Source organism: Dendrobates tinctorius, unplaced genomic scaffold (assembly GCF_039654945.1).
Source record: "Dendrobates tinctorius isolate UK_male_01 unplaced genomic scaffold, ASM3965494v1 ptg000006l, whole genome shotgun sequence".
Classification (NCBI taxonomy): Eukaryota; Metazoa; Chordata; class Amphibia; order Anura; family Dendrobatidae; genus Dendrobates; species Dendrobates tinctorius.
In genome coordinates this window covers 16,306,138-16,428,033 of record NW_027361674.1, presented here as the reverse complement: position 1 = coordinate 16,428,033, position 121,896 = coordinate 16,306,138, and the positions used below count along the sequence as shown (strand labels likewise).

Here is a 121,896-nt window from a genome sequence, read left to right as displayed (position 1 = left end):
TCACAAAATCGGTGACTTTACAGCGATATTGCTAGCGATATCGCAGTGTGTAACGGGGGCTTAAGTATTACGTACAGTGCAACAAATGAATTATACCAAAGCTTTAGCAAGCACATTAAAATATGCAGCAAAATGGTAAGGCAGCAGAAGTATGGAGTTGTACCATTTGGATATATTGCAGCAGAGGTGGGAAGTTGTACCATTCAGGCTGCTTGCTAACAGTCAATGGAGTAAATACATGCAGGGTGGCTCAATTGATTACCATTTGGATATACCATTTCGATATGACATTTACTAATGATGTAAATAGTATTTGGTTATTCATTATTTTATTAAAAAGCAACATCAACATTGAATAAAGTAACTTTGGCCCCTGGGCTTGGACTTATCTGAAAATAAAAAAACACAAAATCTTCCATGAGTAAAGAATTTATACTTCAGCCTCATTGTCCACAGCGCCGTCTTCCTCTGTCCGGGCGCGTTTTGGAACCGGTTCTCCTGAAAACAAAATAAAACAGCATTATGTTTAAAACATCTTTAAGCATTGCAGAATTATTACAAGAGTGCACGTCGCAGTGATGAGGGCTGACATCTGAGTATAACACAAAGACGGGCGCAGGCCTGAACACTGCAGCCTGTGGCAGTTTAGGGTTCATTACCATGGACTGGATACACAGCAGATTTTTTGAGATGAAAAACTAGCTGCTTATTACGGTAACAGCATTGTCACTAAGACTTAAAATCTAACATAAGAATCTGCAGTGGAAATTGATGTGCACGGCAGATCTGGGGCGGCTTGTGGGGGGGGTCTTCATGTTTACATAATGCATAATAATATGGTTTTGAAAAAAAAAAAAACCTACCGTATATACTCGCGTATAAGCCGAGATTTTCAGCCCATTTTTTTTGGCTGAAAGTCCCCCTCTTGGCCTATGCGTGAGTCATATACGGCAAGGTAGTCGGCGGGGGAGTGTCGGATCATACTTACCCCCCCCCCGGTCTCCCTTCCTTCAGCGGTCACATGGTACTGCTCATTAAAGTCATGAATATGCGCATATTCATGACTTTAGTGAGCGGTACCACTGAAGGAAGGGAGACCGTGGGAGAAGCGCGGGGGGTAAGTATATGCAGTATTCACCTGTCCCCGGTCCATCGTTGTCTGCCGCGTCCTCTGTCAGTGACGTTCAGGAAGCAGAGGGCGCGGTGACATGGTTAGTGCGTACCGCACCCTCTGCTGCCTGAACATGTGATAGAGCTATTCTCTCAGAACAAAGCATGATCTCACCAAAAATAAGCGTGCACATTCAACATGCGATCTGGAAGAACAGCGTTGCCCAAAATACTACTGGTACTACACAAGATTTTGCACAGAGCCAGGATACGGTCATGTGCACAGAGACGAAAACCAGTTCACACTTCTATATCTTATCAAATCTGCCGTAAAGTCTTACATCTTGGCATTTCACACAAGAATCACTGCCGCCTTGGGCTACACACTTACAACTCACCTTCATTATTCATTTGGCTTCCAAAAACAACCTCAGCGGGCAACTGAAAACTGATGCACATCATCTCCTTGTTGGGTGCAACCTTCCTTACAAGATGGATGGAACTACCCTCCAGGGTGGCTCCTAAGATCTCCTCCGCTCGGTCTTTTACTTCTTTCTCTGGGTTGTCATCTTTGGAGAAGCCGTAGCAGTGCACAGTCGGCAGAAGGATCTCGTTGTGAGGCTGCTCAGGGAGGAGATGTCTGAAGGTATCGAGGAATTCTAAAGCCAAAGCCGGCAAGTTCATCACAATGTGAAGCCTCTTTTTCCCATCGGGAGAGGACTTCATGTGCTTTGACAGCTCATTCTTAACTACCGTCCTGATGAACTCCCGGCCATCAGTGTTGAAGGCCTGAACCTTTCTATCCACTTTATTGAGTTTGCAGTTATGGACGAGCCATCTGTACGATTCTGGGTTTAAATCGTTGGCGTAAACGATACAACTTTTCTTAGCGGCTGGAATTGCGAATGGCCCCACTCCAGCAAACACATCAAATACCAAATCCCCGCTCTTCAGGATCCCAGTAATCCTATCATGTTCTGTAGAGAGTCGCGGGTTCCAGTAGACTTTGGAAAAATCAAACTCATAAGTGACGCTGTTCTCTTTCACCTGGAATAAGAAAGACAACAAACTAAGCAACTGGACACAAGACGGCCACTAAGTACATAATGTAGTTGGCAGTATTTGTCAGAGACCTGATACCATACCACCTCCTGCTATATAGCTGTGAGCAGTCAGCAGCACATAGGAGCATTGCCCGTCATTCACCAAGTACACAGAACCTACATATGTCCTATAAATAGTGATCAGCGAGAGTGCGCAGATAAGATGTTATCTGCGCATGCACAGGTGCTAACCGAGTGACTTTAGCGTGCTCAAATACTATGTTTGAGTCCCCGTGGCTGCATGTCTTGTGGCTCTTCGACAGCCGCAACACATACAGGGATTGCCTGTTTGTTAGGGAATCCCTGCATGTGTTGTGGCTGTTGAACAGTTGCGAGACATGCAGGTGCAGAGACTCAAACACGTTCCAGCATGTTCAGATAACACAGTATTCGAGCACACTCGCTCATCACTACCTCTAAACCATTGCAGGGTGATCAGCAATCAAGCCTTAGGCCGGGATAACACATGCGAGAAACACAGCCGAGTCTCGCATGTTTATACCCGGCACTGCCGCCGGCACTCAGGAGCAGAGCATGCGGCTGCACGCTCCGCTCCCGGGTGACGGCGGCAGTGCCAGGTATTAACATGCAAAACTCCGCCATGTTTCTCGCAAGTGTGATCCCGGCCTTATTCAGATATCCACTTTCTATTAGTATGAATTAAAAAAAAAAATAGATATAAATGCTTGATACCCTATTGTGAAGGTAGTCTTCTGTGAATCCATTGTCTCTATGGGAGGATATCACCATGATATAGTGCTATCATACGGAGTACAGGGGGCAGGAAAGAGATAACAGGCCTCCATTTACCCTGTGCATTACTGTATGTAACAAAAATTCACAGTAAGGGGACTTGGATGCCTTTTTTTCCTTCATTGTGCTTAAAATCATACAATGCACTAATTCACACCTTGAAGATGTGCAGTTTGGGGTGTGATGTGCAGTTTGGGGGAGTGGTATAACACTTGGCACCCATTACATCAACTTTGTAAAATAATAAGACGAATGTCACCTTTCTCCCATTAAAGCCAAGTGTGAACACTTGGGCTGCGACACACAGATGTAGGAATCAGACCTAAGTATGGATCACAATCCGGCAGCGGGTCTCCAATCCCAAACATGACAGCCTCATATATGCCTATCAGGAGACCCTCGGCCAGTCTGTGCATCACCGCCTGCAAAATGTGTGAAACTGGTCAAAATTAAGACTTCATTCATTGCAACAATAAATGGCAAAAATTAAATGAAATACTGTTAAAAGAAAAATTAGGAAATCCCCCCCCAAGCCTTTCTTGCTCTGCGGTGACCGCGCCGAGACTAGAAGTGACTTCACAATCGCTGGTCGCACACGTGACAAATACTGAGGTTCAGGTAACTGGAGGAGTGTGAGGATCACAGGAGGTCACGTACCTTTGTCATCATGTTTTCCTCTCCAGCCAACACTTCCATCTGGAAGTTCCTATATGTGGAGTCAATGGTGTTGGTTTTATTAACAACGGAGGTAATTCCCGGATTCTTATCCAATATCACCTGACCTGACAGAACAAGGAAAGAGACATTTTGGTCACAGAACGTTTGTGATTCTTGCTGCATGTAAAGCAAGTTACAGAAGTACAGACGGTCTCACACAAGCAGAGCCGAGGAAGGATTCAGATCAAGAAAGGTCACTAGTTTTACTGCCTTTTGAAGAAAAAATGATCACTATGTTCGCACGTACCAAAAAAGTAGATTAATCACCGTGCATTCCCTTGCAGAAAATCTGCTGCATTTTACAGTGCTAGTGAAGAGTATAAGATTTTAAGAAAAAAGCTGCAGCATTAATTGACCAGACTTTTATCAGGTATGTTCAGAATAGATGATAAATGTCTGATCACTCGGGCCTAACCCATCACTGGAACAGGGTTTCCACATCCTCCATAAGGACAGTCTGCAGTGACGAGCATGCACAGTACTACTCTGCTCAATGTCTAAGGAAATGGCAGAAACTGCCATGGACATGCTCGATACTCCATTCACAGATCTCCATACTGTGTTCGCAACATAAAAAGGAGCAGGGGTCTTGGACCTTGTTCTAGTGACTGATAACGATCCCAGTGATCACACATTTATCACTTATCCTATGGTTAGGTGACAGGGTCTTTCTGGGACAACCCCTTTAAAAGGACCCTGATGTCTGTTTTAGAAAATAATTTTCCCAATAAAAATAATTCTGAAGCATTTTTTTCATAGAACTCTGTGTTGTTCTGCTCCTCGAATATTCCTCCTGGAAACCTATGAATAACGTGACCAGAAGAATGATGAGACCAAGTTGTCAATACTAGAGATGATGCAAATGGATTTGCAGAATGCGGTCCATTGGATGTGTCAGTAATCTAAGGCAATCACACAGAAGCCCTGAGAACCGCCTATTACTTAGGGCATCCCTGGCTCCTCTTGATTAGCCGGTCTGATTTGATGCACATGTCCTGGGCCGGCTTATCAAAAGAAGAGCCGTGGATGCCAGGATAAAGGCGGTCCAGAGGCCAGATTCTAGTCAAGCGCCCACTGAATAGCACAGAGTTTTCAGAAAAGATGACGCTTAATTCTTATAATGTGGAGAAGTATTAGGTAAGGCAGACGTGGAGCAAACAAATCCTATTTAAATAAGTTACTGAGAAATGCATAAAAAGTAGTAAGCAAATCCAGGTCTCCAGGGCAGATTTGCATTTTTGGAGCATGGCAAATAGTTTTAGTTTATCCCTGATCTATATATAATGGTTCGCACGGCTCATTTTACTATTGTGGAGTGATAACAACGAACCATCATAAAGCCCTGTACATACCGATCAGGTTCTTGTAAGGTAGCTGGTGGTCTCGGAGATTCATATGAGCGATGTGTCCTACACGGCTGAAGCTAGTGGGGACATCTTGTCCTTTGGGTAAAACTGCTTCTAAGATCTCATCAGTCTTAAAATGCTCATACGTGAGCTGCAGATCTACCTGTAAGACCCGCGGGCTGATGTCCAGCTGCTTGAAAACCTCACGATCGCGGTCATCAAACGATTCCTCAGCTGTGACCATGAACGGGTCCAGTATCACCTGCTTATTGTCGCCATCGGTCGGGTCATCAATTACCCTCTTCAAATGCGGCCGGTGGAGGAGTTTGTGTTTTAGAGTTTTCATCGCTTTATTAATGATTTCTTTTCTTATGTGGAGAACAGGAAGTTGTATAGTTTTAGTGAAGGCGTTGCGGTCCAGATTCACCATCCCACGGACACTAGGACTCGGGGCGAATAATCCAACATCCTCATTATTCTCCTTTATCTCCATTACGGCTGAACGTCTTAGTCTCTGATACGTACTGAACGCGAGTCGTTCACAAAACCTCAGCTTCGATTGTTTAAGTTCTAACTTACTGAAGGTGACGATGCCGTAAGAGTTTACACAAGACGCCGAATGGTAAAGATGCCTATAAAGCCTGGAAAACAAACACACAAAAACAACATGACTCATAAGGAATAAAAAATACAACTAAAATACAAAAGACAAAGTTTGTATTTTTTTTTTAACCTCCATTACAGTGATGGTCAAACTTAGCACATTAATGGAACCACAAATGACATTTTCTGCACCTTCTATTTACAAGGATGACTTCCCCTCCATGATAAATCAGCAAGCTGAGCTCTTGATAGTTCCTCTAAATTACTAGAATTCAGATTAGTAATAAAGGAGGACCCCGACTCCGCTCATTTCTGCATCTGGAGGTGAGCAGGGTTGGTGACCTGCTGGGTCTAGTGGGTACAAGGTGGACAGTACCTGTCAATCACGAACGGTGTCCAGCAAGTATCAGTAGACGTGACATCTCTGGACCCCCTCACCTCCTGGTGCAAATGTGAGTGGAACTGGAGTACCCTTCTTGTGCGCTCCTTACTGCCCGGTCATATTGGTGTATGACCCTGCGGGATACATTGTATGTACATGGAGCTTGCTGCATGCAGCCCACCGTTGACAACCACTGTCTCGAGCTGTGTTCAAATGGCCAGTTTTTATTTCCATTTTTAGGATAAGTTTGGGAAGCATGAAAACGGAAATAAACAGATTAGATACAGGAACCATTCATATAACATTTTAAGGGATAATAATACCGTAATTGCATCAATGTGTAATAATTTGCCATAGATTATAATGTAACATCCGGCCACATTGCATTTGTGATCTAAACAAATAAAAATGCTCTTAAAAAAACACCAAGAAAAGTGCAGCAGAATTATGTGCGAGTCCAGCCCTTAGGACATAGCGGTCGGATGTGATGCTTCCCTTCTAGTCACCTGACCATTGCAGCCAATTACAGGCCTTAGTGACAGAAGAGCGGTGACACCATCTGCTCCAGGGCAGACCACCGGAGCAGACTCCTGGATCCACAGAGGTAACAGCAGGTGAATAAGTCAGATTTGTTATGTATCCATGTCGTGTTGTTATTTGGGCTGACTAACATCTTTTAAGGGAACCTGTCTGCGGATCCAAGCAGCCTGAACCGAAGGCAGCAGAAATCACAGCCAGGACACACGATTGCTGTTAATCATACTCTGACATATCAGTGAAACAGCTTAAAGATCCAGCTGTGGACTCGTCCTGCTCTGGTGGGCTGCTGCCGGGGATTGACAGATCTTGTCCTATGTACACACAGGAGAGACCACTCTATTACTCACTTGCCTCCTGTTTGTTTGCTGAGCTACTCTACCAGCTCCTGGTCGGCATCTATCTTGTGACTCTGCATATCTGCTGCCTTTGTTGCTTTGGACCTTCCTGCGTCCTCTCTGCACGTGGTCTCCAGTGTTCCAAGTTCTTGCTCCACACATGCCCTCCTGTCTGCTACACTAAAGCCCGGGATCGGTGTGCCCACCCGGACCTGAGGCTTAGTGGATCCACCTCACTATGTGAGCCTAACACTGTCAATTAGCTACAGCAGTGTGGGGTGAAGCCAGCCAAGGGCATCACCAGACTAGTCTCGTCTCTGGCGGATAAGCAGGGGGCATCACCGGACTAGTCTCGTCTCTGGCTGGATTAGCCGGGGGCATCACCGGACTGGTCTCGTCTCTGGCCGGAGCAGCTGGGGGCATCACCGGACTGGTCTCGTCTCTGGCCGGAGCAGCCGGGGGCATCACAGGACTGGTCTCGTCTTTGGCTGGAGCAGCCAGGGGCATCACAGGACTAGTCTCGTCTCTGGCCGGAGCAGTCGAGGGCATCACCGGACTAGTCTCGTCTCTGGCCGGATAAGCATGGGGCATCACCGGAATAGTCTCGTCTCTGGCTGGATCAGCCGGGGGCATCACCGGACTAGTCTCGTCTCTGGCCGGAGCAGCCGGGGGCATCACCGGACTGGTCTCGTCTCTGGCCGGAGCAGCCGGGGGCATTACCGGACTGGTCTCGTCTCTGGCCGGAGCAGCCGGGGGCATTACCGGACTGGTCTCGTCTCTGGCCGGAGCAGCCGGGGGCATTACCGGACTGGTCTCGTCTCTGGCCGGAGCAGCCGGGGGCATTACCGGACTGGTCTCGTCTCTGGCCGGAGCAGCCGGGGGCATTACCGGACTGGTCTCGTCTCTGGCCGGAGCAGCCGGGGGCATCACAGGACTAGTCTCGTCTCTGGCCGGAGCAGCCGGGGGCATCACAGGACTAGTCTCGTCTCTGGCCGGAGCAGCCGGGGGCATCACAGGACTAGTCTCGTCTCTGGCTGGAGCAGCCGGGGGCATCACAGGACTAGTCTCGTCTCTGGCCGGAGCAGCCGGGGGCATCGCTGGACTAGGAACTAGTCTAGTCTCTGGCTGGAGGCAACCTAAGAAACGGGCAACAGGCGCACTGCCCCCGACAGGTTACACATGGCAGTGAAGAAAAAGCCAAGTGCTCGGCCTTAGGGTATGTGCACCCATTGCGGATTTGGCTGAATCCGCAGGTAAAATGACCTGTGTTTTACCTGCGGATTTAGTGCAGATTAACTGCAGATTTTGTGCGGATTTCGCCTGCGTTTTTACACCTGCAGATTCCTATAATGGAAGAGGTGTAAAAACGTTGCGGATTCCACACAATTGACATGCTGCGGGAAATAAACCGCAGCAAATCTGCGCAGAATTTTCCGCAGCATGTGCACAGCGGATTTGGTTTTCCATAGGTTTACATGATACTGTACACCGCATGGAAAACTGCTGTGGATCCGCAGGGCCAAATCCGCAACGTGTGCACATACCCTAAGACGATGGGTCCGGACTGGAGCACAGCAGGGACCGGGGTCATATACAGCATGTAGCATCCTATGCACCTTATGGGGTGTGTCTGACAACGAGCTTGCTGACTGTTTCCATTAGTAGCCAGCAGAATTGTGTGCACTGTAACACAAGGACTATTACCAGGTAAACCCTGCAGTGCAATAAGCAATGGACATGTAATCATATAACACGTGTCATCTGTGGAGACTGTGTCACCGAAGTGGAACCACAACTCCCAGCATGCCCTCACGTCTGTGCCTGTGTGTCACCATGGTCTCCTGGGACCTGTAGTGTCACACCATGCTGCTGTGTGCAGCCCCTCACAGACTCACCTCATGCTGCAGCTGCTCCATACTGACGCTTACGTCATCACACGGCGACTGAGGGCACAGCCGGCATCCACGTGACTCATCACTGCGCGCCGCCGCAGTCACATGACAGGAATAAACAGGAAGCAGCGGGCGGTGATCAGCTGTAGTGGCCCCTGCCAGGGCGGGATGTGGGCGCGGAGGGAGCTGATGCCGATCTCCTCTGTATTAGGCTCCTGACTCTCCTATAAGGAGGGTGACAATGCTGCCTGCGGGACACAGCATCAATGCCAACTATGGGCACCACGTGTCTGCTCAGGAGGAGACCGTCCCACTGCTGGGAACCGTGAGTTCTGCACAATCTATGTGTACATGGCATTAAAGGGGTGGCCACTTTTTTCACGTAAACTCATATTTTTAAAGTCTAAATATAACTTTTGCAATTCGGTTTCCTGTACAGTGTTGCACCCTCTTTGCTGTTACAGGCTCTTTGTTTCCTGCACATTCTACATTTATGTGGTCGGTGGTTGTAAATCCGCTAAGACATATACGAGTTACAGTCTCCAATCAGACCCTCAGCATGAACTCACTGACTGATTCCCTGTGAGCTCATTCTGCAGCCTGCAATAGACAGTGCAACAAAATGGCTATAGGAAGCAAACGGGGCATCGTTTTTTATGAATCCTGACTACAGAAAATGATTTATAACCAAATATGCATGCACTGGAGAAAATAATGTCCCCAAAGGTGGACAGCCCATACTGGGAGTGGTAGTTCTGCATTCTGAGTCCTGGGGACCGGTATATGAGGTGGTGTGTCCGAGTCCTGGGGACCGGTATATGAGGTGGTGTGTCCGAGTCCTGGGGACCGGTATATGAGGTGGTGTGTCCGAGTCCTGGGGACCGGTATATGAGGTGGTGTGTCCGAGTCCTGGGGACCGGTATATGAGGTGGTGTGTCCGAGTCCTGGGGACCGGTATATGAGGTGGTGTGTCCGAGTCCTGGGGACCGGTATATGAGGTGGTGTGTCCGAGTCCTGGGGACCGGTATATGAGGTGGTGTGTCCGAGTCCTGGGGACCGGTATATGAGGTGGTGTGTCCGAGTCCTGGGGACCGGTATATGAGGTGGTGTGTCCGAGTCCTGGGGACCGGTATATGAGGTGGTGTGTCCGAGTCCTGGGGACCGGTATATGAGGTGGTGTGTCCGAGTCCTGGGGACCGGTATATGAGGTGGTGTGTCCGAGTCCTGGGGACCGGTATATGAGGTGGTGTGTCCGAGTCCTGGGGACCGGTATATGAGGTGGTGTGTCCGAGTCCTGGGGACTAGTGATGAGTGAGTATAGTCCGTTGCTCAGGTTTTCCTGAGCATGCTCTGGTGGTCTCCGAGTATTTTGGCGTACTCAGATTGTTTGTGTCATCTCAGCTGCATGATTTGCGGCTGCTGGACGGGCTGAATACATGTGGGGATTGCCTGTTTTTTAGAAAATCCCCACATGTATTCAGGATGTCCAGCAGCCGCAAATCATGCAGCTGAAGCTACAGAAACGAAGTCTCTGAGCACACCAAAATACTCGGAGATCACCCAAGCATGCTCGGGGAAACCTGAGCAACGAGTATACTCGCTCATCACTACTGGTGACCAATATGAGGTTGTGTACGAGTCCTGGTGACCAGTATATGAGTGTGTGTATGTACTGCTGATACTATGTTAGTGTAGTTGTTCCTCTATTGGTGATCCATTATTTCTCGTTGTGCAGTCCAGTCTCCTGGATTTCTGCACGTTCCAAGTTCAGCAGTTCTTGATCACAACAGAAATCATTTTCGGTATAAGCTGACTTTGATTATGAACATATACAGAATTACAAATAAAGGAGAGCAGCCGGATTCTTTTGATTTTTGACCACTTCCATACACTTGTAGGTGAGGACAACTGAACTAAGATTGAGGCAGAGAGCGTCTCACCTGTTGTGCCTGTGGGGTAGATGGTTCTGCGGGGCCCCTGCATTATCTGTCTATAATCTGGGTATAGACCAGTACTGGGTAGATCTGACCTGCGTCCTTCTACCTCCAGATTTTGATCACCTGCGGCTCCCCATGTGCAGTCATTCAGAGCCGCAGGCTGTTGGCACCTGCTGGAGAGCCACTTTACAGCTCTAGGTCACAGCTCTCTGCCGTACATTGGGTGTTTGTCTCCTGTACCGAGCTTCTGCCCCATTGTGACTTGGGTTTGAGAATTTACTGAGAATATAGATTGTACATACCGTACTTTACATGTCTAAGCACTGACAGCCTCGTAATGGGACGCTGAATACCTGCCCATATAACACCCTTATTAACATTCCTCCGTCCCTGTGCCACACACACCCACACACCAGCTCTACTTACTGGAGGCACATTGAGTGAAGAAGGACCCAAACTGGGAACCCCCTCCCTCCACTTAACCAGTACATTACATGGTAATTTTGGACCTTCTATGGGATCCTGCCTATTATAGGGGTGAGCAATTAGTTCCTTGACCCTCTTTTTCATCCTAATGTCGCTCCGCTGCTTATGGAAGTTTATAAGCTCCATGAGATGTGTGCGCTCTGCCTTATGTCAGCCATCAGGGTCTCTCGTTGGAACATCCCATTAATGGTTTATTGGTGGCCTTTCTGCATGTGACTGCATTACACACACTATGGTCCACGCATTTTACCTCCTGTGTCTGCAGACTACAGGCTGCTGCTGTCGCATGTCGGTGGCTCTAGAGACTGTATCATGCATTTGTGTCTTGCAGAGACCGCAGCGGAGGTCGTCTCCTGGAGCGTCTTTTGGATTTTCTGTGTTCAATTTAATGAACGCCATCATGGGAAGTGGCATTCTTGGCCTGTCATATGCCATGGCCAGCACCGGAATAATTGGGTTTAGGTGCGTTTCTTACCTGTTACTTTGATTGCTACAGAGCCAGCATGGTTGTGACGTACGTAGCTAATTGTCTTGTGTCTGATGTTGTTGGTGCCTCCTATAAGCACAATCCGCTTTTTCTTGTTGGATGGATCCATTACAAATGGGCGACAACAGATGCCACATTAACGGATCCGTTGACTCCAATGTTAAAATAACAAGTCCAGCAGAGGTCAGTTAGTGAATAATGGCCTAAAGTTGTGTCCGGTACACCTTCTTTCCTAACAGATTCCTGCTGGATCCGATGTAACTGCTCATTGCTGCACATGTGAATGTGGTCTAATATGCCATACGCCCCTTTAATAAGCATAGGACTGTATATAATTTGCTGCTCTGCAAGGTAATGAAAGAGGAAGCCGGTCAGCAGGCTGTTTGCTGTTGTGAGTCTTACTTTCCACCTGCTACTTGCAGAAATGTTGTGAAAATGTCCTTTGACCTGGAAATGGCGTATTAGTCACGAAATGTCCCAGTGTTCTGCAGATAGTAACTTGTACAAATCTGTCCTAGCAGACCCCCCACATGCTCCTATGCCCTGACTAACCCCTCTCCGTCTTGCAGTATCCTGCTGCTGTTGGTCGCACTCTTGGCCGCCTACTCCATTCATCTGCTGCTTTGCTTGTGCCTTCACACGGGTAAGTTAATGAGCTCTGTATTGTATGCCTCCATATAATCCCTAGGCGGACAGTCATACGCCAGAGGCCTGTAGGTAACTGTGTACATGATGGGGGCGGCTTAAAGGGTTTGCTCCTCTTATTGTTAGCGCACCACCGCCCTGCCTCCAAGCTTCATAGGGAGGGTGTCATTGTGCTTCTGATGATTGGGACCAGTGGCACCATAGCACAGCTGTGCCTGAAGAAAGCGCTCTCTGATGCTGCAAGAAGCAGTTTTTACCCTGCAGAATCCAGGAAGATAGTTGGATTCAAAGATCTGCCTAGCTTGAAAGCAGAGTTTACAAGAGAGCCCATAAGCGCGTCGCTCCGTGCTAGGAGGCCGGCCACCTCTGATAGACGGCAGTGGTGGCCTGTCACATTGATGTAAAAATCCCTCTGTTCTTTAGAATGAAGAGGATTTTTAAGAGAGGGTTACAAAGTCACTTGTTTTTACGCTTTTTAAGATAAGACAATCCCTTCAGTAAAAGGATCGTAAAATCAGTTGCTTGCTGTCAGCACTTGAAGATCATGTTCTGCAAATATACTTAGTAGTTTGTGCAAGCAAAGATCACTACTAATCAGAACTTTTTATCTTAAAGGGAGTCTCTCAGCATAGAATGACTGTTCAAACCAAGCACGTGATGCACCCTTGGGTGACCAAACAGTTCAGTGCACCATCCCCTCTCTATTTTGATTGACAGCTGTGAATTTATAGAGCCAGAGAAGAACTGAGGTAAATGGAGGTGGGAAGGTGCACTCTTGGTGTGACCAAATCACTGTGCTTGGTTTGAACAGTCACTCTTGGCTGACAGACTTCCTTTATAGGGAACCTGTCACCAAATTAACCTGCAGATGGGGTTAAGTGGAAATCTGCTTAGAATTTGTCTAGGCTTTCTGGTATCAGAAAGTCACAAATTATGTTGCCTGTTGCATGTGACTCTTTGCTGTTTTTCATTGCTTTCAACACATTTGAAAAGTAGGTTAGGATAGATTTATGATATGTGACCTTTTACACCAGGCCAGTTCTTCCTACTCTTGTATTCCCACTTTTTTTTCTTTTTTTTTTTTTTTTTTTTTAAATCTGCCATTCGCTTCCAAAGATATTGTTGTTTTTATTCAGTCCTAATATTTCTGGTCTTTACCCAAGGGGGCATGGCACACAGGGTAATAATGCAAAGCAGCCTAAGGACACGCCCCAGAGGATCTGGTGAGCCACAACACCTTGGGAAATACCATAGAAATCTGCATGTAATAAAAGGCTCCATATTTCTGGAACCATATGGTACATTTTAAGAAAAAAATAATTTGGGAGAGCAGCAGGAATAAAAACCAAGAGCAAAACCTGGCCACTCGTCACCTGGTGACACATCTTCTTTAAAAAAAAAAAAAAAAAAAAGCTGAAAATCTCTCGCTAGTAGTGGGGTGGCCTAAAATATGAAAAAAAAAAAAATAAATTAAACATTTTAGACAAAAGTGTAAGAATTATCAGCAGGTCGTAGTCCTATATTACAACCCTGCTACTATTAGCGCTTGGCAAATACAAGTCAGGTGGTTTTTTTTTTTTTTTTTTTTTGTTTTTTTTTATTTATTGCCCTCAAAAACTTGATCTTTGTACTCAGCTATTCTGTGCAGATTGCCCACAGTATAAACCGTCAGGCATTTCCTAAAGGTACTGTCACACTTAGCGATGTACCAGCGATATGACCCGGTCAGGATCGCTAGTACATCGCTAAGTGGTCGCTAGTGAGCTGCCACACAGGCAGATCTCACCAGCGACATCGCTGGGGACGGGGGTCGCTACTTACCTGTCACACCAGGCGATCCTGCGTCCTTCCGCCCGGCTCCACGCTTGTCTCTCCACAGGAAGCGCCGCAGGAAGCTGACGACGAGAAACAGTCCTGGAGGTTCTCGCGCAATCAGCGATAACCAGCGGGGGAGCGGTCGTAGGTAAGTATCAGACACAGCGATATCGCTAGCAATATCGCTATAACGTCACTAGTTATAGCGATATTGCTAGCGATATCTCTTAGTGTGACATGCCCTTTAGACATGCGGTTTTGCATCATTCTGTCCAAATGGGAACTACAGTACTATCTGCCTTAAAATAGTCTCTGGAGAACTTGGAAAATCTTTTGGCTGATGTAAATATTAGGCTGGGTTTTCACATGGTACTCACTAATACAGCTATTAAAGAAAAAATAAAAAAATGAATGTACATAAAAACTGCATGTGAATAAGCTCCATGGATTTTATCCCTGAATCTCAGCATTTTGCACTACGGTTTCTACAGGCAAAACATTGCAAAAATGTGCATCTACCACTCCTGCAACACTTGGACCCCCTATTGTACAAATGTAGAGCTCAGTAGATCAATGCAGGGTCTGAGTGTTGTAATTGAAGGCTTGGTGCAAGTTGCATATGTTTAGCAAATACACGCCAAAGCCTTTCATGGTGCATATCTTGTAAAAACGGCTCCATTCACCAGATTGGAAGTATTGAAAAGCATAGCCTCCCGACGCACACCGCTTTTACAGAGGAAACCTTAGTTTCCAGGACGTGCCTCCTGACCGCACCATGGAGGTTGTCCTTCCATCCTAACACACAAGAGGTTAAAAGGACCCCTCCCACACCCCAGTGTTTTTCCTGTCTCCGTAAAGACGGGCACGAGAGAGATGTGGAAGGTCAGAGGGGAACTCCGGCACTTCCAGGATTACCTTGCTGGCTCAGGGGATCGGGTGGCCAAGCTCTGCCTTCTCCCTGTCAAGTGGTCAGAGGCTGACCCTCCCACCCCCAAGGGGGGTTCCTCAGCTGTGTATCCTGTTGAGCTTCCCTCCCAGTGGGGGTTCTCGGCTTCCACCGCCGGCTGAAGACCGCCGTGTCACTTCTGGGCGCCGCAGACATCGATTTCCGGTTGCGTTCCAGGCTGGAAGGCAATAGGACCGGAGGTCAGAGGCAGCACTTCGGGTGACGTCGGATGGCAGGAGCCAGCATGCCGCCAAAGATTGAGGATTGGGCGGCTCAGGCAAGACAAGGTAGGATATATAATCTACCTTTCTCCTACGCCTCATTGGGGGACACCGAGACAGTGGGTATTATGCTGCTGCCACTAGGAGGACACTAAGCAATCAGAAAGAAAAAAGTTAACTCCTCCCCTGCAGTATACACCCCGCAGCTGGATGAAATATCTCCAGTTATTGCTTAGTGTCTGTAGGAGGCACTTGGGTCTGGTTTCAGACTCCACCGTTTATTTTAATTTTGAATTTTCCTGTAAATTTTTATTTTTTAATTAACGGAGTGAAGGGGGCGACGGATCCTTTCTACGGCCCGCTCTCCCCCAAACCAACAACAGGCAAGCACGTGGAGTAACCCTTCACGTACCTTTCCTGCAACGTTTTTGGGGCTGATTCCTCTACCTTTGGCGATGATGCTTGATGGAAGTTCCCGTCCGGGGCAGACGCACGTAACGTAGAAGAATGGGACAGCGCTTACATAGGCCCTGAATCAGCCCCATAGCTCTCCATCCCCCCTGTCATAGGGAGGGTCGATTGAGCGTGGCCCTTTTAAGAACTCCAGCTCTGCTTCATCCTGGAGGATGAGAGCCTGCATAGAGGACCGGACAGCGCTGAACGCTGGAGTGGAGGTATGTGATCGGGTCCTGTCCCCCGGGAGTAGTGCTGATTGTAGTCAGCAGCGGTGCACCCAGGAGTTCTCAGCGCCCATCGCGGCCCTCACTGTCGCACCCCCCCAGTCGGCGCTACCGTGGGTAGCGCGAAAAATTTAGTCCCTGGCCTGCTAGACCTCGGGTAGGCTCAAAATCCAGGCCCCGGCTTTTCCGGCCTACTAGGCCGCAATTTGAATAGCGCCGCCCGCGCTATTGGCGCCTCTCAGCCTGTACGAGATGCGCGCTCCTAATCTCGGGGGGCCATATCCTTTTTTTCCTCAGCTGGACACAAGCTGTGAGGCGAACAGCCGGATACCGGGTGTCACCGCAGGGCCACCGCCATTCCTCCCGGGGGGACACAAGATAGGACCGGGTAAGCTGCATCTACCCCAGATCAAAGCTTAACCCCTTCCCTGCACGTTCCCTGCAGCAGACTCTGCTGTTAACCCTTTCAGGAGCGCTATGTCTCAATCTAAGGAAGCGAAGCGGGTTGCTAAAAAGCACACTGCGTTTTTTACCGTGTGTACCTCTTGCAAGGCTGGCTTACCTAGTGCACAGACTAATCCATTCTGCACTGACTGCGACCTGGCCTGTGCCCGGACCTGCGCTCAATCGCCCCCTGCCGCCGCTGCCGACGGGTCTCCTGCGTCTAGTACCCCTGAGTGGGCTGCGTCCCTGTCACGATCGGTAGAGTCTCTGACCCAGGCTATATTCTCCCTTTGGGAGGGCTCTTTAAACCAGAGGGGGTCCTTACCCCCCGAGGAAAGCTCTGGCGTTGAAAGGGAACCATCCGCCAGCAGGGGCCGTTTTTGTTCAAGGAATGGTCGGGGCTCTAGAATGCGGACCCATGACGCTTCCTCTAGCCCTGTTCATGCTTCTGTATCTGCGGCTCCTATCTCTCCCTCTCCTGGAGTTCTCAGCGAGCACGACTCTGATTTTGATTCTGACACATCTCCCCCTCAGAATCCTCCATCTGATCAAGAGTCACTTGATTCTCTTATTGAATCAGTTAACAAGATCCTGAAGTTGGATGAGGATAATGTTCCCACTCCAACACATCCTATTTCTCTTAAGAAAACCAAGCGCGTGCGTAGGTTATTTACCTGCCATCCGGACTTTAAGAAAGTGGTTCAGCAACATAGAGATCGTCCGCATAAGCGATTCACAGGGCACAAGTCTAGTCGGGCTAAATACCCCTTTGACCCAGACCTAATGAAGGATTGGTTACAGTCTCCTCCGGTGGACCCGCCTGTATCGCACCTGGCTACAAAGACACTTCTGTCTGTGTCCGAGGGGTCCTCGATCAAAAACCCCTCCGATCGTCAGATTGACTACCTTGCCCGTTCAGTTTTTGAAGCTTCAGGAGCAGTGCTTTTTACATCTTTCACGGCAATTTGGGTCACAAAAGCAATGGCTGCTTGGGCAGAGATCTTGATTACCTCCTTCCAGGACACCAATCTTCCTCCAGAAGCAACCGCGGTCGCCAGGCAGATAATTCACGCAGCGGACTTCGTAGTGGACGCCTCTTTTGACGCCGCCAACTGCGCTGCTCAAACTGCCACTAATGCGGTCTCCTTTAGAAGAGCCCTATGGCTTCGCGACTGGCGGGCGGATGCCGCATCCAAAAGATCCTTGACTTCTCTCCTGTTTCAAACAGGTCGCCTTTTTGGAGAGAAACTAGATCAACTCATTTCTGATGCTACCGGGGGGGGGGGGAGAGTAAATTTCTGCCTCAACAAAAAGCTGCTCGGCCGTTTCGCAACCAACAGCCGGCGCGCTTTTGTTCCTTTCGCAACAACTCCGGTTGGTCCTCCTCTACCTTCTCTTCCGGATCATGTCCATGTTCGCGCAGGGACAGAGGCTCCCAGGTCTCGTACAGACCTAACCGTCCTTGGAAACCCAGACCTAGGGCTTCTGGTTCCAAAGGAGCCAGGTCTCAGGTCTACCCAATGACTTATTACGGTATCCGGCGGACGCCAACAAAGTAGGTGGCCGTCTACTTTCCTTCAGCCACACCTGGCTCGCGGTCGTCCACCACAAGTGGGTCAGGGAGATAGTTTTCCTCTCCCCCTCCAACTCATTTTTTCCTTTCCTCTCCGCCCAAGGGAAAGGCAAGAGCCTTCCTTCAGGCTGTTCAAGCTCTCTTAAGGGACGGCGTCATCATTCCGGTCCCTCATCACGAGAGGATTTTATTCAAACCTTTTTGTGGTTCCAAAGAAAGACGGCCCGATGCGTCCCATTCTGGATCTCAAACTGTTAAATCAGTTCATCACGGTTCGGCGATTCCGAATGGAATCTCTCCGGTCAGTGGTCGCTTCCATGGAAAAAGGAGAGTTCCTAGCATCCATCGACATCAAGGACGCTTACCTTCACATCCCGATCTGCCCGTCTCACCAGCAGTTCCTGCGCTTTGCCATTCACAAGGAACACTTCCAGTTCATGGCCTTGCCCTTCGGACTCGCCACTGCCCCCAGAGTCTTTACCAAGGTCATGGCGGCTGTCATGGCCATTCTCCACTCTCGGGGAGTAGTACTGTTACCGTATCTCGACGACCTGCTCATCAAGGGTCCGTCCCTTTCAGCCTGCGAAGAATCTGTGGAGATAGTAAATACACTTTCACGCCTGGGGTGGAAGATAAACTTCGAAAAGTCTTCCCCCGAAACTGGCTCAGCAAATCTCCTTTTTAGGAATGATCTTGTACACTTCCCACGGGTTGGTCATGCTCCCTCCAGAAAAGACGCAAGCTTTACAACAGGCAGTGCAAACTCTTTCTCGTCCAGCTTCTCACTCCATTCGTTTCAGCATGAGAGTTCTTGGAAAAATTGTAGCTGCCATGGAAGCAGTTCCGTTTGCACAGTTCCACTGCGTCCCTTACAACACCAGTTGCTGTCAGCTTGGGACAAGAACCCGTTCTCCCTGGACCGTCGGATCCTTCTGTCCCTGCGGGTCAGGCAAGCCCTCAAGTGGTGGACTCTGAAGTCCTCCCTGAATCAAGGAAGGTCTTTTCTCCCAGTAAGATGGTTGATAGTAACCACCGACGCAAGTCTTCTCGGCTGGGGTGCGGTCTTTCGTCACCACACGGCACAGGGTCGTTGGTCAATCCAAGAATCTCGTCTCCCCATCAACATCTTAGAGATTCGAGCAATCAGATTGGCTCTACGGAGTTTCCACCATCTCCTCGCAGGTCACCCCATCAGGATCCAATCAGACAACGCCACAGCTGTAGCGTATATCAACTGAAAGGGGGGTACCCGGAGCAAGATGGCTATGCACGAAGTGAGTCACATCCTCCATTGGGCCGAGACCAACCATTCCTCCATCTCAGCAATTCACATCCCCGGGCGTGGAAAATTGGGCGGCAAATTTTCTCAGTGCCAAGGCATTGCCTCAGGAGAGTGGTCTCTTCATCCAGAAGTCTTTCACCAGATCTGTCTTCGTTGGGGGACTTCGGATGTGCACCTCATGGCCTCCAGGCTTAACAACAAGGTGTTTCGGTTCATTGCCCGATCGCGCGATCCATGCGCCATCAGAGCGGACGCCCTGGTGCTGCCATGGTTCCGGCTTCCGTACATCTTTCCCCCTCTTCCCTTGCTTCCGAGGGTCGTCAAGAAGATCAGAGCAGAGGGAGTGCCTGTGATCCTAGTCGCGCCAGATTGGCAGCGCCGAGCATGGTATGCGCAACTAATACAGCTAGTCGCTGACGTTCCCTGGCGACTTCCAGATCGCTCGGATCTGCTTTCTCAGGGCCCGATTTACCACCAGAACTCCAGGGCCCTGTCTTTGATGGCATGGCTGTTGAATCCTGGATTTTAGCACAGACTGGATTCTCTCCTGACGTCATCTCCACCATGATTAGTGCTAGGAAGTCCGTATCCAGACGTATCTATCACCGCACCTGGAAAATACTCTTTTCATGGTGCAAGGATCATGGTCGTTCCCCTTTGGTATTCTCCATTCCGAGAATATTTGAGTTTCTTCAATCCGGACTAAGATCAGGTCTTGCGCTTAGCTCGCTCAAGGGCCAAATTTCGGCATTGTCAGTGCTTTTCCAACAAAGAATTGCCACCAAACCTCAGGTCAGGACGTTTATTCAAGGAGTCTCCCATGTAGCGCCTCCTTATAGGAATCCATTAGAACCATGGGACCTTAACCTGGTTCTTGGGGCCTTACAAGAAGATCCTTTTGAACCGCTGCAGGACGTGTCATTGACCATCCTCTCTTGGAAAGTGGTCTTTCTAGTAGCCATCACGTCAATCAGACGAGTTTCGGAATTGGCAGCTCTGTCCTGCCGTTCTCCGTTCCTGAATTTTCATCAGGACAAGGTGGTTCTCAGAACGTCCCCGTCCTTCATGCCCAAGGTCGTTTCCTCTTTCCATCTCAACGAGGAAATTGTTTTGCCTTCCTTTTGTCCGGCACCAGTCCATCGCATTGAGAAGGCCCTCCACACCCTGGATGTGATTAGGGCGCTGAGACGGTACATCTCGCGGACGGCTCCCTTCCGCAGGTCAGATGCCCTGTTCATACTTCCTCAGGGGCATAGGAAAGGCCTAGCTGCATCCAAAGCAACGCTAGCCAGGTGGATTCGCTCTGTGATTCAGGAATCCTACCGTGTCAGGAACGCGCCCATCCCTTTAGGGATTAAGGCGCACTCTACCCGGTCAGTGGGCGTCTCTTGGGCCATTCGGCACCAGGCCACGGTAGAACAGGTCTGCAAGGCTGCGACTTGGTCCAGTCTGCATACCTTTTCAAAACATTACCAAATTCATTCTCAGGCCTCTGCAGATGCAGCTCTCGGCAGACGCATCCTGCAAGCGTCAGTACCTCAGTCTTAGCTCAGAAGTACATGGGGTATTAGCAGATGTATGCTCCCCACCCAGGGACTGCTTTAGGACGTCCCACTGTCTGTGTCCCCCAATGAGGGTAGGAGAAATAGGGATTTTTGTGTACTCACCGTAAAATCCTTTTCTCCGAGCCATTCATCTGTTGACTGTTTAAGCTCCTACTGCTTTTTTGTATACTGGGTGTATACTGCAGGGGAGGAGTTAACTTTTTTCTTTCTGATTGCTTAGTGTCCTCCTAGTGGCAGCAGCATAACATCCACTGTCTCTGTGTCCCCCAATGAATGGCTCGGAGAAAAGGATTTTACGGTGAGTACACAAAAATCCCTATTTAACGATCGGGCTGAGATAGAGTATACCTCTTGAACAGCATGGAAGAGTCTGCAAGGACTGATATTCACCCTGAACCACCAATGATCGTAAGTGTGCTTAAGGGGCATGGTCTGTATGTAATAGTAAAGACAGGAGTTATTTTAACTTTCCTGTGCTTTACATTAGGAGGATACGGCACCAGTAGCTATGGCTCCGACCCCTATGCAAACCGGCATGTCCTCAGGGAAATCCAAGAAGTTCAGCACCTGCTCGGTTAGGCTGCCAGAGGCATGGGCTAAACAGCTATGCGAAGGATGCATCCTTAAAGTTATTAAAGGCAAACAGGCTTTCTTCTTGGCTGAGATGGGCGCCACGGTTAGAGAGGAGGTTCAGGCTTCCGTCTCAGTTCTCCTACCTGCCCAGTCACCCCAACAGGGACCCCTGTCCCAAGAGACCAAGGTGGGAGATGTAACAATCCTCGGATGAAGAGGTCCAGTCAATAAGTTTGGACCTTGAGGAAGAGGGAGAAATTACCTCGGAACCTCCAGAGGTGGGGAAGAGGTACCTTTTTTCCGTCAGAGAACACAGACGAGCTCCTGTGGGCTGTAAGGAATACAATGCAGATTGAGGAAACCCCAAAACTTCATTCAATCCAAGACGAGATGTTTGGGGGCTTGAGAGCACGGATACGTCAAGTTTTCCCGGTGAATGACCACATCCGTGCGATGATTCTGGAGGAGTGGGAAGACTCAGAAAAGCAGCTGGTCAACCCTCGAGATTTCAGGCTCCGTCTGGCATTTGAACCGGAGGATATTAAGTCTTAGGATTTTCGTCCAAAGATTGATGTTCCGGTGGCCAGGGTATTGAGGAAGACTTCAATTCCCTTTTGAAGATTCTTCTAGCCTCAGAGAGCCCATGGACAGGAAAGCTGATGGACTCCTTAACAGAGCTTGTGAGGCTTCAGTGGTAGTTATGAAAACGAATATAGCTGCCACATCTGTTGCTAGATCCATGCACTTGTGGATCGATCAACTGGAGGACCAGTTAAGTGGGGAAAACTCCTAGGAGTAATATCCTGGAAGGTCTTCCTCTTCCTCTTTTGAGGCTCGCATCGGGTTTTTAGCAGATGCTTCAGCAGAATCTGTGCGGTTTGCAGCCAGAAATAACTTTTTGTCCATTGCTGCTCGTAGAGCTATATGGATGAAGACCTGGTCTGGTGATTACCATTCAAAAAATAAACTCTGCCATACCTTTTTCAGGGTTAAAAGTGTTTGGACCAGTCCTATATAATCTAGAAAATGTCACTGATTAATAAGGGGTTTCCTGAGGAAAAGTCAGAAAGCTACTATCCCTTTCAGAGATCCCGCCCTTCCCATAGACAGGAATATCAGAGGAAAAGAGAAAGCGGGTCACTGGGAAAACTCTAAATGGGGGAAAAGTAGAGTCCTACTATCACGCTTCGGAGACTTCAAGGAGCAGGAGGCATTGACTCCATACCGGTAGGCGGTCGCCTCGGAGAATTCTCGGATTCTTGGAGACTCATCTCTCAGAATCAGTGGGTCTTGAACACCATATCTCAGGGTTATACCCTGGAGTTTGCCAGTTCTCCCCCTGCAAGGTTTATGGTCACAAATCTCCATTCCAAGACCTTCAACTCCCCTATATGGACAGATGTAAGGGATCTGTTAAGATTAAACGTGGTGGTCCCAGTTCCTCATCCAGAAGTGGGTCAGGGTCATTATTCAACTTTTTTCACAATAAAAATAAAACCATCGGGGGAGAGTCGCACCATTATAAACATGACACCTCTAAATCAGTGGATAAGTTACAAGAGGTTCAGAATAGAGTCTCTAAAGACCACCATTCCCATGATAGACCGAAATGCGGTAATGTGCACGATAGACCTAGAGAGCGCGTACTATCACGTTCCAATCCACCCTCGCTCTCAAAAATTTCTACGGTTTGCGCTAAAAATAAAAAATAAGTTCTACCATTTTCAGTTTTGTGCTCTTCCTTTCGGTCTTACATCAGCACCTCGGGTCTTTACGAAACTGGTCGCCAAGATCGTGGCCTACCAAAGACAAAGATGTAGTCATTGTCCCATACTTGGACGATTGTCTTCTAATAGCACGTTCAACTTCCGAATTAAAAGAACTCACCCTGGTGATTTCTACATTGGAAGATCTAGGTTGGATTCTAAACGGGGAAAAGTCGGACTTGCTACCAGGGACCAGAAAGAAGTTTCTAGGTGTTATTGTAGATTCCAGGCAAAGAATCTCTCTATTGCCAGAAGGAAAGAAAAAGGCAGTGAGAGATCAGATCTGCTCTCAGGTGCCAGTTCTGCATCCAAAGCCAGAAAATCTGCAATTATCAGCGTGGATACTGAAAGGGAGATCTTAAGAACTAAAGGTCTCTCCAACCAGGTAATCTCCCACGATCCAGGCCAGCCGTAAACCCGTTACGTGCGCAATCTACAATAAGGTTTGGAAGAGGTTCTGCTTGGAATGTGGTAGCTCTTCTATAGACTCGTCCCAGCCTAGCATCCCTAGAATTCTTGATTTCCTCCAGGCTGGATTTAAGAAAGGATTGAGTCCAAGCACGCTAAAAGTTCACATAGCGACCCTAAGTATCTTCAATTTCCCCTTGGCATCTCATCCGTGGATAGCACGATTCTCTAAAGCCATCCAGAGGTTAAGGCCCACAATAAGATTGGTTCCCCCATGGGATTTAAATCTGGTTCTCGGTGCTCTGTGCAAAGCCCCGTATGAACCAATAGCAGATATAGACATCGCAAAACTCACGCTGAAGACAGTCTTTTTAGTGGTCATCACCTCGGCTAAAAGGCTGGGTGAAATTCAGGCTCGGCTGATACAGAACCCCTATATTCAGATCTACGATGACCATATAAGTCTTAAGCCTAACCCTGGTTTTCTACCTAAAGTGGTTTCTCAAAATTTAGATCCGGAAATAATACTTTGCTCATTTTGCCAGCACCCAAAAAACGCGAAAGAGAAATTCTTCCAATCATTGGCTGTTGGACAGACGGTTATTCACTACTTGGCCACTTGTGAGTGGAGGCAGGTCACAAATTTATTTTTCCAATATGGGGGTAAAAATAAGGGAATAAAGGCATCCAAATATTCTTTAGCTAGATGGATAACCTCTACCATCTCCTTAGCATACAAGGCCAAAAAATTAACTGTACCCGAAGGTCTTAGCGCCCATTCCACCAGAGCGGTTGCAACCTCATGGGCCGAAAGGGCGGGTGCTTCGGTAGAGCAAGTCTGCTACTTGGTCTACGCTAAACACTTTCTGTAAGCACTACAAGATGGACACGTTGACAGGCAGCCAGATGGCCTTCGGCCTTAAGGTGCAGCAGCCCACCCTAATGAGATCTTACTTTGGTATTCTCCATGATGCTGTCAGGAGGGGCGTCCTGGAAAGCGAGAATTAGACCTACTGGTCATATTGTTTCCAGGAATCCATCCTGACAGCACAGGTAATTCCCTCCCTTAAATTTTGTATTTGTGATGATAATCTTGTACTGAATTTCAATAAATAAGATTGCATTCATCCTGGTGTGGTGCTTGGAAAAAAACACGTGGGGGTGGGAGAGGTCTTTTTAACCTCTTGTGTGTTTCCTGTACCTATAAGGATGAAAGGACCAACCTCCATGGTGCTCTCAGGATGGACTCCTGGAAACAATATTACCGGTAGGTATAATCCCCTTCTCTTTTTTTTTTTTTTTTTTTTTTTTTTTTTTTTTTTTTTTTTTTTACAACTGGACCCAACAGGGGACATCTTCCACGGTAGGTCAGTATGGTACCATACAGGGGGACTTCTTTCACTGTAGATCTGTACGGTGCCATATGGGGACATCATCTTCCTCTGTAGGTTTGTACGGTGCCATATTGGGGACATCATCTTCCACTGTAGGTCTCTATGGGGCCACACGGGGAGGGGGATAACTTCCATAGTAGACTAGGTTTGTACAATGCCATATAGGGGGGGAAATATTCCTCTGTAGGTCTGTACGGTGCCATACAGGGGGGACATCTTCCATTGTAGATCTGTACGGTGCCATACAGGGGGGACATCTTCCATTGTAGGTCTGTACGGTGCCATACAGGGGGGACTTTTCCACTGTAGGTCTGTACATTGCCATATGGGGGGGGGGCATCTTCCACTGTAGGTCTGTACATTGCCATATGGGGGGGGGGGCATCTTCCACTGTAGGTCTGTACATTGCCATTTGGGGAGGGGACATCTTCCTCTGTAGGTCTGTATGGTGTCATATGGGGGGTGGGATGGCATCTTCCTCTGTAGTTCTGTACGGGGCCACACGGGGGGTATTTTCCACTGTAGGTCTGTCCAGCGCCATATGGGGGGGACCTCTTCCACTGTAGGTCTCTACATTGCCATATGGGGGGGACATCTTCCTCTGTAGGTCTGTACGGTGCCATATGGGGGGAGGGCATCTTCCTCTATAGGTCTGTATGGTGCCATACATTGAAGGAAGGTATTTGTTTAGAGTGTACAACTCTAAAGAAAGACTTGAGTGAGTTAAGGGCTCGTTCAGACGATGATACAGATGTGTATTGTCAGAGTAGAAATCTGACACCTCCATGACCAATGCTATCCCATAGGGCTGTTAAGATGAGGGTTTTTTTTTTTTTTGTTTTTTGTTTTTTTAACATTGACCAAGTGTCAGTGTGAAGAAAATAAGAAAATCGCCACTAGTGTCTTTCCAGCATCGGATGAGAATAGCCTGTACAAGTGTATAGGTGAAAGAAAATCAAACCCCCAGACAGATCATCTGTGTGGCCTCTGATTTTTACAAATACATTGCAATGGTTAACCTAGGAAACTGCATTTGATCATGCACATGTATAAAACGGACACACTGATGGTGCACAGATGACAATCGCCTCAGTTGTCTGGTTGAAACTCTGACCCCGGCCTAATACGGACACTAACGCTGTAATGGTAGAAATGAAAGCCATTCAGACACGTGGCATACCCGGGCCAACTTTATTTTTTTGTGCATGGTTTAATGACCTGCTTTGGCTAGTTACCGTAAATCTACAACATGGATCAGAAACTGATGCTGCAGTGTATTGGGGCTTTTTTTTTTTTTTGGACACTTTGTCCAGAAAATAGATGGACTTGGGAATGTTTTCATTGTACTTGTTCTATTCATGAAAAACATGTATGCAAAACATCAGTCTGCTTTACTCATTTATATTGTTGCACAGAATAAAATTGCTGTTCTAAGGAAGCTGCACAATTTTTTTTTTTTGGGGAGTTCTTATGTTTCTCACATATAATTAAAATTGCAAAATCCAATGAACAGAGACAGACCATAGCTGGTGTCATAACTGAGATGCAGTGGCACGTGACTTAAAGGGGTAGATGACAGCGTGTTGATCGGTGGGGCTCTGACCACTGGGGTCTGCAACCATTGTCAGAATGGGGAAGTTTTATCTCCTTTACAAAATGGAGTGGCTGGTGAGATGCCTGACCCTGCTCCATTCATTCTCCATAGGGCTGCCGTGCGAAGCCATGCACATCGCTTCAGTCACAATCTTTGCGTTTGGGGTTGCAATTTGACGTTGTGATTTTTGATGCTTAACCAAAGTTACCCCGTAGTCCGGCCACATTCTGACTGTCTGACACTGCCGGGTTAGAAATGAACATGTATCGACTATCGGGGGACAGATATGTTGTGTGGACAGTGGGAAAAAAAACATAAAGGTGTGTCAAAACAACAACAAAAAAACAAAACACTGACCCATTTCCTTCTGTTTGCAGCTGTCACTTCGTATGAGGACCTCGGCCTTCTTGCATTTGGCTCACCAGGGAAGGTACAGTTTTCACTCTTAAGGTTTTTTTTTGTTTTTTTTTATTTATTCATATATCCAAACGCCCTGTGGTTTGATCCTCATGTCCCTGAACAGCAATTCTAAATATATTTCCAAAAACCATTTTGCACAAAAAAAAGTCTGCATTTCCCCCACCACATATTCTGATTTCTCCTGATAATTAGAATAAATTATAATGTTATTTCCCATAAGCTCCGCAGTAACCAGCTGTAATTTGTGTACTGAGAACGCAGGATCATCGGAGGGGAAATAACCACAGGATCATATTTGCAGTTACGGCCATCCGTCTTTCATTCCAGCCAGACGTAATTGCTTATTCCCCTTATTGGCCATTATTTCTTGTTTTCTGCTTAGATCCTAGTGGCGAGCACAATCCTGGTCCAGAACATTGGCGGTAAGAGCGGCCCATGGCGGCACATTTCTACAATGCAAATGCCCAGTAAACTAAAACACACACTAACACTTAGATTGCAATTTTGATACAAATCAAGCAATAAGTGGTAAAATTCCAGGGCTTAGCGGGGTTGTCCGATTTCATAAACTCGTTAGTAAACTCCATTGAGGATTCTTATGAGTTTTTAAAAGTGGTCGTGAAGGATAATCTGTAAGTGGTCGTGAAGGATAATCTGTTTCCTGAGGAACCGGCACTTCCATTATATTCATATAAACCTGTGTAATACTTAATTTCTCCTGTGGAGGCAGTGCAGGGAACTCTTGCTGCTGGTTGTTGCCACAGATGACAGCTGATCTATGGATGCTTAGCAGTGGGACATCCTGTAATCAAGTTATTAGGAAGGCTCTTCTAATAAAAAAATGGATTATGTGAAACCGAGAACCCTCTTCTGTTACTTTTCTCTCTTGCAGGGAAGTACAGGAATCATGTATTTTATGCACGTCTAGCATGTCTTCCTCTCTAAATAGCAGATTGTCCGCTGTTCCCTCTGGGATAGCTTACCTCAGGCCTGTAACAGACATGATGACGTCAGACGTCATTAATCTGAGCTTGTTCCTTGGAGCAGATGTTACATAATGGATCCTAGGTCATATGGTCACTTGTCCTAGCAGAAGCTCCCAACCATGTGGTCACACGCCATCAGCTGCAGCATGAGCCTTGGAGGGTGGTCCTGATGTTTTTTAGCCCTTGCAGTGGTGTTGGTTTGAGCTTTTCACCAATAAAGAAATTAATTATCCATGAGACTCCCACTTAGGACGCCCCCATTCTAGGTATATGTGAATATAGTAGATGTGACCACCACTGCATTCACTGTCCATGGTCACATGCACACTTCTAGTCCCAAATAAGTGAATGGATTAGTGGCCACGCATACACACTACCGCTTCGCATACATGGGGGCACAAGTTCCCGTTATCAGTGGAGGTCCCAGCAGGCAGACCCCTGTGAATCCACTGATACTCAGATTTACTAGCTTTTTTTTTTTGTTTTTACAAGTGTATGCAGATATTTTTTATTTTGGTGAGTTGTATGCATGGCCTCCCTCCACTATATACTTTGTGTGCGCTCCTCCACTTACATGTGGCTGTAAGTGCAGGTTCAGTAGACCATGTAATACCATTTAGGAACATTTGTAACAAAAAGGAAGCCAAACACCTTTACAGCTGGCATTAGTTCCTGGCTTATTTAGTTGGAGACAGGGAAAAGGCAAATCTCCCAGACCGTGCACGCTCCTATTAGTTCTGCTGTACAAGCACATGGGTTGAAAGTCCTTGTTTACAGCGTTTCTCAACACTACCCTTAAGAAACCTCCTTACACTTATGTAACGGTTATATCCGCCCAATGTTCCCCTATTTGTACACCCCCCACAAGAGGAATTGCCTGCATCTAGGAGATGCTTATCCCAGAAAATCTCAAGGCGGCAGGTTTGCTGCGTGTAGGCGACAGGTTTGCTGTGGATGCACAGCCCATCTGTTAGTAGCATGCATCCATTTTTGGATTAAACTTCTGTCCTATTAAAGTGCAACTCTGGGTGAAATTTGCAACAAATCTGCATGTAACACAAGTGCAGAAAAACATATAGCCCCTTCCTGCTACAATGTCCCCCATCCTGGGCCTCTTAAAGTAACAATGCTCCCAGTTTTGCCCCTATTCACTGACACATTTAAAATAAAAAGCTCTTCGCTGCTCCTACGGCGCGCGTTGTCCTCTTCTATAGCTGGCGCAGAGGCCCACAACTGTCTTTAGTGTGCCTGCTATGTGGGATGCGTGATGTCATGGCTATGTGTGGCCTCTAACTGGCATGCCGACATCAGCTGCAGCCATTGATTGGCCAGTGGCGTGTATTGCGGTGCAGGGACCTGGTGGGTCTTTGCACCGCAATACAATACAGCTGAAACAGGCCCTGGTGTCCTGCACTGACCCAGCTGCACCCTCTGCAACCACAATCGTTGTACCCCTGGTTTGACCGGTACTGTTTGGGGCAACTATTGCTCCTCAACATCCCACTTATCTTGAATTTTACACATTTACACTATTGTTACGTTGAATTGGATTTCGAAATCCGCCCGTTTCTTTCTGCGCTGCTTACGACATATGTCGTGAATGGAAAATGTGGATTTCGGCAAGCGAGGATTATATGTTCCCTCTCCGTGTGTTTTGATTGCTACTTCTTAATGACTGATATACTGCCTGCACGCTGTAAGCACCGGTGACGCCAAGGTTTAAAATAGCCTATCCTTCAGACCGCGGCTGTACCCTCGGTATCACAGCGGGAGCGTAAACTGCTGGGTTAGCGCAATTTGTCTGCCTTTGATTCGAAACCTCTTTATGGCCACTGTGCTGTTAACCCTATTGCAGCCCGGTTCCTATTAATCATTACTAAACACAAATCCTACACTTTTTTTTTTTTTTCTCCAGAAATTCTCTAAAGTCTAATTTCTGCATTTTTAAGATGCATCTGCTGCCCGAAGAATTGGGTTAATCATCTCTCCTCACAAAATCCCTGACACCTAATTAACACCTTACTTGCTAAATTTGTTAAAAAATGTTGCAGACCTTTCCTTACCCCCACAACCTTTTCTGTCAGAAACCAGATACTCTCCGCTTTCACCGTCTGGCTGAGCTGACCTCTGTAGCGCGGCTTTGGATGGATGTCAGCTTTTTAACAAGATTGGGTTGTGTTCTGTCATTATGCAATGTGAAACAAGAAATTTTGTGCTTGGTAAAATGTAAAAATAGGAATTACGATCGTAAAGTGATATATTTTTTTTTCATCAGTTGTAACTGCACTGTTGCCAGTAGGGGGCGTTTCACCAGCAGTATCTGATGAGGCTATAGGCCGGTAATCCACATCGAAAATCCACTAACAGCTTTGCGTCCATGGGTCTGTGTCATAAATCGGATGGCACACGGAGACCATCCATGTTACTTACAACCTAGTGAAGATTAGCATTCTGAATCTAATGGGTGAAGCTTCGAAAACCTCCATCTTTTTGCACGTGAGAAAAATGGGTGCCAAATGGGTGACGTTGTGAAAAAGGCTTCAGCAAATCTAGAGAGAAATGCACACCAAATTATGCATATTTGTCTTTTAAAAAAAAAAAAAAAAAAAAAAAAATGGACTGACTCCCCTCCCTGGTGCTTCCATGGTCTCTGGTGAACTTTGTACATCCAGTGTCCGCCTAGAATCGGATCGGGCCAAGGACACTTTATGCCGTAAGCACCTTTGCGGTCACACGGAACAGCAGGTGATATATGTATCGAACACGTCACCAATTTTCTATGGAAATATATTTCTAAAGGTGCTGTTGACATGAAATTCTCCCCAGATGTCAGTAACAACCGATCCAATCCACACAAACTAAGAAATCAAACCATAGATGTCCATAAGTTACTGTATGTGTAATAATCAGAGGTGACGCAGGGAAAAAGCAATGGAAAGTCCTGACACCATATGAAATCTATCAGTAATTAGAAAGGATTCTTGCCACTTAGTGTAAAATATCAACTGGTTAAATTCTAAAAAGGTGTCTTATTGCCAAAGTGCCACACAAGAAACTTCTCATGATTGATAAAACCAGTGAGTGGTCTCAAGACCTCTCCAACCTTATTGTTGCAAAACACATTGATGGCATTGGTTACAGAAGAATTTCTAAACTACTGAATCTTTCAGTAAGCTCTGTTGGGGCCATAATCCAGAAGTGGAAAGAACATTATTTCACCATAAACTGGCCATGACCAGGTTCTCCCCATGAGATTTCAGACAGAGGAGTGAAAAGAAGAAGATTAGAGTTGTCCAAGAGCCAAGGACCACCTGTGGAGAGCTACAGAAAAGGGCCTGTCACACTAAGCGATATCGCTAGCAATATCGCTATAACGTCACTAGTTTTTGTGACGTTATAGCGATATCGCTGTGTCTGATACTTACCTCCGACCGCTCCCCCGCTGGTTATCGCTGGTTATCGCTGGTCGCGCGAGAACGTCCTGGACCATTTCTCGGCGGGCGCTTCCTGCTGTGGAGACGAGCGACGCGGGCGGGAGGACGTCAGGATCGCCTCATCTGACAGGTAAGTAACAACCCCCGACCCCTGCTATGTCGCTGGTGAGATCTGCCTGTGTGGCAGCTCACTAGCGACCACTTAGCGATGTACCAGCGATCCTGACAGCGTCATATCGCTGGTCGGGATCGCTGGTGCATCGCTAAGTGTGGCAGCACCAACAGACCTGTAATCAGCAAGTACAATGTTTCAAAGAAAACCGTAAGTAATGCGCTCAACCTCTGTGGCCTGTATGCACGCTTGCCATGCAAGACTCCATGGCCTGTATGCACGCTCACCATGCAAGACTCCATGGCCTGTATGCACGCTCGCCATGCAAGACTCCATGGCCTGTATGCACCCTCGCCATGCTAGACTCCGTGGCCTGTATGCACCCTCGCCACGCAAGACTCCGTGGCCTGTATGCACGCTTGCCATGCCAAGACTCCGTGGCCTGTATGCACGCTTGCCATGCCAAGACTCCGTGGCCTGTATGCACGCTTGCCATGCCAAGACTCCGTGGCCTGTATGCACGCTTGCCATGCCAAGACTCCGTGGCCTGTATGCACGCTTGCCATGCCAAGACTCCGTGGCCTGTATGCACGCTTGCCATGCCAAGACTCCGTGGCCTGTATGCACGCTTGCCATGCCAAGACTCCGTGGCCTGTATGCACGCTTGCCATGCCAAGACTCCGTGGCCTGTATGCACGCTTGCCATGCCAAGACTCCGTGGCCTGTATGCACGCTTGCCATGCCAAGACTCCGTGGCCTGTATGCACGCTTGCCATGCCAAGACTCCGTGGCCTGTATGCACGCTTGCCATGCCAAGACTCCGTGGCCTGTATGCACGCTTGCCATGCCAAGACTCCGTGGCCTGTATGCACGCTTGCCATGCCAAGACTCCGTGGCCTGTATGCACGCTTGCCATGCCAAGACTCCGTGGCCTGTATGCACGCTTGCCATGCCAAGACTCCGTGGCCTGTATGCACGCTTGCCATGCCAAGACTCCGTGGCCTGTATGCACGCTTGCCATGCCAAGACTCCGTGGCCTGTATGCACGCTTGCCATGCCAAGACTCCGTGGCCTGTATGCACGCTTGCCATGCCAAGACTCCGTGGCCTGTATGCACGCTTGCCATGCCAAGACTCCGTGGCCTGTATGCACGCTTGCCATGCCAAGACTCCGTGGCCTGTATGCACGCTTGCCATGCCAAGACTCCGTGGCCTGTATGCACGCTTGACATGCCAAGACTCCGTGGCCTGTATGCACGCTTGACATGCCAAGACTCCGTGGCCTGTATGCACGCTTGACATGCCAAGACTCCGTGGCCTGTATGCACGCTTGACATGCCAAGACTCCGTGGCCTGTATGCACGCTTGACATGCCAAGACTCCGTGGCCTGTATGCACGCTTGACATGCCAAGACTCCGTGGCCTGTATGCACGCTTGACATGCCAAGACTCCGTGGCCTGTATGCACGCTTGCCAAGCCAAGACTCCGTGGCCTGTATGCACGCTTGCCATGCCAAGACTCCGTGGCCTGTATGCACGCTTGCCATGCCAAGACTCCGTGGCCTGTATGCACGCTTGCCATGCCAAGACTCCGTGGCCTGTATGCACGCTTGCCATGCCAAGACTCCGTGGCCTGTATGCACGCTTGCCATGCCAAGACTCCGTGGCCTGTATGCACGCTTGCCATGCCAAGACTCCGTGGCCTGTATGCACGCTTGCCATGCCAAGACTCCGTGGCCTGTATGCACGCTTGCCATGCCAAGACTCCGTGGCCTGTATGCACGCTTGCCATGCCAAGACTCCGTGGCCTGTATGCACGCTTGCCATGCCAAGACTCCGTGGCCTGTATGCACGCTTGCCATGCCAAGACTCCGTGGCCTGTAGGCACGCTCGCCATGCCAAGACTCCGTGGCCTGTAGGCACGCTCGCCATGCCAAGACTCCGTGGCCTGTAGGCACGCTCGCCATGCCAAGACTCCGTGGCCTGTAGGCACGCTTGCCATGCCAAGACTCCGTGGCCTGTATGCACGCTTGCCATGCCAAGACTCCGTGGCCTGTATGCACGCTTGCCATGCCAAGACTCCGTGGCCTGTAGGCACGCTTGCCATGCCAAGACTCCGTGGCCTGTAGGCACGCTCGCCATGCCAAGACTCCGTGGCCTGTAGGCACGCTCGCCATGCCAAGACTCCGTGGCCTGTAGGCACGCTCGCCATGCCAAGACTCCGTGGCCTGTAGGCACGCTCGCCATGCCAAGACTCCGTGGCCTGTAGGCACGCTCGCCATGCCAAGACTCCGTGGCCTGTAGGCACGCTCGCCATGCCAAGACTCCGTGGCCTGTAGGCACGCTCGCCATGCCAAGACTCCGTGGCCTGTAGGCACGCTCGCCATGCCAAGACTCTGTGGCCTGTAGGCACGCTCGCCATGCCAAGACTCTGTGGCCTGTATGCATGCTCTCCATGCCAAGACTCTGTGGCCTGTATGCATGCTCTCCATGCCAAGACTCTGTGGCCTGTATGCATGCTCTCCATGCCAAGACTCCGTGGCCTGTATGCACGCTTGCCATGCCAAGACTCCATTGCTGACCAAAAAGCCTGTGACATACTGGGAGAATATAATCTGGTCAGATGAGTCCAAAATTGAACTCTTTGACACCATAATACACAGCACATTTGGAGGCCTAAAGGCGCTGCATATTCCCCCCAAAACACTGTACCATATGGGATCTTTGCTTCGTTGAATTGTCATGGAAAAATCACTGTTACAAGGGTTGTCTACATTTATGGACATTTATTTTACTTGAATGCATGTATTGGAAGCTGAACAAAAAATGTTGTTTTTCTTAAGATATTGCACCATTTCCCTTCTATAACCTTTGTGTTGCACTGTCTTTTCCTGGCTGCAGAAGGAGGTAACTCAGAATGTCAGAAGTTTGTATCTCTTTTCTGAGCTCTTTTCAGCTGATTTATGACCACAGATCACACCATAGTTGAATATGCAGAGACACAAAGCGCCAGATAGTGCTAAATTTTAACTGAAACTAAATGGGGGAAAAATGATTTTTAGCCTAAAATGCATGATTTTAAGAAAAATAAAAGAATATCTTTCCCAAAAGAGGACAACCCCTTTAATGTAGGCCATATTAGTGTGCTCTTTATAGCAAGGACATTGCAGCGCTGCATCCAACCATGTGATCTAGTGTAATTGTGTAACACCCCAGTATTAATTTGACGTTCTGTAGGGTCGGACAAATATTGACATGGGATTGGTCGCTATGAGTTACTGCTATTGCGCACTTTTGAACTTCAGATAGTAAATCACTCCCTACTGTCACAGTTCTGGATAGCCGGAGTCAGGCTGAGGAAACTTGATGCTTTACGTTGAAAATGCACTTGATTGTGTGATGAAAGAGCAGAGAGGATGGAAAACATTGTCAGCCATCTAATTAGATCAGCGCCTGGCCGGGAGGTGTGGTGCCACACTGCCATCTGGTGGATGCAAATGTGCATACACCACCAGGCTACTAGTAGAGGAATGGGCTTCTGCATCCATTGAGCCAGAAACATTATAGGTCAAAGCTCAGCAGAAATATAGTGATAGTGGTGTTTTTTTTTTTTTTTTCATTTTTCCACAAAGCAGAAGATCATGTTCTAAAATGTATAGTGTATTAATAAAAAGTGAGACTGCACGTTGGTATTGTAATGGATGGCTGATAAGACCTCAAGGGTATCCTGTAACGTGGTCAGACCTCCACTGAACATTAACCCCATTTAATCTAAAGGTTTGCTTTTTTTATTTTTTGGGCTGGGGGGCGGCCCTCCTGGCTGTGGGGGGCGGCCCTCCTGGCTGTGGGGGGCGGCCCTCCTGGCTGTGGGGGGCGGCCCTCCTGGCTGTGGGGGGCGGCCCTCCTGGCTGTGGGGGGCGGCCCTCCTCTTATAATTTTATGACCTATTTTATATTATTATGGCAGCCGCCAATAATGAGACACAGAATGTGTAAATTGCAGTGGCTTTCAGCCCTTCACATGCAGATTGTGTTGAGGGTTTGCTATTGATTTTTCCTCCTGTGATGTGGTGGCACAGCGTGGGCCTATAGACTTCCATGGATGCCATATGCACGTGTCCTTGGATACCTCCCTAGTGATTCCACATTGCTGCCTCCTCTCGGCTACAGTGATCGGCACACTACGTACCATCTTGCTCCGTCTTTCACTCCCGCGACATATATTTCACATAGGAAGTACATTACTTTTGAGGAGATTCTGACACATTCTGTCCTCACCAGACTCTCCCTACAAATGTTTATTATAGAAATGAAAGAATCCCAAAGCTGCAGGATAAACAGGTGACTTCCTCCCATAGTGCATCTGTTTGTTTAGTGATGGCTAATTAATCCTTTAAGTAGCTGACAGCCTTCCCCCAAGTGCTGAAAGTCCGATTGTCTTCCTAATTCAGTGTAAACACTCCATATTGTCACTGGTACAGGCCAAAATGGGAACTCTACCCCGCGTGTAACCCCTTCCAAGACGAAAAGTGCATTGCTTGAGTGTAAAGTGATGCGAACTCTAAGGCCATGTGCACACTGTCCGTGTTTGCAGCAGATTTTCCTGAGTGTCGGCAGAGAAAACACTGCAAACTGTTTTGTTTTTGTATGTGAATTTTTTTTCCCACATTCTTTTTTTGCTGCAGAAACATGAAGATAATTAACATACAGGTTCAAATCGGTAGGAAAAAAAAAATACGTTCCATGTGCATGAGATTTCATAAATCTCATCCACTTTGCCGATACAGCAAAACAGCGTATTTTCCGTAGTGAAAATGCTTCTGAAACGCAACGTGTGAACAAGCCCTATGGTAACGCAAAGCAGAGATTTAATTCCTTATATATAAAGAATCTTGTGTATTTCCATTAGGAGGATCGCCGTGATAAATGGCCGGCATAAGGGTTTATAGCGGGTGACTGATATTACAGGGTCCTACACTAGAGCACCAGTTATGGGGGACTTGTTGGGTTACATCTAGGTTTCATAGCTGTCCCTGGGTTTTTAAGTGATATCTTAGATGATACATGAAGGACATGATGTTTCTGTGGGGCGCAAATCGGAAATTTTCTGCTATAAGAGAGAAAAACTAAAACGCGTAGAAGATGGCGACCAGATAGATTAGTCGCATAGAGTTTGCGCCCTGAATGGCATCCCATTCGTTAAAAAAATTGCAGAATCCAGAAATGTCACTGGATCGTTACAGAAGGCCTTCTCCCAGGCGTCATGGTTTTTCTATGTTCTGTTTTTTCTATTCTTCCTGTTGGGTAGTTATCAGGTCCCGGGAGGTGTGTAGCCTGGCCCTGAAGGGGTTAATCCAGCTCGTAATCGCCTGAAACACGATATTACTTACTCTAGCTGACCTGCTGTTCTGTTCCTCCGCCTGGAGAGGTGAGGACGCTGGCGGAGGCGCTGCGCCGGGCTGCAGGCGGCAGCTGTATTCCTGGGGCCACATATGGCAGTGGGATATTTCCAAGTGTGAGAGATTCTCCATAATTCAGGAATATCTCCTTTTTTTTGCGCTGACCCTGTTCCTGCTTTTACTTGACCTTCCAGTAGGTATCGGGCACTTAACATTCACATCGGTGACATTTCACATAAAACAACATTCTCGGGTTTCTTGTTCCCTTTTACTTCTAATGAATATTGCTTCTGTGAAAATATCATTAAAATGCTCTCACATTGGGATAAAGGATGGTATTGTGCGGCTTTGGGGGCAGCTGGTAAACTAGGACACCGTCAGTCCTATGGTTAAGGAGGTAAAACCATATATAGCCGATCATCGCAGAAATCGGGTAATACCGGTTTCAGTTTCCCTACAGCACCACCACAGGAGAAACTGAGTATTACACAGCGCCCATTCAAGTAAATGTTTTTTTTTTTCCTACTTGTCCGGGTCCATCAGAGTGAGAGATGCTCTCTGGAACCATTTCTTCAGGAACAGAGGACTTCTGCGCAATCAGTTCTTTAAAGGGGTGCAAGAAAATGAAATGGCTGAAAAAATATATAAAATTAAATTTCACCCTTTCCGACTTGGGGCGTAATCCTACGTCTGTTTCTTGTATAAAGCCGCGCCATGCCCAGTGGATGCCGGCTGTATCATACAGTTGGTATCTACCTGTAACTGCAGTAAGCAGCATTTTCTCTGGTTGCTGCTGTCAGTCACTAACAGAAGCATATGAATAGCAGGATTTCCGGTGGGCGTGCGCTAGTTCTCATTGCCTCTAGTGACGTGATTGGGGTATGCCAATTGTGATAACTAAAGACCCCCATGACTGTCTTTGACTTCAAAGGAAATTGTAATTTTTCTCTACATAATGCAATATGGTAGTACGTGGAACAAGCCCTCAAAAAACTGCAGGCACAAATCCTCTAAAATCACTAAAAAATAAAGTTAAAAACAAAAATTTAGAATGAAAGTTTTAAATCCCCCTTTTCCCGATTTGAAAATATAAAGAAATAATAAAAAAAATTAAAAAATAGGCATATTTGGTAAAGCAGTGTCTGTAAAAGTCTGAGCTATCAAAATAAGAAGTGGTACAGAAACTGTCAAAATTGCTGTTTTTTTTTTTTTTTTGGTCACCACACCTTCCTAAAATTTTAATATGGAACACAAATTCTTATCAATAGAAATAAAAGTTCGCCATGTGAAAAAAAAAGAGCTCTGAAACGCCATCGATGGAAAAATAAGTGGTGCAGTAAAACGAAAATGGGGAGTTGTTTTTGTTTTTGTTTTTTTTTCTTTTCAAAGAAAGTTTTCTAAAGTTTTTAGTTTTCTCCACCTAAATTAAAAAAAACAATATACTGATTTTCTCATTGGAATCCTACTTACATGGGAATCCATATTGGAAGTCATTGCATATTTTTTATCATTTCATCACAATTACAATTTTCTTTTCCTATTTCACCACATTGAATATCTTAATTCAAAACTACCAAAAACTACATTTTGTCTTGAAAATAAAAACCTGTTGAGGGAGAACTTAAACAAAAAAAAGCAAACCTTTGACGAGAGGGGGAAAAAAAAAGGGCAGAAAAAAAATATTGTCCGCTGCTGAAAAGGGTTAATATGTATAAACATCTGCACGGCTGTTTTGCCCCCACTTGAAATTTTCACACGTGATATGCATTGTGTAGGACTATAGAACTACAGGGAACTGATAGGTTTTACTTTACCTAATCTCTCTTTTTCTTCCTTTTTTTTTTTTTTTTTTTTTTTTTTTTTTTTTTTTTCTTTTTGCAGCAATGTCTTCCTATCTGTTCATTGTTAAATCTGAACTACCAGCCGCCATTGCTGGGTTCTTGGCTGACGACCACACTGGGTGAGTGTTACCAGTAATAGCATTACGGGGGAAGGAAATAAACTGGACGTCAGTTCAATTCCAAGATATAATATCTTGCCGTTTTTACACTTCATTTTAGAACACTGAACTGGATATTAAAGGGAATCTATCAGCAGGTTTTTACTATGTAATCTGAGCGCAGCATGGTGTAGGGGCAAAGACCCTGATTCCAGCAATGTGTCACTTACTGGACTGTGTGCTGCCTTTTCAATAAAATCAGTGTTTTATCAGAAGATTCACTACCAGGACTAGGTTTCTCGTGCTTCCTAGTCCAGCCATTCCCCCATCACTGATTGGTAGCTTTCTGTGTGCAATGTATATTGATAGAAAGCTGCCAATCAGTGGTGTGGGCGGGGTTATACAGGGCTCCGCATTCTGAGCTCTGCTAGAGAAAACTGTGATTGCCTCACAACAGCTGCTCCCAGTAAATTAAGTAACACCTCGCTGGAATCAGGATCTTTGCCCCTACATCATGCTGCTGACAGATTCCTTTGGAAGCATTTCTCTAGTGAAGTGTTATTGGAATTGCCTTTGTTACATGATGCCTTATGCACATGGCCATATTATGGCTACCTGTTGGTTTCAGTTTGTGCCATTTTATAGAGGCTATTTGGTTTGGATCAGGAAACTTGTGGCCACTCCGTGCTATAACGGATGTGTGAATGCGTCCCGCAGTCTCGCCCCACGAGCTACGAAGGAACCCCCGCAGCAGTAATTGACCGGCAAAACTTGCAATATGTCAATATCTGCAGTAGATATAATCGCTCCTTGCAATGCTGAAAGGTGAAATATGCGTCATATCTTCAATGCAGCCCTTTTTTTTTTTTTTTAATTTCCGCTGCAGAACTTTCTCAGTCCCTTTTCCTAAGACAGCAACAGAACTACAAGTCCCAGCAAACAACCTCTTACAGCTTTCAAACTGGTCCTGATCATTTCTCCTATTACCCATGTGTGTTTCAGGGTCTGGTACCTGGACGGTAGATGGCTGCTGATAATTACAGCAGTGTGCATTGTACTCCCGTTGGCTCTGCTCCCCAAAATAGGTAAGGGAAAAAGTAAAATTATGTATTATGGGATAAGTCTCCTTTTTAACGGGATGGCAAAAGGAAAGGGGCCCCGGTAAAAGGTAAAGAGACTTTTTTTTTTTTTGGGTGGGGGAATATTTTAATTTGTTGCAGCCAGGGGGCCTGGCTCATTTAGCCATTACTTAGGTTGCAGTAGTATGTTGTCTGTTACACAAAAAAAAAATAAAATCTTTACAGGAGAACATAAAAGGGCAGCTTTTACTTACGGCATTCCATTAGCGGTAAAGCTCGTCCTAATTCGGCCCTACAAAACGACATGAATGATCTGTGACAGGCACTGGGAAAAGGCTGTTATTCTGAGCCGTAAGCTCCAGATACCACGCACTGTAAAATAAAACATACCAGAAATGTAAAACCTTAGCTCTGCATTAAGATCGGGTTCCATATAAATTGCTTTTTATTTTACTGTTATTTTACAGGCTTTCTTGGCTACACAAGTAGTTTGTCATTTTTCTTTATGGTCTACTTTGCCATTGTGGTAAGTCCTTAAAATAACTCTTTCTGGGGGCTTAAGTGGCCGAAATGACTTGCTCCCTTCTACACTTCTTTAATGAGTCCAGGCTGAAAGGCTTTTTTTTTTTTTTTTTTATTCATTGTGTTTTTTTTTTTTTTATTTCCTGTAATGCATTTTTATCACCTACACCTCTTGGATTGAGTTGTAGGTCACGGTGGGTTTCAGGAGTCAAATATGCAGAAATAATAAATTTTAGATTTTTAAAGTTTTAGGAAGTCTTTAGAATTTAATCTACCTCTAGAGGACAAATATTATTTCATACCTTGTAGGAAGAGAAGGGGAAAAATTCTGACTTGGGCTGCACCCAACTGTGTCACCTTTTAAAAGGAGTCATGTAGCGCCCAGTTGATTGCCGGAATTCTGCAACATGAGGAGTGAAACTGTTTGTGAGGCGATACAAAGGTTTTTCTCATTCTGTACGAGTTGTGACTGTAAAAACAAAAAATAAAATAGATTTGTAAAATGTATTTCCATGTGTACTAAGTATACACACTGCTCAAAAAAGTAAAGGGAACACTCAAGTAACACATCCTAGATCTGAATGAATTATTCTCATTGAATACTTTGTTCTGTACAAAGTTGAATGTGCTGACGACGAAATCACACAAAAATCATCAATAGAAATCAAATTTATTAACCAATGGAGGCCTGGATTTGGAGTCATACACAAAATTAAAGTGGAATGTAATGTCCTTAAAACAAGTCAATGATGCTCAGTATTGCGTGTGGACTCCATGTGCCTGTATAACCTCCCTACTGTACAACGCCTGGGCATGCTCCTGATGAGGCGGCGGATAGTCTCCTGAGGGATCTCCTCCCAGACCTGGACTAAAGCATCCGCCAACTTCTGGACAGTCTGTGGTGCAATGTGACGTTGGTGGATGGAGCGAGACATGATGTCCCAGATGTGCTCAATCGAGATTCATGTTTGGGAACGGGCGGGCCAGTCCATAGCTTCAATGCCTTCATCTTGCAGGAACTGCTGACACACTCCAGCTACATGAGGTCTGGCATTTTCCTGCATTAGGAGGAACCCAGGGCCAACCGTGCCAGCATATGGTCTCACAAGGGGTCTGAGGATCTCATCTCTGTACCTAATGGCAGTCAGCCTACCTCTGGCGAGCACATGGAGGGCTGTGCGGCCCTCCAAAGAAATGCCACCCCACACCATTACTGACCCACTTGCAAACCGGTCATGCTGAAGGATGTTGCAGGCAGAAGATCGCTCTCCACGGTGTCTCCAGACTCTGTCAGGTCTGTCACATGTGCTCAGTGTTAACCTGCTTTCGTCTGTGAAGAGCACAGGGCGCCAGTGGCGAATTTGCCAATCCTAGTGTTCCATGGCAAATAACAAGCGTCCTGCAGTGTTGGGCTGTGAGCACATCCCCCATGTGTGGACGTCGGGCACTCAGACCATCCTCATGGAGTCTGTTTCTAACCGTTTGTGCAGACACATGCACTTTGTGGCCTGCTGGAGGTCATTTTGCAGGGCTCTGGCAGTGCTCCTCCTTGCACAAAGGCTGAGGTATCGGTCCTGCTGCTGGGTTCTTGCCCTTCTACGGCCCCCTCCATGTCTCCTGGTGTACTGGCCTGTCTCCTGGTAGCGCCTCTGGACACTACACTGACAGACACAGCAAACCTTCTTGCCACAGCTCGCATTGATGTGCCATCCTGGATGAGCTGCACTACCTGAGCCTCTTGTGTGGGTTGTGGAATTCGTCTCATGCTAGCACGAGTGTGAAAGTACAGCCAACATTCAAAAGTGACCAAAACATCAGCCAGAAAGAATTGGTACTGAGATGTGGTCTGTGGTCCCCACCTGCAGAACCACTCCTTTATTGAGGGTGTCTTGATAATTGCAAATAATTTCCATCTGTTGTCTATTCCATTTGCACAACAGCACGTGAAATTGATTGTCAATCAGTGTTGCTTCCTAAGTGGACAGATTTCACAGAAGTTTGATTTACTTGGAGTTATATTCTGTTGTTTAAGTGTTCCCTTTATTTTTTTGAGCAGTGTACTATTTACAGAGAGCGGGGCCCTCCTTCTGAAGCTGGTAGGGTGCTACTCTAAACAACAATGGATTGTTGTGTTTGGGTTATCTGATGAAGGCCTGGTTCAAATCGAAACGTTACATATTTTGCGGATACTGATAACACTAATGATTTGGCACGGCATGGGAATGCATGGCCCAGACATCTGTTGTTTGCCATACAGTGAGATCCATCAGGCTTAGGCTATAATGCCGCCTGTGAAGACACATTGGTCAGGAGGTGCTCTAGTCCGCTAGCCGAAACCACATGGACCAGGGCACATCCCACCGAATGCCTACTCTCTTTTCCCCATGGGAGTAATACAACTTAGACGACTCTGGGTGAGGGTCATACAGTGTGGCAATGCTTTTATTGAACCACAAAACAGGCAAATAACGCATTGGATAGTCCTAGCAAAATACCCAAGATGGTGCAAAATACCCAAGATGGTGCAAAATTAATAAGTCTCACACTGCCGCTCAGGATCGGTGTCAGAACCCAGGCAGGTGCCAGGGCCCACTAACCATCGGGGACACCGACGCACTATGGGAGCCCGGTGCCAGTGGCCGTGAGTGGACCACTTGCTCAGGGCCCCGGCACTTGCGATACTTGCCTCTCCCCGTTCCTGCGCTGCGGCGTCTTCTGACCCTGACGTTCAGGTCAGAGGGTGCACTGACATTACATCTCTGCGCCCTCTGCCTGAACAGTCAGTGCAGAGAACCGGAAGACTGCGTCGCTGAGGATTCTAGAGCAGAGGAGGGGCCAGTTAGGAGAGGTGAGTATTTCATTATTTTTTTTATATATGTTTGGAGCATCAAATGGGGCTCATTATATATGGAGCATCATATGGGGACCATTTTATATGGAGCCCATTATGTATGGAACAATATATGGGGTACATTATTTTGTATGGAGCATTATATCGGGTCCATTATATTGTATAGCTCATTATATGGGGCTCATTATTCTGTATGGAGCACTGTGTGATGGCCATAATACTGTATGGAGGACTATACTGTCCCGTTTCTGAGCTATTGATATCACTCATGTAATGTAAGAACTAAGTGGCGTGACATCTTTGGCATTGTAGTATACCTATATTTTTCTGCTGTATCAGTACATCATGAATCGTGGTATGTGTAAAAGGGACTGAAACTCTTTCACTCGGGGCCCACGACAACCTGGAGCCAGTCCTGCTTCCTCTGACTCGCCAGGATAAGAGCAGCTGTGATTTCAGAGCTTCTAGAGCTGACTACCCCACCTGTGGCACGCTCAGAGAGCAGTTAGGAAGCTGACAGTCCATTGAGGTACAAGGCCAGTTGACTGGAGGGACATAACCCTCCTTTTGTCACTCTTTAGCCCCAAAAGTCGCAAAAATGCTCCGAATTGAAAACTTGACCACAAACCTTTCTCCAGGCAGAAATCTGAGTGTGATGCACCAAAAGAATACAACATTTGGTAAAAGTCACATTTTATGAATCTGACTAAGCAAATATGTAGAGAGGAACGAAAACGTTATGAAAAACCTTTTAAAAAGTGTCGCAAAACTGATAGAGGATAAGGTCCAAGTAGTAAAGCCACTAAAAAGGAGGAAATTACTTGAGAAATGGAAAAAATAGCAATGATGTTTATAAAGGGGGAAAAAAATGTAGAATATCATGGCTAGATATAGTGTTCTTATTAGTGATTAGGGCAGAGGTCCCCAATGTCAGTCCTCGAGGGCTGAACCAGTGCAGGTTTTCAGGATTTCCTTACTATTGCACATGGATTGGAATCATTACCTAATGTGCAATACTAAGGAGATCCTGAAAACCTGCACTGGTTCAGCCCTCGAGGACTGACATTGGGGACCTCTGGATTAGGGAGTGTTACCTGCCCGTTACTTAGGCATTGTAGATGATTTGACACAGACCACGACCATTTTTATTCATTTTTTCCTCATGTGGGAAAGCCATATAGTAACAATTTATAACAACACTCCTTGTTCTGAACTCACAGTAATAGTGTGAAAAATATGTATTTGATACCCTAAAAATAAGTATTTTGATACAGACTTGTTCACTGTGTGCATTGCCCATGTGTTTATATTCAATTAGTTTCTTGTTTCTGCAAGATTAGGGAGGTCTCCACCCCTTCTTTGTGTGCCGTGCACATATAAGCCTTTTTCCACAGCGTGTCCACATCGAACATTACCTTTCTGAATCCTGCTCATATAGGTATTTATTATTATTATAGCGCCATTTATTCCATGGCACTTTACATGTGAGGAGGGGTATACATAATAAATACAAGTACAGTAACCTTAAACAATACAAGTCACGACTGGTACAGGATGAGAGAGGACCCTGCCTGCCAGAGCTCACAATCTACAAGGGATGGGTGAGGATACAGTAGGCGAGGGTAGAGCTGTTCGTGCAGTGGTTTGGTGGATCGGTGGTTACTGCAGGTTGTAGGCTTGTCGGAAGAGGTGAGTCTTCAGGTTCTTTTTGAAGGTTTCCATGGTAGGCGAGAGTCTGATATGTTGTGGTAGAGAGTTCCAGAGTGGGGGGGATGCGTGGGAGAAATCTTGTATGCGATTGTGGGAAGAGGAGATAAGAGAGGGGAGTAGAGAAGGAGATCTTGTGAGGATCGGAGGTTGCATGCAGGTAAGTACCGGGAGACGAGGTCACAGATGTATGGAGGACTCAGGTTGTGGATGGCTTTGTATGTCATGGTTAGGGTTTTGAACTGGAGTCTTTGGGTAATGGGGAGCCAGTGCAGGGATTGACAGAGGGGAGAGGCCGGGGAATAGCGGGGGGACAGGTGGATTAGTCGGGCAGCAGAGTTTAGAATAGATTGGAAGGTTGCGAGGGTGTTAGAGGGGAGGCCACAGAGCAGGAGGTTGCAGTAGTCAAGGCGGGAGATGATGAGGGCATGGACTATGGTTTTTGCAGATTCTTGGTTGAGGAATGTACTATACACATGATTAGGTTTTTAAATACATCAGTTAGGAATTGCACTGATATGGGTTATCTTGACGTTTTTCATAGTAACATAGTGATTAAGGTTGAAGGAAGACTTTAAGTCCATCTAGTTCAACCCATATCCTATCCTAACTTTCCCTAACATGTTGATCCAGAGGTAGGCAAAAAAAACCCATGTGGCAAACAGTAAGCTTCACATTGGGGAAAACAATTCCTTCCTGACTCCACATACGGAAATCGGACTAGCTCCGTGGATCAATGCAATATTAAGGAAACTAGTGTATATACCCTGTAATATTATACTTTTCAAGAAAGGCATCCAGTCCCTTCTTAGATTTTAGTAGGGAATCACTCATTACAACATCATATGGCAGAGAGTTCCATAGTCTCACTGCTCTTACAGTAAAGAATCCGCGTCTGTGAGGATGCTTAAACCTTCTTTCCTCCAGACGTAGAGGATGCCCCCTTGTCCCCGTCACAGGTCTTGGTATAAAAAGATCATTAGAAAGGTCTTTGTACTGTCCCTGCATATATTTATACATTGTAATAAGATCACCCCTAAGCCTTCGATTTTCCAAACTAAATAACCCCAAGTGTAATAACCTGTCTTGGTATTGCAGACCCCCCGGTTCCCTAATAACCTTGGTTTCTCTTCTCTGCACCCACTCCAGTTCAGCTATATCTTTCTTATACACTGGACACCAGAACTGTACACAGTATTCTAAGTGTGGTCGCACTAATTACTTGTATAGAGGTAAAATTATGTTCTCCTCATGAGCATCTATGCCTCTTTTAATGCATTCCATTATTTTTTGCCTTTGCAGCTGCCTGACGTTGTCCACCCATACACCCAGGTCTTTTTCAGTGACAGTTTTGCCCAGTGTTTTACAATTAAGCACATAATTATACATCTTGTTTGTTCTACCCAAGTGCATGACCTTACATTTATCCCCATTAAAGCTCATTTGCCATTTATCAGCCCAAGCTTCTAGTTTACATAAATCCTCCTGTAATATAAAATTGCCCTCCTCTGTATTGATTACCCTGCAGAGTTTAGTGTCATCTGCAAATATTGAAATTCTACTCTCTATGCCCCCTACAAGGTCATTAATAAATACAGTTAGGTCCATATATATTGGGACAGATACAACATTTTTCTAATTTTGGTTCTAGACATTACCACAATGAATTTTAAACAAAACAATTCAGATGCAGTTGAAGTTCAGACTTTCAGCTTTCATTTGAGGGTATCCACATTCAAATTGGATGAAGGGTTTAGGAGTTTCAGCTCCTTAACTTGTGCCACCCTGTTTTTAAAGGGACCAAAAGTAATTGGACAGATTAAATAATTGTAAATAAAATGTTCATTTCTAGTACTTGGTTGAAAACCCTTTGTTGGCAATGACTGCCTGAAGTCTTGAACTCAGGGACGTCACCAGATGCTGTGTTTCCTCCTTTTTGATGCTCTGCCAGGCCTTCACTGCGGTGGTTTTCAGTTGCTGTTTGTTTGTGGGCCTTTCTGTCTGAAGTTTAGTCTTTAACAAGTGAAATGCATGCTCAATTGGGTTTACATCAGGTGACTGACTTGGCCATTCCAGAATATTCCACTTCTGTGCTTTAATAAACTCCTGGATTGCTTTGGCTTTATGTTTTGGGTCATTGTCCATCTGTAGTATGAAACGACGACCAATCAGTTTGGCTGGATCGGAGCACACAGTATGGCTCTGAATACCTCAGAATTCATTCAGCTGCTTCTGTCATGTGTCACATCATCAATAAACACTAGTGACCCAGTGCCACTGGCAGCCATGCATGCCCAAGCCATCACACTGCCTCTGCCGTGTTTTACAGATGATGTGGTATGCCTTGGATCAGGAGCTGTACCACGCCTTCGCCATACTTTTCTCTTTCCATCATTCTGGTAGAGGTTGATCTTGGTTTCATCTGTCCAAAGAATGTTCTTCCAGAATTGTGCTGGGTTTTTTAGATGTTTTTTAGCAAAGTCCAGCATAGCCTTTTTAGTCTTGATGCTTATGAGTGGCTTGCACCGTGCAGTGAACCCTCTGTATTTACTTTCATGCAGTCTTCTCTTTATGGTAGATTTGGATATTGATATGCCTACCTCCTGGAGAGTGTTGTTCACTTGGTTGGCTGTTGTGAAGGGGTTTCTCGTCACCATGGTGATTATTCTGCGATCATCCACCACTGTTGTCTTCCGTGGGCGCCCAGGTCTTTTTGCATTGATGAGTTCACCAGTGCTTTCTTTTTATCTCAGAATGTACCAAACTGTAGATTTTGCCACTCCTAATGTTGTAGCAATTTCTCGGATGGTTTTTTTTTTTTGGTTTTTGCAGCTTAAGGATGGCTTTTTTCACCTGCATGGAGAGCTCCTTTGACCGCATGTTTCCTTCACAGCAAAACCTTCCAAATGCAAGCACCACACCTCAAATCAACTCCAGGCCTTTTATCTGCTTAATTGAGAATGACTTAACGAAGGGATTGCCCACACCTGTCCATGAAATAGACTTGGAGTCAATTGTCCAATTACTTTTGGTCCCTTTAAAAACATGTTAAGGAGCTGAAACTCCTAAACCCTTCTTCCAATTTTAATGTGGATACTCTCAAATGAAAGCTGAAAGTCTGAACTTCAACTGCATCTGAATTGTTTTGTTTAAAATTCATTGTGGTAATGTCTAGAACCAAGATTAGAAAAATGTTGTCTCTGTCCAAATATATATGGACCTAACTGTATGTTAAAAAGAAGCGGGCCCGAGCAGCGGGGAGTTTCGATACCTCGGTCTCAGGCATGCATTCCAGGCACAGAAACATATGACACATATGACGGTACAAAAAGATGTTGTGTTGGATTATGTGTGCGCGTCTGGGGGTACGAGGGGAGTTATTTCCACCATTTACCGGGACCTATTGTACTCCCACATGATTATGTTTCCCCTAAAGGCAAAAGCTAAATGGGAGAGGGAAGTGGGACAGATAGAAGATGAAATATGGGACACTATATTAGAATATATACCCAAACTTTCATTGAGTGAACCGGGTAGGATATCGCAGCTGTACATCATACATAGAACGTATAAAACCCTGGAACTTATGGAAAAAATGGGCCTGAGGGACAGTGCGGAATGTCCAAGATGTAGAGTTGAGCCCACGGGAATGTTACACATGCTCTGGTCCTGCCCAAGACTCTCTTCATATTGGGGGGAGGTTATTGAACAAATTGAGAAGATATACCAATGTGGAGTGGGAAGGGACCCCATAACGTGTGTGTTGGGGTATGTGGAGGAAGTGTCTGTGGGAAATGCATATAAGCCAATTATAGCAAAACTTTTATATGTTGCCCGTAAACTGATCGCACAAAAATGGATCGACGCCGAGCCCCCGACGGTTGGGGAATTTATTGTACGAGTGAACAATGTAGTTCGGTTAGAAGAAAGAGTTTATAGACGACGACACAAAGAGGTGCATTTTGAAAAACTTTGGTCTAAGTGGTTGCAGTAGAGTCAACCTTATTGAGAATGTCTTATGGCAATTAGGCTGGGGGGGCGAGGGAGGAGGGGGGGCTTTCTTATGAGGGGGGTAACTCGAATGTCGTATATATTTTTTTTTTTTTGTATATGTTCTGGATTTTGCATAGGCTTTTGCCTGCATGTAATGTAAACGGCATTTGAATATAATAAAAAATCTTTGGTTCAAAAAAAAAGAAGCAGGCCCAATACTTGACCCCCTGTGGTACCCCACTGCTAACCGTGACCCAATCCGAGTGTGCTCCATTAATAACCACCCTTTGTTTCCTATCCCTGAGCCAGCTCTTAACCCACTTACACATATTTCCCCCTATCCCCATTGTTCTCATTTTATGTATCAACCTTTTGTGTGGCACCGTATCAAAAGCTTTTGAAAAGTCCATGTACACCACGTCCACTGCATTCCCTTGGTCCAGTCCAGAACTTACCTCTTCATAAAAGCTTATCAGATTAGTCTGACTGGAACGGTCCCTTGTAAACCCATGTTGATATTGGGTCATGAGGTTATTCTTCTTCAGATATTCCAGTATAGTATCTCTTAGAAAACCCTCCAGGATTTTACCCACAGTTGAGGTTAAACTTACTGGCCTATAATTTCCAAGTTCAGTTTTTGTCCCCTTTTTGAATATTGGCACCACATTTGGTATATGCCAGTCCTGTGGTACAGACCCTGTTATTATGGAATCTTTAAAGATTAAAAATAATGGTCTATCTATGACTGTACTTAATTCCTGCAGTACTCGGGGGTGTATCCCATCCGGGCCCGGGGATTTGTCAATTTTTGTGATTTTTAGACACCATCATACTTCCTGCTGGGTTAAGCAGGTGACATTTAATGGAGAATTTTTATCCCTGATCATGTTATCCATCATGGGATTTTCTTGTGTAAATACTGTTGAAAAAAAAAGTCATTTAGCATATTGGCTTTTTCCTCATCCTCATCCACCATTTCACCCAGACTATTTTTAAGGGGGCCAACACTATCATTTTTTAGCTTCTTACTATTTATGTAGTTAAAGAATATTTTGGGATTATTTTTACTTTCTCTGGCAATGAGTCTCTCTGTCTCAATCTTTGCTATCTTGATTTGCTTTTTACAGAATTTGTTTAATTTTCTGTATTTATTTAATGCCTCCTCACTACCTACTTGCTTTAATTCTCTAAATGGTTTGTTTTTGTCACTTATTGCGCCCCTTACAGCTCTATTTAACCATAGTGGTTTCCTCCTATTTCTAACATGTTTATTCCCATACGGTATATATTGTGCACAGGTCCTGTTCAGGATGCTAATAAATGTCTCTCATTTTCTCTTTCCACCATGGCGGCACCACGGAGAGAGAGGGATCCGCCCTCAGGGACAGGAAACCTACAGATGAAAAAGGTGGTTCCTCTCTCCCACATCAGTTGGTTTCCTGTCCTGGACGGGGAACCTACAGCACGTACCTGCAGTCGACGCGGGATTTCGGGGACCGAACCAGTCCGGTAATAGGCAGCGGGGCTCCCTGCCTCGGCTGGGTCAAGGCCTTGGGCGGGCTTCCCCCGAAGCACCACCACCGGGGTCGGCGGGCCTTGAGGGTGATTGGGGAGAGGCAGTGAAGATCAGAGAAGTCTGCCGATCCCAGAAAGAGGGGAAAAAAAAAAGGGGGACTGCCTCCTGCAAGTATAGTGGTGGCGTTCACTACAGGAGCGCTGGGCGCGGACAGCCTGTGGAAGGTGGCGGCGTCCACCGGGAGCCGCAAGTCACAGAGCCTGCCGGACCTCGGAGTGGCCTGGGGGGGTGGCGGCGGCGGCCACCAGGAGCCACGAAACATGAAGGACTCTGCAGGGCCTCGGAGTGGGAGGGTGGCGGCGGCCATCGGGAGCCGCGAGCGATAGGGCCCACCGAGAGGAGGGCGAAGTATACCGGCATGGCGCACGCAGCTCCCTTGAGGGGAGGCGCAGTGCACTGCTGGGTAATCCGCAGTGCGCATGCGCGGGTGGGCGGCCACTTCCGGCGGGGTGCAGGGATCGCTGGGAAGAGGGCGGCGCCAAATTCAAAAGGGGAAAAAAAAATGAGATCATGTTTAAAACCCCACTAAAGGAGAAAGAAGCTGTCACCATGAGTGGGAAGCCACAGAAAGAGAAGGAGACACGGCGGCGGTCCCCGAAGCACGGACCACGGCAAACACAGGAACAGTGCCAGCATTTACAGCGCCAGCATGACTCTTCCGAGCAGCGCAGCGGCCATACAGGATTGCGGCGCAGCCAAAGCTCCACCATGGCGGTACAGCCAGAAGTGGATTCAGCAGTGGAGATAATCTCTACACCTGAGATGGTATCTCTTGTTCCACAAGGAGGGTGAGTGATCTCCGTGAATGCCCGCTCGCTAATGTGCGATTATTAATTTTTTCTTTTTCAGGGGCATAAATGCACAACCAAATCCAAACACATGGTATGTGCTATATGCACGGAGGAGTTACCCCCTATGTGGGGAAAAAAAGCTCAGTGCGGCGTGCATAGAGCAGACAATACAGGAGGAATCCCCGAGGTTTGCTTTAGACCTCAAAACACTAATAAGGACCCAAGTCGAGGACGCCCTTAAGGGCGTTAGAACCTCAAAGAAAAAGCGTAGGTCCAGGCATAGATCTCCAGAGTCCAGGGCTAGTGAGTCAGATAGTGAACTATCTGACTCAAGTAATTCCTCATCCTCCCAGTCCTCTTCATCATCCTCAGAAGGGGAACGCAGCTGCTTCCCCATTGAAGAAACAGACGCCCTGGTAAAAGCTGTGAGGACAACTATGGGGCTGGTAGATGAACGCCCTAAGAAAACAGCCCAAGATCTAATGTTCGGTGGGCTAGAGTAAAAAGAAATTGACCGGGAAAGCCCTCCATGAGAAAATCCACTCCCTAATTAAAAGGGAATGGAAAAAGCCAGTCAAAAAAGTCCTAACACCAAAGAGGAAATACCCCTTTGACGACCCGGCCTGCTCCCTATGGAGTAAAGCACCTAAATTAGACATGGCAGTTGCAAAAGCTTCTAAAAAATTTGCCCTGCCCTTCGAAGACATGGGCACCCTGAAGGACCCAATGGATAAAAAAAAAAAAGCAGAAACTTTTTAAAAAATGCTTGGGAGGCAGCAGAAGAGGGGCTAAAGCCAGCCATAGCAGCCACGTGCACGGCACGCACCCTAATGGTCTGGCTGGACCACTTAGATTCACAAATAAAGGAAAAAGTCCCAAGAGAAACAATACAAAGATCAGTTTCTGTAATGAAGGGAGCAGCAGCTTTCCTGGCGGATGCGTCATTAGACTCGACCAGGCTGGCAGCCAGGACAGCAGCCTTCTCGAATGCCGCAAGATGTGCCTTATGGCTGAAATGCTGGCCGGGAGACTTGCAGACAAAAAACAAATTGTGCGCAATCCCATGCGAGGGGGAATTCTTATTTGGCCCAACACTAGACGACATCTTGGACAAGGCAGGGGACAAGAAAAAATCCTTTCCCGGGTTCCCTAGTCAGTCATACAAACGGCCTTTTCGGAACAGAAGGTTGATGCAATGAAAGCCCCCAAAAGGGAACAAAGAAGGATGGGAGGATAGAAGGAACAAAAATAAAGGCTTTATGTTTAACAAATCCCCTGACAACAAGAAGCCATAATGAAGGTACTCCCCGGGTCGGGGGAAGATTATCCTACTTTCTCCAGGCCTGGAAAAAAATATCCGCGAGTTCATGGATACTGAGCATAATAAAGGAAGGTCTGAGGCTAAAATTCAATACCCTCCCAACAATTCTTTTGTGATAACGCCCCAAAGGACATCACACGAGCAGCTGGCTCTGCAACAAGAAATCGCGAATCTAAAGGGGGTTTTACACATAGCGATATCGCTATAACGTCACAGATTTTGTGACGTTATAGTGATATCGCTTTGTGTGATACTTACCTCCGACCGGCTCCCCCGCTGTCCATCTCTGATCGTGTGAGAATGTCCGGCTCCATTTCTCGTCGTCAGCTTCCTGCTGGGCTTCCTGCTGTGACGACGAGCGACGCGTGGAGGCGGGCGGGAGGACGTCAGGATCACTGTGTGTGAAAGGTGAGTATCGTGCGCTGCGTCGCTGCTGCATCGCTGTGAGGTCTGCCTGTGTGACAGCTCACTAGCGATCATTTAGCGATGCACCAGCGATCCTGACCGAGTCGGATCGCTGGTGCATCGTTAAATGTAAAAGGGCCTTAAGGGAGAAGAACGTATTACAAGAAGTCCCCTGCCAAGACAGAGGCAAAGGCTTCTACTCCCCTCTCTTCCTTCGCAGGAAGCCAGACGGATCGGATCGTACAGGGCGATCATAAATCTAAAAAGACTGAACAAGTTCCTGGAAATTCAGCACTTCAAAATGGAGACAATAAAATCTTGTGTAAAAATGCTTCTCCCATCTTGTTTCATGGCGGTATTAGACTTGAGAGATGCATGTTACCATGTACCTATTCACAAAGACCACAGGAAATACCTCAGGGTGGTGGTGACGATCCAAGGGGAGATAAAACATTATCAGTTCAGAGCCCTCCCCTTTGGGCTAGCTATTGCTCCAAGGGTATTTACAAAGATAATGTCAGACGTAATGGCCCACATAAGAGAGCAATACATCCTGATAGTGCCATACCTGGATAATCTCTTAATAATAGGCATCACCTTTCATCACTGCAAACAACAATTGGACATGGTCATGAGATCTCTACTGAGTCTAGGATGGATGCTGAATTTTCCCAAATCCAGACTTGTACCAAGTCAGGTGCAAGAGTACTTGGGGATAATACTGGACTCAACCGAACAAAAAATGCTATCTTCCGCAAACGAAGATTCAAAAGATGACACAGATGGTGTCACAGATGATAGCTTCCCCAGTCACTACCCTGATAAAAGCAATATTGGGGGGCAATGACAGCCTGCATACCAGCAGTACAGTGGGCACAAAGCCATACTCGAGACTTACAGTGGGAAATACTAGACGCAGACGTTTCCCTACATGGGAATTTAGACAGGCAATTGGACATCTCACCAAGCACAATACATTCCTTAACATGGTGGGTGGATCCAGTCAATCTAACCAAGGGGGTTCCTTGGGCGTTACCAGCGACAAAGATCCTGACTACGGACGCAAGCCCCTGGGGGTGGGGTGCACATCTAGGCGACCAGGTGGCGCAAGGGCCCTGGACTCAGGGAAGAGAGTCAGCTTCCTCAAATATGAAGGAGCTAAAGGCAGTAAAGCTAGCTCTCGTTCATTTTCTAGATTCACTTCGCTCCTAACATACAAGGGTCTTCTCAGATAACCAGGTAGTGGTAGCATATCTAAACCACCAGGGGGGCACCAGATTTCGAGCGCTGATGGAGGTGACAAAATCCATCTTTCACCTAGCAGAACACAATCTAGAATCCCTGACAGCCCTTCACATAAAAGGTTCGAAAAACCAAACAGCGGACTTCTTAAGCAAAACACGCCTAAAACAGGGCGAGTGGGAACTAAACCAGTCAGTCTTCAGCCAAATTGTGAAACTCTGGGGCCGGCCAGAAATACTTATTTGCGAACAGTCAGAACCGGAAGTTGAAAATGTTCTGCTCGATCGATCCCCGGAGAGGCCCAGTAGCTCTAGTCGCCTTCACGATCCCCTGGGATTACCATCTGGCTTACGCCTTCCCTCCATTATCTCTCATCCCTTTAGTACTGAGGAAAATAGGGGGGGACAAGGCGACAGTAGTGGTAATAGCGCCCTTCTGGCCACGGAGACTATGGTTCCCCTGGCTAAGAAGAATGTCCGTAACAGATCCCTCGGTTCTACCAGAAGCTCCAGACCTTCTATCCCAGGGACCAGTATATCGCCCCCATATAAAAAACTTACACATGACAGCTTGGCTTTTGAGAGGGAACTCCTAAGCAATTGGGGCTTCTCATCAAACTTGGTTGCTACGCTTCTACAAAGCCGAAAGCAAGTAGACACTAAGGCGTACAGCAAAGTATTGAAAAAATTCATGTCAGTGTCAGGCTCCGACCCAACGGGAGAAATCCCAATAGACAAAATTCTGGAATTCCAACAGAAGGGGTTGGAAAAGGGGTTAGCTACCAGCACCTTAAAAGTACAGGTGGCGGCCTTGGGAGCTTTGTATAACCATGACCTAGCCAAAAATAGATGGGTTATGAGATTTATTAGAGCCTCAAGTAGATCCAGGCCGATCCCCTTATGCACCCCCCCGGGATCTAAACCTAGTGTTAAACGCACTAACCAAATCTGCCTTCGAACCCCTAGCGGAGGTTCCCTTAAAAATATTGTCCCTTAAGACCTCCCTTCTCGTAGCCTTAACTTCTGCCCGCCACATTAGTGATATGCAATCTTTGTCTGCCCACTCACCCTTCACACAAGTACTGGATGATAGGGTAATTCTTAGAACCGACCCAGCATATCTCCCCAAGGTATCGTCACCGTTTCATAGGACCCAGGAAATCTCCCTACCCTCCTTCTGTCCCGATCCCAAGAACAAAACAGAAGAGGTATTACACACTTTAGATGTTAAAAGGTGCCTGGTCCAATACTTGTCAACCACAAGGGAGTTTAGTAAGGATAGGGCTCTCTTTGTCTGTTTTCAGGGTCCTCGGAAGGGTCAAAAAGCATCGAAGGCCACACTGGCGAGATGGATAAGAGAGGCCATCACCCTATCCTACTCCTCTTGCGGGGCGGCCAACCCGGAGGACGTAAGGGCCCATTCAACCAGGGCAGTGGCATCATCCTGTGCGGAGAAAGCTGGCGCTTCAATAGACCAGATATGTAGAGCTGCCACTTGGTCTTCCCCTCTACATTTTTCAAACATTACCGTCTAGACTTGACCTCCTCTTCAGATCTCACCTTTGGAAAAGGGTTCTGGAGGCGGTGGTCCCTCCCTAGATGTACAATCTTTGTAATTCTCTCCGTGGTGCCGTCATGGGGGAAAGAGAGAAAATCGTAGTTACTTACCGATAACGGTATTCCCCTGATCCCATGACGGCACCTGTACATCCCCCTCCCTTTCACACACACAGGTGTGCACATTAGAGTGAGTTAGTTAGCTTTAGTACTTAGTCACACAGTGCCTCTATTAAGCTTAATTTGATTAATTTTGGATTTTTTTATAACCATTTGAGTTGCCGCTGAAAGTTCTGTGTAATGCTCTGTAAACCAACTGATGTGGGAGAGAGGTGTACCGCCTTTTTAATCTGTAGGTTTCCTGTCCCTGAGGGCGGATCCCTCTCTCTACGTGGTGCCGTCATGGGATCAGAGAAATACTGTTATCGGTAAGTAACTACGATTTTCTTTGTGTATTTTTATGTCTCAGGATATCGTCCCAGTTAATTGCACCAAGATCATCTCTCATCCGTTGGAAATTTGCCTTCCTGAAGTTTAGTGTCTTTGTAACCCCTCTACTACACATCTTATTAAAGGACACCTGAAAACTTATTATTTTGTGATCACTATTACCCAAGTGACCCTCAACCCTTATATTTGATATGCGGTCTGGCCTGTTGGTTAATATTAGGTCTAGCAGTGCCCCCCCCTCTTGTTGGGTCCTGAACCAGTTGTGAAAGTTAAATGAATCTCATAGTTGTCAAAAACCTATTACCTTTGCTGGAACTGCAGGTTTCGGTTCCCCAATGTATTTCAGGGTAGTTGAAGTCCCCCATAATAATGACTTCTTGAGTCGCTGCTTCATCTATTTGCTTTATGAGGATATTCTCTGTTGCTTCCATTATTTTAGGAGGTTTATAACAAACCCCTATCAGTAATTTATTATTTTTTTTCTCCCTCCCCTTATCTCCACCCACAGGGACTCTACATTTTCATTAGATTCATATATATTATCATGCAGGATGGGTTTTAAGGATGATTTTACATATAAACACATGCCCCCCCCTCACTTATTTGTACGGTCATTTCTGAACAGACTATAGCCCTGTAAATTAACCACCCAGTCATGGCTCTCTTCCAGCCATGTCTCAGATATCCCCACCATGTCATAATTATGTTCCAACAACATTAACTCCAATTCCTCCATTTTGTTGGCGAGGCTTCTGGCATTAGTATACATGCACTTTATGTATCTCTCTGTACCTCTATTCTTTCTTAAATTATTAACTGTTCTAATCCCACCCCCCATGCCACCCCCACCCCCAATTTCATTATTTGTGCCCAGGTCTCTATCTGCACTGTCTTCCCTCTCCTATAAAAGGAATACCCTCTCCCCCCCCCCCCCCCCCGTCCCTATTTTAAACACTCCTCCAACCTTCTAGCCATTTTCTCCACCAGCATAGCTGCACCCTCCCCATTGAGGTGCAGCCCGTCCCTAGCGTAAAAACTGTAGCCAACTGAGAAGTCGGCCCAGTTCTCCAGGAACCCAAACCCCTCCTTCCTACATCAATTCCTGAGCCACTTATTAACCTCCCTAGTCTCCCGTTGCCTCTCTGGCATGGCACATGGTACAGGAAGTATTTCCAACAATACCACCTTGGAGGTCCTTGCTTTAAGCTTGCAGCCTAATTCCCTGAAATCATCTTTAAGGACCTTCCACCTACCTCTGACTTTGTCATTTGTGCCAATTTGCACCATGACCGCTAGATCCTCACAGCCCCTCCCAGTAATCTGTCAACCCGATCAGCGATGTGTCGGACTCGAGCGCCAGGTAGGCAGCACACCGTTCTACGATCCCTGTCTTTGTGACAGATTGCCCTATCTGTTCCCCTAATAATTGAGTCCCCCACTACCAGCACCTGTCTGGCCTGCCCTACTCTCCTATTTCCCCCCTTACTGGAGCAAACACTCCTCCGGGTTTCAGAGGACATGCCTTGCTGCAGCATGCTACTCCTGCACTGAGACTCTCCTCATCTGCCAACTTAGCAAACTTATTGGGGTGTGCCAGATCAGGACTAGCCTCTCTGGTGCTCTTCCCTCTACCCCGCCTTCTAACTGTCACCCAGCTGCTTTATTGTCCTACAGCTCCAACCTAGCATCCCCCCCTCATCTATCCCATTGAGCGTCTGCTCAGTGAGCAGAAGACTCCTTTCCATATTGTCTATGGATCTCAGTGTTGCCAGCTGCACATTTAGATCCAGTATCTGGGCTTCCAAATGCACAACGTGCTCACATCTCGCACAGCAGTATGCACCCTCGACCGGCTGTTCAAGGATTTCATACATGCGGCAAGACGTACACTATATGGCATTGGCAATAGTGGAGCACATCCTAATGGGGATTGCACCAGACAGAAAAGATAAGCAAAAATATATAAAAAGTATTAATAAAATATAACAGTAATTCAGTAATACCTCCCTTGGAAACTCCCTGAATCCAAAGTCACTGAATCACAAGTCACACACTTACCACAGTTCGCACTTACACTCAGGTCACATCCAGCTCGTTCACACTTGCTCAGGCAGAAGATTTAAAAGATCTTTTTTTCCCTTTTACCAGCCAATGACCCTGCTGCACTTCCAGGTAGAGCGTTTGGTAGAGCGGCTTTTTGCAAAAAACGTATCAACCAAATACCCTGTTTTGTTATCTTTTTACTAGCACTTGCTGTTTACTGTTACTTTTTTACAACAGAGTATTTTTATGTTTGTTATACTGTGTTTCAGTATTTGATACACTGCAGATTTTGAGTCTTCCCACCTACAAAGAATGAAGAGATCTGTAATTTGTATTGTACGTACACTTCACCTGTGAGAATCTAAAAAAAAATCCAGAAAATCAGATTGTATGATTTTTGCATTTTATTGCATGAAATAAGTATTTGATACAGTAGAAAAGCAGAACTTAATATTTGGAACAGAAACCTTTGTTTGCAATTACAGAGGTCAGATGTTTTCTCTTAGTTCTTGATCAAGTTTGCACACACTGCAGCAGGGATTTTGGCCCACTCCATACAGATCTTCTCTAGATCTTGCAGGTTTCGGGGCTGTCACTGGGCAACATTGTGTTTCAGCTCCCCCCCCCCCCCCAAAAAAAAAATATTCTATTGGGTTCAGATCCGGAGGCTGGCTAGGTCACTGTAGGACCTTGAAATGCTTCTTTTGGCGCCACTCCTTAGTTGCCCTGGTTGTGTGCTTTGGGTCATTGTCATGCTGGAAGACCCAACAACAACCCATCTTCAATGCTCTTATTGAGGGAAGGAGGTTGCTGTTCGAAATCTCACGATGCATAACCCCACCCGTCCTCCCTGCAATACGGTGCAGTCGTCCTGTCCCCTTTGCAGAAAAGCACCCCCAAAGTATGATGTTTACCCCAACATGCTTCACGGTTGGGACGGTGCTCTTGGGATTGTATTTATCCTTCTTTCTCCAAACACGGCAAGTGGAGTTGATGCCAAAAAGTTCTATTTTGGTCTCATCTGACCGCGTGACCTTCTCCCATGCCTCCTCTGGATCATACAGATAGTCATTGTGAACGTCAAACGGGCCTGGACATGTTCTGGTGTGAGCAGGGGGACCTTGTATGCCCTGCAGGATTTTAATCCATGACGGCGTAGTGCGTTACTAATGGTAATGTTTGACACTGTGCTCCCAGCTCTCTTCAGGTCTTTGACCAGGTCCTCTCATGTATTCATGGGTTGGTTCCTGACCTCTCTCAGAATCATCCTTACCCCACAAGGCGAGATCTTGCACGGAAAATTGACAGTCCTCTTGTGCTTCTTCATTTTTTTTAATAATTGTGCCAACAGTTGTTGCCTTCTCACCAAGCCGCTTGCCTAATGTCCTGTAGCCCATCCAAGTCTTGTGCAGGTCTACAGTTTTGTCCCTGATACAGGACCCGTTGAAGCTCTGGAGGCGCTAAATGGCCATTGCCATACATGTTCTCCACAAACTCTACCGCATCCAGGTTTTAATGTGAAACTATAAAGGAACTGATAATGGGATGTTGAGTGCCACCGTTTTCCTCTTCTCACGGACATTTATTGATTGATTTTGCATTTTATTGCATGAAAGAAGTATGTAAAAATCATACAATGTGATTTTCTGGATTTTCTTTTTAGATTCTGTCTCTGACAGTTGAAGTGTACCTACAATAAAAAAATTCTTACACTGCAGATTTTGCATCAAATACTTATTTTCCCCACTGTATATACAAATTAGTTCACCTACAGAATGCAAATTGTCTGTTCAGAGAGGAAGAGGACTAGAACTCTAGTGCCACATATAGGAAGTAGCAATCCTAAAAGTCAATATCGACCCTTTAACTAGCCTTGTCACATGACTTAGGATAAAAGCCAAAACCAGAATCTCAGTTTGCAGACAGTGTTTTTCCGGGTGCTTGCAAAGTGTAAGATCTGGTTTGACTCTGAGAGGCATCTGACCGGGATCCAAGGGGTAACGTTTCTCCTTGTGGAGAGTGACATGTTGAGGAGAGACTGGGATTCAAATCTAGAGATAAGCGAATATCTTTGGTTCCCCGCTTATTCGGCATGCTACAGCGCACATGCATGAAGAACCCAACACACAGGCTCTCTGTGCATGTGCTGTGATTGTGACACATGCAGCTGTGGTGTCAATCATCTGTTCAGCCGGTGCGATCCAGGAAGCCGGGTTCCCTCTGCAGCTTATTCGGCAAGCGCTATAACTTGCCAAATAAGAGGGAGCCCGAACATATTCGCTCAACTCTATTAAAATGAATACTTAAATAAACATGAGTGTCACGAACAAAGAGAGTCATACCGGCTCGGACGTCGCACGGATTAACAAAGTCCCGCATCAGATGTCGAGGAACCAGGACAGCCTGATGATAAATGGGCTACTGGAACAAACCGTACATGGACAAGGCAAGAGAACCTGGATCTTATGAAATGCTACTATAATAGCAGACCAAATGAGAGAGGATATAATAATAAATTTTATTTCTATAGCACCGACATATTCCGCAGCACTTTACATTTCAGAGGTGACTTGTACAGACTATAGACATTACAGCATAACAATAATCTCATAGATCATAACAGATACCAAGAGGAATGAGGGCCCTGCTCGCAAGCTTACAATCTATGAGGAAAGAGGTAGACACGAAAGGTGGGTGGTAACGATTGCCCTGATTGTATGGACCAGCCATAATGTTAAGTGTGTAACAGTACAGACACAGAGGACTAATAGATGCATAAAGCATGTGGGAACATGATGCGGGGAACCTGGTTATGGTAAAAACTTTTGACTGTGCCACACAGGGATAGTTAGGTTAATGCGTTGAGGCGATAGGCCATCTGAATATATGAAACTTATGAGGAAACTCTAGTTGTTTCTCAGGAAACGCAGTTCTTGTATCCATCCAGTCGCCCAATGTTTCAAAGAGAAAGCTATTATCACAACTTGAGATGGATCAACGGCACTGCAAATCCACCCCATATAAAGACCTGGAAGAACAACATGTGTAAACCCCTGAAAATCCTGATCCACTCCTGCAGCTTATCTGAAACAGAAGATCTTAGATAAACTAAACACCATCAATACCAGTGATCGACTGCCAAGGCTCAGCAAAAACCACCACCAGACAGTCTGCTAGAAGATGCCAATAAAGGACTTCCATCAATACCTACCACCAGCATAACTCAAACTAACAAACGATCTATGCTACTGCCTCCGCAGTCATGGAAATGCTTGGCTATACAACCAGCAAGAACAACAGAAGTATGTGACCCAGAGGAATAGCTAGGGTTCTGATCCAGGGGGGGCGAAACTCCTGAGTGGGCCCCTTACCAGAGAACCTCAACAGATGACCGCGCTGTTGCCAAAAATAATCAATATATAAAAAGACCAATATTGATATTACCGCCATATGGTCAGAGGTAAATAATACCAGTCCTACAGAACATATAATAGATTACAGCAGAGTTACAGATAATGTCTTACTGCTGATGTTTTTTCTGATGGAATCGATCACTTTTCACGTCTTTTCCATCTGGCCCAGACCGACATGACGACTCCTCCAGCCAGGACTCGGCTACAGAGAATACAGGAAAGACACATTTCACTTCTCAGATTTTCAGCACTGTCACCAATTGGACTTTTCTCAACCTGCACAAACCCCTCATCCTGCTGATACCCCAATACTGAGCCGCTGCTGCCGTATGTGTCCCTGTTACTGCACCTACTGTGTGGTTATGTGTGACCTCTAAATTTTAAAGCAAACCTCTAGAATATAGTGATGCCGGGTGCAAGTGCCTTAGAAAACAGTGCCCACATTTTGTCCCCTAGAAAGCAATAGTGCCCTGTGTGCCCCTTTGACAGTCACAGTAACCCAAGTTCTCCTATAATAAGTGCCCACTTTACATTTAGTAATGTCCCAAGTCTCCCCCCTGTACAGCTCCCCTATACACAGTATGACGCTCTCTTATACACAGTATAATGCACCCTCACTGTATGATGGCCCCGTCACTATAATCCCCACACTGTATGATGGCCCCCTAGATAGCATCCATATAGCACAGTGGTCTCCAACCTTTCTGACCTTGAGAGCCGCATTCAGCTTAGACAGAGGGTCGCGAGTCACATACAGCACTGAGAGAGGGGCGCGAGCCACATCCAGCTCCCATCTCCTTCAAAGTAGTGTCAACCAAAGCCCCCATTACAGATATAATCATAACCAAAGCTTTTCCACAGAAATCACTCCAAAGAAGTACACTGAGATCCAGGGGTTCACACAATACTCCCCTTTCAGTATTCTCCCATCAAGGACTCCCAACACACTGTCACATCAAGCTTTGAGCACCTCCTCTAACAGGTAGTATCATCCTTCAGTGTACCATACCTAAAACATCTCTAAACCCCAAGACAGTATATGTGCATCCATATCTGCTCTTCTGTGCAGGGCTACTCACGTAAATCACTATTTTGAGATGTACTCTTCATACTTGTTTGTTAGACCTGGACCTAATGCATCAAGCTGGCAGACAGTCCCGAGGCACAATTCATGGGACCGTGAGCCACATGTGGCTCCCAAGCTACAGGTTGGGGACCCCTGATCTAGTATAATTCACCAGATAGTCCTCAATATAGTATAATGCATTCCCCATAGGCAGAGTCTATGGTATAATGCACTCCCCATAGGCAGAGTCTATAGTATAATGTACCTCCATAGACAGCCACTATATTATAATGCACCCCATAGGCAGCCTCTATATTATAATGCACCCCCATAGGCATCCTCTGTATTATAATGCACCCCCATAGGCAGCCTCTGTATTATAATGTACCCCCCATAGTCAGCCTCTGTAGCCCCATAGGCAGCCTTTGTATTATAATGTACCCCATAGGCAGCCTCTATATTATAATGCACCCCCATAGCCTCTGTACCCCCATAGACAGCCTCTGTATTATAATGTACCCCCACAGGCAGCCTCTGTACCCCCACAGGCAGCCTCTGTATTATAATGTACCCCCATAGGCAGCCTCTGTACCCCCACAGGCAGCCTCTGTATTATAATGTACCCCCATAGGCAGCCTCTGTACCCCCATAGGCAGCCTCTGTATTATAACGTACCCGCATAGGCAGCCTATCTGTACCCCCATAGGCAGCCTCTGTATTATAACGTACCCCCATAGGCAGCCTCTGTACCCCCATAGGCAGCCGCTGTACCCCCATAGGCAGCCGCTCTGTACCCCCATAGGCAGCCTCTGTATTATTAGGTACCCCCATAGTCAACCTCTGTACCCCCATACTCAGCCTCTGTACCCCTATAGGCAGCCTATTATAATTCACCCCGTTACAAAAATAAATCTAATACTCACCTCTCTTCCTCCCAGCGCCTGTGCTGCTCCCTGCTCTCCCGCTCATCTCCTAACAGCGGGCGCCGGGCAGTGACGTCATCGCGCCCGCTGTCAGGGAGAGGGGGATGATGGGAGAAGGAGCGCTCGCTCGCTCTCTCAGCACTGCGTTCAGCTGTATGGGCTAGATGCCAATACAGCTGACCCTGCAATGAAGGGCGGGGGGCCCACTGCTGGCACCGGGCCCCCCACCGCCTGCTCGGGGCCTCTAGCAGCCGGGTGGCAGAGCAGGGAGATCGATTCTCCCTGCTCTGCTGCAGAATGCAATTGTATCGGCGCGCTGTGCACGCCGATAGTTACATAGCGTAGGTCCGGGTGGGCCCCTCAGAGTGTGGGGCCCGGGGCGACTGCCCCCCCGGTAGCTACGCTACTGATGTGACCCCCTTGGAAAAGAAGACTGGAGACAAAGATCAAGGTGACAAGAAGGGAAGTCTGCCAACTAACAACAGAAATACAGAAGGGTGTAAAGATCAAGAAGAAAGACCAAGCTGGACAAGTACAAAGGCCTGACCCCAACTGAAGCCCTAGACACTGCTAAACAAAGGCTCACAGCACTCGCTGCAAGACTAGGGAGCTACACTAGAGAAGCTGAGGCCAGGAAGATAAATGCCCTGTTCTCCAAAGAACCATCCAAGATGTACTCCCAACTACAGAGTAACAGCTCAAAGGCAGCAACTCCACCAATAGCAAAGACTGAACAATACAGGAGGAACATATGGGAGAAGGAAAAAACATACAACACCAGTGCAATGTGGCTGCAAGATCTGAGAATGAAACGCAGCATTCTCCTAGAGCAGACCTGGGCAAAGTGCAGCCACATCCGGCTCTGGCTGTCTCGGTCCGGCCAACGGACCAAGACAGCTGAGGGCCTGGAAAACTGCGGTCCATGGGCCGCACCGTGCCGGGCCGCACCGTGCCCACCTGCTCACTGTCTCCATAGGCGCCGCTGACTGCATTGGTGGATGAGGGGCTTCGGGCCACTTCCTCCACCAATCAGTGTGTGAAACAGCTGACGTGATGATGTAATTTCATCGCGTCAGCTGTGTGCTGCGGTGCGGAGAGACAGCGCACTAGGGAGACAAGCAGAGCACCAGGAAACAGGACCGAGGTGAGTATGTGGTGTTCATTTTTCTCATGTGTATGGGATGTTTGGGTGGACATGGGGATGCTATGGAGGTGTTAAGCTGCACAAGGGGAGGCTATGGGGGTGTCGAGCTGCACAAGGGGAGGCTATGGGGGTGTCGAGCTGCACAAGGGGAGGCTCTGGGGGTGTCGAGCTGCACAAGGGGAGGCTATGGGGGTGTTGAGCTGCACATGGGGAGGCCATGGGGGTGTTGAGCTGCACATGGGGAGGACATGGGGGTGTCGAGCTGCACAAGGGGAGGCTATGGGTGTATCGAGCTGCACTAGGGGAGGCTATGGGGGTGTCGAGCTGCACAAGGGGAGGCTATGGGGGTGTTGTTCTGTTCAAGGGGAGGCTATGGGGGTGTTCTGCTCAAGGGGAGGCTATGGGGGTGTTGTGCTGCACAAGGGGAGGCTATGGGGGCCTCGTGTGGCACATTGGGAGGCTGTGTGGGGCTCGTGCTGTATATGGGGAGGCTGTGTTGGGCTCGTGCTGTATATGGGGAGGCTGTGTGGGGCTCGTGCTGTATGTAGGGAGGCTGTGTAGGGCGCATGCAGTGTATTTGTGTGTGTATGTATATGTGTGTGTGTGTGTGTGTATGGATATATATAATATAATATTATGGCTGTGTGGTCATTATGCAGCATATATTATGGCTGTGTGGTGCTTATGCAGCATATATTGAGAGGCTGTGTGGGGCTCATGCAGCGTATATAGGGAGGCTGTGTGGGGCTCATGCAGCCTATATAGAGAGGCTGTGTGGGGCTCATGCAGCGTATATAGGTGTGGCTGTGTGGGGCTCATGCAGTGTATATAGATGGGGCTCATGCAGCGTATATAGGGAGGCTGTGTGGGGCTCATGCAGCGTATATAGGGAGGCTGTGTGGGGCTCATGCAGCTAATGTAGGGAGGCTGTGTGGGGCTCATGCAGCGTATATAGGGAGGCTGTGTGGAGGCTCTTACAGTACATAAGGGGGGTCATACGATATACAGAAGGGTCTGTACTTGGGTTCAAACGATATTTAGGAGGATGTCCGCATACTTAATTCTGCTCAATATTGATTCAATTAATAATCGAATCAATAATATAATAATATATTGCTAGTAATATTGAGTAGAATTAATTTCGGCATATTGGTTCGGCCCTCGACAACAGTCACGGTCTCTCATGTGGCCCTTCAGGAAAATTAATTGCCCACCCAATTGACCTAGAGCAAGAACCAGTCACCATTACAGAAGCAGACATCCAACTGCTGGTCAAGAGCATGAAGAGTTGGACAGCACCTGGCCCATACATGATCCACACCTACTGGCTAAAGAAATTAACAGCGGTACATGAACACTTGGCAAAGCAGATGAACCAACTGCTAGAAGCAGGCCACCACCCAGCCTGGCTAACACAAGGAAGAACAGTGCTGATCATGAAGGATCCTCACAAAGGAACAGTTCCATCCAACTACAGCCCAATAACCTGACTGCACAACATCGAAACTCTTGTCAGGCATCATAGCCACCAAGCTAAAGAACCATATGAACCAGTACATGAATCCAGCTCAGAAAGGCATTGGGACCAACACCAGAGGCTCTAAGCACCAGCTCCTAGTTGAAAGAGCAGTCACTTAAGATCCAGACAAACCAATCTCGGCACAGACTGGGTTGACAACAGGAAGGCCTATAACTCAACGCCACACACATGGATCTGTGAATGCTAGGCTCTCTACAATGTCAACAGGAAATTAAGAACCTTCCTCAGAAACTAAATGGGGCTATGGAGAACAACATTGGAAGTCAACACAAGACAACTAGCACAAGTGACCATCAAATGCGGCATATACCAAGGGGATGCACTGTCCCCATTGCTGTTCTGCATAGGCTTGATCCCCCTCAGTCAGATAATTACATAATCTGGTTATGGATACAAGTTCAAGAGTGGAAGCACCATCAGCCACCTCCTCTACATGGATAACATCAAGCTGTATGCGAAAAACGAACGAGACATCAATTCACTGATCCACCTGACAAGGATCTACAGCGGAGACATCGGGGTGGCCTTCGGACTGTAGAAGTGCGGCTGGTTGGTAATAAAGAGAGGCAAGGTAGTCAAAACTGATGGAGTGGGATTACCAGCAGGGCACATAGCAGATGTACATACATGCTACCAGTACCTCGGTATCCCACAGGGGTACGTTAACCATGATGAGGAGGCAAGGAAAGCAGCAAGATCCAAATAACATCAAAGGGTAAGACAGGTCGTGAAGAGCCAGCTCAATGGGAGGAATAAAATCTGTGCCATTAATACATATGCCCTGACAGTTATTAGATACCTTGCTGTCAGTGTGCTGGTCAAAAGAAGAGATGGAAGCTGGCGATGTGAAGACACAAAAGCTCCTCACAATTCATGTAGGTCTCCACGCTAAGTCTAGCACCCAAAGCTTGTATACCAACAGAAAGGAGGGTGTTCGGTGCTTGATAAGCATCCATGCCACCATCATGGATTTAACAAGGAGTATCTAGGAATAGATCAGAAAAATGGCACCAAAAGATGAGATGCTGAGAGAAGGCCTAAGGCAGCAACAACAGCAGATCTGGAAGGAAGAACAGGAACATGAAGCGCCATGGCAAGACAAGCCGCTGGACTCCGAGACAGCACAGAGGCACTAATCATAGGGGCACAAGAGCAAGCACTAAGTACCAGATCCGTAGAATCAGGAATCCATCACACAAGTTCAGACTCAAGGTGAAGACTGTGCAAAGAAACCTCAGAAACAGTCCAACACATAGTGGCAGGATGCAAAATGCAAGCAGGAACAGTGTATACCGCACGCCACAACCAAGTAGCGGGAATTGTATACAGGAACATCTGCACAGCATATGGGCTAAGTTCCCCTAAGTCCAGGTGGGAGACTCCAGAGAAAGTGGTGGATAATGAAAGGGCTAAAATCCTGTGAGACTTCAAGATCCAGATTGATAAGTAGGTGTTGGCTAACCAACCAGACATTGTGATAGACAAGGACCAGAAGACAGCAGATGTGGCAGTGCCAAGTGACCACAACATCAGAAAGCAGAAATATGAGAAGCTGGAGAAATACCAGGGCATCAAAGGAGAACTAGAGAAGATCTGGAAGGTGAAGGCAACAGTGATTCCAGTGGTGATAGGAGCACTTGGAGCCCCAGATTGGAAGAATGGCTACAACAGATCCCAGGAGCAATATCTGAACTCTGTCCAGAAAAGCGCAATGCTGAAAACAACTAAGATCCTGCGCAGAAACCTCAAACTCCCATGCCTCTGGTAGAGGACCGGAGCATGATAAAGAACAAAAAAAAAATCATCCTATAGAATTTATTATATATAATGTTGAGTACTAACTGCTACTGTGTAGATAGAAACCATGCTGTAACTAGAATGCAATGCGCACTATGTATGTGTTCTTGCTGCACAATCCAAGTAAGGACTGGTTGCGGGTCTCCTGACCCAAACATGACCACCTAATGGGCATATATGTGGCTGTCGAGGTGGGGTCAGGAGACCCACGGGCCAGTCCAAGCATTGTGAATCCAGCCACAGTCACATCATCCTATGCAGTAAAGCTCAATACCAAGAGAAATGGGGAAAAAAAAAACCCTGCAAATTTAGGGTTTTGACATTTTTAAAAAAACCACATGATCTTATTCTCTACTCCAGGTTTTTTTTTTATTACTTCTGTAATATAATTAGGCAGAAGTATAAGCAGTGGTCCAGTGTTTGCACTCGTAGAGAATTGTTTACATGTGGACGGAAATTTCTCGAGACCTTGAAGGAACCATGTCATCATTGCCAGGATGAAGTTTTCCTTGCGTTGTTCAGCACACACCTCTGGGAACACGACCAGAGCCAAATTTTTTAGAGTTTCAGTATTCACCAAGCAACCAGTCAGGAAACTGTTATGTCCTTTACTAAAAGAAAATTATTGAACGTGCCAAAAATCTGGTATATCTATGACCCCAGAGAAATAGGCTGGACCACCATGATTTGCAATAATTGTTGCAGCATTCATCTTGCTGTTTCTCCTGCCACTGGTGCGAGCACTCTGTTTTTGGTCCTTAATATTATCTTCGGAGTCCTAAAATTGAAGTAATTGTGTATTTTGTGGTTTGGGTGATAATTTACATTTGTACAAAGGCAGAATAGTTTTATAGTAATTGTTTCTTTATAGTGGTGGCGGGAGTACTAATTTTTTTTTTTTTTTTTTTTAGAGTTTCTAATGATGCGCTTCCTTTTACAGAGCTGAAGAATTAAAGGGACTTTTTTTTTTATCTAAACTGAGCCTCTCCCCCCCCCCCCCCCCCCCCTCCATTGCTGTAGCTCCACTGATACTGAAACAGTTTTTTTTTATTTTTTTATTTTCTTCTCTGCCCCTCCATTCCAAAGTTGTCTCCTGGTAATAAGAGGTGCAAACTTTCCCTACAATTAACTGGGCATGTACCACAGAACCTCTATGTTGCCACGCCCGTGTTTTCATTGGCTGGCATCAGAGAGGTGCAAAAATAAAAAGCTAACGCCCACAAAGTCCAGGTGGTTAACAGAAAAATTTGGTCCATTGTTACTCGGGGGCATAATTTAGGAACAGATGGGCACAGGAGAAAAAAGAACTGTACCAGAATATGTGAATATGCATTATATTTAAAGAGGTTGTCCACTACTTTTAGATTGATGACCTATTGTTAAGATAGGTCATCTATGTCTGATCGGCTGGGGTCCGACACCCAAGCCGATCAGGTGTTATTGGCGGCAGCTGCCACCAGCCGGAAGTACTTGCCGAGCTGCTCCATCTACTTGTGGTGGCTGCTGATGCTGATTGACGATAGGTCATCAATGTAAAAGTAGTGGACAACCTTTTTAAATAAGAAAAAAATCCAGTGAAATGTCCTTTTTAAATTATAAAATGTTGTTTGCCTCCTCTAGGAGGAGCTCTGGAGTGCATCGTAGATATTCAGTAATAGGTTTTCCCTGCTGTCAGATTTATATCATACAAAGGGATTGTCTCGTAAAGACAAACCTTCAGGATTACGGGTAAGTGGGTCTCCTGCTTTGAGACTCCCACTCAGAGTTCGAATGAAGGTCTGGTCTGAGTTGCGGCATCCGACGGGTGGACAACCATTCATTTTAATGGCTGCCATGTAATAGTATATTCTCCCTCCATCCTTTGCCAGGAGTGACTCTCTTTCAAAGCGTTTTCTCAGATAGGGAAACCCCTTTTATCTTTATGGTTGTGAAAAGGATTAGAAGATATGTAGTGAATAATTTATCTTTATAGGAAAAAAGTCCAGAACTTCTCCTTTAAAAGGTTCCTGCACCCTCAGACAACTACAACTTTTTGGTAGAAAAGATAATCTAAAAATCAATTTTTTTAAATCACGCCAAAATAGTATCCGTTAGATGCCTCCCTTTTATCTAACTTGCTACCCATTACGTACAGTTAGTATATCTAATACAAATGCCGAGACACATTACAGAATATGTAGTTGAGGCTTTATCATTCTGCTCATTCCAGTTTGACAGACGAGAGCAGAATGGAGGTTCAGTTTTGGGGCAGTCAAAACCTTGGCAGCTGCAATACATGCTGAGAATTAACAGGCAGTTCTGGCACCTATAATGCTAGCAGAATGCTAACAGATACCATATACTCTTTCAGTCGGCAGCAATTTAGAAAGCATGAGATTCGGGATAATTTCTGGGCATATTAGACTAGTATGTGAACAAAAAGCAGTTTATCTTTAATATGCTCTTGGTTCTGTTGTCATCGTCAAATTAAGTTTAGTAATTCAGCTCTTTTAGATTTTTCTGTGCTATTGGATGATCCGCATAGTGATGATCTGTGCCAGAAGCCCAGTTTTACCGTTCTGGTATTTTTTCTGTTTTTTTGGACACATGCCAAACGTAAATTATTTTTATTCTATGACACTTGATCAATTTTTGTGTTTTTTTTTTTTTTTTTTTTTTTTTAATAATAAGGCTTTAAGGTTAGCAAATACATGAGCAGTTCATCCCCGAGGACACGACTGTATGTCCTCCGTCTCCAGAGAACAGGAGCTCTGAGACGCTCATCTGGCATCTTTCCAATTAGTCATTTCTAAGTGATCTACAACATAACATTGCAAAGTTTCCAAGCAGCAAGAGCAGCAGCATGGCGGCGAGGCATGACTGTGCAGGTGTAATCCGCTCCTATCAGCACTGAATATCTCTGCTCCTGTATTAAACAGTAATCGCTCATACATTTCCTCTTCTGCATCTGAAGTTGGCCACAGGTTATCACTCTTAGCTGAACTAACGAGCTGAGAAATTGATCATAAGGTTGCTTTTTTTCCCTTAACCACAGTTCCCACATCCTAATATTTATCCATTTGCTTTTCCAGGTAGTGATTAAAAAATGGTCCATTCCTTGTCCTCTTCCTCAGAATCACACTTTAATGTACACAGAGGTAAGAATTTGCCTGTGGGTCATAGGTAATCCAATCTGTAATAAACATTGACATCTCTGCTGCTAGCTGCCTGCTTTCACCATATGTAACAAGGGTGGCCAGCTTACTCGCTTTTGGGGGCTTCAATAATGGCAGGCTGTCATTCAATGGCTTCATCCACAGCAAATATTTCACATCTGAAACGTACCCCTCCAAAAACAACCCCCATTGTAATTCAATATGATATTCTCTGAGTACCCCCAGACTTCACAATGCCAGTGACCCCAGTTTGTCGGCTTCTTTGCTTTTGGTAGAACTGCAAAGTGGCACCACCTTCCAGATATTACAGTGTAGGCAGAAGTTTGTATAGATACAATATCAACACAGAATCTAATATGTACTTGCCTTGTAATGTCTTCACATCCTGTTCCTTCCAGATGTGTCCGGATCCCAGAATTCCAAGCGGCGGAAGTTCACCGACCGCCATATTGGGACACCCAAGTGATGGGTGTCTCAATATGGAAACACCAAACACACACACACACACTGTATACGCCGTACACACACTCACACACTGTATACACTGTACCACACACATACACACTCTGTATATGCCGTATGCACCACACACTGTATACGCCGTACGCAGGCTCTTGCGCAGTACCACCAGCGGAACATTGTCGTGAACATGCCGCCGCCGGCATCAGCCGAATGATTCACTGACCGCCGCCATCTTAGTACAGGAGGAGCGCATGCACAGTTTTAATGTGACCGCCGCTATCTGTCTGCACAAAGATGGCGGCGGTCTGATTTACTGCGCCTGCGCGAATTAAGCTCAGGCGCAATGAATCATTCGGCTGATCCCGGTGGCAGATGTGCGACGTGTCTACAGGCAGAGGAAGCCGGTCACATTAAAGGGGTTTTCCCACAAACGAAAGTTCATTTTAAAAATTGTCTGTGTCTGACCGTGTATGGCGCATACCACATCTCTTGGGCAGGGGAGGAAGCAAAAGACAATACTGACATTACAGCAGGGGATCACAGAGGATTCATTTTGTGAGGTAAAATATTTCACTGACTGTTTTTAAACAATATTTTACCTCACAAAATGTATCCTCTGCGATCTCCTGCTGTAATGTCAGTATTGTCTTTTGCTTCCTCCCCTGCCAGCACATGGGGTACACAGGTCAAAGAAGAGATGACATGAGAGAAGAAGATAGCAGATGGGGACGAGAAAAAGCGCACAGGGGGAGACAGCTCAAACGGGACAGTACATGACGGGAGAACACAGCACAGGAAGGAGAGACACAGCAAACAAGGGGGATGGCACATGGGGTAGACAGGTCAAAGCAAGCACAGACAGGAGAAGTCAGCACATGGGGAAAGAGAGAGTGGATAGGTGAGTGAGCAAATGGGGGGATGGGGAGATTCTCAATGCTGCAAAGCCTGCCCCTATCATGACATTTCTGCTCTCCGGATGCGATAGCATCGGGCCTCCATCTGGTATCCTTATAATAGCCATTACCCAGAATTCTATATAACATTGGAAAATTCTTAAAATATTTTTGTAAACGTGCCCACAAACCTAGTTGCTACAAAAGCAATAATCATACAAATGTGGCAGGCTCATTGCCCTTACAATACTTATTTTTTTAATTTGGTCCATGTCACTGTTCTCAGTGCAGTGTGATTGTCCTTCTCTCTCTGGTTTACTAACCTAGCTCAGATTATTATTATACAGTCACTGAGTTGTACTTTGATCGCTTTCGGTATAACTGTACAGAAGCTGTGCAACCATCATCCGTATCTGTGATAGGAGTTTCTATTCACCCCTGTGGAGAACTTTAGCTGCACAGTCCATGCAATTACATCATACATGAAATTCTGTTAATGGAGATGTTGACCCCCTTCAAAGAAGAAAAAGCTACATAATTCCCAGGAGTTCATCATGGCCATACTGAAGTATACTATGAATTTTAATACAGAAAGGGAACAGCCAAATGAACTAAACACTGTTAGAATTCTATATATTAGTGATATGATAAGTTTAAAGGGAATCTGTAACTTCCCCCTGGGCTGTATATGACCTATTAATGTAAGCATATAGGTAATAGAAATGTTACACTAGTCCTATGCTTTGTATTAATGGTCTTATTGTGGAGAAATGTTATATTCTCTCTTTATGCTAATGATTTCTTCCAGGTTCTGGGGCGGGCGGTGCTGTCAGAAATCCCTGCCTCTTGTCTTCATTGTAATATTACCCCCCTCCTATCAGTGTCAGTTATGGTGGTGTCGGAATCTTGCCCCCTGCACTCTCTCAGGAATCCATACCTCATCCTCCCTTCTGTGGGCACTGTAATCGGAGATCTTCTGCACAGGCGACTTCCACTCCAGTAACCTACAGTGTGCTCACTGATAAGGTGATCTCCCCAATTCCTCCCTGCATGGTCATCAAGTGGGGAGAGCATCTTATCGGCGTGCACACTGGAGGTCACAGAGATTCTCGAGCGCCTGCGCAGAAGATCCCTGAATGCAGCGCCCACAGAAGGTAGGATGAGGTATGTATTCCTGAGGGAGTGCATGCGCAGGATTCCGGGGCCATAACTGACGCTGATGGAAGAGGTGTAATATTACAATGACGACAGGAGGCAGGGAATTCTTCAATGCACTGCACGCTCCGGAGCCTGGAAGAAATCATTAACATAAAGACCGAATATAACATTTCTCAACAACGCGACCGTTAATATGAGGCAGACAGGTAGGACTAGTGTAACGCATGTGAACCATTGCCTAATTCACACCAATGACTTTAGAACATTTGTTTTAGTGACCAATTAAAGGTCCCTACAGTCAGACCCCCAGCAATCATGTTTATCACCTATCTTGTAGATAGGTTAAAAATGTATATAGCGAGACAAGCAAAGAGAAAAGAAAACAACAAAGTGTCAAATGTCTTGCCCCATGCTTGACCCTTTCTAGAGTCCCAGACCACAACTCATTAAACCAAATGTCCCTGGCACTGATGTCCTTCCCCTACTGGTCACCACTTCTGTTCCTGGCTCTGAAATCCCATATCCGTAACCGTACAGACTACTGAAGTCTCCATTCACCTCTTATTTTGGAGAGATGCTATTGTGAGCCAATCCAGATTGTGTCTATGGATTATTATACCAATCTGTAATGTTTTTTGTCGTTTTTTTTATATAGATTTCAAACAGTTCTGAATGTAAACCAAAACTTTTTGAGTTTTCCAGAGAGGTGAGTTCTATGTGAGCGTAGATGAGAATTTTATGTTTAGATATTGGTCTGTCTTCATGATAAATGGTTATTAATATCTGATATATAATAGGATGCTGCTTAGCTAAAAAGTGGTTTGTTCCTACAGTACAACACCAATTTACTCATGTCGGAGTCCTGGTAAATGTAGAAACTTAAGCACTGTATTTCCCTCTAATAGATCATTTTAAGAGGCCCTTGGCATAACAATAATGACAGACTGATATGGAGTCACAAGGATCAGAGACCCTCTAATCTTCTGAACTTCAAAAGCTGGCACCATTCAAGGGGCTAATGGGCCCCAAGGGAGAGTTGGGTTACACCAGGGATGACCGATGGTGGGATCTAAAATGTTGGGGACATTTAGAAACCTAAACCAAGGATGCTTGTTCTTGTCAGGCTTGATTTAACCATCGGCTTTTATAGCAGTATTAGGTTACAGACACAACAAAAGTTAAGTGTCCATGCTTGGTTATTATCTGGGATATGGCTACCTGTGCGTGGTAACTACAGAGATTGTGTCAATCGAGAGAGGCCAAGTGTGAAATGGTTTGTTTTTCTTTCGTATTGGTATTTTATGTGTCGTTTTCCCTTTTTATAGTGTTAAAGGTGAGGAATTTACCTTATTTTATTTATGGTAACTATTGATTTTTCTGCATTAAAGCCTTAAATATATTGTCCTAACACATGCAACCAACTAGTGAAACAGACCTGATGTCTGTGACACTGACGTAGCTGTTGAGTTTTAGAAACAGAACACACTTCAGGGAAACCACCGCAGTAATTTTTCCTGAAGTGTTTTCTTGTGTCTTTGCGGTGACTTTTTTTTTTTTAATTGTGCATTTAAACTGCTGAGTGCTTCCAATGCCTGAAGAATGGGACCGGTCACTTATTTTAGCCACTTTACGACTTGCCTGAAGCAGTTCAAAGAAGCTTAAAAAGATAAAAAGACATCTGCACAGCAAATAGTTTTGACACTGCAGCGCATATTTTAAAGGGGTTGTCCACTACTCTGAAAACCACTTCTGAATCCCTATGTTTCCTCATAGTAAAGTAATAATACTTATACTCCCCTCCGATGCTGGCATTGTTGTAGTGGTGTCAGCACTGGCTCTTCTGGGGCTCACATTACATAATGTCACGCAATCCCTGTGACCAATCAGCACTGATTTTACGCTTTTCTCTTTTGGACGTAACTGACATCTAGAGGAAATGAGTGCTGTGACTGCTCTCACTTCCTTAGATGTCTTGATATGTCCAAAGAAGAGAAAAGTGAAGCCAGCGCTGATTGCCCACAGGGATTGCATGACATAATATCATGCGAGTCCCAGAAGAGCCAGTGCTGACACCACTAGAACAATGCCAGCACCAGAGGGTAGTATAGTTGTTGTAATTTTACTGGGGGGTGAAACAGGGATTCAGAAGAAGTTGTCTGAGTAGTGGACAACCCCTTTAATTCTTTTTGACTTTTTAGTGCTTTTTCAGGTGGGTTCTTTAGCGGAGTCTGCATGAAGATGCTTGTTTACACATATTCTTAGGGTTTATTCACACTGGTTGGCCGAGCGTTGTGGATGATATTTCATGAATGCGGATCAGCACAGAAGATTAGACAATTTAGTATGGAAGTTCTGCTGCAGATACAGTACAGACCAAAAGTTTGGACACACCTTCTCATTCAAAGAGTTTTCTTTATTTTCATGACTATGAAAATTGTAGATTCACTCTGACATCAAAACTATGCCTTCAAGAGGTAGTCACCGGAAATGGTCTTCCAACAGTCTTGAAGGAGTTCCCAGAGATGCTTAGCACTTGTTGGTCCTTTTGCCTTCACTCTGCGGTCCAGCTCACCCCAAACCGTCTTGATTGGGTTCAGGTTTGGTGACTGTGGAGGCCAGGTCATATGGCGTAGCACCCCATCACTCTCCTTCTTAGTCAATTAGACCTTACACAGCCTGGAGGTGTGTTTGGGGTCATTGTCCTGTTGAAAAATAAATGATGGTCCAACTAAACACAAACCGAATGAAATAGTATGCCGCCGCAAGATGCTGTGGTAGCCATGTTGGTTCAGTATGCCTTCAATTTTGAATAAATCCCCAACAGTGTCACCAGCAAAGCACCCCCACACCATCACACCTCCTCCTCCATGCTTCACGGTAGGAACCAGGTATGTAGAGTCCATCCGTTCACCTTTTCTGCGTCGCACAAAGACACGGTGGTTGGAACCAAAGATCTCAAATTTGGACTCCTCAGACCAAAGCACAGATTTCCACTGGTCTAATGTCCATTCCTTGTGTTCTTTAGCCCAAACAAGTCTCTTCTGCTTGTTGCCTGTCCTTAGCAGTGGTTTCCTAGCAGCTATTTTACCATGAAGGCCTGCTGCACAAAGTCTCCTCTTGTTGTCGAGATGTGTCTGCTGCTAGAACTCTGTGTGGCATTGACCTGGTCTCTAATCTGAGCAGCTGTTAACCTGCGATTTCTGAGGCTGGTGACTCGGATGAACTTATTCTCCGCAGCAGAGGTGACTCTTGGTCTTCCTTCCCTGGGGCAGTCCTCATGTGAGCCAGTTTCTTTGTAGCGCTTGATGGTTTTTGCCACTGGACTTGGGGACACTTTCAAAGTTTTCCCAATTTTTCAGACGGACTGACTGACCTTCATTTCTTAAAGTAATGATGGTCACTCGTTTTTCTTTACTTAGAATTTGTATTATGGCAAGAGAAAAGCAGCTAACAGTCTATTCAGTAGGACTATCAGCTGTGTATCCACCAGACTTCTGCACAACACAACTGATGGTCCCAACCCCATTTATAAGGCAAGAAATCCCACTTATTAAGCCTGACGGGGCACACCTGTGAAGTGAAAACCATTTCCGCTGACTACCTCTTGAAGCTCCTCAAGAGAATGCCAAGAGTGTGCAAAGCAGTAATCAAAGCAAAAGGTGGCTACTTTGAAGAACCTAGAATATAAGACATATTTTCAGTTGTTTCACACTTTTTTGTTAATTATATAATTCCACATGTGTTAATTCATAGTTTTGATGCCTTCAGAGTGAATCTGCAATTTTCATAGTCCTGAAGATAAAACCCTTTGAATGAGAAGGTGTGTCCAAACTTTTGGTCTGTACTGTACATTCATTGAAAGATATCCTTACACATTACATAGATGTAGGTTGATGGTAGAGCCACTGAATGAATGATCATGATGACAACAGACAGTAGAAATACACATTTTGGTGCATGCGGCCTCCTATCCAATGTGGAGCTACATTATATTAACTAGAAATTACCCAATTTTTGGATACCCAAGTAGACTGCATTCATGCCATAAACTATCCTTTCCTCTCTGCACCATCACATAATGTTATTTCTTTCATGTAATATAAACCATTTTCCTTTTTGTTGGAAACACTTTATTTTTGTCTTGCATCTTAGAGCGCATTTGCACTACCTACCATGGCTTTCTCATTTCTGTGCCATACGTCCGTTTTGCCCATTTACTGTGAGCTTAGGAGGTGAGTAAGTCTGTGATATACTCCTAGGTTAAATGCATTGATATCACTCTAAAAAGTGTGGTATTTTCTACCTCTTCATGCTATTTTTTGTTATGCTTCTGGGAGAAGAATGAAATGGCTGAATGAAGTGTGTTATGAAAATATGCTTTACAACTTCTTTTTTTCTGTATTTACCAATTCTGACATCATCTTATCTTCCCACCAAACAAAAGGATCTTCTGATTAAATTCCATCTGATAAATCCTTCTTTCCCCTTGACATTGTCGGGGGGGAAAAGTAAGTAGGTCCCCATACTCCATATTGCCAGGTTCGGCCAACTATTCTGCATGCTCCATGGGCTGTGTCTTATTTCTCAACCTTATGAACTCTGTAATATCATCTTATTGGAAACCTTCTGGTGATCATTTCAAATAATGTTTTGTCCTTTTTTTTTTTTTTTTCCAGTCCATCCAAGAGCCGGATGCAGAATGTGGCTAACCTCGGAATATCCCTAAGCTTCCTCATCTATTTTATTTCGGCATTGTTTGGTTACCTTACTTTTTATGGTACGTTCTCTGTCTCTACTGTGCAGACCAGACTTCTCAATTTTTTTTGTATATTAGGCCGGGGTCACACTTGTGAGTGTGATGCGAGAAACTTATGCGATTCTCTCGCATCAATACCCGGCACTACCTCCGGCGCTCGGGACCGGAGTGTGCGGCTGCATGTATTTCTATGCAGCCGGTGGCAGTGCTGGGTATTGATGCGAGAGAATCTCATAAGTTTCTCGCATCACACTTGCAAGTGTGAACCAGGCCTTAGCGTTTTGTCACCCGCGTTCAGTGATTAAGTGCATCTCAAATTATAGAAAATCCAGAGAATATTCACGGCAGCATGGTCAGAGCTGAACTACATTTACCTACGTTGGTGGATGTGGTGGCAGCATAGGGTCATCTTTGGCCACCATCAAAATCACCGTGTGGTCCCAGCCAGAAATGTAATTGTGCAATGGTGATTTTATCATAATTGTAGCATGTAACAGAGAACACCATTCCGGTCTGTTCACATCTGCATCATAACAGAAGCCATAGTATTGTAACAAATCCTAATGGCTCCTTCAGGAGCCAATTGCTAACACACAAATTCCATAGCAGCGGGCATATCCCGAGAGGTGCAAACCATGGCACTATCATTTCATCATAGACTGCTAGACCTTTGATTAAGTATTGCAGCATCGAATGTGGACGTGAGTAGTGTAGTTTAAAAGGGAAGACAGGCAGCGAGCAATTCATTTAAAGAGATTTTCCTACTACAATGACATTGATGACCTATCCCACATATTACTCATCAATCAGATCGGTGGGATTTTGATACCCAACATCCCTACCGATCAGCTGTTATCAGCTCGGGCAGCGGCCGGATGATATAAACTGTGTACGGAGCAGAACGACGCTCCATAAACCATTTAGTGGCGGCCCCCGGTACTGCAGCTCGGCTCTTATTCATTGGTGACTATATCGCATTGATTGGAACTGAGTACAGCCAATGTTGGGTAGTGTCGGATTGTCTACTGAAATAGTTGTGTGTTAGCGCTAATACTGTTTCATTGTGTCTCCATTGTGTATATTGGGTTTCCATTGTGTATATTGTGTCACCGTTGCAGACAAGGTGGAGTCTGAGCTGCTTCAAGGTTACAGCAGATTTCTGCCTCGGGACGTTATGATCATAACTGTCCGGCTCTTCATTCTTCTGGCTGTTCTCCTGACGGTGCCACTTATTCATTTTCCGGTAAGTAGCTAATTTTACTTTATAGAAATTTTACATTTTTTAATTACATTTTATTTTATTTATTTTTTTTTATAGGCAAGAAAGGCTTTAATGATGATGTTCTTCGCTAACCAACAATTTTCCTACCTCCGTCATATAGTAGTGACCCTGGCCCTGAATATAGTTATCGTACTTCTTGCCATCTTTGTTCCAGACATAAGGAATGTATTTGGTGTGGTTGGTAAGTTAACAGAAATCAAGACCTATCTCCCTCTTTTTTCTTTATTAATATGAGGCCTGGTCATCCCTTCTGTCCTAGTAATCGCTTGTAATCCTCCTTGTATAACAATTCTGAACTTCTTCTTAGAGCTTTGCATTGTACACTGGCAGTGTATGAATAAAAGTGACAACTGGGCATCTCTTATCAATAGGATGTAGCCCAGAAAGAAAGTTAACACACAAACATTTGACCTGGGACTACTGGGGGCATAAAGTGTAAACAAACTAGAAAAAAATGCTAAAATTTTAATTAGCTAAAATTAAAACCACACCTGTGATTAATTCACAATTATATCGGCTAAAGACGACCAAAATAGCAACAAATATGAAGAATAGAATATCCAGACACCGCAAATTGCATAAATATCACGATGGCCGAGCGACTAAATGCATAATAGGATCCCCTAATATCTGTCCCTATTTAGCCGCAGAGGTCCGCACCCTAAGAAGTACAACAATTGTGCCCCCGCTCAATGAAAACTGTGCCCTAAACAGTCCCTAGCATGATTTCAATAGATACCAAAGGATATATAATGCAATTCATAGGTCTCAAAAGGAACTAAATAGTAACACCCCAATAAGGATTTGGCCTCATTCAGACATCCATTTTTTTCTGTACGTGTTCTAACCATTTTTTTCCCTTGACCATGACAGCACACCTGAGAGAGGGATCTACCCACGAAGGACAGGAAACCTACTGAAATAAAAGGGCGGCACCTGTCCCCCACATCAGTTGGAGCCCTTTTCCCACGTTCGGAAGCACAGGCACATGCCTGTGGCGCCGTCCTTCAGGTCCCTGAAAGCTCCATCCGCAGGTCCACTGTGGCACATATGAAGTGACTGCACGCTCCGCTGACGTCATGGCCGCAAGGCACATTGGGATTGGGCATGCCCGAGTGATGTCAGAGGGGGCATGCCGGGAAAGATGGCGGTGTGCTATGCCTGCATCGCTGACAGTGAGGCACTGGGGAATGGCACGTCCCAATAGGTTCTCACAGGAATGGCCGTGACCGGATAGAAACCGAAGGAGGTACTGTGGGTCCCACATAAATTGGGGACAGACTACAGAGTGCTCACGCTCCAGCTTTCCTTCCTGAAGTGTCATGGAGGATTATCAACAGCTTGGACACAGTAAAGGGGACAGCCGTTGAAGTGGCAGGAGAGGCAGCCATCCCAGTCAGAGGAGCAGAGTGTGTCGAGACTAATTGGGGTCCAAAAAGGATATTTCATGTATCCCAGAACAGCCTCCGAATCTGGTACTCTTAAAAGTGACAGCAGGTGGTGAGTGATCTTTGTGAATGTCACCATTTTAATAGGCCCACTTGTTTTTTGTTTAATACCTAGGAAAGGCTTAAAAAAACTAGTACCAAGAGGGACAACAGGGAATGTGCATTTTGTAAAATCCCACTAACAGGTGACTGTCAGAAAAGTCTCTGTTCAGTCTGTATTCAGAAGACAATTAATGAGGAGACCCTGGAATTCGCCTCAAACCGTGGTTCTGTCATTGGACTGGAGGTGGAAGGCTCACTGAAATTGAAAAAGGGAACAGGAAATCTAGGGTAGTTTTCTCTGAATCTGACATTTCCCCTTCTCCTGATATTCCCCTTCCCCCTCAGGAGGGGAATATCAGAGTGAATCTTCTTTCTCGGGCAGTGACATAGGGAGCAGACCATATTTCCAGGTGGAAGATGTGGACAGGCTAGTCAAAGCAGTCAGGTTAGTGATGGGCTTAAAAGAAGAGAAGATGTCTAAAACCCTAGAAGACGATGTTCAAGGGATAGAGTAGAGGAAGAAACGCACCTTCCACGTTAATAGTAAGTTCGCGGCACTCATGAACAGGGAGTATAAAAGACCTGAGAAAACCTGTGCATTAGGGTCCCGTCACATTTAGCGATGCACCAGCGATCCCGACCACGATACGACCCGGTCAGGATCGCTGGTGCATCGCTAAATGGTTGCTAGTGAGTTGCCAAACAGGCAGATCTCACCAGCGCGACGTAGCAGCGGTCGGCAGTCGTTACTTACCTGTCAGACGCGGCGATGAAGATGTCCTCCCGCCTGCGTCCACGCGTTGCTCGTCGGCACCAGCAGGAAGCGGCCGACAAGAAACTGTCCAGGACGTTCTCGCGCGATCAGCACATAGCAATATCACTGCTGCGTTACAAAATTGGTGACGCTTTAGCGATATTGCTAACGATATCGCTATGTGTGAAGCCCCCTTTACCTTCATTTTCCAAAAGGAGTATCAAAATCCTCAAAAAGGTCTGCCCTACCCCTTGAAGATTTTAGTGTGCTAAAGGTACTGTCACACTTAGCGATGTACCAGCGATCCCGACCAGTGATATGACGCGGTCAGGATTGCTAGTACATCGCTAAGTGGTCGCAAGTGAGCTGCCACACAGGCAGATCTCACCAGCGACATCGTTGGGGACGGGGGCCGCTACTTACCTGTCACAATAGGCGATCCTGCGTCCTCCCGCCCGGCTCCACGCTCGTCTCTCCACAGGAAGCACTGCAGGAAGCTGACGACGAGAAACAGTCCTGGACGTTCTCGCACGATCAGCGATAACCAGCGGGGGGAGCCGGTCGCTGGTAAGTATCAGACACAGCGATGTTGCTAGCAATATCGCTATAACGTCACAAGTTATAGCGATATTGCTAGCGATATCGCTTAGTGTGACCGTACTTTAAGGGACACTCTGGATAAAAAAGCAGATGGGTATCTGAGACACAGTGGGAAGCAGCAGCAGGGGTTTGAAACAAGGGAGTGCTGGAACCTGTACTGCCTGTTCCCTACTGATTTGGTACAACAAGTGGAGTTACAGCCAAAAACTAAAACCCCAAGGGATAAGATTCTGGTTAACCTGCCAATATTACAAGGAGCAGCAGCGTTTCTATCAGATACAGCTGCAGATTTTATAAGGCTAGCTGCTATTTCTGCTGGCTTGTCATATGCAGCTAGATGGGCCTTGTGGCTTAAAGGCTGTCCAGGAGACCTTCAGTCTTAAAACTGATGCTCTATCCCGTGTGATGGCCAGTTGTTGTTTGGGCAGAAATTGGATGAAATTTTAGAAAAAGATGGTGATAAAAAGAACGTTTCCCATTTTTTTCACAGCAAATACGAGAAAGAATTCCTTTTATAAAAGAGGACGTCTTCCGGGATAGAGAAGACAGTGGGAGTCCATAAGTAGGAAAGAGTCCGGATTTAAGTTCGGAGGTCCATCTTCAGGAGCCAACAAATTTTCTCAATGACCCCAGGCTAAAAGTAGGAGAAAGGCTTTCCCTCTTCATCCATGCATGGGAGAACATCTCTTTCAGCAGCTAGATTCTTGACATAAAAATATATTTTTAGACCTATTCTTCTTATCAGCTGCCTTGTCAGACCTTCATAGTGACACCCCCAGGTTGTCATATGTAGAACAATATTGCCCTAGACAATGAGGTCTCGTGTTTAATCGGGAAACCAGTTTTGTGTGAGATTTTGGAAGGAGAAAAGGTTTGGGGATTTTATTTTGCCCTTATTTTTATTAAAAAAAAAACACTTTATTCAGAACCATCATCAATCTGAAGAACCTAAACTGATGGATAAAATATTAGACATTCAAAATGGAATCAATAAGCACGGCCATAAAGCTACTATTTCACAATTGTTTCATGGTGGTCGTAGACTTATTGCTTATTATCACATCCCTATTCATCTAGCCCAACAAAAATACTTGAGAGTTTTCTCATACACACTGAGAGAATTGATACATTACCAATTCAGAGCTCTTCCGTCCGGTTTATCTGTGGGTCCAAGAATCTTCACCAAGGTAATAGCCGAAATTATTGCCTACTTTCGCACCCGGAACGCCATTATTGTTCCTTACACCCACAAGTCAAAACTAAAGCCAGTGAAAATACAGTCATTCCTGGGCCTCAGTTTAAACTCCGAGCTTCAAACTTGTACAGGAGAAGAAAATGGACAAGGTAGTAGCTTTTGCCTCGGCAGCAATATAAGTTCCAAAGAGGACCCCAAGGAAGGCAATGTCCCTGTTGGGAACTGTAACATCCTGCATCCCAGCGGTGAAGTGGGCCCAGCTCCACACGAGGCAGCTTCTGTGAGAAATTTTGTCTGCAGAGAGGTTGCTAAGAGGGCATTTACAAGGAAAGATATAACTTTCTTTGGGAACCAGAAATTTTCTCTTGTGGTGGACAGACAGAGCAAACCTAGCATTGGGGGCTCAATGGATGAAGCCAGTGAGCGACATGATCACAACAGATGCGAGTAATTCAGGTTGGAGGCACACCTAAGATAAGAAATTTAAGGGTTCTTGGTTACTTTGAGAGGAGTTATTCGTCAAACCTGACTTAATTGTGGGCAGTAGCAAGAGCTCTAAAGGGCTTTCTTCCTTCCATCCTGGGTCACCACATCCGTGTCATGTCAGACAACCAAGCTATATATTGGCATATATCAACCACTGGGGGGGACATGGTCCCACTCCCTAATGGAAGCAGCAAACGGGCTTTTCCAGCTTGCAGAGCAACACCTTCTTTTCCTAACAGCGCTGCACATAAAGGGGACACCAAGAACACAAAGGCAGACTTCCTAAGCCGCAACAGACTTAAACAAGGAGAATAGTCCCTAAACTCACAGGTGTTTCAGCGGATGGTTCTCTTGTGGAATTGCCAGAAATAGACTTGTTTGCCAACAAGCAGAACAGGAGAGAGGAAAAACTCTGTTTACTAAACCCAAGTGAAAACCCTTATGCTGTAGATGCCCTTCAGATCCCTTGGAACTACATGACTGCGTATTCCTTTCCTCCAATTGTTATGATCCCAGTAGTCTTGAAGAAGATCAGGGAGGATCAGGCAAAGGGAATTTTAATTGTTCCATTCTGGCCAAAAAGACAGTGGTTTTCTTTATTAAGAACAATGTCAGTGTCCGATCAATGGATCCTGCTGGAGATCCCGGACCTTTTCACTCAAGGTCCAGTATGCCACTCTCAAGTGAAGGGCTTCCATCTAACAGAATGGAATTTGAGAGGGTATTGTTGAATTGGATAGGTTTTTCTCCAGGGCAAAGGTACTGTCACACTTTAGCGATGCACCAGCGATCACGACCAGCGATAGGACGCGGTCAGGATCGCTGGTACATCGCTAAGTGGTCGCTAGTGAGCTGCCACACAGGCAGATCTCACTAGCGACATCGCTGGGGACGGGGGTCGCTACTTACCTGTCACACCAGGCGATCCTGCGTCTTCCCGCCCGGCTCCACGCGTCGCTTGTCGTCACAGCAGGAAGCGCCGCAGGAAGCTGACGACGAGAAACGGTCCAGCCTGTTCTCGCGCGATCAGCGATAAGCAGCGGGGGAGCGGGTCGTAGGTAAGTATCAGACATAGCGATCTCGCTAGCAATATCGCTATAACGTCACAAGTTATAGCGATATTGCTAGCGATATCGCTTAGTGTGACCGTACTTTAAGGGACACTCTGGATAAAAAAGCAGATGGGTATCTGAGACACAAGTTATAGCGATATCGCTTAGTGTGACAGGCCCTTTAGTTTCCACTTTTATTGAAGAAAACCTGTAACAAAAATTTACAGTAGGATGTGGAAAAAAAAATTTAGGCGTTTTCAGGGAAAGCTTTTGGGGAAAAAAGGCTCCAATTGGTTCCATCCTAGAGTTTCTCCAGAGGAGGTTTGAGCTACGGTTAGCTACAATCACTCTCAAGGTACAGGTTTCAGTCTTAGGCGCATTATACATTATACAATTCTAATCTTGCAGCTAATAAATGGATATTGAGGTTTATAAAATCTTGTGATAGATCCAGAGCCGTTTGAATTCCAGGGGTTCCCTCATGGGATCTAAATTTAGTAGTGGAGGCATTGACCAAATATCCATTCGATCCATTACAGGATTTGTCGATTAAAAATCTAAAAACTGTTATATTGAAGCTTTGACTTTGGCCCACAGGGTGAGCGATAATCCAGGCCCTTTCAATAAACCTTCCTTAAATGCAGGTATATGAGAATAGGATTATATTATGAGGACCTGATCCGACCTACCTTCCCAAGGTAGCCTTAAGAATTCATAGGAGTCAAGAGATTGTCCTGCCCTCCCTCTGTAATAACCCTAGGAATTCAGGAGAAGAAAAAGTTCATAGTCTTGACGTTAAAAGAACACTGTTATAATATATGTCTATAACTAGTCAGTGGAGGAAAACCCAGTCCTTGTTTGTAGCCTTTCAGGGTAGCAGAAATGCATAAAAGGTATCAGAGTACCCTTGCAAGGTGGATCAGGGAGGCCATTAGTTTAGCCTACTCTGCTGCAGTACTCTGGTTCCTGATGACATCAAGGCTCACTTCACTAGAGCCGTGGCAGCCTCCTGGCCATAGAAAGCGGAGTTATTTATTTATCTATAGATTTGTAAGGCCACAACCTGGTTCTCATCCTTTACTTTCTTTAAGCACTATAGTCTAGATCTACAGTTGTGGCCATAAGTATTGACACCCCAGCTATTCTGTTAGATAATACTCAGTTTCTTCCTCAAAATGATTGCAAACACAAATTCTTTGGTATTATTATCTTCATTTAATTTGTCTTAAATGAAAAAACACAAAAAGAATTGTCCTAAAGCCAAATTGGATATAATTCCACACCAAACATAAAAAAGAGGGTGGACAAAAGTATTGGCACTGTTTGAAAAATCATGTGATGCTTCTCTAATTTGTGTAATTAACAGCACCTGTAACTTACCTGTGGCACCTAACAGGTGTTGGCAATAACTAAATCACACTTGCAGCCAGTTGACATGGATTAAAGTTGACTCAACCTCTGTCCTGTGTCCTTGTGTGTACCACATTGAGCATGGAGAAAAGAAAGAAGACCAAAGAACTGTCTGAGGACTTGAGAAACCAAATTGTATTAGTCAATGCCTGATGAGACCTGAGTAGTCTCGAAAGCTTGCAATGTGTTACCATCTTTTCAGTTAGCCATTAAAAGGTATCAACCACTGAGGACTCTCAATTCTGAATATTTTTCTATCTACTGGCTAACACGGTGCAAAGATATACACTTTAAACTGAGCATTTCCCCTTTTAGATAAAAAAAATGCTTTCTGATTTGGGTATTACACATATTATGAGTTTATTTTATCGTGGGAAAATCAGATTTCTGAGTGTATTTTCCTCGCCTGTTTAGGATCCACCACTTCTACGTGTCTGCTCTTTGTCTTCCCTGGGATCTTTTACTTGAAGCTTAGTTTTGAGGACTTCTTATCCCGCCAGAAGTTTGGGGTATGTGGATTTTTTTTTCCTGTTGGCATCTGTATTCTGTATAAACCGCTGTATTGTATCGAATTACTGTAACTTGTGGGCATATTCCCAAGCTGCATGTTTATGTAACATCCTACAGAGCGTCCCCAGCTCGGTGAGAACCGTGCCACTTATATAGGCGCAAGGCTTCTTCTCTCTAATTTTCTTTGCATTGTTGGTAAGACCGACCTCTTCATCAGCCTCTGTAGAAAAGCAAAGTATTCCTTAGCCCAGCCAAGACGCCTTTAGCTTAAATTTTTTTTTTTCCCTGCGGGAGTGCCCGTCATGGTGGACACATACCGTTGTGACAAAATCTGAAGAACACTTTTTTTTTTTTTTTTTTTTTTTTTTTTTTTATACAGCAGTCCGCGTGAGCGCCCTTTGTCGTCAACCTGTTTTCCCAAACCAGCAATGGGGAAATGAGCTGAACTGAAGCCTGAATGATGGGCTGTTCTCACACAGTGAAAATTGATTCCTTCCACAAGTACTAATTTGTGTTTGTTTTCCTTTGTGTTCCCAGGCCTGTGGGTTGGTCGTTCTTGGTATTTGTATTGGTGCCTGCAGTTTAACGCTAATTACCATGAACTGGGCTTACAATGAATGAGAGCATCGCACCAGAGTTTTACATCTGAACAGAATGTGCAACGATTTACAGCCAAAGGATATCCAGTTTCAGGGGGAAATTGGTTGAGAAACAGTTTATGTTGAAAGCACGACACTCATGCACCCGACAGGTCTTCTGGGAAAGTAAACTTGTCATTGCCTAAAATGTGGAGGAGTGGTTATTCTGTTCTTTAAGGGGAAGGGGGGTAGTTTTGGATTAATGTTACATGACCAAAGCTTCAGGTCATCCCAAGGAAACTGTGAGGACTGGCTCCATTAAACAAAATTAAGATGTTTGTAACGTGTTGGTTTGTAACCTGGGACTTTCCAGATGCTGTGAATGTGCAGCGCTTTAAATGCCATTTTATTTCCTGGGAGTTGTAGTTTCAGAACAGCTGAAGGTTACAAACCAGAATATTCATGTTCTGATAATGAAGTGACTCCGTTTACTTTAATTTTTTAGAATATAGCTTCATTATGCCGTTAATCCTTTTTTTTTTTTTTTTTTATGTCTGTTCTATGTTTACAAACTTGTTATAAAGGATGGGAGGGTAGAGAGTGTCCCCCTCTGTTAAAAGGGATTTTGGCAAATTTTTACTATCAATAGAAAAGGGGATGACTTACTGATTACTGGGACAACCAGTAAGCCGGCAGCTCTGTCCTCCGATATCTCCGGCAATCCCATAGAAAATGAATGGGGCAGAGGTGTGCATTCTCGATCTCTGCTCCATTCAGGCCAGGCTTCACAGAGACCCGTTCTTGCAATCACTGGGGGCTCCAGTGATCAGAGCTTCAACAATTAGCAAGTTGTTCCCTGACCCATCAATAGGGAATAACTTAGTTTATTTCTTAGAAATATGGTAAAACCCAGTTATTATTCTATTGTAGTAGTTGCTGTTATTTGACTACAGATACATTGATGTTGGCATTTTCAGAAAGTTGGTCACTACAGTTGCTTTTTATAATGGTCATCAAAAGAGTTTTCCGAATATACTGGAGGGGTGAGAATTTCTGGGAGTCTGATCGTTTAGCATTGTTCCCCTATGCAGCTAACACTCATCTGCCATTATGGGCTGATCTGTAATAGTAGGTATAGTTGGATTGATCGATCAGTCTCATTCACCTACGGGTTACACGAGGCAGACGAGATTTTCACAACTTCTCTCCTTTATTACAAAACTGCTCTATAGACTCCTCAAATATATTGGATAAACTATCTATATTTTTGATGGTGCTGGTAAATTTTAATAACAGGCACAAATTGAATAGAGGTAACTCTGCAAATACTTTTTCTAATGCTAGGTTCAGATTTGCGGAGGGCTGCTTAGTTCCTCTGTGAAGCTCCGCCCACTGCCACACCTCCTCTGGTCAGCTCCGCCTACGTCTGCATGCGGCCTGCATACCTATCTTTAATATTGCTGATGAATTTGTATGCGTAGCTTTGACGCTGCAGCGACCTGCCTCAAACACAACATATTGCATTTTGTTACGGTCGCCGCAGCGTCAAGACGATGCATGCGGAGGCATGCTGACGTAGGCGGAGCTGAACGGAGGAGGTGCAGCAGTGGGTGGAGCTTCACGGAGGCACTCCGCAGCTCTGACATCTGCAAATCTATATTTTTGTCAATGGCAAAAAGTCTTGACATTGTGCACATTTTTGCACTTTAAAAAAAACAAAAACTTTGTGGTGTTCTTGGTGCAGAAGACCTTCACCGATTTCTGAAATAAAAGGGCAGAAACGCTCACCTGAGTGCTGTACACCTTGGAGACTGATGGAGCCTTGTGACCCCATTTTTAGTCTCGGAGGAGAGCAGCTGATTGCTTCTGCCCCTTCGCTTTAGCAATCCGTTGGCCATATTACCACCCAGATCCCCAACTCTTTCTATGTCAAAACTTTCATAAAGTGCAGTTACACTTTGCTTTACTTTTAATAAGTATGGAGGGTGGTTTATGGCTTTGTGTACATGGCTGATGTACAGCTCCTTGCTGGAGACTAATTTGAGGTGAGCGCTATTCCTCCAGCTTCACTGTAACCTGTCGATGTATATACACCAGTATTTGCCTTATTTTCCTTACATAGGTGGATCTGCCTCCCAACTGTGCCATCCGGCTTCTGGCACTCAGTACAGGCGGAAGAGATCTTACCGTTGGGTACTTCTGAACACTCAGCTGATCTTGTAATCTTCATTTTAAGCCTAACTGTAAATACTCGCTTGGTTTTTGTTTTTCAGATCCGGCCGCACCATTAACAAACAGTTTATGATCTTAGTTTAGCGTTAACATTTGTCGTTTATCTTGGAGGAAAAGCTTCTAATCGCCTTATTCTGGGAGAGGAGGTTTATGGTCACTGCGTTGTTTGTACTTGGCTGAAGTGTCGAAAAGGGGAATTAACACTAAATAAAGGGAATAATCTTCCCAACTGCAGAGATAATGCACAATTTTTATGTTCTCGTTACATTGCCCTTATGTATAGAAATCTAATATCAGCAGATCCTACAGATAGTCAGATGTGTATGGGGGCATCCCGAGTGAAAATGCTGATTTCAGCATGCCTGATCCTATGTTTGGAGGGGAGAAACTGCTGCCAAGGTTGTCTGACATCAGATCGTACCTCTGCTGCTGAATCACTGCACATTTGGCATAAGGGAAGGATAAGATACCTGTTCTGCTGGCAAATATCTTATGTGTACGACTAGCCTTAATCATCTGATCACTGTCGAAAAGAAAGTAGTCCCCCAAAATAAAAATTTCCATTATAATTTTGTTAATGGTATCTAAAGGGAGTGGCAAGTATTGAGATTTTTAGATAGCAAGGTACCGTAATTTGGATACTGACTTATCTATTACTAAAGATGGCTGTTGGGTGTGCGATGGTTTGGACTACTCGCTAATACACAGGAGCGCTCGTGTGGCCGAGCACGCCTGTGTTCTCTATGAGAAAGCGGTCACCAGATGTCTCTGCCGGCTGCTTACCTCCGGGAGAAGAAATCTGTAGGCAGTCTCCGTGTCGAGTGACAGCCGGCCCTAATGATGAGCTGCTGTCAGTCAGTGCCTGGGGGTGCGGTGACTGAACCAGGCGCCAGCTCCACCCTCGTGACCTAAACCCCAACACTGCAACGAGGAATAAAGTTAATTTCCTCCCGGCAACGGGGCTCTAACATTAACCCCATATCTGCCGCTTAATAGCATTATTTCACATAACCGGTTCCCTTTATGGATTTTTTTTTTTTTTTTTTTTTTTATAAAGCTGTTTGGTATAATTTCTTTTAAAGCCAAGTTGGATTGTCCATACAGGTGATCTAATATACAATTGTTCTGCTGGATTCTTATCCTTATTGTATGGCTGGTTTTGATCTAGTAGACATGAGCAAATTAGATCTCTTTCCTACTGAAACCAGTGTGATGATCTCATGGTTCTGTTTTAAAAAAAAAAAAAAAAAAAACACCAGCCCTTCTGCCCGCCCTACATTTTCCAGACAAGGCCGTTCTTCATGTCCATTACAGTATTATTGTAGTTGTGTAGTAAAGACCACAACCAACAGTGTCATAATTTCTATTTTCAATCACCAATTCAAAAAGACAAGTTTTATTTCTCAATTTCAGCATAAGGAAAGAGCCGTAACATATTTCTTTTCACTATTCAAGTAACTTACTAAAATGGGATCTAGAGGTTTCTTGATTTTTTTTATATATATATATATATATATATATATATATATATATATATATATATATATATATATATATATATATATATAAATATAATATATGGCCTTGTGTATGTTGGTGCATTATAGCTCTGTATTGAGCCATAGTTGGGCACCATTGAAGTCTATGGTGCCCTGACCGTACCTCATTATGTTCAGGACCGCCGATGCACTCAGTTGCCTTACATAAGTATGATATATTGTTAATTTCCTAATTTCCTCATAATATTAAAAAATTATATATTAATATTGTTAATTTCCACTCATAGACATATTTCATCTACAACCAAAAACAGATCATTGCTGCTAAGATTTTTTTATTTGTGCCGATTGTTTTATCTTATTGTAAACTGTATAAATAAAAACCTTCCAATTTAGACATCAGTGTGTCGTTAGATTTCTTTATAAATATTTTATGTGGAAAATCACTGTTTGGTTTTCTCACATTTGTTCCTTTTTTTTTTAGTTTGGCATTGCACACTAATCCCTAATCCAGAGGAAAGTTTTTGTAGGTATTGTAGTTTGACCATAAAACTCGGACCCCCTGGTTCTACAGAATGAAGCTAACCGGTTCATACAGAGTAATAAAGCCTAAGAAAAGGGATGAGAAGCCGAGTGATGGTGCAGATTCTAGCCAGCGCATCCCAGAGCTGGATTCACAACCACATAGCTCAGTAATGTTGTAGATTATCCACTGTATTATTAAAGGAATTAAGAGCATGATTCCCGTTTTCTGAGTTTGTAGAGTGGGAGACATTATAGCAGCTGGTTCACTCCCACTAGCTAAGAGCGAATTGCAAATTAGAATTAGAGCCTGAAAGTGGGAAATTCAGGAAACAAGTACAGCTTATTCTTAATAGTTACTTGAAACTCTAGATCCCCTTTAAAACTTGGTGCAACCCCATTTAAAGGGATTCTATCTTTAGGAACAACCTTCCTAAGCCATCTATATGAGCATACAGGTCATAGGAATAAAATGATACCTTGATATCTTATACCAGTGAAATCCACATGTTTCTTATATGTAAATGAGCTGTTAAGATCTATGGACTGGACATGGATCTCACTGAGACTCCACTGCCAGAGCTTTTTTTTTTTACTTGAAAGGTGGCATTACCAGTGTGAGATGTAACAAAACATAACAGTAGAACTGAACTTTCTCATTACAAACACGTTAGCAGCTGCAGCTCTCACAGCTCTGCTGTATTGCAATAATATTACAACACTTGCTGCCTGTGAGTTGATGCTGGAGCACTTAGGAACCTGCAGATGTGAGATCAAACTAAATGTCTCACACTGGTAATGCCCTTTTTATTTCAAATTAGCTCTGGAGTCGTATTCTCAGGAAGATCTATGTCCCTGCCCCATTTTTTTAAGGGTCAAAATTTTTTTTTCTGTGTAAATAGCCATATGAAGGCTTTTTTTTGTAAAAACAAGTTGTAGTGTTTCTACATGATGTACAGAAAGAAAAAACGGGAAAAAAAAATTTAAAGTGGGATAAAAAGTTGGAGAAGAAAAAAAAAAAACCTCTGCAATGTCTGTCTTTCTTTTTTTTTTTTTTTTTTTTTTTTTTTTTTTTTTTTTTGCTGTTACAATAAAAGTGATCTGATTTTGCCAGTCATAGGTAATGGCGATACCAAATCTGCACAGTTTTTTTTTTTTTCTTGCATAAAGTTGGCCAACTAAAAGGTGGAATAAACTTAAGAGGGTTTTACACATAGCGATATCGCTAAAACGTCACTGATTTTGTGACATTTATAGCGATACTGCTAGCGATATCTCTATATGTGATACTTGCCTCCGACCGGCTTCCCCGCTGTCCATCGCTCATCGCGCGAGATTGACCTGCTCCATTTCTCGTCGTCAGCATCCTGCTATGACGACAAGCGACGCTGGACGCGGGCGGGAGGACGTCTTCATCGCTGTGTGTGAAAGGTGAGTATCGTGCGCTGCGTCGCTGCTGCATCGCTGTGAGATCTTCCTGTGTGGAAGCTCACTAGCAATCATTTAGCGATGCACCAGCGATCCTGACCGGGTCAGATCGCTGGTGCATCGCTAAATGTAAAAGGGCCTTTACACTAGGCAGCCTAAACCTACCACAGATGCAAGATGTGAAACGTGCGTCAAGGGGCATATGGTGACACATGATTGACGGTATGATTTCATTGGCTAATTAATTTGCACAGGTCTTATAATTGCGGTTTGCATAATAGATTATCATTCTCGCCAGCACATTGTTCTATGTAAAGAGGACTGACGTTGCCGAGAACCACGGCAGCCTATATGCACTGAACTTCGACAGATCATTCAGTGCATATATGAAGCGCTGTCTGCCTGTTTAAACTTGCTATTTATCAATGTTTGGATCGTCCGGGCCAGGATAACCTATGCTGTTATATTTTACTAAATAGACTGTATTTTTAAATTAAATGTATCTGCCCCCTTGAGACTTGAAATCATTTTCGAAACTTCCATAGATAAGACAGACCACAGCTGGATCTTTTGTATAAAAAAGAAAAAAATGGATTTGTTCTCGTGGGGAACCACATTTGCTCCATAAAACCACAATAGCTTTAAGACTGAACTTTGTTTATTTGTCTCCGAGTGACTAATCCCGATGCAAAGGATGAGTGACCTTGTGGTCGGCACAATGGCCAGTGAAACAATTTTTCCAGGAGGGAAACTAAAAGATTCCAAAACTCAGAATAAAACGCTACAGAGCACTTTGTCTTTGTATCAGTACAAATGTATACTAAAATAAAAATATCTAATACTTTGCAGTGGAAATAAAAGGAGTTATATATAATATAGTGTGAGGCAGTAATTTTAAAATTTTTCATTACTGAAAACAATTGTGTATTTTTTTTTTTTTTTTTATTAGGACGTCTCAAAACTGATGCCTCTGCTAGTTCAAATCAATAATTATTTTGATTGAGGATCTGGCTGCTCGCCTATTAAAGATAATACTTGTATTCCCAATAAATGCAATTCTGGTGCATTGTTCATTTTGATGTTCCTCCGAAAAATTACAACTTTGGTAAAACTATTACCCTTTGCAGAATGGTGTATCCCTAGACCATTTTATACCATCTGCACTGACTGAATAATGTCCAATGAACACACCTAGTGATGGACAAACCCGAACAGTAAAGTTCGGGGTCTGTACTGAACACCTACAGTTCGGGCACAGACCCCGAACACAGCCTTCTCCAGGAAGTCCATGTTACTGTTCGGGTTTGGCACCCTGAACGTCGGGTGTTTCCCACACAGTCATCTGCATGACAGTGCGAGAAACACCCGTGGCCATGATTAGTGGTAAGATTACCACTGGTCACAGAGCTGCGGTCCTCATGCTGTCAGATGACAGCGTGAGCCAGCAGCTGTGACCTGTCTGAAGGGACATCTTCACTTCGGACAGGTGAGCGATATGGTTGTTAATTATTTTTCTTTTCTCATAGGGGATATGAGCATCGATAGATTTTTGTTATGTTCTGATTATTTTATTTTTTTACAGGGGACAAGGGCTTCAAGGGAATGGGTGTTTTTTAATTTGTAAAACTTTGGATTTTTATTTAAAATAGAATAAATTACTGTTTTTTGTTTTTTTTTTATTTATATTTATTGTGACTATGGGGTTAGTAATGGATAGTCGTCATATAGACGCTTCTCTGTTACTAAACTGTGGGCTTGATGTCCCCAACAATACAAGGATGACATCAACCCCACCAAATCTGAACCCAATTGGCCACCGCCACAGGGAAAATGGGAAGAGCGGGGCAAAGCGCCAGTATTTGCACATCTAATAGATGCGCCTTTTCTGGGGTGGGTGCAAACTGCTATTTTTGGGCTAGGGGGACCAATATCCATTGCCCTTTACCAGCCTGAGAATACCAGCCCCCACTGTCTGCTTTAGCTTGGCTGATTGTCAAAAATGGGAGGGGGAACCCCATGCCATTTTTTTTTTTTAAATTATTTAAAAAAGAAAAAAAGTGAGACCCCTCTACTCTTGATAACCAGCCATGATAAACTGACAGCTGAGAGTTGCAGCCTGCAGCTGTCCATTTTGCCATGCTGGTTATCACAAGTAGAACAGATCCCACGTTTTTTTTTTTTTCATTTTTATTTATAGCGCAGGTGCCAGCTGAATACTCCTTTTCATTGGGGAAAAAAAAATTGCTTCTCCCCCTCAAAACTGCATCACACTAGGGCTATGTTAATATTGAAAGAAAGCACATTTATTTGAATGGGGCAGAACTACAACACCAGACACAGGCTTTGATTCTGCTCTGGCGGAGAGATAGAAGAGGGCCCCTGTGGAAGAACAATATATGGGCCCTTTGCCATCCAATAACTCATCATAATGCACAACTCCACCTGGTTTGGAGGTGAAGGTGGCCCCATTACCTCTTGAGCCCCTGTATGGCTACATAGGTTCAGGGCCGGTTTTAGGCAAAGTGGGGCCCTAGGCAAAGTTTAAAATGGGGCCCCAAATGCTAACATGTTGCACATCACACAGAAGCATTTCGGTTGTATTTACATGTGCTGAGTTCAGGACGCTAAATGAGTGTGATCAACAATATTGAAATCGTTCGACACTTGTTTCCCGGCCTCTTTCCACCTTCTGAGAAAGAATGATGGGGACAGTATGATCACTAATAGATTAATCTGTCATCATACAGTATCATGTTAGCAGCACATCTACAGTTTACACCGGCGATGTGCTACTGAGAACAATGATTTTTGTTCCGGCATAAACAATCCAATCACTCGAATATGCAGCATTTTTCTTGTTTAATATAATACACCCCATAGTCCTCCATATATTATAATGTGCACCACATTCCTCCATATTGTAAAATGCACACCCCATAGTCCTCCATATAGTATAATACACTCCTCAGTCCTCCATATAGTATTATACACTTTCCCATAGTCCTCCATATATTATAATGTGCACCACAGTCCTCCATATTGTAAAATGCACACCCCATAGTCCTCCATATACTATAATATGACCCATAGTCCTCCATATAGTATAATACACTCCTCACAGTCCTCCGTATATTAAAATACACTGCTCAGTCCTCCACATAGTATAATACACTCCTCATAGTGCTCCATATAGTATAATGCACCGCCATAGTCATCCATTTAGTATAATTCACTTCCCATAGTATAATGAACCTCATCGTCCTCGATACAGCATAATGCAGCCACCCCACAGAGCATAATGTAACCCCCCATATAGTATAATGTAGCCCCCTCATATAGTATGATGCAATTCCCCCCCAAGAAAGGCTCCACAGTTCACTGTTATAGTAAAAAAAAAAAACATTCCTCACCTCTCCTTGTGCCCGAGCTGTGGTTTGTTTTTCTGTTTTATTTATTTCATCATTTCTTGTGTTTCTGTCTATTTTTACTTTTGGATTGTTTGAACTAAAAGCTTTGAGACTCTGCTATCGTCTGTGGAGTTTTCGCCTGGTTCTGCTAAGGCTCTTGACGTTCAATACGTTTTGCAGTATTTGTATAGTGTTTTTTTTTCTTCTGTTATCTCTTGCACTGACCATTTTGGAATCTGACTTTATTTGTAGTTACAGACCTAATATTCTGCCTTGATGAAGACAAATTAAAGCATTTTGTTAGAATTACATGATGGCTGCTAGATTAATCAGGCTGCTAAATTAATTCTGGACATGGAATAACAATCATATTTTCCATAGCTTAATTCTCTTTCATTTTTCCACCAGGAGTTTTAAACAGTCTTAAAGATATATTCCTTGCGTGTACCAACATATTTCATTAAAAGGAATGTAACCAGGTCTTTGCTCCCCTGAGAGCAGCATGACAGAGACAGAGACCCTGATTCCAACGATGTGTCACTCACTGGGCTCCTTGCTGTCCTCTTGATACAATCACAGCTTTCTCTGCTGCAGATCTAGCAGTTTTCTGAATACTGAACTCTGTATAACCCCACCCCCACCACTGATTGGTCCCTTTCAATGTACACTCTGCATAGGCAGAAAGCTGCAAAATTGGTGGTGGTGTCTCTACTTTATGTTGCTCTCAAATTACATGGGAACATGCTGCTGACAGATTCCCTCTAAAGCAGATTATAGCATTCAGGTGGATGTCACCAGAGTAGTCTAGCACAGTGATTAGTAACCTGCAGCAATCCATCTGTTCTGAAACTGCAACTCTCAACATGCCATGGCAGCTGTGGAAATGTTAGGAGTTTGTAACTTTACAACAGCTGGAGTTCAGAAAGTTTCTGAATCCTTCTTTTAGCAATTCCACAGTATAGTAATTTTGTCTTAAAGTAGGTAGCCTGAGATTAGAAGAAATGTGCCGATTTGGTTCATAGACTGTTTCTGATATAGCAGAGATAAGTGAAGGAACTCCGCTGCAATGCCAGACACAGCCCATGGACAGGAATGGCTCAGTTTGTGGGGAAAAAAAATATTACAATCTCATGCAATCCAAATACCACATATGAATAATTGCAGAATAGAAAGTTCTCATTTATAGGTTATGACACACCCAAACAGCTACTTACTGACCTGATGCAGTGGAGCTTAAAAGAACTATGGGGTAAATTACAGCAATCAAGTTATTTATATGCAGCTGTTTTGCTTAATATGACTACAAGAAAGGAAAAAGGTTAAAAATAAGACTACTTTTAATGTTTTTTTTTCCCCATGCATTACTGATTTAAGTGGGTAAGTTCCTATATAGCCTATAAAGTATTGAATGCGCTCTGACCGCTCCTTTACTATATCAAACGCCGGCTTCTCCACCTCTAATCTTCCCCGTACTATCAAGGTTCCTCAGGGTTCAGCCCTGGTTTCCTTCCTCTTCTCTCTATTCAACACCCCTGTTGGGCAAACCATCAGCAGATTTTGTTTCCAGCACCATTTCTATGTTGCTGACACCCAATTATACACCTCTTCTCCTGACCAGCCCTATATTATTACAAAATTCCAGGGATTGTCTGTCTGCTGTCTCTATCATCATGGCCTCCCTCTATCTGAAACTACGGTAAATCCCTCCAAAACTGAACTTCTTGTATTCCCCCCCCCCCTCTACTAACCCATCTATACCTGATATTGCAATCATTTTGGGTGGTCCAACCATAATTTCCAAGCGGCACGCTCGCTGTCTTTTGGTCATATTTGACACACAACTTCCCTTTATTCCCAATATCCAATCACTCACGCATGTCACCTGCAGCTTAAAAACCTCTCCAAATCCCGACTTTTTCTCTGTTGAAATGGCAAAAACTCTTACTGTAGCTCTTACTCATTCTCGTCTGGATTACTGCAGCTCTCTACTGATCAGGCTCCCTCTAACTTTTTCCTCTCCCATCTGTCCTGAATGCAGCAGCCACGGGTAGTATTTCTGTCCAGTCGCTTCACCGATGCCTCCACCTTGTGCCAGTCATTGAACTGGTTGCCCATTTGCTACAGAATACAATGCAAAGTTCTCTCTCTCACCAACAAAGCTCTCCACTGTTCTGCACAACCCTACATCTTCTCTCTCATCACTGTCTCTCTATCACTTTACCCATGCTCTCCTTTCTGCAACTGATCTAAGACTAATACCCTCCACAATCCAAAATCTTCCACCTCTGTCTCCAACACTTCTCTTGTGCTGCACCAGTTTTCTGGAATGCACTACCCCAGACAAACCGGCTAATACCTAGTCCCCACATTTTTAACATTTTAGACAAGCAGATCACCTAGCTTGACCAATCTTACACTTCCCTCGTTATAAATTATCCCCAGAATCTGGTTCCTCTTATTCATCTGATACCACATCCTCAATCCACCCAATTGCACACGGTAGCTGCACTTAGACAGATACTGGCTGATGACCGGATCAGGTACCATTATTTGAAATGCCCTATTTATTATAATAATGGCTGCACCGTCCATGACGAGCAATTTTGTTTCACCCCATTTCCTTATAGATTGTAAGCTTGCGAGCAGCAGGACCCTCACTCCTCCTGTAACTGGTGAACTGTGCGCTACTTTGTATCATATTGCCTGTACATGTCCTTGCGTCATGGTAAAGTGCTATGGAATATATTGGCGCTATAGAAATAAAATTATACTATTATTAAGATAATTAATGCGTTTAGTAGCAATTCTTCAAAACAAAAATTCTCTCTGGAAATTGACATCAGATTACGATGAATAATACCAAGAAAAGTTTGTATGCCCCGCTATAGTTGAGGCATACAGTAGCTCTGAGAGCCCTATCACAGATTCACACTAATCTGAACCTAAATTCGTCTTTTTAAAGGCTTCTCCTCCTCCTCGTCATTAGCGGATCAGAACTGCAGTATGTGACAGGGACAACACACATTCCGCTAGTCTCTAAAAGAATTATTTCCAGTGCAATGGTCCCTGTGAATGGGTTACAGCGCACCTAGACGTGTCGGATTTCAGCTTTATACCGCACTGCTGGCATTCGTATAATGGTCTCCTCAGGTATTTCTCTCTATGGAGAGTAATCTCACCTGTAAAATAACCCTGGCATTCTCCCCATCCAGCGGACACCAGATGAGGCAGCAGTAATGTTTAAAACATTTATGTGTTTTGGCAATCTAAATAGCTTTGACAGGTTCTTGGCTTTCTACATCCATAGATTCACCTCGCCTTCGGATCCCTCCTCCCCCCTGCATTCAGGCCATGAAGTAATATATTCCAGACAAGACTTTGTTTTGGGACTTTTATCCAGACAAAAAAATTAGTGGTTTGTACATTCTGAAGATATGAAGAAATACAAGTTTCCAGAAGGATTAATGACAACATTCTCTCATCCAGAATTATTTTCTGAGTGTATCAGGGTTTCACTTAAAATCCAATACAAATATTATTCTTATTTTTTATCTATGGGTCTTGGGTCACTTTTCTGAATGGAATATGTGAGACTGATTCGTTTTACCCATCTAACAATACAGTGAAGTTCTCTTAATAAATGACATGGGGTCTAAAGATATGAGTCCTCCAGCAGCTTCTGAACATGTGCTACACAGAATCAGGAGGGCAGGAATCCCTCTTGTGTGTGCTGTGTATGGCAGACAAAGAAAATCCTACAACAGCTTTCTATGGGGTTAATCGAAATCATTGTAAAAGATGATAGCTGTATATTGACTGCTGTTCACCAGGAGTTTAAGGCTACTTTCACACATCAGGTTTTCGGCGTCAGGCGCGATCCGGCATCGTGCCGGAATGCCGGATCCGGTAAATGTTTTGTAAAACCTGATGTGCCGGATCCGGTTTTCTGCCGGATCCGTCTTGTTCTTGACAGACAAAACCGGATCCGTCTCATCCGGTTCATCCGTTTTTCTATCCGTTTTTCGACGGATTACGCCGGATCTGGTTTTTAAAATTGACCCTTGTGGCCTTCCGAACGGGATTGGCTACTGGAAAACTATATATAGCATGTTCCTACAGCCCTTCTTTGACAGGTTGTAGAGGAGAAAGTGCAGGTTGGAGAGAAGAGCAAGTTACTGGCGAAGATGGATGTTGTCATTGGAAATATTACCACTAGAAGTTCTGTGACGGTTTCAGTAATGAGGGACAATTTTGCACTATACTTTATGTCACCTCAAGGCAGAGTACACTGGCAGGATGACAGAGTGTGAAAGATTTGTGCCCTAACCAAACTTGTGTACCTTCTGTACCAACAGTATATACCTTTGCCAACCAAAGTTGGCTATCTTGTCATGGTCTTACTATTTTTAGCTTTAGGCCACAGGTGTGTACCTGGTTGTGTTTTATGCAAAGTATTTCACCTTTTAACAAAAGTTGTGTACATTGTTAGGAAATCACCAACAATAAACACAACTTTTCAGGTGAAATACTTTGCTTCAAACACAACCAGGAACACAACTGTGGCAAAAAGCTAAAATTTACCCACAGTTATATACCTGGTTTTGAATACCTTTTTACCTTTTTAAATACCCTGTATTTAACCTTTTTTTTAAACATATTTCGCCGCAGAAAGAAATGACAGACAACCAGTGTAAACAATAATTTAACTTTTATTTAAAATATTTTTTTTTCTGTAAACTGTTTTTAAAGTTAAAAAAACTTTTTTAATAAAGGTTTGAAACCAACCAAATGGGCATTTTTATTACAAAAAAAACATTATAACTCGGTGTAGTGTGGGGTGGAAATACTGCTGGAGGGGCTGCGGGACACTTCGACAATGGGAGTGTGGAGAGAGGACTGGGATCGTGGTGGGGAAGGAACAGTTAGAGGTGATGGTGTGGAAAAAGCTACAGAATGGGTGGACATGTGGGAGGCAGAAGAGGTGGTGGGCGGTGGAGTGGAGGGTTGGGCAGGGACTGTAGGAGCAGATGATGTTGATGGAAAGTTGTATGGGGAAGGAGTTTGGTACGGGGAAGGAGTTTGGTACGGGGAAGGAGTTTGGTACGGGGCAGGTTGCTGGAAGTGGGGAGATGTCTGGTACTGGGGAGGTTGCTGGTACTGGGAAGGTTTCTGGTACTGGTGAGGTTGCTGGTATGTAATAGGAGGGGGAGGATGGAAAGTGGCTGGAGGGGGTGCAGATGTAATAGGAGGGGGAGGATGGAAAGTGGCTGGAGGGGGTGCAGATGTAATAGGAGGGGGAGGATGGAAAGTGGCTGGAGGGGGTGCAGGTGGAGGAACTACAGTGGTGGGAGGTGGAGGTTGGGAGGTAACCTGCTGTAGAGCACCGTGGCACGAATGCATTACATGCATCTGCTGGGTAGGAGATAGTGTTGCCATGCGCTCCACAACAGACCTGAAAAAGGTGTGGTTTGGCGAAGATCTTGCTTCTGAATGCATGGTTTGCAGAAGTGTCTTCACCTCCAGAATGCTGGAGTTGATCTGCTGAAAGCCTGCGGAGATTTGCTCTGACAAGACTTTTAGACAGTTCTGGAAAGATGCATTCAGATGCAAGAACTCTGGCGCATAACTCTTTTCCTGACCCCTCTGCCGCTGCCGCCCAGTACCCGCAGGTGTACTAGAGGTGGCAGGGGCAGAAGGGTGGGGTAAAAGGAAAGCGATCTCCTCACCAGCAGCTTCATGTAATGTAGGCGGCCACGATGCTCCTGTGCTGGTGGATGGGACAGATGGGTCGAATGTGTGGGAAGGTGCAGATGTACCGGGGCGGTCGAAGTGTCCCTCGGTGCCGGTCTCCTCAGGGATCGCCTCAGAAGGGTCCAATCGTGCAGGCTCCCGAGTGCTGCTCACCGTGCTGTGGAATAAAGAGAAAAAAAAACAATTAAAATACTGACATGGTATGGCCCTGGCTGAAAAAAAAAAGTTACATCTAACATTTTTTTTCACATGTGGTGTGTAATATTTACCTTCTAGTGACCATTGTTTCCCGGAGGAACGACAGGGCTTGTGCGTACTTGTACTTGCTCCTGCGTCCTCCAGATCCACTCGGGGCCCGCATCTCTTTATTGAACTCCTTCTTGAAACGATCCCTCACAGACCGCCACCGATTCACAATTCTGTTCCCTGAAACGAGAAAGGAGTGGTTAGTATACAACATCAGTGTTTCACAAACTCCAGTCCTCATGGTCCCCAGGGGTCATGTTTTCAGGATTTCCATAGTAAATAGAAATCCTGAACACATGATCCGTGGGGACCACGAGGACTGGAGTTCGGGAAACACTGGTTTACATCAAGCAACCGGTACTGTATATACTTACGCTCTTTAATCTGGGCCCGAACATCGAGGTCCTCCCAGCGGCCCACAAGGAGCGAACAGATTTCCTCCCAGAGTCGTCTGGTAACGATAAGGTCAGCGTGGCGGCGGTCAGCCATATTCCAGAGCGGCTCCCTTTCTCTGACGAGATCGATGAGGTGGTCCACATCGAGTCCTCCATCCTCACCGTCAGAGTCGGGAGCACGCTGTGAAGGCTGTTAAAGAAAAAGACAAAAATAACATAATTAGCCTCCACAAAAGAAATGAAATAAAAAGTGCAAAAAAACAAAGCAAAAATATTTATACTTACACGCTGGTGACCGCCGCGTTGCTGTCGCCGACGACCCTGGGAGGCACTGCGAGGACCTCTTGGCCGAGCACCAGATTGGGAAGACTAGAGAAGAAAACAAAAAATGTTATGTCTTTGGATGTAGGCATTTGTTTGCTGTGTGTGGTCTGCAGAACATTGTTTTCTATGTGTTGTGTGTAGTGTGATGTTGTGTTTCTGCGTTTGATGCAAAAAACTTACCAATTGTGAGCCCACTCCAGGTGTCTGTCCACCCCTTCCTTCTTCTTCTGGGAGCTCCTCTTCATCTTGTGAATCCTGTTTTGTAATAAAAGGCAATGAATAGACATATATTACAGAGATGATGGATTTTGGAAATAAAAACTTACCGTCAAACGCTGACGATGCGAGGGAGGGCTCCCAGAAGATGATGTGCTGTCTTCCTAGTGGCCACACTCCATGCCTGTGGGTGGTGTTCCAGCTGCTGCCATTGCTGCTGCTGCTGCTGCATCTATTGGGCGGCTGTTGAATAAAGAGAAACAAAGGGCCAATGAATATCTTGATATTCAATAGCCCTAGTTTGGAGGAATGGGGGATTTGATAATTACCGTCTCTCATCTGCTGCTGGCCTCCCCTCCTCAGCATGTTCCATTTGCTGCTCCATTTGGGGTGGTGGTGGTGCTGATGGTGCTGTAGTGGTCTCCTGCCTTCTCCTGCTGCGCTTGGTTGCTTTCTTGGGTGGCATGTTGGGTGTGGCTGTGGGTCCCACTGTCTTGTCTTGTGGGCAGAGCTACTGAGCATGCTCAGACCAAAAAAACCAGATCCGGCTTTCGCCGGATCAGGTGCATTGCGGCGCTCATAGGCTTTCATTGTGTGAAAAAGACGGACGCGCCGGATCCGGCGTGTCCGGCTTTTTCGCCGGAGACAAAAAACGTTACAGTAGCCGTTTTTTCCAGACGCCGGATCGCGACACATTGCCGGATCCGGCGAAAACCGGATGAAACGCATGGCCATCCGGCGCGATCCGGCGCAAATGCAAGTCAATGGGGGGGAAACCGGATCCGGCATTGCATTTCGCCGGATCCGGTTTCTGTCAAAAGCGCCGGATCGCGCCTGACGGCGAAAACCTGATGTGTGAAAGAGGCCTAATTGTGACTGGCTAATTCTGAACACCATCAAATCCTCACACTTATGCAACCACATTATTTTAGTTGTGTTCCCCCCCCCCCCTCAAAATGTCTTCAGTTTGGTTCTCAATGGATTTGTACAGATTAGAAGTGACATTAAAAGATCTGAAATAATTCTTATTGATATGATTGTTTTTACATGTCAAAACCTGGCATTTTAGCAGGGAATATGCAGACTTTTTACTTTCCCTGTATAGACAGTCATGGCCCGAGAAGGGTCGGCACCCTTGAAATTGTTCCACAAAACTATTACAATTACACATTTTGTTATACACGTTTATTTCCTCTGTGTGTATTGGAACAACACAAAAAAGCAGGGAAAAGGGCAAATTGGACATAATTACACACAACCCCCCCCCAAATGGGCGGGACAAAATTTGTTGACACGTTTCCAAAAGTGTGGGCAAACAACTTTGTTTCAAGCGTTTGATGCTTGTTCAAACTCACCAGTGGCAAGTAACAGGCGTGGGCACTATGAAAATCGCACCTGAAACCAGATGAAAAGTGTAAACAGTAGAATGATGTATTTTTATCAAAAAGCTCCATCTTGGTGTCATCTCTCCACAAGACCCTTTGCCACAAGGATTTTGGCTTACATATATTTTGGCAAATTTTTTACTATCCCTGTGTTAACAGTGGGGTCATCCTGGGCATTTCATTCAAATATCGACAGATAGTTTGCGCTGACACTGATGCACCCTGAACAGCTGCAGAATAGCTTGAATTTGTTTGGAACTTGATTGTGGCTGCTTATCCACCATTTGGACTATCCTATGTTGCAAACTTTCATCGATTTATTTTTTTTTCTGCTGTCCACATCCAGGAAGATGCCATAGGTTGTAAACTTCTTGATAATGTTGTGCATCATAGACAAAGTAACATGAAGAGCTCTGGAGATTGTTGACATTTTTCAGCAATTTTGGTTCTCAAGTCCTCAGACAGTTCTCTTCTCCTTTTTCTGTTCTCCATGCTTAGTGTGGCACACACAGACCCACAATGCAAAGATTGAGTCAACTTCTTCCCTTTTTAGCTGGTTTCAGCTGTGATTTTCATATTGCTCACATCTGTTACTTGCCACAGGTGAGTTTGAATGAGCATCACATGCTTGAAATAAAAATTGTTTACCTATAATTTTGGAAAGGTGCCAAAAATTTTGCCTGGTTTATTTTTGGGGTATTGTGTGAAATTATGTCCAATTTGCTTTTTTTTCCCCCTCTGTCTTTTTGTGTTGTTCCAATACACACCACGGAAATAAATGTATAACAAAATGTGTAACTGCAATAAGTGCCTGGGATAAATACTTAATTTTCTGGAACAATTTCAAAGTGTGCCAACACTTTTGTCCTTGACTATAATTTTATACGAGTATATATATATTTACACTAAGAATTACACCCAGCATACAGGACAGAAGTAGTTCTGTATGGTGTAGATATTTGGAATAATACAGATACTGACAATGAAGTCTCCTCCAGACTGGGACATCTGGGGAAAATGATTATCCCAGGAAGAAAAGATGAGCACGACCGTAAGTCCTGCATCATGCCAACAGTAAAGCATTCAGAGACCATGCATGTGTAGGGGCTTTTCATCCGTGGAGTGGACTCCCACAATTTTTCCTAAGAGCACTGCTAATAATAAAATATGAAATATGGAATCTTAACATCCTATAAGAGCAACTCCTCCCAACGATCCAGGAACAATTTTTTTTGATGAACAATGTATTTTGCAGCATGATGAAGCACCATGTTACAAGATAAAAATTCTAATTACATACTCGTGCATAAGCTGAGTTTTTTGGCACATTCATTGTTACAGAAGACAGCAGGGGAGGGGGAGTGGGGGGGGTCACAGGAGGTAGGAGTCGGCGGCTGCAACTGTGCCCACTGCTAAAGACAAATGAATATTCACTGCATTGGCAATGAATATTTATCTTCTAGCACGCACAGTTAAGGGCCTGTCACACTAAGCGATATCGTTAGCAATATCGCTATAACGTGACTGGTTTTTGTGACGTAGCAGCGATATTGCTAGCGATATCGCAATGTCTGATACTTACCTCCGACCGGCTCCCCCGCTGATTATCGCTGATCGCGCGAGAACGTCCTGAGCCGTTTCTCGTCATCAGCTTCCTGCTGTGGAGACGAGCGACGCGTGGAGCCGGGCGGGAGGACGCAGGATTGCCTCGTCTGACAGGTAAGTAGCGACCCCCGACCCCTGCTATGTCGCTGGTGAGATCTGCCTGTGTGGCAGCTCACTAGCGACCACTTAACGATGTACCAACAATCCTGACCGTGTCATATCGCTGGTCGGGATCGCTGGTACATCGCTAAGTGTGACAGTACCTTTACAGCTGCCGGCTTCCAGCAGATGCCAGATATCATGGGTGTCTGCTCGTTAAGGTAATGAATATTCAACTCTCTCCACTCCCATAGGTGTGGAGAGAGGTAAATATTCATTCCCTTAATGAGCGGGGACATGTTATCGCCCGGCCGCAGAAGCTGCTTACAACGGAACAAGATGCTGTCAGGGTGCGCAGGGAAGGTAAGTCGGATTTTTTTTTATGCTTTTCTCATGGGGACCACGCATACAAGGATAGGAATGAGGAAACATGCATACCAGGACAGGGATGAGAAGCCATACAGACAAGGATGGGAATGAGGAGCCATGCAGATAAGGATGGGGATGAGGAACCTTGCAGACAAGGATAGGGACGAGGAGCCATGCAGACTAGGATATGGATGAGGGGACAATGCATACCAAGTTTATACTTGTGTCAATAAGTTTTCCCAGTTTTTTGTGGCAAAATTAGGTGCCTCGGCTTATACTCTGGTCGGCTTATATACGGTATATGGCTCAAAGGAAATAAAAATATTGAAATCTTGGGTCCATGGCAAAGAAACTCCTCACATATCAATCCAATTGATAACCTGGAGTTAATTCTCAAAAAGCAAGTTAACAATCTAAAACAAAGAAATTGTGAGAAACTCCAAACACTGATCAGGCAAGAATCGGCCACTATCAATCAGGATTTGGCCCAGAAACTGATATCCAGCTGCCAGATTGAATTGCAGAACGATTGAAAAATAAGTGTCAACATTGTACATATTAAGCCTTTGCATAAACAATGTATTTCTCAAAAAAGTTTAAGAACTTATGAAGTGTTTTAAATTGGATGTCAGTAACCATAGAAATAGCAGACTAAAAGATAGAAAAACAATGAGAAAAAATGGTGTCAATCAACACATGGTACACTGAGACTGCTGTATAAATCACAAAAGATACGTTGAGAATCCTGTATGTATCACATAGGATACACTGAGACTTCTGTATAGATATACAATACAGTATGTGATGTATCCTACACAAGATACAATGAAAATGTGTGGTATATATCAAATAGAATATACAGAGACTGTGCTGTATATATACTGTTTTATAGAAATCACAAAGGATACACTGAGAATGCTGTATATGTCACAAAGGATCCGCTAAGACAGCCCACTATACATGTAAGAAATACTGAGACTGCTGTATATACACTCACTGGCCACTTTATTAGGTACACCTGTCCAACTGTGTGTTAAGACTTAATTTCTAATCTGCCAATCACATGGCGGCAACTCAGTGCATTTAGGCATGTAGACATGGTCAAGACAATCTCCTGCAGTTCAAACCGAGCATCAGTATGGGGAAGAAAGGTGATTTGAGTGCCTTTGAACGTGGCATGATTGTTGGTGCCAGAAGGGCTGGTCTGAGTATTTCAGAAACTGCTGATCTACTGGGATTTTCACGCACAACCATCTCTAGGGTTTACAGAGAATGGTCCGAAAAAGAAAAAAAATCCAGTGAGCGGCAGTTCTGTGGGCGGAAATGCCTTGTTGATGCCAGAGGTCAGAGGAGAATGGGCATACTGGTTCGAGCTGATAGAAAGGCAACAGTGACTCAAATTGCCACCCGTTACAACCAAGGTAGGCAGAAGAGCATCTCTGAACGCACAGTGCGTCGAACTTTGAGGCAGATGGGTTACAGCAGCAGAAGACCACACTGGGTACCACTCCTCTCAGCTAAGAACAGGAAACTGAGGCTACAATTTGCACAAGCTCATCGAAATTGGACAGTAGAAGATTGGAAAAACGTTGCCTGGTCTGATGAGTCTCGATTTCTGCTGCGACATTCGGATGGTAGGGTCAGAATTTGGCGTAAACAACATGAAAGCATGGATCCATCCAGCCTTGTATCAACGGTTCAGGCTGGTGGTGGTGGTGTCATGGTGTGGGGAATTTTTTCTTGGCACTCTTTGGGCCCCTTGGTACCAATTGAGCATCGTTGCAACGCCACAGCCTACCTGAGTATTGTTGCTGACCATGTCCATCCCTTTATGACCACAATGTACCCAACATCTGATGGCTACTTTCAGCAGGATAATGCGCCATGTCATAAAGCTCGAATCATCTCAGATTGGTTTCTTGACCATGACAATGAGTTCACTGTACTCAAATGGCCTCCTCAGTCACCAGATCTCAATCCAATAGAGCATCTTTGGGATGTGGTGGAACGGGAGATTCGCATCAGGGATGTGCAGCCGACAAATCTGCGCCAACTGTGTGATGCCATCATGTCAATATGGTCCAAAATCTCTGAGGAATGCTTCCAGCACCTTGTTGAATCTCTGCCACGAAGAATTGAGGCAGTTCTGAAGGCAAAAGGGGGTCCAACCCGTTACTAGCATGGTGTACCTAATAAAGTGGCCAGTGAGTGTATATATCACATAAAAAATACAGTGACTGTTGTATATACATCTCATAGAATACACTCAGAATGCATTTTATATATATAATGTACTAGATGGAGGCAGGCGGTAATGTCACGATGGGGGCAGGCTTTGCAGCGTTGAAAATCTCTCCCCCCAATTGCTCACCCACCTATCCTCTCTCTCTTTCCCCATGTGCTGACTTATCCAGTCTGGCTCTCTTCTTTGACATGTCTACCCCATGTGCTATCCCCCTTGTCTGCTGTCTCTCTCCTTCCTGTGCTGTTTTCCCCTCATGTGCTGTCCCTTTGAGCTGTCTCCCCCCTGTGCTCTGTCTCTCTCACCCCTGTGTGCTTTCTCTCTCCCCATCTGCTGTCTTTTCTCATGTCATCTCTTCTTTGACCTGTGTACTCCATGCGCTCTCCCCCTTGTCTGCTCTCTCTCTGCACCACTGTGCTGTCTTCTTCCCTGATGTGTTCTGTCGTTTGAGCTGTCTTCTCCCTGTGTCCTCTTTCCTATATGCGAGTGTGTGTGTGTCTGTGATGCGTACGGCATATACAGTGTGTGTTTGTGTGTGTGTGGTGCATACGGCTTATACAGTGTGTGTGTGGTGCGACGGTGTTCCGATGGTGGTATCGCGCAAGAGGCTGGTACCACCAGCAGTTTCCATATTGAGACACCCAGCACTTGGGTGTCCCAATATAGCGGTCGCTGAACTTCCGCCGCTTGGAATTCTGGGATCCGGACCCATCTGGTTGGAACAAGATGTGAAGACATTACAAGGTAAGTATATATTAGATATATTTACACACACACAGATACAGTTGTGTGAGAAAACACAAAATGCAGTTTTTAAATGATGTTCTTTATTATTAAAGGGAAAAAGAAATCCATACCTACAGGGTCCTGTGTGAAAAAGTGATTGTCCCCAACCTTGAAACATAAATAAACTGATCACATCTTTGGGAAGCCGAGTTCAAATTCCCTAGCCACAACCAGGCCCGATTACTGCCACAATTGTTCTCAATCAAGAAATCACTTAAATAGGACCTGCCTGACAAATTGAAGTAGACCAAAAGACCCTCATAAGCTAGACATTATGCCTTGATCCCAAGAAATTCTGTAACAAATTAGAAACAAAGTAATTGAGATCTATCAGTCTAGAAAAAAGGTTATAAAGCAATTTCTGAAGCTTTGGGACTCCACAATGAGAGCCATTATCCACAAATGTCAAAAACATGGAACAGTGGGGAGCCATCCAAGAGCTCACAAAAGACCTCACAACAACATCCAAAGAACTGTAAGACTCATTTGTCTCAGTTAAGATCAGTGTTTATGACTCCACCATAAGAAAGAGACTGGGTAAAAATGGCCTGCATGACAGAGTTCCAAGACATAAACCAATGCTGAGCAATAAGAATGTAAAGGCTCATCTCAGTTTTGCCAGAAAAGATCTTGATGATCCCCAAGACTTTTGGGAGAATAGTCTTTGGATTGACAAGACAAAAGTTGAACTTTTTTGGAAGTTGTATGTCCCATTACATCTGGAGTAGAAGTAAACGCATTTCAGAAAAGGAACATCATACCAATAGTAAAATATAGTGGTGGTAGTTTGATGGTCTGGGGCGGTTTTGCTGTTTCAGGACCAGGAAGCCTTTCTGTGGTAAATGGAACCATGAATTCTGCTGTCTACCAAAAAATCCTGAAGGAGAATGTCCGGCCATCTGTTTGTGACCTCAGACTGAAGCGCAATTGGATAAAAAGCAAAACGTGCATTTAAATAACACAAAGTTTTTAGTAATCCTTTTTTTTATCATAACTAGCATAAAAGCCATCTCACCACGACAAGGTAGCTCTGATCGGGACAGTTCTAAATTGTCTAATATTACAAAACTTACCATGTGTCAATGTTGACCTCAGTGTGTGAATAAGGGTAGACAAAAGGACTGGACCCAACCAGTGGAACACCAGTCTGGGGAAGCCTTATGTACAATTTCCAGCTCAAGAGAGGGGGGCCACACCCTGGCTTGCACAGAATGCAATAATACAAAGAAAAAACAAAAATTGAGCTTAACTTGAGTTGGTATACATGCAGAAATAAAAGCATGCTCACATTGGCCAAAAAACATATAAAACCTGCTAGAGAAAAAATGAACACAAACCCTGCTGTAAGTAAATAAAAAGCAAAAAGTGCATTTAAATAACACAAAGGTTTTAGTAATACTTTTTTGATCAAAAATCGCATAAAAGCCCAGTGAAAAACAAAATTAAGACTTTGGAGTGGCCTAGTCAAAGTCCAGACCTTAATCTGATTCAGATGCTGTGGCGTGACCTTAAAAAGACAGTTAAGGTTCGGACTCCCTCCAATGTGGCTGAATTACAAAAATTTTGCAAAGCTGATTGGGCCAAAATTCCTCCAGCGCGTTTTAAAAGACTCATTACCAGTCATTGCAAATGCTTGATTACAGTTGTTGCTGCCAAGGGTGGCCCAACCAGTTTAGGGGACAATCACTTTTTCACACAGGGTCCTGTAGGCTTTGATTTCTTTTTTCCTTAATAATAATAAAGCCCTTCATTTAATTATTGCATTTTGTAATTACTTGTGTTATATTTGTATAATATTTACATTTGTGTGGTGATCTGAAACATTTAAGTGTGAGAAACATGCAGAAGATTAGGAAATCAGGAAGGGGGCAAACACTTTTTCAGACAACTGTATATACTAGCTATTGAACCCAGGGTGGCAAGGATTTTTATTGGTACATTTTTGTACTAGGTTAAAGGGAACCTGGCGCCAGAAATATTGCTGTTAACCGGCAGATATGCAGTTAAGCCCCCGTCACACACAGCGATCTCGCAAGCGAGATCGCTGCTGAGTTACAAGTTTTGTGACGCAACAGTGATCTCACCAGCGAGATCGCTGTGTGTGACAGCTATCAGTGACTGGCCCCCCTGCCGGGTATCGCTGATCGTGCTTGAATGCCCTGGACTTTTTTTTGATCGTTGATCTCCCGCTGGCCAGCACGCATCACTGCGTGTGGCAGGAGGGAGAGCAGTGATCAGCGAGTTCCCAGCTCGTATCCAAGGTAAACAGCGGGTTTCTAAGCGCCGCGCGGTGCTTAGAAACCCTCTGTATACCTTGGATACAGCACGCTGGTGCAGGGAGCTGGTAACCAAGGTAAACAGAGGGTTTCTAAGTGCCGCGTGCCGCTTAGAAACCCGATGTTTACCTTGGCTACCAGCTCCCTGCACCAGCGCGCTGGTATCTAAGGTACACAGCGACGCGCCCGCTCGTCGCTGGTGAAGCTGCCTGTTTGGCAGCTCACCAGCGATCCTGACAAGTTCATATTGTTGGGATCGCTGGTGAGTCGCTATGTGTAACGGGGCCCTAAATCTGCATGTTAACAGCATTGTTATGCTCCCCGGCGCTTGCACGCAGATGAATGCCGCGGGGAGAAAATGAACTTTATTGCCGCCAGAATTCGGTTTCAGTCATGGTAGCAGGGGGGGTGCTGGTTCAGTAACTATTTCTGAGTATACGGAGCAGCGGCTGTAACCGCGTCCTATGCCCTGACAGACAGCCTCAATGTAGAACCAGTGTCAGTCAGGGCTGGGGAGCAGTTACAGCGGCCCGTCTGTATACTAAGAGCGGTGACTGAACCAGTGCCACCCCTGTGCCTAAAACTAAATGCTGGCGGGGAGAATAATGTTCATTCAACAGTGCAATTTACTTGACAGCTGGTTAAAAGGTTAAAATGGCGCCTCAGTCAGCGCATGCTGTGACTATGCCAGTGCATGCGCAATGCTGACTGTTGAACAGTTCACAAAATTGGAAGAGTCTCTCTAGCTTTCTGTCTCCTCCCCACATTTCCTCCCACACCCGCCAGGGAAGTAGCTTCAACAGACGCCCTGGCATGCGCCGGAGGCTTTGGACAGAAGGACACATCTCCAGTTATATTATAGATATATATCACATAGGATACGGTGATACTGTCTTATATAAATCACATAGAATACACTTAGACTGCAGTACATACAATACATCATGTAGGATAAACTAAGACTGATGATTAAATATCACATAGGATACACTGACACTGCTCTATGTACATCTCATATGATATCCTGAGACTGCTGTATACAGTACATCACATAGGATACACAAGATTGCTGTATATACAAAATGTAGGATATACTGAGGCTAATGAATAAACATCATAAAGGATACATTGAGACTACTGTATATACATCACCTAGAATATTCTGTTACTGCCGTATATACATCATATAGGATACGCAGACTGCTGTTTATACATCATATAGGATGCATTAAAAATTCTGTATTTACATCACATATGATACACTGAGATTGCTGTATATTCATTACAGGATACGCTCAGAATGTTGTACACTTAAAGAATACATTGAGACTGGTGAATGCATCACATAGGATTCACTAAGACAAAGTATATACATCATCTAAGATACAATGAGACTGCTGTATATACATCACATAGGATGCAATGAGACTGCTGTGGAAACATCACATAGGATACACAGACTGTTGTGTACATCATATAGGATTCATTGACTTGTATATTCACCACCAAGGACACAGAGACTGCTCTATACATCACAGAGGACAGACTAATTTACACAAAAATTAGGAGATTCTGAGTCTGCTGCATGTACATCACGTAGCATGCACAGACTGCAGTGTATACATCACATAGGATACACAGACACTGCTGTTTATAGTGTATATATCACATAGAATACACTGGCTACACTACCACTGCTAAATATAAATGATATAGGATCCACTAATACAACTGTATGTACATTATCTAGGATACATTGAGACTGCTGTATATACATCAGACAGGATACACTGAGACTGCTGATATACATCATATAGGATATACTGAGACAGGGCAAGCGTCACCGCCAGACACACCTGAGCAAGTGCTGGGGTCATGGACAAACAGGGCGGCCCACTTGCTGTCGAGGACACCGGCATGCTATGGGGCCCATAGTGTGCCGATGGATGCCAATACAGTTGAAAATAATGATAGGAAATGGAGCCGTTATCTGAGGCTCCCTCTCCCATCATTCCTCCTCTGCATTTCTGCTCTGTGACGTCTCAGTTCAGAGAGTGAGATGACGTCACTACAGTGCGTCGTCTGTGCTGAGCAGTGCAGAGGGTCAGAAGACACTGTGGAGACTGGAACAGTGGGGAGTATTTGATTATTTATTTTTTATGTATGGGGCACTAGATGAGGCCCATTATACTGTATGGAGCAATATATGGGGCCCATTATACTGTATGGAGCAGTATATGGGGCCCATTATACTGTTTGGAGCAATATATGGGGCAATTATACTGTATGGAGCAATATATGGGGACATTATACTCTATGGAGCACTAAATGGGGCCAATTATGATGAATTCAGGACTAAATGGGGCCCGTTACACTGTATGGAGCACTAAATAGGGCCTATTACATGGTATGGAGCACTAAATGGGGCCCATTATACTGTATGGAGCGCTAAATGGGGCCCATTATACTGTATGGAGCACTAAATGGAGACCATTATACTGTATGGGGTACTATATGGTGCACATTATACTCTATGGAGGACTATGTGGTGCTTATAATACTGTATGGAGGACTATGTGATACCCTATATTACTGTATAGAGGGCTATATACAATAGGAAAATTACTTTTGTAAAAGGTACACTGCTGATGACAGTTTCTACCGGTAGGGTACATTTATCTATATCCTGTTTACCTGTAATACTACAGGTACTGAAACCTGTGGACCCTAGATCACCTGAATGTCCTTTGCTGTATGGTATTTTAGAATTTACAATAGATATCACTCATGTACTGAGGCGGCTGTAAATACATCTCATATCACTGAGAGTTCTGTATCTACATTACATAGGATACAGGGAGTCGTGCATATATCATGTAGGATACACAGACTGATGTATATACGTCACATAGCATACACAGATTTTGCCATTTATACATCATATAGGATGCAATGAAAATGCAGTAGGTTTATCACATAAGATACACTAAGACTCCTGTATATACATTAAATAGGATACACAGACTGCCCAGGGGCGTAACTAAAACTGATTGGGCCCCATAGCAAACTTTTAAATGGGGCCCCCTCAAAGACACACCCCCTTCAAGACACACACCCTTCAAGACACACCCCCTTCAAGACGCACCTTCTTACCGATAATGCATACTAGAGTCACATTAGGATCGCGGCGGAGCAGCTTACCTGACCTCTGCCGTGAACCCTGGCCTGAATTCCGCTGTGTACAGAGTGGCAGGGCCCTTGAGAGGACTATAATAAAAGAGGACACTGTAAATAACAAGAATACACTATGTAAGAGACAGCACTATACATAACAGCAGAGGAAGCTATATAATAAGGGACGGCACCATATATAACTAGAGAGGTTGGTATGTAATAAGGGATGGTGTTATACATAATAAAAGAGGAAACTATGCAACTAAGGATGGTGTTATACAGAATTAGTGAGTACACTATATACTAAGGGACTGTGTTAGACATAGAAAGCGTTAAGAATGTCTTCCTCCGCCTCCCCCTGTTCCTAAGGCCATTATAAGTCCCCCTTACTCAATCCCAATCCTCCACACCCCTCATTGTCCTCCTCCCCTCGCATCCCATTATTGTCCTCTCCCCCACCCCATCATTGCCCTCTTCACCACCTCCATCATTTCCTCCTCCTCCTCCACCACCATTGCATTCTCCCCCACCACCCCATCATCATTTCTTTTTCACCCACCACCCCATCATTGCCCTCTCCATCACCCCCATCATTGCCTTCTCCCCATCACTCCCATCATTGCCTGCTCCATAACCCTATCACTATCATCATTGCCTGCTCCATCACCCCAACACTCCCATCATTGCCTTCTCCTTCACCCCATCACTGCCTTCTCCCCATCACTCCCATCACTCTCATCATTGCCTGCTCCATCACCCCAACACTCCCATCATTGCCTTCTCCATCACCCCATCACTGCCTTCTCCCCATCACTCCCATCATTGCCTGCTCCATCACCCCATCACTCCCATCATTGCCTTCTCCCCATCACTCCCATCATTGCCTGCTCCATCACCCTATCACTCCCATCATTGCCTTCTCCATCACCCCATCACTGCCTTCTACCCATCACTCCCATCATGGCCTTCTCCCATTACCCCCTCATGGCCTTCTCCCATTACCCCCTCATGGCCTTCTCCCATTACCCCCTCATGGCCTTCTCCAATTACCCCCTCATGGCCTTCTCCCATTACCCCAGGCATCATCATGGCCTTCTCTCCCCATCGCGGTCATCTCATGTCCCCATCTCCTCCAGGGCCAGGCTAACCTACACACACAGACACACACACAGACACACACACAGACAGACATACACACATATATACATACACACATACACCACCTCTCTCCTCTCACCAGTCCACAGCATCGCCCGCGCTTCCTCGCTTACAAAGCAGCGGCCGCTGAATGATGACGTCATTCAGCGGCGCTCCTGTGTCAGACAGGAAGCGGGGCCTCTGGGCAGGAAGCAGGACGGACCCTTGCAGCTCCGCTCCTGGCTTCTGCTATTCCCTCTTGGATCGCGGCACCGGTTGAACAAGCCGCAGCGGTATGTCCGCCCATTTGCACTACCGGGTAGCGCCGATCGGCCGGGGACCCGGGCCCCTGAATGGGCCGGGCCGCAAAGCAACCGCTTCGGCTGCTACCCCGGTAGTTACGCCCCTGAGACTGCCGTATATACATCACGAGATACACTAAGACTGCTGTGTATGCATCAAATAAGAGACACTGAGACTGATGTATATACATATCATAGGATATACTGAGAGAAAACTGCTGATAATACATTGCATAAGATACACTATGACTGATATATCTATCTATCTATCTATATAGATATATATATACCAGAAAGTCTACTTCGGTCAATGCATTACTGCATGCTGAATCCGCCCATAACCCATCAACTATCAGGGCTGTCCTGGTCGGACAGTTTCTAAGGATGAGGCGAATTTGTTCTACTGATGTGAACTTTTACTCTCAAGCGGCTGACCTGAGGTCTCAATTTGAGCACCAAGGGTACAGCCACAGATGCATCAAACGTGGCTTCGACAGAGCCAAAAGGACGCCTCGAAATGACCTCCTGTATCCTCAACAGGTAGGAATTGATAAAACTAGGGAGGGGAATAAGGTCAGATTTATTACCACATTTAATCATGAGTGGGTGGGTGTGTGGAAGATTTTACAGAGACATTGGTCTGTTTTGGCCACTGAACCATCCCTGAGATCTGTTATTGGAGACTCACCAGCTATGACAGCTAAGAGATCTCCGAATCTGGCTAATTTATTGGTCAGAAGCCACTATGTACCCCCGATTGTGAATCCTTTCACAACCAGGGGTCCGGTAGTGGGCTGCTTTCCTTGTGGACATTGCGTCGCATGTAACAATGTCCTTAGATGTTCCTCCTTCTCCTCCTCAGACGGAGCTAAGCAGTTTGATATCAGGCAGCACATCACATGTGGCACGAGTAATGTCACATACAACGTCAGATGTGACTGTTCCCTGATATATATTTGGCTCACATCTAGGGAACTTCGTACCAGAGTACGTGAGCATGTGAGGGATACACGTGCTGCTGTAAAGGAACCTGACCTCTCATGTTTGAAGACATTACCACGTCATTTCAAACTGAAGCATAACTGTGACGTGGCCTCTTTTCGGGTTAGAGGAATTGAGAGGGTTCAACTTGGCCTGAGAGGGGGCGAATATAAAAAATCTCTAGCCCAATGAGAGGCGGGCTGGATTGTACGCCTCAATACGATGACACCTTTTGGGCTCAATGAGTCCCTTAGCTTCTCCTCCTTTTTGTAATATTGTCTCCTTTGCTCGAATTTCACCATTGTTTTTTCTTGGCCATTTATGGTGTTTGGCCTTCTCTATCATCTATATTGGATCTGGTTTTATTTAGGCATTTGATTTTTAACCCTTTTTTTGTTCTTGTATTTTTTAGCTATTCCATGTATGTCTATATTTCCTTCATATTCCAACTATCCAACTTGGGATGAAAGACCGGGCACCCCCAGGATGTCCTCTGAATGACACGTTCATCTCTCCTGCCTAATCATATAAAATTATATACTTCTAATATATGGTCATTATTACTGTCTTTGTACTGTTTTTCTGTCTGATTCTATGCAGGGATTAAAATGACATGTTATATATGTTGGACTACCTGAAGGGTACGCCCCCTTTCCCCTCCCCTTAGTGACACACAGACTGTGTGTCTGTTACAGCAGCGGTGCGCATGTGGGTGAGTTAGACGCTGATTCCCCCGCATCTGAGCAGCGTCTGCAACCTCCACTCGCACGCGCCCATGGTCCGGGATTCACACCCCACCCCGCTGGTGACATGCGTTGAGGAGGTGAAGCCAGGATGTATGCAGGACCTGCCGTCTCCTCAGCGCATGCACCGATTTTATGAACTGCTATTGGTTAAACGGAAGCACGTAACTCGGTCACATGATTACAAGCACCAATGATATATGAAGGTCCTATGTGGCGTTTTTACTACATCCCCTTGAGAAAGCTATCTGACGCTGGGCGAAACACGTATCAGGGGTCCTCTACAGATCCACATTAGGTGTCCCATCTGGCGTTTCCTGGTAAGCGCTGTCCTGGTCTATTGTTTTTTGATCCCACATGGGTAGCATGTAACTTTTTCTGGGCGGCTCACTGCTGAGACTGTTTTTCACTTACTACAGTATCAGTATGGCTCACTGCAGTGATGGGGATTTTTCTTTATGGTTTTCATCCTGGGCGCAGTATTGACATTTTTATAAAGGCTATTCTGGCCCCCAATTTTGAGACTGTACACACACTCTGTTTGTTTTAGGGCAACTAGCATACTATTTATATATATTGTACGGGGTCCATATATGCCTGTATATTCACTATATCTTCATGTATACTGTGACCAACATCCATTTTTCCTCCTCCCCTTTGTGTATCTTATATTGTGTCAATATGTTTTCACCATTTATATATGCTGTAATGATGTTAATAAATTTTTGCCATTTCATATGCTCCTTTGTCCTCCTACTTTTCAATCGTTCATGGAGGTTGAGCTTTTCTTTCTTCTAAATAATTCTTCTGTGCCACTGTGCACTTTGTGCCTCTGATAATATCATGCTACCTGGTATTGTTCTTATATATATATATATATATATATATATATATATATATTAGATGGTGGCCCGATTCTAACGCAACGGATATTCTAGAATATGTATGTAGTTTATTTATGAAGATTTAATAATAATGCAATAATGCACCCCCCCAATCTTGATATGCATGGTACCCCTCACCCCCCTATCCTGGTATGCATGGTCCCCTCACCCCCCAATCCTGGTATGTATGGTCCTCTCACCCCCCAATCCTGGTATGCATGGTCCCCTCACCCCCCTTTCCTGGTATGCATGGTCTTCGCACCCTCCAATCCTGGTATGCATGGTCTTCATAGAATCATAGAATCGTAGAGTTGGAAGGGACCTCCTGGGCCATCTGGTCCAACCCCCTGCTCAAAGCAGGATTCGCTAAATCATCCCAGTCAGATGTCTGTCCAGCCTCTGTTTGAAGACTTCCATTGAAGGAGAACTCACCACTTCTTGTGGCAGCTTGTTCCACTCATTGATCACTCTAACTGTCAAAAAGTTTTTTCTAATATCTAATCTGTGTCTCCTCCCATTCAGTTTCATCCCATTGCTTCTAGTCTTTCCTTGTGCAAGTGAGAATAAAGTTGATCCTTCTACAATGTGACAGCCCTTTAGATATTTGTAGACAGCTATTAAGTCTCCTCTCAGTCTTCTCTTTTGCAAACTAAACATTCCCAAATCCTGCAACCTTTCCTCATAAGACAGGGTTTGCAGACCGGTCACCATTCTGGTCGCTCTTTTCTGAACTTGCTCCAGTTTGTTGATGTCTTTTTTAAAATGTGGTGCCCAAAACTGGACACAATATTCCAGATGAGGTCTGACCAAAGAGGAGTAGAAGGAAATAATGACTTCACGTGATCTAGACTGTATGCTTCTGTTAATACATCCTAGAATTGCATTTGCCTTTTTTGCTGCTGCATCACACTGTTGACTCATATTCAGTCTGTGATCTATTAGTATGCCCAAGTCTTTTTCACATGTGCTGTTGCTTAGCCCTATTCCTCCCATTCTGTATATGCTTTTTTCATTTTTATTGCCCAGATGTAGTACTTTGCATTTTTCCCTGTTAAAAACCATTCTGTTTGTTGCTGCCCACTTCTCCAGTTTATTTATATCTTTTTGAATCCTCTCTTTCTCTTCTCTAGTATTAGCTATCCCTCCTAGCTTTGTGTCATCAGCAAATTTAATCAGTTTACCCTCAATTCCTTCATCTAAATCATTGATAAAGATGTTGAACAATACAGGGCCCAGGACAGAGCCCTGTGGTACCCCACTTGAGACATTCTTCCAACTGGATGTGCAGCCATTTACGACCACTATTTGGGTCCGATCACTAAGCCAGTTATGAATCCACCTAACAGTTGCCTTGTCCATTCCATACTTAGACATTTTTTCAATAAGGATTGTATGAGATACTTTGTCAAATGCTGTGCTGAAGTCAAGATATACTATATCTACAGCATTTCCTTGATCCACCCAATCAGTGATTCCATCATAGAAGGAAATTAAGTTAGTCTGACATGACTTATTAGTTACAAACCCATGCTGACTCTGTTTAATCACTCCATTCTTATCCAGGTACTGACATACATGTTGTTTAATAATTTGTTCAAAGATCTTTCCTGGTATAGAAGTCAGACTCACCGGCCTATAGTTGCCTGGGTCCACCTTCTTCCCCTTTTTGAAGATAGGAACAACATTTGCTCTTCTCCAGTCTTCTGGGACTTCTCCTGTTCTCCAAGAATTTTCAAAGATTATGGAGAGGGGTTCAGAAATTTCTTCTGCTATCTCCTTCAGTACTCTGGGGTGTAATTCATCTGGAC

General features: G+C 45.1%; 2 protein-coding genes across 2 annotated transcripts; one reads left to right on the top strand and one right to left on the bottom strand.

Moving 5' to 3' along the window:
* Positions 1–312: 312 nt before the first annotated feature.
* On the bottom strand, positions 313–8,923 carry TRMT5 (tRNA methyltransferase 5). Its single transcript, XM_073571086.1, has 5 exons — positions 8,785–8,923; positions 5,036–5,670; positions 3,624–3,748; positions 1,509–2,157; positions 313–498 (listed from the first exon to the last, which is right to left on the bottom strand). The coding sequence occupies exons 1-5, from the start codon at positions 8,787–8,789 to the stop codon at positions 431–433; spliced, it is 1,482 nt and encodes a 493-aa protein (XP_073427187.1). The 5' UTR covers positions 8,790–8,923; the 3' UTR covers positions 313–430.
* SLC38A6 (solute carrier family 38 member 6) lies at positions 8,882–92,213 on the top strand. The gene is made up of 16 exons (XM_073571100.1): positions 8,882–9,106; positions 11,536–11,666; positions 12,261–12,334; positions 26,975–27,027; positions 27,400–27,439; positions 38,828–38,906; positions 39,888–39,970; positions 40,432–40,490; positions 71,376–71,441; positions 74,628–74,678; positions 78,125–78,204; positions 78,649–78,749; positions 79,847–79,971; positions 80,047–80,191; positions 87,412–87,506; positions 88,045–92,213. The coding sequence occupies exons 1-16, from the start codon at positions 9,023–9,025 to the stop codon at positions 88,126–88,128; spliced, it is 1,350 nt and encodes a 449-aa protein (XP_073427201.1). The 5' UTR covers positions 8,882–9,022; the 3' UTR covers positions 88,129–92,213.
* The last annotated feature ends 29,683 nt before the right edge of the window (positions 92,214–121,896 follow it).

What these genes read in the sequence shown, in the direction of transcription:
- TRMT5 (XM_073571086.1), bottom strand. An exon ending in ACCTTACAAGAACCTGATCG is followed by an intron (nt 3,749 to 5,035) that starts GTATGTACAGGG and finishes TTGTTCTGTCAG; the next exon opens with GTCAGGTGATATTGGATAAG. An exon ending in AAGCCAAATGAATAATGAAG is followed by an intron (nt 499 to 1,508) that starts GTGAGTTGTAAG and finishes TTTTGTTTTCAG; the next exon opens with GAGAACCGGTTCCAAAACGC.
- SLC38A6 (XM_073571100.1), top strand. Translation starts at nt 9,023, where the DNA reads ATGCTGCCTGCGGGACACAGCATCAATGCCAACTATGGGCACCACGTG. An exon ending in CCGTCCCACTGCTGGGAACC is followed by an intron (nt 9,107 to 11,535) that starts GTGAGTTCTGCA and finishes TGTGTCTTGCAG; the next exon opens with AGACCGCAGCGGAGGTCGTC. An exon ending in TGCCACTTATTCATTTTCCG is followed by an intron (nt 79,972 to 80,046) that starts GTAAGTAGCTAA and finishes TTTTTTTTATAG; the next exon opens with GCAAGAAAGGCTTTAATGAT.